Source organism: Accipiter gentilis, chromosome 4, assembly GCF_929443795.1.
Source record: "Accipiter gentilis chromosome 4, bAccGen1.1, whole genome shotgun sequence".
In the NCBI taxonomy this organism is placed as follows: Eukaryota; Metazoa; Chordata; class Aves; order Accipitriformes; family Accipitridae; genus Astur; species Astur gentilis.
This window is the reverse complement of record NC_064883.1, coordinates 5,197,283-5,314,295: the sequence shown is the minus strand read 5'-3', so window position 1 is coordinate 5,314,295 and position 117,013 is coordinate 5,197,283. Positions and strand designations below refer to the sequence as shown.

The 117,013-nt window shown below is 43.8% G+C and overlaps 3 protein-coding genes across 17 annotated transcripts; 2 read left to right on the top strand and 1 right to left on the bottom strand.

Annotated features, from left to right (window-relative positions):
- The first annotated feature begins 46,837 nt into the window (after positions 1–46,837).
- On the top strand, positions 46,838–97,311 carry UBE2E1 (ubiquitin conjugating enzyme E2 E1). 5 transcript variants are annotated; one of them, XR_007505859.1, is made up of 8 exons: positions 46,912–47,043; positions 49,218–49,396; positions 51,556–51,606; positions 85,344–85,476; positions 91,605–91,752; positions 92,775–93,814; positions 95,877–95,934; positions 96,994–97,311. XR_007505859.1 is itself a non-coding variant. In XM_049799017.1 (6 exons), exons 1-6 carry the CDS (start codon positions 46,867–46,869, stop codon positions 92,870–92,872), a joined length of 786 nt encoding a protein of 261 aa, XP_049654974.1. In that variant the 5' UTR covers positions 46,845–46,866; the 3' UTR covers positions 92,873–94,163. The 5 variants fall into 5 exon arrangements, 2 of the variants coding, with proteins under 2 accessions (XP_049654974.1, XP_049654975.1); XR_007505858.1 differs by having other exon boundaries at positions 92,775–94,163; XR_007505857.1 differs by lacking the exons at positions 95,877–95,934; positions 96,994–97,311 and adding an exon at positions 91,854–92,052 and having other exon boundaries at positions 46,838–47,043; positions 92,775–92,863.
- A 121-nt stretch (positions 97,312–97,432) lies between these two features.
- NKIRAS1 (NFKB inhibitor interacting Ras like 1) lies at positions 97,433–110,296 on the bottom strand. Of its 11 annotated transcripts, none has more exons than XM_049799021.1 (5): positions 110,197–110,291; positions 109,574–110,002; positions 109,099–109,225; positions 100,620–100,861; positions 97,433–97,791 (listed from the first exon to the last, which is right to left on the bottom strand). In XM_049799021.1, exons 3-5 carry the CDS (start codon positions 109,190–109,192, stop codon positions 97,552–97,554), a joined length of 576 nt encoding a protein of 191 aa, XP_049654978.1. In that variant the 5' UTR covers positions 109,193–109,225; positions 109,574–110,002; positions 110,197–110,291; the 3' UTR covers positions 97,433–97,551. The 11 variants fall into 11 exon arrangements, with proteins under 11 accessions (XP_049654978.1, XP_049654979.1, XP_049654983.1 ...); XM_049799022.1 differs by having other exon boundaries at positions 109,574–110,016; positions 110,197–110,282; XM_049799026.1 differs by having other exon boundaries at positions 109,574–109,689; positions 110,197–110,240.
- A 74-nt stretch (positions 110,297–110,370) lies between these two features.
- Positions 110,371–115,346, top strand: RPL15 (ribosomal protein L15). Its single transcript, XM_049799031.1, has 4 exons — positions 110,371–110,449; positions 111,465–111,649; positions 112,705–112,841; positions 114,991–115,346. Exons 2-4 carry the CDS (start codon positions 111,478–111,480, stop codon positions 115,294–115,296), a joined length of 615 nt encoding a protein of 204 aa, XP_049654988.1. The 5' UTR covers positions 110,371–110,449; positions 111,465–111,477; the 3' UTR covers positions 115,297–115,346.
- The last annotated feature ends 1,667 nt before the right edge of the window (positions 115,347–117,013 follow it).

Below are 117,013 nucleotides of genomic sequence, written 5' to 3'. Positions count from 1 at the left end.
TGAAGAGCAGAGTTATACTCACTGCCCTAAGAACTGACCTAGGAGTGGAGGGGGGGGGGGGGGGGTGGTTAATGCTCTCTTCTGCTTAGTTGCAACCCTGTCAGTATGAGTTCATTGCCACACACCGCTAGACTATCGAGAGAAGGATTCCCTGACCTCACTCCCACCTATTCCTTAAATTTCTGGGAGGTGTGGATCTAATTCCTGTCTGACTTAGAAGGGAGTTGAGCTCAAGTCTCCACATGTCTTGAATCAATGTCTTGAACGGAGGGCTACCATGTTAAAGGCTGCAGGAGAGTTTCTATGTCCTTCAGGAGATGGCTTGGGGCTGTGAAACTCAAACAAGCAGAAGTGAACCTTCCTGCCGCCCTCATCCACTGCTGAAGTTTGGGAGCAGGGAAGTATTTTGGAGACCACCTCTGTTGTTCATATTTTCTGTGGGATCATTCTGGCAGCTCCATGGTGTACTGGCAGGAGGCCTGGATTTCTTGAGGGGTGTTTTGGATCACGTTTTAGATGTGTGGCCTCATGTTACACCTATGTAGGCTGCTGCTGGAAGAGGTGATCCAGCCCTTCCCTCTGCCTCAGCCACAGATTCCAGTTCATCACTTTTTGCCTCAAATCTCACCCTTGTTACAACCACAGGCAAACTGGCACAGCTTGCTAACCTGATGTCAAGAGGTTTCTGAGGCATGTGTGGAAAGGGCAGTTTGCTGAGAAATGAACCTGGGCAGACTTGAAATGGAGCAGCACTGGTTGCAGGATCACAAAATCCAAAATAAAGCAGTGGGGACACCTTGCTGCTGACAGACCGGGTTAGAGAGGAATTTGAGACTGATCCTTCTGGCAGTGGCCTACAGTGATGCTAGATGAGGAGAAACAGCAAACGCCAGCCCTCAGCAGTGCTCCTTACCCACTAGTTTCAGGCAGTTCCAAAGATGGAGCATGGAGCATGTACCTGCAAGCACAGGCTGATCATAGCCATGTAGTTCCTGACCCCCAAAAGTGCAAATTATCCCATGCGTGATGGAAAGTGCCTTCAATTAATCTTGCAGGCAGTGAAGTATTTTCAAGATCTAGTCCTGATATACTGGAGGGGTTTTGCTGCATCTTAAGTGCATGATTTCAATGAACTGGATGTTGGTGAGTGTATTTTATGTATGTCTAACAATTCCTTCCGTGTGCTTGTAGAGCATGATTATTCTTCTCCATCTACTTAAATTCCATTTCTCTTTCCATATGTTTCTGTTGCTAGTTTAGACAAAAAGATACAATTTTTTTGCCTTAACACTTTTCTCAAAAAGTAGAAAATAAAATACTCCAGTCCTTCATAAATGCTTTTTTTCTGCCCTCCTTCCCCCAGCTCATTCAGTTGCGAGTGGAATGGCATGTGTTGTCAGATACCCAGCAAAAGGAGAAGTACGTAACCCAGAACCTAATAAAACAACAAATCTAGTGTGCTCTCCTGGTCTGCAATCCTTCAACAGGCTCCCTTCGTTAAACATAAAGCCATGTGTTTCTTAAAACAGATCACATCCCTGGTGCCACGGTGTGGTATGTGTTGCTCTCACTATATTTCATGAGGGTTTTTTAATTTACAGCAACACAGGTTTTTTTCTTACAAGGATCCTTGAAAAAGTACAAAAGAAAAAACCAACAACAAAAAAAATAATAATATGGGCAATACTGATATCTGTGAGAGCTGTAAACTACCTAAAATTGATCTGAGCAGCAGCATTTGCAACTAACCTTGACAGCTCACCTTTATTCCTGGCAGTGTCTGCAGCAGCCCAGCTATGCCTTACTTCTTCAGGCATTTTGGTTGCCCAGGTGAAAATCCCAATTAAGTCCAGTGGCTCCGGTGGCATTGTTCTGGATTTACACCAGGGTACCCATGAGCAGAATTTAACTGTGGGCTTCCTGCGTGCTCCAGCCGCCTGGGCTGCGTTTCCATGGCACAAGCAGTGACGGAGCACCCAGGAGGACTGACAAGTCACAGAAATCTTCTATTTGTATTCTGCCAGCTCGCCCCGGCTCCGGTGTTTCTATTTCACTACTGTTTTAAAGCAAAGGCTAACGAGGTTATAGCCATAAGCCTCTAGCTGGTATTCAGGCTGCTTTGGGTAACGAACGGCACTGGTGAGTAGAGGACACCGATGGAGTTTCTTTATATTTGATTAAAGAATGAATTGTTGCAAGCAGGGGAAGAAAACCAAGCTCTCTTGTAGAACAGGTTTGTACCTTGCCATTTGGATATTTTTAACAATAAAAACAGTTCTTTAGAAATAAGTATGGTGGATTGTACCTATTAAAATTGCTTTTTTTATTTTAAGGTAAAAACACCATATAAAGCCACACATGTAATTCAGGGAGGGGTGGAAGGTAAAATATGTTGCACTTCATTAGAAATGTTGCTTTTCATTTACAAGCACATAAGAATGGTTTTTCACTAGCTGAACTGTGGTTTTCTACGCACAGCTCTCCTGATAGTATCTCAGTGGGCCAAAATTTCTGCTGAATTAAATGATCACAGTCAGAGTAACTCAAGTGGTGTCTTGGTCTTTTACACAAATGGAACATTTGCCCCACTGTCATAAAAATATCTGCAGTGTTTATTAATCTAATAAATTTTTGAATAAAAAAAGAACCATAAACTAAAAGGGTTGCTAATTAACCACAGAGCTGAAAAATTAAAGTAGTTACAGCAGACCAAGTCTCAGTTATGCTGACACGAGCGTGAAGTAATTTTCCTGAAGTCTGTGCTGTTACCTCAAACTTTTGCTGCTCCATCCGCAACCAGAATTTGGTAGAGTCTGCCTAAATATCTTTTATCTGGGCTTAGTTTCAGCTCAGTGACACATCTCCACCTTGCAACCAATCCTTTGGCTTTTGTGAAAGTCTTTTTTGTTGAGAACAGTGCCATTTTGGTTTCCATTTAAAAAGAATTAAAGATCCAATTATGCAAATTAATTTTAAAAGCTTTATCACCGATCTTCTGGGAGAAAGGTTATTGCACAAAGCTTGTGACAGACTTAAAACAAGGGTTCTTTGGCTTTGAAATGCATCCCGGCGTGACACCCGCCTCTGCCTCCTGTCACATGGCTGGCAGCTGAGCGGGAGATTTCGGGCTGTTCGGGGACCTGACCTGGAGGAGCTCCACAAGGCTGCCAGCCCCAGGCAGGGGACCCCTGTTTTCCAGGAAAAGAGCCGGGCTTGACTCATGACAGCGGGGTGCAGAGGGACAGAGGAAGGAAGAGGGATGGATTGGGGTGTGATACAGGAGTCCCCAGACACGTGGGGGTGACCGCCGGGCTTTGTGGTTTGGCTGTGAGACTCGGAAGTCGAACCTCTCTGTCCTGTTGTCCTGAGGATTTAACACGGGGCACTGAGAGGAAGCAATTACTTTGGAACAGGGTGGAGTTTAGCTCAGGAAAAGCATGTTCAATCACGAGTTTATGCTATTTAGGCTTTAGAAATTATCCACTGCAAATATTAGGCTGAGACGGGGAAGAGCAGGGACACGCTAAAATAATATTTGCAAGTAGCATGCGCTCTGCGTGATGAGCAGGGCCAGCTACCCTTCCACTCATTTCTGTCTGACAGGGAAAAATGTTCAAATGGTGATGTAAAACTCAGAAACTGTCTGGAAGAAGCCTCAGCAGCTGCGAAAGCAGCTCCCACCCTTCCTCATGCTCCCCTTCCCTGTATGCAGCCTCTTCCTAACGGTAAGTGAAAGCTGCTCAAGTAGCAGTAGAGTTGCTTCTGCCTCGTTCTAGCAGGGTGTGGAAAATCATAGGTCACAGAGGGCAAACGGATGTTGGCATTAAGCATCTATATCATGGAAACTACAAAAATATCTCCACATTGCTGCTGAAGCAAGGAAACCAGAGATGGGCAGGCCCGGCTGTGGGTTGCACACTGGGGACGTGCGGCCCCTTGCAGAGCCCCAGAGTAGTCGGCAGGGACCTCTCTGGGCAGAGCACGTGGATAAGATTGCTCGGTGAGAGCTGCGCTGCAAAACTCAGAGTGGGAATGAAACTTCTGGGAGTTCAAGGGTCTTCTATACTTAGCCCGGGAGAGAGGGGGCGAGGGGAGCAATGCCTCCATGGTGCCAGGAGCAGGAGTGGCTTCAAGCAAAATCTGCTCTCAGCATCTGCAGAAAACCTTCGCTGCACTTCAGCTCGCTGTGATCTCAGCAGTCATAAAAGGGCTTGCTTTCCCACATGGCGTTTGGTGTCCCCGTCACACCCTCATCAGGAAACTATTCGTCAGCTTTCGGACACGAGCCCGAGCTGCTCAAGGCAATGGCTATGTGCAGCAGCCGGGTAAAGGACTAAGATGTTGAGCTACACAAGGGCAGAGAGGGTGATCCTGGCTGGTGTGATGAGGACCACACTGACAGCGCCTTTGCCAAATCTCTACGCCCGCACGTTAACAAGCCAGTGGTCAGCAAGCGCTACAGGAAGACGAGCTTACAGAGAGGACTGGAAAAAATGGCTTGTGGGCTTGTTCTGCTCACAGAAACCTTTCCTTGTAGCTATACATATTAAAGGGTGAAAAATGCAGCAGGATTTGGCAAATGCGCTCCTGCTGAGAGCACCACACTGGAAATGCTTGTCAAAACCAGGCTGGCTCTTACCCTTCCCTGTCTGGATGTTGAGAGGGGTAAACAAGCCTATGGAGCTGCTCTGACTATTTTATACAGGTGCAAGTGAGAAGATGTTGAGGTTGCTACACCACCATGTGAGTTTGAAGTAAGCTGAGGATTTTAGAATGGAAAGTCCCTTGAGTTTTTTTACCTTTTTAATTCTGTCATTTGCTATAAAGGCACAGCAAAGAGAAGAAGAAAAAAAAATGTATTTACGTGGACAGATAACACTCAGGCAGAAAAGATTTAGCAGCATTTTCAGAAAGAATGACTCTGAACATCCTTTCAGGTATGTTGCTTTACATACACTAGCATGCTCGGTAGGCCACTGTTGTGATAGACAACTACAACTTCAACTGCTGTAGTAATAGCCTTCAAGACCCTACAGCATAAGGTAATGTCATAGCATTTGAACAAGAGGGGTCTCAGGAGCACTTTCTGCTGGGATCACCAAGTGCGCTACTCCAAGGGAAAATCCATCCAGCCATGGTGATGCGGGAAGATTTGGGGTAGAGGCAGTATAAATATTTTGGAATTGATTCCCTTCCTTTTGGAAAGGAAAAGAGGAGTTTGCAGCAAGCGAAGGATGTTGTGGGGAGAACGGGAAGCTTTACATGACAAATTTTTACTTCATCGGTTTAGTAGCAACGTCACAGAGGCTATTGCCTCAGTGAGCATCCCCACTGGATCCCTGACAAAGCTGTTTAATATACCCAGTACTCTGCTTAGCTGACTGAAGATGGGGAAGGTAGGGTCTCTGATGGGCTGTACAGTCTCCAACGGGCAGCAGCTCTGCCTGGGTCTGGAGGTGGCACAGTTGTGCCCCCAGGGTCCTGAGTACAAAGGTAGCATTGCTTGGGCTCCTCTATAACTTGCATCATTTACACTCCTGAAGATGTTGTTAAATGTCTTTCCTGTTGTTCATTCAGAGAACTCAAAAATTGCCCAGATTATAATTAAATATATTCCAGCATGAATTAAGAATCAAGACCTAAGAATTTACAGTGTTATAAGGTACACAAGAAAGTCTCTTATTTACAAATCCCTGCTCCTGTTGGTCAAGCTCATGCAGAATCCCCATTACAGCTGGTGGCAGGTAGTTCCCAGTGTAGTTACAGTGCCATCCAGAAGTTGTCTATCCGACACCAGTACACTAGCTACTCCCTTGGGACACCTTGCTAAATATTTCTTACCATGAAACAACCAAATTGCCTAAATCAGGAAGACAGACGTCAACACTTCGTAAATACTGGCCTGTGCAGAGCTGCAACTTGAGGCAGCAGAGAAAAGAGAATATCCAAGATATCACATGGAGATCTGGGCTTTCTCAGAGTTGATGGAGGCCAGAAACTGAAGCTGAAGAATTAAGAAGCAGCCATTTGATTCACCTGAAAGATCTGATGCTCCTTGCTCTTGTCCTTGTTCTGACTTCGCTGAAGTTGATGCTACATTGTAATAGCCAGAGCACAAGGGTGAGTCAGGATCGGCTTTGTTCAACACAAGAAGAGTGAGCAGACAGGAGAGACTCTGGGCAAACCAAAGCAGGACACCAGAAGTCCAGAAAATGAAGAGCAGATCCAGCAGAGAGGGAGTCAATTTCTTTCTAACATTGGTGGCTCAAGACAGTAAGGGCTTCAAATAGATGGGAGGTTTCATTCTCTTGCTTTTCTTTCAGGATGAACTGTAGATGAGCACATCAGTCTTTCACCAGTGCTTCCACTCCTGTTGTTGATGGCTTTTGTTGATTTCTTGGGGTGTAGGGTTTTGTTTTTCTTTTCTTTTTTTTTTTTTTTTTTTTTTTTGCATTTGTGCACAGACAACCCAACCACTAGAACAAACTCTAGCACAGCATGTTTGGAAGTGGTTTGAATATGCTGAAGATCAAAGGGAGATGCTGCCCAGTGTTTGATGTACACTCGTTTTTAATTCAAGGTTAAAGAAAACAGCAAACGTAAGGATGTACAGAATGGCCTTTATTGAGAATGCATCTGGGAGGTGAAGGGAGAGACATTCCTCCCTAGAACCCCATAAAACTATGCACATATGCTTCTCCCTATTGTTAATCCCTTTTGCTGATGGGACATGGAGGAGATTTTATACAGTGGTGCAAAATGGAAATCTATTGCAGGAGGAAAGAGTGCTGCAATCCCAGAGGGACTCTTATGTTCAAAACAAAATACAACAATGGAGTTAATTAGCATTGCATGGTTCACAAAATCCCCTCGAGGGGATCTTTCTCTGTTCTAAATCATCACTTGTATGTGAGATGGAAAAGCTCCCACTGAGCAGGCCCCTTCCACAAACTTTTAATAGATATTACCACGGTTTTTCATCATTTGCCGTTGGCTTTGAGAAAGGTAACAGCTGAGCCAGGGCTATTCAGCTGCATTAACCAGCTGCATGTTAATACAGAAATACTCTCCTGCTCCTCCGATCTGCCTGCAAACCTCCCCCCCCCCCCCCCCCCCCAAATTAACCCTTTCCTGCCACACTTTTCTCTGCCACTGTGACACAGATACACAGGCAGAGGGTTCAGCAAAGGTAGCCAATTAAGCAAGGGAGGACCTCACTATGATTATTTGAACTTTGCTTGTGTGCGGATAAAGGTACCCAAACCAGACCTTCAACCCACTCTGCCTGCACCCATTTGAAGGGACAGCCCTGGCTCCAAAGGACTCACCACTTCCCAGTGGCAGGCAGGAGGGCAAAAAGCCAAGAGGAAGGACCTTGCCCCAGGAACCCCACAGAAATTAAACCCATGCCTCCCAACTCCCACGCCTGCTATTACTCTCAGAACCTGTTGGCACAAGACTCCCAGCAAGCCCAGCTATATTCTCACTGAAACGCCCTGCACCCACACAGTGCAATTTCCAGTGGGTATTAACGCTGGAGACAATCTGTGCTCTGCTCACTAATAGCACACGGTGAGCGAAGATTAACGCTTCTCTGCTGGTTTGACTGGCCTCCAGTCGCCCTCCCACTCCGTTTCATGTCATGCTGGAACTGATCAGTACCTGCACGTCCCTCCACCCATTTGCAATCACGTTGGCCAGATGGCCAAGTCTGTGTTTCAGTGCAGGCTTGCACACAACTGCAGCTCGCTCGTGACTGCAAACTGCTGGAATCAGCAGCAAAGCTCCGCTGTGGACATGACTGCACTGCCTGATGTACCACCCCACCGCTGATCCTGCATCTCCTTGTCTCCTGGGGAGAGCCAGGAAGCCCTGAAGAAATACTGCAAGACAGCAATCATTGCAAAAAGCCACAGCTAACAAATTGTTGGAGCGGGAACATATCAGGGCACCTTGTAGCTCTCAATCAAGAGCTTGGAGCTGAAGTGCTTTGTAAGGAAAGGAGTTGGACTCTGGCAGGGCTTGTGCTACCTGCCAAATTCTGATGGGTGAGAGGGGGTTTTGTCATGGGTCATTCCTACTAAACTAGGTTTCATTGTGATTGCCTCAGGTTAGTCAAGACTGCTGAATACTTTGGGACCGGTGGGGTATCTGGTAAGGAAGACCTAACCATAGGATTCTAGTATGCCGGGGAGAGCTAGGAGGTAAGACCCTTTCTTTTTCCATTTCAGCATTGAATGTGTTTACTGCTTTCTGTCTTAGCTAGGTATATTGCTCTTCTCCTCTACCTGTCCAGGGTCCCAGGGAGCTGCCACAGTGGCTGGGCCCCAAGGGCATCTCTGCTTGTAAGCAAGGATCCCCCTGTAATGCAGGAGGGAAAGACGCATGGAGAGGGCAGGCTGTGCATGAGCATGGACATGCAGACTGCCAGTCTAGGGCAAGGGACCTCCGTAGAAAGTATCTGTCCTTCTTTACATTTTATTAGCATTTGAATTTAAATGGTGGTGAAACTGATGTGAAAGGGACGGTGAAGGGTGGTGATCAAGTCAAACCAGCCATAGGCTAGCAAAACCCATCTTCCTCCAGCTGTGGCTAAACTATCAGCCACACCCAGCCCCCTCTCCTCCCCCCTTCCTGGCTCTCACCTGGCACACCACAGTGGCACACCACCACCTTCCCCTTTCACACGCCAAAAGCGAGCGCTCAACCCAGGGCAAGAGGAAATGGTTAAGCACATCACCGCCTTGGGAGTCTTCTGTTGGCCTCCCACCGCCCTGCCACCACTGCTCTCACCTGCTTTTCACCCTTTCCTTCCTTTGTGCCCATTATGTAATTTCCCCACATCTCCCACTGCACTAACCTGCACATTTTGGCCAACCACCTCCTTACCGCCCTTGGCACGCCGGGTTGAAAAGTACCACCATCTAATGGTGACACAGTCCTTGAATGCTGTGTGCCATTTAGATTTGTTACTCTCCTACTTTGGCTGATAGCCTGCTCCGAGATTACAACTTTGCAGCGCTTGTAGCACTGATGACGTAACGTTTCATGACTTTGCAGACGTACTTATAGCTCTATATAGTATGTCCCCGAGCATTTTATCACGGCATGTGAGGAGATGTTTCACAGTATTCTATCTAGGCGCTGCTCCTGGCCCAGAGCCTAGGCATTTGAACAGTAAACTCCTTTTAGGACTCATGTGAATGTGCACAGAGATAGAGAGGGAAGAAACAGAGGATATAATTAACCACTGAAGTTCCTCACAATCATTGCAAAATGCCAACAGACTCTGTTCATCTCTACAGAGAACATAAAGTGGAATTTAAGCACAAGCAGGTCTCTGTTCTTGCTCTAGCAGCCTTACTCTCAGATGTTAGGGGCAGAGGCGGTTTCCTCGATCTTTCTGTGTGCCCTTTCTTTCTTACATCTTCTTTGGGAATCTGTTGTGGAGTAGCTGCTGATGCACAGCCTGCCCTAGTGCAAACCAGCAAAGCCATCTGAAGATGTGATCTGTGTTGTTAAAACTCAGCCTAGTTTCTAGGAGCAATCTGTGGAAGTGACTCAAATCTTAGGGACCTGACTGCACAGAGGACATTCTGCTGTATGGTAGAGTGTAAATGCAAGGTACTGCAGCTATCCCACCACAATGCTGCACGCAGGCTTCCTTGTTCCATGATTTTAATACATTTTTCCTAGTTCACTGTAACGCAAATCCAGATTGTCCACCCAGGGAGCTTTTCACCACTACCCTTTCTGTTGACTCGGCTTCCCTGGGAGGAAGTCTGGGGAAACCCACAGTGTAGGCAAGCCTGAAGTGACTACCTCCACTTCTGGATGTGCTTCGTTATAGAATAAGCTGAAATAAACAGCAAAAAGAAATCTGAACGTAATGACGTGCAGCAAGAGCTGCTAGGAACCTACATAGGGCCAGACCCATGAAATGCACCGAGATGCTGAAAGGTTCAGATAGATAGGTGCCTAACCACCTTGAATTGCTTCCAGAGGAAAGTTAAAGCCCTATTGTTTGAAATTCTTAAAACTGTCAACTGGGAAATTCCCTGTAGAAAACAGGCCTGCATTGACTAGTCCTCCAGTGGCCTTTCCCATCTTCAGCTCCTATGATTTATGTGCTCATAAATTCCTTTGTGTTCTGTGCTTACCTGGAAGACTCGCCTGTGGCTGGCATCCAAGAACACCATAGTGGAGTTGTGTTAGGCTGTTCTTTCTGGTTTCCCATTGTTTCTTCCCTGCCTGAATTTGGATCCAAGAGCAAATACAGACCAGATGCAACATGTCCTCTTCAGACTGGAAGGCCATCTTTTCCCATAGAGATATTCATCCCGTTTGATTCTGCCAGGTGATGGTCGAGACGTGAAGTGCCCTGTCCTTGTCAGCTGCTACCAGAACGTCTTCCCTTGCTGCACCTTGCTCAGACTCCTTGGCTTTAACCCTGCTTTATTCTATTTAAAGGTGACTGTATTGGGAGAAACAGAACTAGCCTGGGGCAGAACTGGTCTGAATTCAGAACCAGTCGCCTACCAGCACAGGCTTTTTGGAATACTTACTTCACATCATTTTTCAGGACAAAGTTTTATTACAAAATAGCATATAAGGGAATTGTTTGTTAGCGCAACTCTGTTTCATGTAAGCGTGCCCAAAGCTCTTCTTTGCCATGTATAAAGCAGTATATTTGCATATCAGAAGATTTCACATAGCTTCTCAAGTAACTGTACATGCCTAACTGCTTCCAATTGCCTCAGTAACATTGGGGGAAAAAAGCTTTTACAAATGTTTCGCCAGACAAATCACATTTTTAGCACAAGCACAACAATTCCTTTCTCTTAGAAAGATGTTTTCAATGAGGGCAAAATCAGTACAGTACTTAGTTACAATACTGGAGTGTCAGATGTTTATTGAGTCAGCAAAGGAGATATAAAAAGAACTGGCAGGGCTCTGCAAATCACTTTGATTTTTAGTAGTGACTCTACTACGGTAAACAGTAAATAATGTAAATAGCAAAGGTGTTCTCATTCACAGAGAAATGAAATGGGAAGTCAAAATCCTTTTTTTTTTCCTTGTGATAAGAAATCTTTTGAAACCCTCTGATGCCATTTCTTGTTCCATCAGTATTACATTAACTTGATATGTTGCTGTTAAACAGCCGCACTTAAATACATCAAATGGATTAATGCTGGCACTTTATCAGGTATAGTTTCTGTTTCTGTAAGAGATCTCTAGACATATAGAAACTACTTAAAATGAGAAAGGAAGTTTCTCCTCTTCACTGGTTCAGAGGACTGTGTGCAACTGGCTGATATTTCTTGAACATCCCGATTAGTGCCAGGCTGGTCACAGCTATGACAGGGCCGATAAGTTAAGTGGGCTTTGAAAATCGCTCTAAGTGACATGAGTTAACACAGCTTCGAAGTGCTCACAGCTGTGCGGGAAAGCAAGCAGAGGCACAGTGAAGAAGAGCCTACAGACACATTCAAGCTAGATGCAGTTTTGCCAGGCATAACTCAACCAAAGCTGAAGTGTGAACTCAGTGAGCTGTCTTGCACTGTCTTCACTTATCTGGTATCACCGTATGTAAATCCTCAGGCTGAAGGAAAAGGAAGGAAAGAAGCTGCTCACAAGAGAGAGTAATTTCATCACTGATAAAGGAAAGCACTAAAAGGAGTGAGTCACTGGGCACCATTTACAGAGCAGTAAATAAACAGTGTAGTCACTTGTTATTCTTTTTTTTAGTATCAGAAGTAAGAATGGAAGCTCTTCTCTGTCCCAGTCTCATTGCTGGTTTCTCCCTGGAGCGTCCAGCAGTTCACCTCTGCAAGACCAGGTACCTCGCAGGCAGGCAGGCAGGCAGGCAGGCTCCCCTTCCCTTTCTAGCTCTCTGGGACTGGCATGATTGCTGCCTTAAATATATGACTCTCTGCACAAATAACCTTCAGCTCGTGGGCCAGGGCCTGCCTCCCCCTGCTCTCTAGGAACGCCACTAAATCACTGCCAGCCCTGGCGCAAAGCCTGGCTCCGATTGTGTCATCTTGGTCTTCTGTCACGAGCTGCTGGGGCCGCGGCAAGGTCGGCGACTTTCTGATGAAACAGGAAAGGTTTTCCCAGAAGGAAAGCTGAACCCAAGGAAAGGAGATCCTTCCTTCTCCAGCTGGATTTTCAGAGCCCTGCCTCCTTGCGCGGGACAGTTAGCAATTTCCTCCCCTTTCAGCTGCTGCTGACACACGGCTGGGTGGTTTCCAGCCTCCTCTGTGCACATTGTTCTGCAAGTGTTTGTCTTAGCAAAGTGCAGAGCCAGCCGCACCTTGCAATTAATAAATATGTGTCAACACTCGGTGCAAGCCTGATTATTATCATTACCCCAGAATTAGAGGGCTGGCACAGCCACTGAGCCGCCTGAGGGCCTGATCCTGCCAGGGGCTCAGTGCTCTTCATTTCCATTGGCAGCAAAGACAGTGGAGGCCAGGGGGGAATTACAGGATTCAGCTATCCAAGGGGTGATTTTTTTATTTAGTCTCAAATTCTAAAAGAGATTATTCCTGTCAAGAGAGAGGAGCGAAGCACAATTAATAGCTAGGGGCCTTCCCCTCAACCGCTGTAAAATAATGCCGCTCAACAGCAATGGATCACTGCTGATTTACATCAGTTGAGAATCTGGTGCTGTGTTGGTAAACATGAAATGGAGATTATAAAAGAAAAATTAATAACAATGAAAGCTAACCTAAAAGCTGAACACGTATGCAGGGATTCCTCTGTCGGTTACAGTGCAGCTGTGCAGGGCTTGAGTTGAATTTCTAATCCATCTTGACCCTGACAGGTCAGAGAACTCCCCACTTTACGCTTGGAGAGGTGCCCCCTTGGAGCCAGGGTCACACTGACGTACCTGGAGGGAGGATTTGAATCCTCAGGACTGATTATGATTTGCACTAATGCCTCTTTTCACTGGAAACACTGTGACATTTACCTAAGACCCTGAGCACTGTGATAGAACGATAAAGAAACCGTGAAGGCAGATATTGAAAGGTGGTTAGTTTCCTGAAAAGGCAAACAGGACCTATTTTTAAGATATCTCCACTCTAAAAAATCTCTCTTCAGGTTAAGTCCTCAGCTCTCCTTGATTTCATCAAGAGTTCAGCATTGCTCCTGCACCGATACTCTGCAGAATTTGTAGAAGCACCTAACTGGTCTTCAGGTACCTTCATAAACTGAGAAATCCTGCTGCCCTGGCAAGCAGGGGATCGGGCCATCCAGCAGGATTTGGCTGCTTCCTAAGGAATAGGTGGTTCTTGTCAAAGCTGCTGCATCAGGAAGGTTGAGTATCGAGCTAGAATGATGGAAATGAGCAGGTCCTTGACAGAGAGTGGTAGCCTGGAGTACCGTTAGGTGTAGTGGTGCTTTCACAAGAGTGCAGGAAAAGGTGCTCACTGCCATTTCCTCTTTTCCGCCTCTGTTGGTCTGACCATCTTTGCATCATTTAGAGCAAGAGAAGAGCTGGAGTGAGGACCGGTGCGCTGACTTGAATGGAGAGCAATCTAAGAAATCTGCAAGGATTTCTGAAACAGCTGCCTCGAAGGAGACCTGCTGCTGAAACCCAGTACAGACCTAGGCCTGGGGACCGCTACTTGAATAAGACAGAAATGGCAGCTCCTCCAAGAACTACCATTAGGAGAGCAGTCATTACCCCAACTCCCTCTGCCCCTTTCTAATCTATACTGCAAACACCGCTATAATATCAAGGCCCGTTGCTACAAAATAAACACCAAAACAGGCGAACTGTGCCCCATAGTGAGTTAAAGTGAAGCGTGTTCAGGTGCAGCAGGCAATGCTGAAGGGCCATATTGTGGTTAGAAGAAGGACTCTCTCTTGCATCATGTAATGCTGCAGTCCTTATCCAAAGGTTTTCTACAGTCCAGGCCTGTTTGAGGAGCATGGAGAAGCACCAGACCTCTCTGCCAGCTGTGGACCTAACTCTTTGCCTCCATTCGTATCTCCAGCTTGTTGGACATTGCTTTGGAAAGTTAACCCATGAGTTTGACCCACCATGGCTATTACTATCATCTAGGTCCTCTGTGTCTACTGTCTTGATTATTGTGGAAATCAGGCCCTATGTTAGACATTGTTAATCCATCTTTTCATTGTCCAGGCTCACACACATAGCTTACTTAGTATCAGTGGTACCTTCTATGTAATAATACCGAACAATGGGTTTTCCTAGCTAACCTCACAGTGAAAATTGTCGTCATGGTCCCGGACTATTTTAAGGTATGGATCCACAGTTTTCCAGCCCTACACCTGTTAAAAAAGGCTCCTGAGATCCATCAGCCAATCTGGAGGCAGTGAACTATTCTGAATAATATAAAATTTCCATTTCTTATATGATCAAAGCCCACATCCTCTGTGAAAGGCATAAAGGACTATCTCATATTTTTATAACACCTATTTGCATTTCAGCACAGCGACCCGAGCACAAATCATGTGTGTACAGTTGTGTGAGACCTCCCGAGCAAGGTAGCAGATAAGTGACTTCCTGGAGAGGCTGGGTGCTGCCATGCGTGGCTGCGTCCTTGTGTTCAGCTGCCATCTGCTCAGGACAGGAGAGCCCTCACTGAGCCCTAAGGCTAGCACTGCCACAATTCATAGCATAGCACTGTTTAGCCCTCATCATCTACATCTTCTTACCTGCAGGCTGCCCATAAACTACTGGAGAAGCAATCTTAATATTTTTCTCCTAAAATTGCTCCCTGAAAGGGCTCTTCTTATGACATTTTCCAAAAAAACACAGTCCAAACTCATTTGTGGTTGAGCTGCTGCAGCACCGATACTGCTCCTTGCTGCTTATGACACCATCTATTCTTCTTTTAAACTTCTTCAGCCAAAAGGCACCCTTTTCTTCCTCTTTTTTCCTTTTGTTTTCTGTTCACATGTTACCTAGCAGAGTTATATTCTGTAGTAGAGTGGGATTGGCATGCAAGCTTTGTGGTAATGAGAATAGCATTATTATTTTTTAGATGGAGCTTCTTTTTCATTCTGTGGTAAGGCAGCAAGAGCAACCACAGCTATGAGTTACTTCATGTCTCTATGCTAAGTTTCTTGTGACTGAAGTTAGTTGATTTGTTACTTATGCCCTTTAACGGGAAGAAGTATTCTCCCCAAAACTGTGTTGGCATAACTGAAATTCTCTGTGGTGCCCTCTTGCTTTTGGATCACCTGGCTTTCAGCAAGAAATCAGGTTCCTTCAGAAAAAGGGAGCAAGAGGGACCGTCTTACAGGGAATGCAGAAAGCAAGTCTGCTGCAGATACTACATGGCTCTTTTGGATCACTACTACACCACCTGATGCAGCCACAGCGTTGCTGCTGGGGATGTGTGATACCTGTCTCCATCTCATTACTGCTTTCTGGGACTTTCCCTGACCCTTTGCCTCAGCACCTGCCTTTGGAGGGCCTGTTCTCCACTGCATCTCAAAGCCACTGGCTTTAAGACCTTGTTTGTGCATTTTGACTATAGGAGCTCATTAAATGAGCTGATTAAAGCCTGGATCCTCCAAGGTATTTAGGCACCTAAATCTGGTTAAGCCTATTTGATTCCAAGTGGGGTTAGGTATCCCCATGTTTTTAGGGAGCTGGGTGTAGTGTCCTGGTTTTGGGGGAGGAGGAAGAGGGGGCAAGGAGCAAGAAGCATTTTTCTGTAAAATGTGCATGAAAGGACTGAATACGGGAAACAAAGGATGTTAGACCCGAATTACAGACCTGAAGGTTATAGAACTAATAAAGAATAAATAGTGGCAAGAAAATTAATGTTTCCCGCATTTCGTCCAGCTTCTCAGAATATACTGGGGCAAACCACACACTTTCCAACTCTCACACGGCTTTTTCTTCTGTCTTATTTGTTCCTTTTCCTCACTGCTAGTCTGCCACTGACCATCAGCCCCTTCAGGCAAGGACTGTGCTGTCCTTCATGTCCGGAAAGTGTTTGGCAGACCATGGGCAGTAAGAACATGCCTTTCAAAACCGGCCAGGCGGTGCAAGGATTTACGCTGCCCTGAAGCCCCACACAATAGGAAGAGCACAGTATGTTGACTCTTTGGTATTTGTTATTGTTGGTCTTATGTGCTGGTAAGCTGGTCTCAGCTCGTTTTCCTGACGACTGCTGTGGAATAATCCAGCTTCAGTTGTGATAGGCCCTGATGAATATCTGAATTTCAGGGGGAATGCTGTGGCTGTGCCTGGGCATGACTCCTACCCCAGAGTTCATTTCTTCATGTATGAGCCAGGCTACTTCCCAGGCACAATCACACGTTAGAAAACCACTTCTCTTGTCGGGAAGGAGCTGAGCCGCTAATGGTGGTGGCTTGTCCCCAGGACCCCTTCGCTGCAGTTCAGAGGGCTGCTGGTGCCGGCTGCTGAAGGATGCAGCGCGGTGTGGGTTTGTGCTGGGAGCTGTCTCTCACCTGCATGGGTGGACGCCTACACAGCCTCCCGGTGCAATCGCTCTGACAAAGCTCAGCGGTTAAGAGGGTGCATAGAATACCTCTGGCAGACATAAATATGTGCTGGTGCTTATCTTTTATGAAAACAAATGAACAGAGGTATCTGTTGCTGCAGCCTCTGAGTGTGCATGGAAGTGAAGTCTGCAGGCAGAAACAACAGCTTCCAGCTCCCTGCAGACACGTTTCCTCCCTTTGCCAGGCCAGGTCTGACCAAAACCAGCCTCTCGCCCTCTGCTATGAGAAGGCAAGGCAGTGTCCAACGGAGCCCGTTGAAGAGGAGCCGGAGGAAGGACTGATTAAGATGTAAGCGAGGAAGCTCCGCTCACGAGGCATTCCCGGCAGGGGTGCCGGTGGGACGTCTGCCTGCGAACCCCGCGGCAGCAGCCGCCTTCCCCGGACCTCCGGAGACACTGGGAGAATTTCCTCTTCAGCTATTTTCAGGCGGCATCTGCGTCTCTCACCAGCCATGGATGCCACAAGGCATGGTGCCAAAAAATCAGCAGCTTGGCAGCTTCTCTACATGGACTCAAGAAATATATTCTGGATTATCTGTACCATCTGCCTCTCACAGGTGTTCATCTGGGAGGAGGGGGGAGGAGAAGGGCACCTGAGGGCACCAGAATTGAACAGAAAGTGTTTTATAGGGCAATATGCATTGTAGCAGCTGGTGCTGATGGAGGTGGAAGGAGGAGGAAGAACAGATACTAATTCTTACCTTGGAAGGGTTGATAAAGTTTACTGCACAGTTTCAATGAAACTGGGCAAACCTCTGAGTCCTTACCCCTTGGTCTGCCAGGGGGACAGGGGAGGTTCAGGGTAAGAATCCCCAGGTTTATGTACTTGAGGGGGGAGGCAATTTTCTGGGTAAGTTTGGAGAGGAACTACGTGGTGCATGCCTTGTTTGTGGGTAAGCGGCAGTTTGGAGTAAGCATCCACAGGCCATGGGCTTGGGGTTTTTGTCAGCTATGGCAAAACACTGCTATGTCTCAGCAGACACCAGAAAGGTCTCATCCTCCTTTACTTATTCATGGTTAATCATTAATATTTTCCTGAAAGTGAAACTTTACCGGTTCTCACAGAACTACAAAGCCACATTTAGAAACAAAGCTCTTATTTGTGAGGAGATGAAACCCTGACTGGCAGTGAATGATTTGCTTTCCACTGCGCTACAGTAATGCCGTTTCCTGCCCCTCCCATGAAAAGAATTTGCTGTGGCAGTCCCAGCACAGACTGCACACCTACAGAAACCACGGGCTGCCCACGCTGGCAGCACCGGCACCTGCCACTCGCCTCACCTCCAGCGACAGCCGCGGGTCAGCAGAAGCTGGAGCTGCTACACCTACGAGGCTCCATGTACCGCCTGCGGAAGGAGGGCGCCTGGCCTGCGTTACATCTTTTTTTTAATCATCTGTTGCAATGAATTATTTGTCTCCACGCTAAAGCAGGAAAACCGAGGCAGGAGGGTATTCCTGCTATTTGGAGACAACCTTGGAACAACGCTAGGTAGACCTGGCCCACATCTTGCCTGGTAGGTGCTCCTGCTGTCACCGTTGCTGTGGGTCTTGGAGAAGTCGTGAAATAACTGGGGAAGGCTGTCACCACTCCTTTCTCTGCCCCTTATGTAACCGTTGGTCCAACATCTCCTTTAAAGCCTACAGAAGGTGCAGAGCACCTCCACTCCTGTTGCCTTCAGAAGTGTTCATGGGAATGGACCAACTTTGCAGCTACTTTTCAAGGTATAAGGCTGTGCAAGTCGTGAAAGAGTTGCACGGAGGGGAAGAAAAATAAAACCACTCTCAGTCTCTCATCCGCAAGCTGTTGCAACACAAGAAGGCAGGGCAGCGCTGGTGTGAGGAAAGAGATTGTTGTTTCATGTGGTTTCCAGATAACCTCCGATAACATTTATGATTGCAGCTGACCTTGTGATACCATATTGCTACTTGTATTTTGTTTAAAAGTACAAAGAGCTGTGTTCCCTATATGCAAATGAGACTGATGGTGGAGAAACAAGCTCACAGCACCTCTGGTACCAAGGCTGATGACTATAGTATCACCTTTCAGCCACAGCTCTCCTCTTGTCTTCCTGTTGTGTCCATCATCATCTGGAGCACATACTGTCTATGTAATTTGGCTGTGAAATACGCCCCTTCGTCATTAGCCACACAGTTTTCTAATCCCCTGGCCTGAACCACTGGGCTTTCTTTTGCTTCATCTGTGGAGCTACGTACAGTACTTTGCAACACTCCTGCTATCACGGCAGGTTCTCAGGAGGTGTACAATGCCCACCTTTTTGGTGATGCCCTACCACCATGCTTCAGGCCTAATGGCAAGTTAGAGCTTCTCCATCAGTGGCACCGCAAACAAACCAGACTCCTGATCCAAGCAATTTTAATTGAATACTCATGGGAATGAAGATAAGTAATAAGAGAAAAGGAAGTTTTGCTCTTTCCAACTAGACCGGGAAAACCCTGACTGAGCTCAGGGAGGCTCCCAATGTACTCTTGGTACATCAGCTATCCATATTGTATAGGGCTCCAATGAGTTCTGGTTTTATTCAATATACTAAACAACATCAGCGTTTATTTCCTAGTGTGGATTTTCTATGTTTATCACTACGTTTTTGCTCTCAAGCACAGAATAAAAATACCCCAGATGCTAATGGCTGTTTATCAGGAGTGTAGAAAGTGGGGAAACTGAGACTCAGAAATAAAATTGCAATCACTTATAGATAGGACAGGGCAACAGATATTGTCAGTTGCCTGTGAGTACTGCTCATATGTCTTATGGTGTGTATAAAGTTTCATAAAGGCATTGATGTCTTTGGGCACCTTGTCACTTTTAACGTTAAATTTTTGTGTCATTTGTTTTGGGGATGAAGGAGAGAGAGACCAAACATGATATTAGTCCTTGTGAAAAGTGCCAGAATGACAGCCCTGAAAACAAGTACTTAGTACCTCTCTGTGTCAAGCAGTGCAGAGGCAGAAAAAGCCACCCAAGGTGTACTGAGAGGAGCTGCACAAGACTTCTTGCCTATGGGAAGAGAGAGCTACCTGAATGCTCCCCTGGTCTTGCCTGCTTCGGATGCTGGAGAGGGTCCTAGTGTAACATAGGAGAGTCTGACTCAGTTGCAGCACAAGTCGGTGCTAGCTACTGCAAGCATCCCAAGACCATATAAGCCGCAGTCCTGGCTGGCTCCCCAAATGTTTGCATCAATACCTTGTGTCCTCAGGTATTTTAAGGTAAGCTGTGCCTGATCTTCAGGAGCACCTCTAAGTTCAGTTGCTACAGAGCTGAACATTACAGAAGTTTTATGAATATCTGTTATAAATGAGATTTGCCCTTTATTACGTTTGCATGTATCGGACAATAAATTGCATAGCTGCTGTGCTGGTCATTAGCAAATGTCTCCCCAAGGTTCCTGGGTCACCATGTGATGTACAGACTGGCTGGGCTGATTTCAATCCCAGGGGAAAAAAGAAAAGAGAAAAAGAAAGTGATGTCACAAGGTTCAATTAATAATAAATTGGAGGACCAAAATATAATTATTGCTAGTCAGCAGATGTTGTGGAAAACAGGTCAAACAAACTGAATGTATTACATCTACATAGTTATTTTTACCAGCTGGTATGTTTGACATAGTACTTCATGTTGTTTTGTTTGCATTTAGCACTATAAAATTTACACAGAGTATGCCTACAGTGGACTGGAAAACACACTACCAAGCTTTCAAAAAGTAGTAGTAACTGTATGAGATGGTACTGGGGGGCTTCTATCGGGTTTCTGTAAGCATCAACAGAAGGATCAAGGGCATTCAATATCTCAAATGAATGCCCTGGAAATGAATATAAAATCACTGCTAATAAAATTTGCAGATGACATAAAGACAATGATGAGGACACAGCACTCATACAAACTGACCAGGAGCTTAGCAGTCGTGGATCATTCTAACAAAATGTGGTTTTATGCAGTGAAATGTAAAGTAATTCATTTAGCAGCAAGGAATCAAGCCAAAGTTATAGACTTCATCCTGTTGAAGAATGGATCTGAAAAAAACTTATAGCAGAAAAGCAATTCAACATGGACTCCAAAGGCGATTCTGTGATAAAACATGAGCAGTCTTACCCTGGGACTTCTAAACTGATGATTAGTAAGTAGGAGTAAGGAATTGATTTTACTGGGTAGAACACTGGGACAAGTTATATTGGAATACAACATCTGGTCTCCGTGTCCACATGTTTAAAGGATGTTTGAAACAGGAAAGAGCCTCCAAAAGGAGAGAAATCTTTGCAGCAAGACATGCAAGAGCTTAGTACTTGCGCCTATCAAAAAGCATATTGAAGGGACTGAATTATAGCACAGAAGTACCTTTGTTGTAGGCAGAAAATAGAAGAGTTCCCCAGCCTAGTGGAGAAAACTGTAATAAGGACTAATGGCTGGAAACTAAGGCCAGGCAAATTCAAATTAAAAAATTGAGGTTGTTTTTTTTTGTTGGGTTTTTTTGTTTTTTTTATTGAAGGTGATCAGCTACTGGAACACAAGACCAAAGGAACAAGTCATTCTCCATCTCATGGCATCTTCAATTCAGACTGTGCCTTAGCCAAATGCAAATTATTGGCTTCATTACAGACATAACTGCAAGGAATTATTGGCCTGTGATGCACAGGAGGCTATACCAGATGATCTAACCATCCCTTTTCACCTTAATCTCTGTGCATCAATGCATAAAAGGAATGAATTCTGGCACTATAGAGAGATATTGTCAACTGGAAAAGGATGAACTGGTGCTTTTGGCATCCAGAGAGGAGTGGAGGGTGCTTCTAACAACCAGAAGCTTGTTACTTTAGTTACTTTAGTTTACTCTTTAGTAACATTGTTAGAGGGCAAGAAATTAATTTATTTCTGTGGGGATTCCCATTGCTAAATTCTTTCTTACCAGCAGGCTTGGAAAACAAAATTTCTTTATTTCCTTCCCTCTAAATTTATGCTTTCAGTACATTCATTTAAGCAAATGCATGTCTTCATTTGCTAAGCAAATCATGTGGAGGTTCCTATTATCATCTGTAACAAATAGTTAATACTAAACCCAATCCAAAGACCATTGAAATTAAAGGAAGTGTCCACAGAGTTTTCTGGTGGAAGTTTTATCAGGTTCACTGACTTTCAGACAGTCATTATGCAGTTTCCTGGTATCCACATCCAGTCAGTAGAATAGACTTCAGCTACATTGGAGTAGATCTGGATGCGGACCTGCGGAGCCCATCTTCATTGGTTCAAACTTCACATTCTGTAGGCTTCTCCCCCCCCCCTCCCCCAAACCACCCAGAATCTTCTTAAAATTACATAAAATATTCTGTTACTCATTTCTGGACCAAATTATATTTTGCCAAGATTCAGGTTATTCTGTAGATGTAGTTAGTACCTTTTCCACAAGTAGGAGACTGTTGACTGCCATCATAAGGTTCAATTTCACAATATCAGTAATAATAATTTGGTTTCTGAACTTCCCTGTTTCCCCCAAGAGCAAGGGACAATATTCTAGAAGACCTGAAGGGAATTCACCCCAATAGTTTTCATTTAGCTCCTACAATAAAAGCACCCATTTCTGAAACATTTGGCTTTGTCTGTCATACTTGCCTCTCTGCTTCATGAAATCTCTTTGAAAACTTGGTCTTTATGTGTATTTTTACGAAATGTGTTTAAGCAAAGATCTTGGATGTGGAATGTTAGAGCCAGCTCTTCTACTCCTGATTTCACTAGGAATTGTCAGTCAAATTTTCTATTACTATCAGTAAGAATTTTTTCAATGTAAGTAGCAGCTATACTGAATACTGTACATTAAATGAGATGATAGAAAACATATAATAAGGCCCTATTCCTCAGCAGTTGTTTTCTATTACCTGGCTGTTTTTATTATGATGTTCTTGCCTATAGCTTATGTGTAAAAAGATGTATCTACTGTTCTACATACATTACTCCAGTAGAGTGCAGGTTCATGCTTATGTCTCCTAGCCAGCACATCATTATTATTATTGTTGTTGTTGTTGTTGAATATAATCACATTAATAATAACACTTGATATATGCCACAGGCAGAAGAATATGTACCAGTGTTAAGATGAAGAAGGGATTTACCTAACAGGAGGTTAACTGGCTGACAAGAAAAGAGAATAAGATGAGAACAGGTGGATCCAGGGCATTTGGAGACTGTATATTATACTAAAGTCTCTAGATAAAAATGTTTTATATATTCAACTGGTTTATGAAATCATACATACCTATATATATTTTTAATACACATGGAAACTTTGTCCATTCAGAAAGCCTGACACTACTTATTTTATTCTGGGATTAAGAAAATCCTGTAATATTGCTATGTTCAGGTCCATTCTAAGTAGACCAGCTATGCTTTTGTTCTCTGTCTCCAAAAAAAAAGAAAGACCTATAGAAATGCAGCACTGATGCACTAACTCCTACTGGAAATATTTTCTCAGCTGGGAATGATAAAACGTCAGTAGAGAGTAGATACGTTGGCGGGGCGGGGGGGGGGGGGGGGATGCAGCAGAAAGGAAGGAGAGTCCACGGAGTGGGAAGCTCCTCATGAATTAGAAAACCTGTGATGAGCTCCCTGTCCTGCCACTGATACCTCCGTGCATTGAGGCCACGCAGAGAATGTCTCTTTAGTGTCTCTGGTCCCTCTCCGGTAGTTGTTCACCACACGGCCATGTTGTGACTCTCTCAGATCTGATTGTAATGAGGAACCATATCGAGAGCGAGCTGAGTTAGCTATGAGAGGCAGCGGGATAATATCTGCCTTTATTAGGGGACAGATACTGCGTTGAAAAGCCAGAACATGGATCCCTGCCGTTAGGATATGAACACAAAGATTATTAAATGAATGGGTGTCATAACAGAAATAATAACACTGACCTCTAGTTTTCATCAGTCTTAATGTTGTTCCCTCATTATAACAAACTATTTACCCTTTGGCCTCATTTTATGCACACGGGAATCAGATTATTGCCTCATAAAACAAAGGAGCAGTGAGATATCACTTAAGTAATGGCCCCAAACATACTGTTAGCACGGTGTCACGGGCTGTGGCTGCACAGCAGAGTAGCGCAACTCCTTTCTTCAGGGCTCAGTCCCGGTGACACGGGCAGGGGAGCAGGTAGAAACGTCACGGGCCAAGTGAGCACAGCGTCCCGTTCACCCCCAGAGCAGTCAATCCCCAGAATTTTTATCCCTGCGACGTGTTAAAATCTCAGAAAGCTCATCCCCATTTCAAAGTGATAGCTGCTGCCTCCCTGCCAAATTGCTTTATCAGTTTCAGATAGCCAATCTTCCCCCCTCCCCCCCCCCCCAGTTTTTGCTGATAAAATGTTTGCACACTGTTAGATAGGGAAATGCAGAGCACTGCGGGGGGGGGGGGTGGGGTGGGGGGAGGCCTTGATAATTTAAGAGCTGGCATTTCAGAACGAGAATGTCAAGCAGTTTAGATCTTGTTGACGTTGAACCCTGGGGTTCTTCCTCCTTCCTCCTTTTTCGTCGCATTTAAATCAGGCAGAGTGATCCTGCGTTAAGGACTGGTAGTGGGATACCTCTGCTGGGGATTCTTCCGACCGGCCTCAAGCACGCAGCGGTGACTGAAGCCTGGGGAGACAAGGATCTGTGGATGTAATGCCGGCATTGTCTACACTTTCATTTCTGCTGCACGCTGGCCCCTCTCCTCCTCTGCATTCATTGTCACTGTTGCATTTATCTTGGGAGAGAGGCCATTGTAGGCTGCATATTTATTAATCATTCTTACCTGCTTCTCTTTTTGTTCTTTGCTCTTGTTCTTTCCTGTACAGGGAGACAGAGAGGCAGTAGCATATCATAGCAGAAGTACTTACACAGCACTTTTTCTATTCACAGATCTGAAATTACTCTACAAAGGTAAGTGCTAATAAAACAATTATCATCCCTGTTTGTCAAGTCAGAGAAACGAGGCTAAGAGAGAAACCCAAGGGCACGCAGCAGGCCAGTGATACAGGGTGGAAGACACCTTGCAGCTTCCATACAGCATGTTGGGGTTTACGCTGTGTGCTTCTTAAGCCAAGTAGCCTGGTGGAAAGGCCTCTCTTGTCCATAACCAGAGACATTTTAACCAGCAGAAGACATCCTTGTAAACAGCAGTTCTGAGAGCTGCAGCGCTGCGTGTTTTAGTGGCAAAGCCAGTGCAGTGTAATATTATCTGCGCTGTAGCAATAGAGTAACTTTCGGCTCAGGACTCCGGAAAACTCCTTCCCAACCCCTGCTTCCCATAGAGATTACTACGCTGGCTGGGTAAGCAGGCTGCAAAGGGTGCGTAGGGATCAGGAAATGAATATATGCATCAGGAGATTTAGCAGAGGTGGCTAAACCCCTGATTGTTAGCAGCTACCTCTAAACACCCCTCCCTCCCAGAGCTAGAGTCCGACCAGCCTGGGTAGGCAGAGCTTTCCCCGATTACGCAGACACAGCAGCAAAATTTTGATTTCCATGAAAGCAATGGTGCCTGCATAATATCACACTGCTGATTTTTATATCTTGATTTCAGCTTTGTTTATCTTCTGAGAACAGTTATAAAAATAAAATCCAGATTTATTTTTTTTAAGTGCTGATGAAGATGGGAGTCTGGATGTCTCAGGGATTAGGTAATGGGAGAGACAGTCTTTGGCTTGAAGTCACCCATTCAGCTGTGGTCAGGTCAGCCGTGTGTTAGCATTTATATTGTCCGCTATCCCAAGTACTGAGAAGTTGGTGGTCTTATTCTGATGTGTAGCTCAAAAGGAACATTTTACTTGCCATGTGAAGAGGATTTATTAGCAGCAAGGCTGAGGAGTACATGAGCATGGAAAATTAAGCTGACCTGAAACTTCTGGCCTGTGTCAGGATTTCAGTACACTAGGAGATGCTGTGGATAATGCTGACCATGCTGCACATCTCTTGCAGGTAATGGATCTAGGGAAAAGCCTTCAGGGCAATCAATCCAGCACCTTCTCTAAGGTTGGTATCATCACTTTAAAAGAGGCTGAACATTAGTATTGTTTTCCTTAGATAATTGAAAGTTTCAGCAGATTCAAGATTTAACTGACCCCTTTTTGGCTCATACCAGCATATGAACTCCATGTAATTTTGTATATTATTATCTCCACTGAAAATATTCTGTGGTTTCTTTTTTCCCTCCTGGTATAAGTACAATATCTATAACGCAGTACTTGCAGCCATTGCCAGGGCCTTGGACAGTTGTGGGGGGAAACATGAATCAAATGTGGATTTGAAAAAAAATATCCCTTCCTTAATGGTACCTTTGTAACTGATTAGATTTGGTAATGGACTTGCAAATGAAGTTTAAACATTAATCTAAGAGCTCAATTAGGTAAGGTATTATGGTGCAGCAGAGATTTCCTCCATTCCCCAAGCAAGTGAAAAAAACCTTGGAAATTAAGACAAAATCAGCTTCTTTTCTTTCTTGTCTTTTGAGAGGTTTAGCAGAGGTTGTTACTGAATTAATGAAATACTATTGATTCATATAGCCTTTCTAATAAGTGAAACAGAAAGGGATATCACTTAAGTTTCCTGCAGCAGTTTCATACGGCAACTGGCAACACCATTGAACTCTCACAGGCCTGAAAGTCCAGAAGGAAATCAGACCTCTCTGGGGGTCACCTGCTGACTGGAGATACATTAGCAAGCCATCTGGCTTTTTTGAATAAACTCTTAAGATTTCATTTTGCACTGGGAGTCATAAAGTACACTTTTCAGTATGACCAAGTTACTGGACCCACAGTGTTTGCTCACAAAGGTTCAAACTCAAAGTCACACTTAACTGCATGTTTACATGGGAATTAAGCATATTATTACAGTTAAGTGTGTGCTTAAGTACTGCTCTAAATAGAAATGCTTTCCTGAATCCGGAATAGCAGCAAAGAGTAATTCCCTCCACTGCAGGCCTTGCAGAGTGGAATGCCATAACCTACATTATGCAGGAGGTCAGACGGGATGGTTGGCTGTAGTTGTCCTGTTTGGACCTCCAGTCTGTGAATAGGACACATCGTTGATCAAATACCAACTTTCCAACTGGACTATGTCCAGCACAAGCAAACCATGTTTAGAATTATAAGAAGGAAATAAAGACAGGCTGGGGTAATTAAACACAGGGGAGATATTTTCCATTCACAAGCCCCAGCCATCGGTGTTTTGGATAACTTGTTCTATTAAAAAGCTATCTTGCTACAATGTATTTGAACAATCCTTTATTCTGCTCATTCTATTAAGGTTGCTCTAAAATTATTCCACTGAGTATTGCCAGCAGCTTTGAGACCTTTAGCACACAGCATTAAGTAGAAATGAATAAAGACTTGGCTAAAATAACACATGGCGACTCAGTTAAAAGGTACTGTCAAGACATTTTATACACTTTTCCTTTTACTCGGCTTTGTTTATAATATTCCTCTGAGAAGCCTGAAAATATTTGATTCTTCCCACTGGCATTTGGTCCCTTACATTGTGCAAATAGAGGTTGTCTTCAATGGCAGTGTGAGTGAGCCTGGCTCTTTCCTCTTAAGAGTCTCAGTTTGCATAGTCCACGGCTCTGCTGGACCATCTTCCTTGTGGATCAACAGTAGAGGTGTCCCAATAATTGCTCCTATGCAGCCACGTGATGAAGGGAGCATCTGAAATGCAGAACTGGTAGTCCATATAAACTAATGACCGCGAGACTTTTAAGTAGAAACTCTTGGCAAGTAACACCTAATATTTACATTCAGGCATAAAAACGTCCCCACAGTACACGAACCCAGGAGGTGCTGAGTTTGATAAGGAACTCAGCAGTCCACTGCAGTTTCCCACCACAAGAGCCGTGTTCCGTGAGGGACACTCACCCCACATGTACCTAGTGATGCCTTACAACAACAGACGGCCCTTCAGCAACTGCAGGGAGAACAACCTGAGCAGGAGAACGATTCTGCTGGCTGGGACCGTTCGTCAGTGGGATGACAGCATTGACGATGCCTCAGGTATTATAAGCCTCATGGTGCCAGCTGGGCTCATGTAGTGGGGTGAGCACTGAGCAACTCAGTGTAGCCATCCAAACCATCTCCTTCAGAGGTGGACTGACAGCCTCAGCTGCACCACTTTGTGTGAGCTACAAGTATTCTCTTGGTAGTGCTTTGAAGCAGGGAATTGCTTGCCTCTTCCCCCATCTTCTTGGACTCTGGTGCTTTTGCAACGCATTCATCACAGTTCCTCCATTCCCCTCTCGCTGTCATTTGGCTGCTTCAGGAGCAGCAGCAATGTGGAGCCAAGTGACTGCGTACCGATTCAGTTCTCTCTGAGGTAGAACCAGCGCTCCAGCTTTAATTACACACAAAAGATTGTTCAGAATTGTGGGGGCTTTTTATCAGCCCTAAGGTCAGATTCTCTTCTCATCTATGCTGGCGTCAGTCAGGAGGATGTCAACAAGAGCCAGTGAGATCTGATTTAAAGTACAGTCTTAATTCCCTTCCACGTATCCTAACAGAGAGTAGATGCCACTACAGAACTGTTGCCTGTCGGCAGCCAAACAAAACCATGCCCGAAGTAGTTGCTAGGACCAGCTATTAAAAAGCTGCTTCCAATAGTCCAAGGGCTACCTCCTCTCCTGCCATCCTCTTTCCTGTTTCTCCACTGCCTCCTCACCCAGACCTGGAACCATCCAAAGTGACAGTCGGTGGTGACGGCACCCATCTCTGTGAGAAAAATACTAAAATCCAGCCCAGGAACATCCCAGGGAACAAAACTGGAATTTCTTGAATTCAGGAAGAAAAACCATCCAGAGCAACTAAGATTTCACAGTATTGTGAGGTGGGGGTGAGGGGGATTTCCATCACACTTCACAGATCTACCGAGAGCAAGGCTCTCTACCAGCGTTACTTCATCCGTCTTTAAGGAGGAAGGCACCAGCTGTTTAATAGCACTGTGTAGCACTTCCTGACAGCTTATGACAAAATGGGAAGTGGAAATTGGACCTTTTTTTAAAAATCATTGCCACTACTTTACCCACCAATTCTCTCTAATGAATCGTGTGATACAGCCCCAAGAGACCTTGCCTGAAGAACAGTTCTCCCAAAGAAAGCTACTGTGAAAGCCCTTTTTGACAGATTTTTCCTGATTTGACAATTTCCTTGGCATGAGACCCCCTCCCTCACCCTCTCACAAACCCGTGCGTGAGTGTTGCTCGCTCTCTACTTTTCTTTCACCCTCTTTCCATGAGAAGAATTAAAATCACCTGTGCAAAGATTTCTCCGGAAGTTTTTTACCTCAAACACAGTCCTACTAAGATGAATATTCAGGGGAAGCCTGGCTTTTGCAATCTTTGTCCCTTAGTTGCATTTTGAAGTGCTCATTGAATCTGACCTGTCACAGGTAACAGACATTTAAAGAGAAGAGAGCCCATGTTTCACTAAGGCTCTGGGTTCTCAAAGTACATCAGCCCTTGTCCTGAGCTGGTGCAAATTTCCATTTTTATATACTTACAGTGACTTGGCCCCACGAGGGTCTTGTCCTTTATGTTTCCTTTGAATTAGACTCGTGTCAGCTCTTTCCCTCAGAAATAGAGCTCAGACGCCTGCCTGCATTATGGAGCCCAACAAATAGCCACCCATGAGATGGGAGATTGTGCCCATCCCTTGGCCCATGGTAAAAGGGAGGTAGCCTGTCTGACAAGCCAGATACTTCAAGTGAGGTATTACAGAGCAGCTGATGCATGGCACGTTGCTAGCGGGGTCAAACATGTCTGAGCACTTTTCTATTTATGGGGTGCTTTTGAGACAACGTAGCTGAGATTTATTTTAGCATATTTGATTCAGGGCACACTTACGGAGTTGAATTTTGTCTCCATACCTGTATTGTTTTATGTACGTGTGCGCCTGTGTATTTTTATATGTGTATATATATTGTAGGCACACTGCTTTGGTTGGCTGCTCCGCAGATTCAGGACACAAAAAATCAACAGTTTCATAATTGACTAATAACATTCACAGACCTTTCCAGCCTCCTAAACCATAACTGCTCTCTATGTTTTGTAAGATCAGATGACAAGGACCACTGCCTCGTAATGGTGCCTCATAACAGTGAGTATTGAAGTCGGACATCGCATTACACTGCAAAATTGCAGCCAATAATCACGGCTCAAAGCATATCTCCGACATAAGCATAAATATTGCTCATTAAATATTATGGGAGAGGAATATAAAAATCTTACTCGGTCTCTCATTGAAGCAGTAAACAGCACAGCCAGAGCACCTGCTACAAACAGCTCTGTAAATCTTTCTATAAGGTATGGCATCCAGCATTGAAGAATTAGTTTGTCATCATGTTCATCTACATTTTGAGGAAAGAAATAGGTTGCTGGGGAACCGTGTCTAAACCTTCCTGGAGGTGCTCAGCCATGGGAACCTCAGCACCCTGTTTGAGACCTCAGTAATTCTCCATATGACTGGAAAGCACAGCTGCTTCCAGTAGCCAGCTCAGTGATATAAAACACGACACCTCCATCCTTTCTGAGGCAAATCCACTGCTAAAGACAATGAGAATTTGGCATTTGTACCAGCAGCCAGTTTGGCCCTTCAAAATAAGGTATCGGTATGCAGTTTTCAAGTCAGTTGCCAGCAGGGATTTGCTTCTGTGGGAGATGTCCTTGAATTAAAAAAAAAAAATAAAATCATGCTAGCACTTTTGTTAGTTACATCAGTACAAAACCTGTGTATAGACCAAGCCAAAGGTTTAGGATTCAAAATATTCCTGTTGGATGGTGTTAGTTTGCTGGAAGCAAATTAATATATTAAAAACTCCAGTCCAGGCAAGATAAACTGTACTTTAGCACTCACTAAGCTGATGAAACTGGAGCCTTGCAGGCACAGCTAGGCTTCAGTTCAGCATTCGTCTCCATGAAAGAGGGCAGACAGTCATGTGCGGCTCTGCCTGCGCTCCAAGCCAGCCAGATGTGAGGCAGCCAAGAAGTCCTAGTGAAGCATGTGTATTGGATCCAGTGTGTCATATGTACTCTTGATTAGTTTTCCATTTCCAGCCTTGGAAGACGTCCTTATCCATATGTGGATTAATTGTGTGTCACATACTCCTTTTGCAATCAAGAATACCAGCATTTTCCTGCAGCTACAGGAACACCTTAACATTGAAGGTCTTGTAGGTTGGCATCTTTTCCGACAGCTAAGTTGGAAAGGTGGGGGAAAGGGTGAGGAGAAATAAACTTACTAGAAATGTTTCTTAGATTTAAGTTTCTTACTGTGAGCTATGGACTTACATTTAAAATAATTAAACCAAAAATACACCATAGGTAGCTCACGCAGGGCACCTAAATTTATACTGACCACATAAAAATGGTAGTATGAGGTAGTAAGAGATGCTAAGTATCTACTACAGCTCAGTACTCAGCACTTTTGAAAATCAGGCCACTTGATTTAGGCAGCTAAGCAGGCACACTGGAAATGGTTTGCCTTAATTAGTTCCCCAAAGTTACATAGATTATTAGAAAAATAACTAAAGAAGCATTTTTATTCAGGAGGCAAAATATAGTGCAGTGTTAAACTATTAAGCATAATTTGCATGAAACGTGGTGTGCACACACAAGTCCTTCTATTTGAACTTTACAGCCTTTCTATAGAATATACCAGTAATAATTTTCCCCTTGTAATACTCGGTAGGTTTCTCTTGCTTTGGGGGATATTAGGTGAACTCTTTTGTAGGTAAAATGACAACTGCAAATGAATGGTAAGATTGTGTAGCTGAGTGGATAAAATACTTTAAATTATGGCACTATGATAAAGACACCTCTGCAAAGGTTGCAAATCATTTTTCATTTTAAGGTCAGTGTTCATGCTTCCACTAACATTTTTAGATGGGTTTAAGAACGAGGTTCATTCTGTTTAAATGTATCACAGGGCTGTATCTGTAGAAAGCTTTCTGTGCCTTCAGAGAACCCTGCTCCTATTCCATAGCAAGGGAAGATATAACCCTCTATCATGGAGAGCTCCTCAAGAAATTCTTCAATTTGGCACTAAATATTTTGAATCCAGTCTAGATTCTTTCTCCTCCAGCTCAAGTGGTAGGCTCTTTTTTTCTAATCATAGGCCCAGTTCTCACTAATAATGAGGGTCATGAGCTTACAGATAGGGAGGAAGATACTTTACTTCAGAAAGATATCTTGTGAGAGATTGCTGGATTTCAAATTTGGTAATTTTCATGGAATTTATAGAGAAGAGTTATGCAAGCATTTAAGGGACTGTAAAATAAATCTCTCTCAAATGTATCACTACAATATTAGGGGATTAGCTTTCTACAGGGCTGTCTGCCCTAAGAAAAATAATGCCCATTTTGAAGACTAGCTCAGCTGTAGTACTGCACCAGTAGGCTGTGCACAAGGGTAGGCAGGACTTGGTCTTATCATTCTGTCATGAAAACCTGCTCTCACTACCGCTGTGAAACCAAGACAAGTTTTCCTTACGGCTTAGCTCCATAGAAGCTGATGCTAGTTTTGTCTTGATGGACGCAATCTGAAGGCTGCGATTTCCTCTGCATCCTTAGGGAGAAATTACTTCAGGAAGGTGCTTTGTCGGGTTGGGAATTTTCCCCAGATTCTGCACTCAGTTGACGTCTCGGAGAAAAGAGTAAAAAAAGCAAAAGCAAAAAAAAAAAGCATGGTGCCTCCAAGTTCCAGAGGAATTTTTCAGGCAAGCATGAAGCTTGACGTTAAATTGGGCTGTCTTGTGTCAGACCTAAAGGTGTGGCAGAAAGTTTGTGCACGAGGCCGAATTCTGCCCCTACCGCTCCTCGTAACAGCACAGACTTGAATATCCTTCTCCTGAACTTGCACTGAAGAAGAGAGCTCGGTCCCTTGGTCTTGTGGTTCTATGATGAGACCGGTAGTTGATGCTTTTCTGTCTCAATTTTGGAAACAAAGCCTTTTCCTCTGGCACAGCATGGGTCTGCTAGCAGATCTACAGCGTAAGCAGGCACAACCCTTTATACCTCAGCTGAATTGAGGAGCCTACACCAGGAGTGAACCTGCCCCCGTCTATCAGAGCGAAGGTGTCATTTATTACTGGAAGCATCTTATTCGTCGCTGCTAGTGCTGTAAACAGGCATTAAGATCCACCCGCTCCATCGCTTCCCGGCAGCCGCATCACCCCTCAGCTCCCCTTTAATTTAGTTTAATTCTCCATCCTAACCTCAACCCCCAAATAAACCCCCCCCCCCTTTTCCCTTTGAGGCAGGGGGGGTGGGACGACTTGAGGAAGGCCCTATGGGCACTTTCAGCCGCAGAGGTGATTTTGCAGCGTTGCTAAATTAAATCCCCGATTAAAGCCTGCGCGCTGCGAGCTCCCCCTCCTGTCGCCGAGCCGGAGCCGAGCCGCGCCGAGCCGAGCCGTACGGCTCGGCTCGGCGCGGCTCGGCTCCGGCTCGGCATCGGTGGTACCCTGCAGGAAGGCAGAAGGATGCCGAAAGGGTGTGTGTGGGGAGCTAATTTTGAAGGAAGAAAACTCCGGAGAGGTACAGGGTACTGCCAAGAGAGGTCTGGCATTGAAAAATTGGCGTGTCGGAAAGCAAAGCAGCTTTATGTTGTACGCTAGAGCCTTTGTGGGCTGGGATGATAAAATTGTCTGGCACGGTATAAGGCTAGCCTTTGCCAGGACATCACTTATTTTAAACAACTGCATCTTTAAGAAGGAAATAAATGCTAAAAATTACAAGAAAATCCCTTGTTCCTTCGCTATCTCTGTATCTTCCCTTGTAATGGTTTAACTCAAAGGGCTTGGGATCTAAGAAAGAGAAAACAGAATTTTTCAGAGACTGTAAGCCTGCCCCCGAGGCACAGAAGAAAAGTGAATACAGAGTAGTGTTGAGAGAGGGCACCACAGGCATTGTAGTCAGAACAATTTTGTTCAGGCTCTCCCCGCCTATGTTTTATAGATGTGGCGTGTATTTATACAGCAGGAGGATGGGCAGAACCTTGCACAGCATGTGCCAGGCACGAGGGATGGAAGAGCCACATCCAGAAGCGCATTTGCTGTGGGTGCTACTGAAGCTCATCTTCACGCACGGCGTCTTGAGAGCATTTTAAGAAGGAACGAGGTTTTCTCAGCTCTGCTGAGAAATCATCACCAGCTAGCGTTGCCAGACATCAGGCAATCACTGTAGGTCTCCCCTTGGGTCCAATGTGGTTTAGAGCCCAATCACATGGTGAAGCTGAGCAGAACAAGTCCAGGAGTTTCCTCTCACTCTTTCTCAGAGGCAAGGTGTATATACACCGGAGCAAATGTGAACCAGCTGCTCGAGGTGTGTAGCTGTTCTTTTGTTTACAAACGCTTACTTGGAGGGAGGGGGAAAAGGGAGAAGTTGGATTCAGGCCCTTCTTGAATGTGGGCTAAGAGCTGTAGCTATAATGGAACAAGAGGAGCATCATTTGGGGCGAAAGTGAACCCAGGCACAGGACAATTTCACCTGCATCCTTCTGCCACTTCCCACTCCTGGCAGGCCCTGGAAGTGCCTGGAGGATGGTCTAAGCTGTTGGGCTGGGGAGGGGAGGAGGCAGGGGTGTTGACACACAGGGAAGGAGGCTGGGGAGAGTGGCTCACCCCTGGAGCTGGTCATTCATTAAAGCTGCACATAGGGTACAATGAGTCAAGAAGCTATTCATTTAAGACTGGAGGTGGGAGTAAAGAATTTAGTACCTTACTTGTGGGTGGGCTTTCACCAAAGCCTAAGCAAAAATCTGAGAGAAAGCAATGTGTGTTTGCACAGTTTGCAGCCCAGCCAGGGAAACCTGGCACAGCTCAGGTACCACAGGTTAGAAGTTTTCCAAAAAATCCTACTTCCATCCTCTCCCCTCCCATCTCTAAAATCCATCAAGGTGATTCATAGGGCCCTATAGACTGTGGAGCACAGTTAGACCATCAGACAAAACACATTTGTTCTTCTGAGCAGAGACTGCGTATGTGTGCCTGGATGCAAAGTATTGTGGGCTGGAGCTGCGAGCTGAGAAACGCCTATATGAAACAGGGCAGAAGGAGACCACCATACAGGCAGCGAAGAATGGAGCTTTACACCTGGTGTAAAGGCTTTAACCCTTCCCAGACCAGGGGACCAGGTGGTGCAGTTTAGAACAGCTATAACCTCCATCGGGCAGCTGTGGGTGGAGGTGCTTGTGACTACCCCGTTCACCTTCCTCCCTCTTCCTCCCCAATCTTTCCACCCATGATGCAAGTGCATCCCATATGCCAGGAGCCAGGAGGGACTGACAGATTAAAATCTCACCCGTGAGCTGCTTCAAAACACCTTGGTGCCACAAGGCCATTGAGAAGTATTAATAGTGAGAGCCAGACCCTTCCTCTTAGAACTCTACATGAGGTAAGTTTGTCGGCTTCAGTCGGACGCTTGCTTTACTTATTATACTTTCCAAAAGTAAATTGGAGTTTTAATCTTAGAAATAAGTGATGGGAAAACCTTCCAGCCATCAAAGCGAGGTTTGACTCAAAAGGGAAGAAAGAACCTGGTTGTTCATAGGCAGCCTCAGAAATCAAAGAAGCCAGAATCTCCACTTCCCCAGTCACCACCTTCGCCAGCGCTGCCTTGGCACCAGCCTCCTCTCCTGAAAATGTGGGTGGGTGGAGTTGTATTTGCAGGCTGGAGGGAGTTCCCAAGCTTGACAGGCTGCCAGATTCAGGCTTTGTTAACTGTTGCTTTCACTGTCAGCTGCTGAGATTATAAGAGGAGCATTTTTAATAATGGGGGGACGGGACGGGGGGACGGGACGGGGACGACACACACTAAAAAGAGGCCATTAGATTAAGCAGCAACCCTGGGACAATTTGTAAGTCACAGTTAAGAGAGAGATATCTGGAAGATTTGCCAGGTTCAAAGGTCTTCCTTATTAATGATCCAGTAGCTGACTTGATGGATTGTCTCTAGTCTGTGTCCCCTTATTCCTTCCACCTTCTCTCCTAAAGACAAATGCTGAAGACAAATCTCTAGATGGAGGGATAGACTTTGTAATAGATTATTTCTTATTACTTAGAAATTGGTTAATAATTTACTAATTCAATTTCAGTGTTTCATCCCCCACTTCAATTAATCTTTAGAATATAAAGTAAATGCTGTTCTTTGTTCTTCCAATGCTAATGAAGAAAGAAACTAATGAGGAGACCTGGCCTTGATACCTTTCTAAAGATGATTTAGCTGCATAGGAGCTAATTTTCTTTTTTTTTCTCCTTTTATTTACTTCTACTTCTCAAACACAAAATCCACCCATAAAACTGAAAGCCGTACAAGCTGGTTATGAGCCCAATTTTAAACATGTTATACAACTCTTACTCTAGTAAAATTCCATTTCTTGGCAGAGTGTTACAAAAATCATGCATACCTATACTCTTTCATTCTGTAGATAAATATTTTATACAGATACTTTACACACACTCAAATAAAACAAGATATAGGATCTTTTGTACAGTGATTCAAACTGCTGTCTACCACTCTAGAATGGTGCTTTAAGATTTAGCAGATGTAGAGAGTGATTTGTTTCTAACAAATTTTATCTGTGGCTCTGTGGCCGTAATGCATTTCAAAGAGATTTTTTTTAATCACATCTGTCAGGAATTACACAAGTATGGTCAATCCAGCCTCCTGACATCTCTTCCAGCCCTGTTTCCTGTAATTCTATTACCTTTTGTTTCTTACTTTTCTTCGATTGTTTTTTCTTGCCGTATCCATCCCTCCCATCAGCTCTCTGAGAAATATTTTCAGCCCTGCCTGTAGCACTGTACCCAGGATGCATGGGAGTCCGGGACTGATGGCTGCTTGTCTGCCAATGCACAGGTGCAAATTAGGAAACCAGTTCAGATTCTAGCCAACAGACTTTTGTTCTTGCAGCATGTTGTGTCATCAGCGGCAGAGGTTTGGACATAAACACTTAGGGCACTAAATGACACGCTCTAGTGTTCAGATGCTTTTTGCCAAGTGTGATTTCACACCTTGGGGAGCACACAAAAAAATCTGTCAACAAAGCTCCAAACAGCAACATTTCTGTATTTTTACTTACCAGAGAGTCCTTTTTCTTAAAAGTAAAATTACGGTAGTGGCATGTGGTCAAAGATGATAAGCTTACTTCATGTAATTGCCACTGATACAGGAAGAAAACAGCCTTTTTCCCCACACCTACAAGCTTGCTTAAGCCTGTCTCATTACAGAACAAGGGTAGTACATTAAGCTGTTTAATAGCAGGACCAGAATCCTGTCCGTGCAATGAAGGGGAGCGAAGAAGGTGCTGTTCAGCGTCGGCTCTGCTATGAGAAATCCTACCAGTCAGGACAGGACGCCTCACAGCAGGCTGTTGGCATCCTTTTCCCTGTGAACAAGAGCACTGAGATCTGCGTCTAGCTGGAGTTTGCTTCGGAGGGCTGCGTAAGCGATCGCTGGCTGGAAGGCTATATCCAGGTCTGCTACAGGCCAGCACTCATGAGCTTTTTGTCTTTGTACAGGGGCAGGAAATTCCCTGTGCATCTGATTCTCTACTTTGCCCTCCAGCACAAGAGAGGGCAGGGTTTGCTTTAAGAAGTTTACTTTACAGATTCCTAATTCTATTAAGCAAACACAACTACACACCACAGAGCAGACCCCCAAATATATTAGAACTGTGAATTTTCCCAGATCTTTGGCAGTAGGGGAGTGAGATTTTCCAAGTGACTGAGTAAATTGATGCCTCCAAAAGCATTGTAAACTGATCCATTGGGCTTGACTCTGAACTCCCTTTATTCCAGCGCAAATCTGGAGTAAGCCTGCTGAACTCAATAGAGTTATGCCAAGGCAAAATCAGAATCCTCCTCTTTGCTTTTTTCCTTTTACTGTGCTAACTAATCCCATAGCTGCAACAAAACTGAAAAATCTATATATACAAACTCCATTGGCCAGGCTATCTTATTGTGAAACCTACAGTATATCCCAACCTTATAAAAAATCATTCAAGTGTGACACTGTCCTCTCTCTTGCTTTTCTGATAAGCAGAAAGGAAGGGCTGCCAGTAGCACAGAAACTAGAAGACAGGAAAATAGTATTTCATAGCAGGGGAAAAAACATAACTGAATGGAGATCAAGGCAGCTAAATTAAAGAAACGCACAATACCTGGGTAACATGGCCATGACACAGCACACGGCTGCAGCGGAGACATTAAGGCAACTAAAGGATTCTCCCGATGGCAGTCTTGGAGTAGCAGAAAGCAGCAGCATCCCCACTAATGAGTTCTTTCCAAAAACCTGCTCCTATCCATTGCCTTGGTTTGAAACAAATTAAACTAGTGAAAAGAATCTTATTGACTTTATCAGTTGGTGTCTGAGGCCTGACGAGTTTAAATAAAAGGTAAACTGGTGAAATAGTGTCATGATAAATGAACTGACAGTTTCCCAGACTGCAGATGATGGTACTGCATTGTTTGTCCTGTGTGGCACTGTATGTTTAGAAGGGTGAATGTCATCTTTCTATGACATCAACAAGAAATGGATGGGCATCTTTTGAGGTTAGCAGATGTTTAAAACAAAAATAATGGCAGAATTTAGAAGTGGCATTGGAAAGGTGTTAGTCCTGTCTCTGCTATTTGAAAAAATCTCCAAATTCCTTGCCAAAAAAATTGCTAGGAAAAAAGGCAATATTCCATTTCATTGTTAGCTGTTTTTTTAAAAAAAATTATTAATATGACTTTCAGATCAGCCCACCCTGTAAAAACTGCCTGTAGTTTGTAGTTTCAGTACATAAATTCTGAGATTTGAAATGCAAATCTCATTTTTGAGGATACAGCAATTTGTGTGCAAATCTTCAAAGAGCAACTGAAAAGATTTTTCTCTGTCCTCCTGATTGTACCTGGTGGAGGAAGTACTCTTAACATCCATTGTTCAGTGTCTTTTTTTTTTGAAACCTCAGTTTTGCAAACAAATCCTTCCAGGGTGTGGTACGATCGCCACCCAAAATGCCACAGAGCTGTGCAGTTTTACTGACACCTTGAACATCATATTCTGTATAGGAGGCATGTCCTTCTGATTTGCTTTAAGCATATGCACTTGACTGGATTCTTATCAGCCATGTGTCTCTGTCATACTAAATCAGGTTCTATAATTTTTTTTTTTTTTTTTACTTGGGGTATTGTTCAAAAAAAGAAGTTAAAACTCTCAAAACAGGAATTAGATTTCTGCTTTTATGTTATTGTGTCCTGTTCATGTTGTGGTAACGCCTAAAGCCCAGTTACGCTGTAAGTTCATGTCCAGAGAGCTCCTATTTTTATCATGCCAATTGATGCAATAGGTAGTGGCTCTCAAACTACAGGCCACTGTGGACCAGTGAGGCTATAGAGCATTTGCTGTGTTACTGGTCTATTGAGAGAAATCTGCTTCCATAGCCATTTGCAAGGCACTTCAAGGAGCAGGCTGTAAGCCTGGAAGAAGTAGGAGATAAGGAGAAGGAATGAATGCAGTGGCATTTGCCTGCAAAGTAGTCACCATACCACCAGGAAGGAAGGGGGAGAAGTCCATGTTGTATACTCGGAGGAGATGGGAGACAAAAACTTGGCTGACTGGACCCACAGGCCAAAATTCAGGGGATCACTTGCAGGGTGTTAAGAAAAGCCAGAAACAAGGAAGGGTGCAAAGAAAAAAAAAGTGGAAAAGGTTAAAAAGAATCAGAGAATCATGGCCAGACAAATATGGAAGAAGACAGTGCTTCAGGCTGTGGGGAGAGGGAAAGAAAAGAAAAAGCCAAAGGGGGAGAAAAGGTGCAGTGAATTCTTCGAGAAAGGATCGCAAACACAGCATCAAAGTAAGGTCCTCCTGTTTCAGTTCTAACTCAAGGGAAATGTTGAATGAAAAGGTTGGCGGAGCAACTTTGTTACACCACAGATAAAGTTTCCCAAAGCATGTCTGTGCAACAGAAGAGGTGATTATATTATATAATGTTATATAATTATACTGGTATTGTTCCTCATGTGAACACTCTAGAAGTGAGTCTTTTTCCAATTTTGACATATATTGCTCTGGAAAGGGTTTTAGTTGAACTGCAGATAGTATTTTTATGTTGGGACAGGAGTTCACGGGTAGGGTTATGCTTATTTAACTACAACTATACAGCTGTATTGATGTGAAGGGTGAAATGTGCCTGTGTGGACAAAGCCTGAAATATCGAGCTGTCCTTCAGGCCATAGACATGACATTCTTTAGCTTAGCAAGAAGCCACATTTCAAAGACATCTTTTATGATTGTATGGGAACAGAGCAGAGCAACACAAGGTTATTTAACATAAAAAAGCCTTTTACAGGTATTCAGAAATGTTTAGGTTTCCTAAGCTTAGACATCTTTTATGATTGTATGGGAACAGAGCAGAGCAACACAAGGTTATTTAACATAAAAAAGCCTTTTACAGGTATTCAGAAATGTTTAGGTTTCCTAAGCTTATACTTTCTTGTAACCAATTGCTGAAGATGCTACGTGGAAGTTTTGTGATTGTGAATGTGAGAATGGATAACGAGAAAATATTATGTGTGAAATTTTAGTCCATGCTGTGAACACTTCTAGAACCTTTGGCATAATCTGAGAGTTACCATGGCCTATATCAGGAAGAAAAAAATAGACAATGGCATTTAAGAAGTCTTGAAATGAAGGGCTCTCTAATGCTGGAGATTTAAGAGCATACACCTTTTTGTTTTAACTATGGACTTTAAGTGGGAAATGAAGAATGCTTTATCCTTCAATAAATATGAAAAGTATATGATTCATGTGTTAAATGTAAGTAATGGTTAACAATCAGATGCATGTTCTATTCTTTGCTTCCATGTGCTGGTCAGACAAAAAAGAAGAAAAGAAGTGCTATATACTGGTTTCTCAAGAATGCAGCATCAGGGATCTGTAAAAGTCTGAGTGATTCTATTGCTTCCTTTTGAAGGGCTCTAATAATAAGGAGGCCTACGGAGAAAAATTGCAGTTGAAGACCATTGAAGTCTTGAACTGTAGTCAAGCCACAGAGTGAAATTACTGAGCCCTGAACACCTCTCCTGATCCTTCTCTGTTGAGAAGAACCTTTGTTAGATGAGGAGGCAGAGGTTGAAAGACTCAATTGAAATCCTCACTAAATACATTTTCTGAGAAGTTAGGACATGTGGATTTTTTCCCCACATGGATTTACAAATCCACAGAATTGGAACAGAGGGGGAATCACTCATTTTTTTCAGTAGAAAGAATAAACTAGAATAAGAATATTAGCAATTCAGCGTATGAGCAAGCAAAGCAGATTTTCTTGTACTAACCCATCTGAGCCAGAGTGACACATACTGTGACACTCAGAAATATTTGAAAGGGCAGAAAGAAAGGACTGTAGGTGTAAGTATTATTTATATGGTGAGAAACCCTTTTGTCTCAGATACTAGGAAAATTACTTTGTCCACTTATTACTGAATTCTTAAATAGCCCATTCAGTAAAATTGGCTGATATTTTATATGTCTTATTGCAGATCTGCATCTCCACAATGAGTGATTTTCCAGGGTACATCTTCGGAGTCTGTGGTCAACCTGTAACATTCTGGTGACTGTATGAAAAATACTGTCCTTTTCATCTGAATTTATCAAAGCACCCTACAAAGGCAGAGGCATAAACTGTGAGTGTACACTATTAATAAGCCATCCCCAGTGGTTCTCCTCTCTGACTATTCTGTTGCAAGTCAGAGACACTGTGAGGTTAAGCTTACACCAGAAAAAGACCTCTTGGGATAGCTGTGCAGGCAAGACAGTTGTACGGGCAAAATGCAACATCAGGAGATACAGTTTGTGCTGGCAAAACGGTCTTTTAGACTGACTTTTCCTGGGCTACACCTGGCATTATGCCAGCATAGGAATGTCACAACTTCATCATTTATTACTGTAGCTGAAATCTTCAACTACAGATTTGGTCCAGCAGTGGCCATTACTATTGGCCATTCAGTGGTGACAAATAAAAAGCAAACACAAGTTTTAACGTCAAGTTGGAATTTCCTGCGAGTTAGCAGGAGAAGAGTGGCAAAAATAGCACATTTGCTGCTGTTTGACCCATTGCCTCCAGGAGTCCTTTTGTCTGGGTCATGTTGGCCAACACCTTTCACCTCTCCCAGGGCTCTTGCCAACAGGAATGCCATTGCCCTGGGAGCTTTCCTAGGGCAGGACTGATTGATGGTAGTCCATCTACTGCTTAATCTAGTATAATCACTCCATTTTCTGAGTTTCTTCAGGACCTGAGCACTGCTGCCAAGGAAAAGTGGTATGTAGAAATGGAGAGCTGATGATGATCAATAAAGCAGCACTTTCTGTAAACTGAAAAAGAGGCAGAAACAGGAAAACCATCTGAACTAGGGGAGCATGCAGTGCCAGAAGAGAAAAAGTCAAGGAGTCTGGAATACAGCAATCCAGGGAGCCTGTGTGCTGCAGAGACGGAGAAGAAAAGCAGAGCCAGCTACTGCAAAGCCCGAAGGAAGCACAGAGACCACTGGGGAGGCAGCATTCTGCAGAAAAGCAGATCCATCAGGCACAAGAAGGAAGTGACAGGGAAGTCTAATGAGCGGCTAGGGGTGAAGTCTGTATGTGCACCTCTATTTACATTTTCAGTCTAACTCCTGATTAACATAATTCTCTTCTTTTACAGGGGGGAAATGAGGATCAGAAATATGGAGTGACTGCTAGAGACACAAATAGGGAAAGCATCGTGTATCTCTCAGTCCTGATTGCTGCGTACTAGCTACAGATAGGGCAAACTGAGAAAGCAGTGAATCATTGTATCTTCAAGGTAAAGCCATTTTAAGGCTCAATCTCATCACCTGGAAGCAAGGCAGAAAACTCTGGAAATATATCTCATGAAACTTCTTACGATGCTGTGAAACTCGATTGATCTAAGCATCTTCAGTTTTTCAGTTACCAAAATGAACCAGACCATACGCCAGCAGAGGCATAAAAGAAGCATGGTAGAGGCAGAAGATATGTATACGTACATGCAGCTATACTTCTCTGCTTAAGCTTTTGGAATTAATTGCCAGCCACTCTTCAGGTCTGTGGGGATTCGGCCAGGACTTTAAGAAGGCCAAAACATATAACAGGTCTCAAGTCTTTCTGCCCACACGTCAGTCTCTCAGCAAGGCCTTCAGAGAGCTCCCAGGACTAGACTCAAACAAAACCAAAACCAAGTAGCAAATAGCTGGGGTCTGACAATGAGACCTAAACTTTTCCTTCCAGAACTAAGTCCTCTTTGGCACTGGAATAAAAGGAGAGGAAACAAGCCTTTCTCTGCTTGTGGACCCCTTCATTCTTCTGTAAGGAATTGGAAAAGATATAACTCTAAGGACTAAGAGCTGTATTGTGCGAGAAAATTACAGCAAGGGAAGTTGGACTGCATCATTAAGTTATGGCAAGACAGTTGTGAGCAGGAAACCGAAGGGTAAGCCTGTAAATTCACTACACTTATGTCACAAGAATGAGTCATGTGTGTTTTCTCTGTTACATTTTCTCTCATTTGAATGCAGTTCCTTCCTCTTTTGGCCCAATTCAGAGCTTCTGCCTAGCTTTATTCAAATAGCTGTGTCGTAAAACCTGAGCTTATTGTAGCTTTTCCTTGCTACCTCACCTTGTATTACAGGGTCACACAAAAAGGACAAAGTGTGTCATCACAGGACTGTGTGAGATATCAGCATGTTTCTGGCTTTGCCACTGTCACTTGCAAGCGTGACATTATCAGCGAGGTGACATTAGGAGAGCCAAACAGATGATCATTTCTTTTCTGCTCCCCACAAAAGGCCTGAGGCAAAACTCACTGGAATTGGTGGAAATATAAGGGGCTTTGGCTCAGACCCAAACAGACCAGCCAGGAATAATGCTGAAAATTTATCTGGAGCTGAGATGGTACAAAGGGACTAATCCCAGTCACCTTCCTTTAGCAGGAGGCTCAGAGTGATTTGAATTGGCTAGCTTCTGTTGTGAATTAAGCTCAAAGCCCCAAAGGCAACTTGATTCTAGTCATCTAGCTCTGCAGCCTCCTCCAAACTTGATCCAGAGGGAAAAGTGACTAATCCTATTCAGTTGCTACACTGAGCTAGTGCCATCGATTAAAAAAGCTTGGGGCACAGGGAAAATGAATAATCTGGGTCAGTTTTCCTCTGCAAGTCCTTTGCACAACTCAGCCAAAAAAAACCACCACCCCACAAAACAACCCACACAAGTAAGGAGACAGTGAGAGGAAGCACTGATAAGAAGGAAACCTCGCCCAATAAAGTGCACAGAGAAAAGAAATAGAAGCAGATCAGTGAGGTTTTGTCAAAATTCACAAGATGGGAAGAGACTAGATTAGAGGAGCTAGTTCTCCTATTTGCTGGGAAAAGGACCATGTCGTACACTCTTTTCCAGTTCTTTGGTGTCCATGCAGGGCTGAAAGGACAATCACAGGTGGGAGCAAGGCAAGCTGCAAAAACACGTCTGGGCACAGAAGTCAGCTTCTTGGCTCCCTCTCTCTCCAGGGCCATGGGTATGGCATAGCTAGCACAGGAGAACAGCCCTTGCCTGGTCCTAGCCATGACCTAGGAAGTGAGTCATAAAATGGGAGCTGCCACTGTAACAGCCACTCAAGCGATGACATTAGTAGGTGCTTTCAGCAAGTGCATTTTTGGGTAGGCTTGTAAGTAAATAACTGCTGCTGCTGGTTATCATATTATTACTTTGAACAGGGTTACCAAGGATTGTGTGCTGCAGAAAAGGTTAGTCTACAGATAACCCCCTACCAAGGTTATTAACATAATAAAGGAAAAGGGCATGTGTGATTTTGTAACAATCTTTACCTTTTCCCTGCCCCTTATTACAGAATTGGAGGGCTTTCTTTCTTAATATCTATCAGTTGTCTCATTTGACTTTGGTGCAGGTTTCCCGTGATGACAGGAAAGGGCTGGAGGTTGGTTTGTGGTGAAAGCGAAGATTTTCTGTTTTAAAGAAGTTGTTCCATAAACAGTGAAATTTGTGAAGCTTGGTCACCTTGCTTTGTATCCTCTCATCTCCTTCATTTTTCACCTGGCCTGTGCCACTACTGCCAGCCCCATCCTCCACAGCCCCCCAGGTTAGTCTGGAGAACGCTGGCAGAGCGACTGGTTGCTGTTAAGTACATATGAGCTGAATTCTGCCCCCCTTTCGTCAATGAGGGTCATGAGATGATCAGATCACCTGCCTTTACCTAAACGCTAGTTTTCATGAAATTTATTATGTGTCTTCAAGGCTGTTGTCAATGGTGGAGATGCCAGAGCTCCACAGTTACTGGAGGGAAGGATGACCATGGCTTCCCAAGTGTCATTCCCACAGGTCAAACTAGACAGGTGGGCTGTGCTAGCAAGCTGCTTTTGGAGGACAATTCACCAAGGAAGGCCCAATACATGGCACCATAGGTAATAAAGACAAAAGAGGAGGGTTAGCAAAAAAAACCCCTCCCAAACCCCAAACCCCCACCCAAAGACCAGGAAGCGCGACACTGCGGTGGAATTTCTCCTTTTGTCAGGCTGACTCTGACGGTGTCACTGGTGTAGCTATCTAACCCACCGCACGGCTCAACCACGCAGGAGGCTGGGCAGCAAGTTTGTGGGGAGCGTAGGTAGTTTTGGGGTTGACCTAGGTGAAATGAGGTGCTGCCGAGACGTGTGCAGGAAACGGGGAAGGAGAAAGGGAGAGGATGAGGAGAGATAAGCAGCAGATGCCGAGGTCCAGGGAAACAGAGGAGGGGGTGACAAAGGGAAGGGCTGCCCCTGCCCGGGTGTGCCCTCGGGGGATGCCTCTGCCTGCGGGGTTACTGGATACAAATGGTGAAGGATCAGCGCCACCACCAGATCCTCGTGGTGAGTCACCAAAGTGTGAAGCTGCTGTCCCATGGAGGGGAGGCTCAGCATCCCCCAGGCAGTCCTGCTTACAGCTGGCCCAAACACCCCCTTCCTTCAGGTCCCGGGTGTCCCCAAAAGAAGCCACAGGCACCCATTACCCGGCCCAACCTTTCGGGCTTTGTCCCCGCTCAAGCCTGCGCCCTTGCTAAGGGACGGGGTCCCACCGGAGAGGTTCGCCGCAGGGGCCAGCTTCGCACCACCCGTCCCACCGCTGGGCGGCCAGCCGGGTCCCGCGGGAGCCCGAGGGCGGCACCCGGGCAAGGCCGCTGGCCGCGGCGGGCTCGGCAAGGCTTCCCCCGCCTGCACCCGGGCCCGCCGCCCGCCCAGCCCCTCGGGGCGCCCGGCGGCGGCGGGGCAGGCCCGCCGCGCCCCCAGCCGCCAACCACCGCCGCCGCCCGCTGGGGCCATCTTGGCGTGCGGGGCCGGGCTGCGCCCGGCCGGAGGGAGCGCGGCCCCGGGCCCCGGGCCCCGGGCCCCCGGCGCGGCGCCCGGGAGCGGGTAGCGCCTGGCAGCGTGAGCCGGCCTCGGCTGCACGCCCCCCCCCCCCCCCCCGCCCCGCAGTCGCTGTGCAGCGGAGGCGTCCAGCCCCGGGATGTCCCGTTCCGCCCCCCCCCCCCCCCCCCCAGCCCCCGGCGCGGGGCCGTGTCCCCCCTCCCGCCCCGGCGGCCTCGCTTTTGTAACTGAAGCCCCGGGAGTCCCGGGGCGTCACGTCGCAGGAGCGCTCTGTCGAGGCAGCAGCAGCCGCCTGTGCCCGCGGATCACCTCGGGGCCCTCCCGCGGGAGGAGGGGTGAAAATGCAAACTCCTGTTCGTTATCGTGATGCGCGGCGGTGACAGGCATTGTATTTTCGGCCACCGAAGGTACCGAGTAATTGGAGAGGCGATCCCTCGATAGGCTGTGGAAACTGGCGGCACCGAGCCAAATTTGCCCCGGGTGCGGGCGGTGGGAGTGCGGGTCCCTATTGTCCCTTCACGAGTGGGTCCGGCACCCCCGGGAAGAGCCGCGGCAGCCCACCGGGGCGGCCCGCGGGGGCGGCGGGCTGATCCCTGCGCCCACGCGTGGGCTGGGGGTGGCGGGTCCCTCCAGCCGAAGCACTTTTCTCCGTTGGGTGGACAGGGGGAGCGGGAGATCGACGGCAAAGATTTTGGGGAGAGGAGTAAAACGCCTCGCAAATACAATACGCTAGCAGCCCAGGCGGCTGAACGCCGCTGCGCCTTTCCCGCAGACGGGCTCCCCATCAGGGCACTCGGGAGAAAGGGAGAAAAAAAAAAAAAAAAAAAAAAAAAGGAGGAAAAAAAATCCCTAATACTTTTACCTTTGGAAAATGGAAGGGGGGGGGTTTCGTGCTGTCGCTGCCAAGCCTAGGATTTTGTTTTCTCTCCCAGCATGCGTTGATGACATCACGAAGTGCCCCTTCTTTGTGTGTCAGTGATGTCACCAAGTGCAGTGTGGGGGACAATGGAATCCTGAACTCCGGGCGAGGGCGAGTGGGAAGCGGCTGCTGCTGCTGGTTCAGGGCTGAGCCGGGGGAGGGAAGGGAGGACACAGCTGCTGCTTTGGGGCTGAAACAGGTGAGAGACGGGAAAGCTGCCGGGGGATCCCTTTTGGCTTGCGGGGGGGGGGGGCTTTGGGCTGGGCTTTTTTTTTTCCTTCTTCTTTTTCTCTTCCCCCCCCCCCCCCCCCCCCCCCATTGCTTCCCAACTGAGACAGGTGAGAAGTTGCTGCTGCTGCCGGAGGGACAAAGCAGGTGAGGCAGGGGAGAAGCTTTGGGGTTGAAACAGTTGTAGGAATAGGAGGAAAGCGAGCAGCCCCCCCCGCCGCCAAGCCTAACAGCCCCCTCTCGGCCTTAAAAAAGCAGCCCCGGGAGCTCGCCCCCTCTCCCAGCCACCTGCCTCGACCGCTTTCCCTGCGGGGCTCTCGCACGGAAGCAGACGCGGAGCCGGGGAGGGCGTTATCCCTCCCCCCTTGACACCCCCGCAGGTTACTTTCCAGAGGGTCTCCATTAAAAACTCAACGTCCCCCTTCAAGCGCCCCTTTCTTCCTTCCCCAGCACCCGCCGGAGCGGGGGGGACGGGGGGACCCTGGCTGCCGGGATCCCCCCCCCCCCCCCCCCGGCCCCGGAGCGGGGGCTCCGCCACCTGCCCACCCCCGGCCCCCGCTCCGCGCGAGGCGGCGGCGGGTGGCGCCCCGGCCCCGCCGCCCCCCAGCCCCGCTCGGCGGTGGGGGAGGCAGCCAGGGAAGCCATTGCCTGTTTAATAGTTGCTGTTGCAGCACTTCCGCTTCTCTCCCAGCGAGAGAGACACGAGTGGCCAGGCCCAGCCGCACCGAGGAGGAGCAGCCAGACACAAAGGGAGAGGTAGGGGGACGGGGCACCCCCCGCCGACCTCCCCGCCGGCCCCGGGGGCAGGGGCGAGGGGCAGGGCCGGCCGCGGCCCGGCGATGGGGCGGGAGGCAGCGGAGCCGGCGGGGCAGGGGGGGGGGGGGGGGAGTGGATCGCGCCCGGGGCTGTCAGGTACCGCTGTCCCCCCGGCCCCTCGCCGCCCGGCCCTGCGGGCCCGCGGCCGGGGGAGCTCCCCCGGGCCCCCCCCCCAGTCCCCGGCTCTCGCCCGGCGGAGGGGCGGCAGCGGGGGGGGGGGGGGGGGCGGCCCGGCTGGGGCAGGGGAGCTCCCCGGGGGCCGCTGGCCCTGGGAGGGAGGCGGCCGTGGGCCGGCCCCCCGGGCCGCTGCTGCCCCGCCGCCGCTCTTCCCGGGCCCGCGGCTGCCCCCCTGGCTTCCACCCGAACTCTGCCGGGGTGCCCTGCCCGCATCCCTCCCCCCTCCCCGCATCCCTCCCGACGGCTTCTCGCCCCTCTCGGCTGCGGACCTGCCCTCGGTAGCCCGCCGTGCTCGCCCTCCTCCCCTTTGCCCCCGAGGTGCCCGCGTGAAACCGGGCTGCCCCCCCCCCCCCGGCACCCCGCTGCCCCCCTCCCTGCCCTCGGCCTCCCCGGGCCCTCCGGTCTCACCCCTTGTAGGCCGTGGCCCTTCTTTTCCTACCGCCCCCCCCGTGTTCCCTTCCACCTTTGCTGGCATGCCCCTCAGTGCAGCGGGCCTCAGTGGGTCCCCTCCATGCACCCCACTCCCTGCTTAGCTTTTCCCCCTTGTCCCCCCTGCTCCCAAGACCCCATCCAGCAGGCAGGGGGTTATCCAGCAGGCAGGGCTTTCCCCACTGCAGGTCACAGATCCTCCTTCGGGGTCTCCCCCCTATTGCCAGTGATGCCCCACTTCCATTTTAGTGCTGGCGACTGTCAGCCCCCCAGCCCCATCCCTTCCCGCCTCCCCCACGTGCCTCCAGGGAACCCAAGGGACCGGAGCTGTTCCATTTTTATCTCCTGCACCCCTAGGCTAGATAGTGGTGGGTGGTGATGGCTCCTCTTGTGTGTGCAGTTTGGGGGAGATTAGAAGGATTTGCTTTGAGCTTCCCCGATCCTCGCAGTCGTCCTCGTTCCAGTCTCTTCTCCTGTCATTTCGCACTTGCTTTCTGAGAGGAAGCTTTGGAAGTCCCTTTCCCCCTGCTACTCTGTGTTAGTAGTGCAGGGGAGGCTGCTGCTTCTCGTGCTTCGACTGTAGGGCCTGAAGAGGAGAGGGAGACACAAGGACTCTTTAAAAGGAGCGTGACCCAAACACAGAGTGAGATCGTCAACAGCCTTTCTCTGTGTGTGTTTGTGTTCACTGTTTGTTCCCCACGCCCCATGGTGTCTCCTCTCCAGGTTGGGGTGTGTGGTGGGGGGGTCGCTATGTCGGATGACGATTCGAGGGCCAGCACCAGCTCCTCCTCATCTTCATCCTCCAACCAACAGACAGAGAAAGAGACAAGCACGCCTAAGAAGAAGGAAAGCAAAGTCAGCATGAGTAAAAACTCTAAGCTGCTATCTACCAGTGCCAAGAGGTGAGGTTGCAGTCAAGTTTTCTCACTGATTTGCTGCATCTTCTCTCCTTCCTTGTTTTATTTTGCTCCGTTCCCCCACTGCTCCCTTGCTGCTTCCATTCTTCATCTCTAGCCCTTATGCTCAACCTTTTCACAGGAAGCTGCCATTGTCTCACTTTTCTCAGCGTCTCAGTGCAGTGAGTGTCTGCCCAACTTCACTGCTCTCTGGTCTCTCTCCTGCTTCTTCCTCTCTTCCGTCCCAAATATTTTCCTGTCTTTTCTTCCTCCGGGCTGTTATTCTGTCTCAATTATTTCCACTGTCTTTGCCTTTTCCCTTATTAGCATCAGTTAGTTGTAGGGATGGTGTAGGATTGGCATGTAGGACCTTAATTCTTTCTCTGCTACTGGAAGCTGTATGGTCCTGATTAAGGCATTGCATTTCAACGTCAGTTTCCCTATCTGTAGGTTGGGATTGATCTAGAGTGGCTTTTTTCTTTCCAGGACTGCTTTGTGGATCAGTTAATGTTTGTGAAGAGTTTTGACTTTGCTTGCACTGGGGGAGTGCACCCCAGTGCAAGTGGTGTAATACAGCCCTAAACCTTTTCCACCAAATACATTTACTGTTTTTCTGTCTGCTCATCGCTTACATTGAATTTTCTGTGTATGGTTGGATGTTGACTAGAATAAGTAATACACAGCAGGTCCACTTGTGGACATCCTACTCTAAAATAGTCTTTGCTCACAGCACAGGCAGCACAGGGTTGGGTGGATTTTTGAGAATGAAATAATTTTTATTCCAGAATAATGTCTACGTGGGGGAGAGAAGCCTGCGTAGAATAGTAATTCCAGAACAGCTCTGTCGGTCAGTTTTCTTTACCTGGACAGATGCTTGGAGCCACTCAGTTAAAAAAAACTCCAAACTTATTTATTCTTATTTATTCTGTGTTTCACCTGAATTCAGCGCCATTCTGCTCCAGGAAGCTAAGCTGACAAATGGAAGTTTTCAAGCAAACTTGCAGTACTTCAGTAAGAATAATAAACCATCTCACTGAACAGCTTTGCCAGGCAGCACAGAGAGTTTGTATCTGTAGGTGTCAAAAGTGACTGGGGCTTTATGCAAAAGCCCTTTCGTTGCAACTAAGTTCTCTGTGGCTTTGTAGAATTTAGGCAGTTTGGTTATTCCAGATCTCCACTCAGCAGGTTTCCATGGCAAACTGACATAGATAGTGGCAAGCGCTGTTTACGTGTCGTGCCCTAACTATTTTAAAAGGAAGATCGTAAACTGCCTCATATGAAAAGGCTGTGGTTCTTGTGTATGACAACTGGAAGAGAGGCAGAAGATGCTGGTTGAGTTTAAAGGAGAAGGGAGACAGACTGAGTGCTGGGTGGGGAAATCTGGAGGAGAAGCCTGAGTGACAGCAATGGGACTCCAGGGAAGGGGATGATAGCTGGTTGGGAGTTCTGTGGCAAAAGCAGCGTGAGCCCAGAATAGTCTGGGCAGGGAGGAGAGGGTGTTGTCCGAACGCGGTGAAGAGAGGGAGCGTCTGGAGCCCTGAGGGAGAGGACGTGGGGATGTTGTGTGGTTCTTGAGGGTGAAGAGAGGGGAGGATTGAAGGTGGCAGGAATGCGCAGGAGCCTCGGAAATAGATATTCACCTTCCTTTAAGTGTCCTTGGGAATGGCGCAGTTATTCACTCCCTTGGGACTGGTGTTTTTTCTCAGGATGGTGATGGGAAGCTGGGGGGGAGAGAGGGGGAGCCAATTTGGCAATGACCGTTTCTCTCAATCCAGCAAGACAAAGTTCCTTTTCAGACTGCAGTTTCCTCCTAGCACTTGGTGCATCACATTTGCAGAGGTTTTTCCTCATTTACAGGCTGGTTGGCAGAGTAAAGCGGACAATCTTTTCCACTGCCCCTTTGTGGTTGGCATCTTTATGGGAGCATAGAACAGTGCACCTGTCTGGGTTCAGTGCACGGTGCCTGTCTGCTTTTCTGGCCGTCTCTGTAACAGGGTGCCTGTCCTGCTTGGTGTGTTTGGACTGGTGGGAGGCTGCAGTTGAGAGTGCCTCTCTCTTATGTACTGTTGCAAACTCACGGTGACAGTATGTCTGTAAGGCATATGTGTTAACTGCTATCCCGCACAGTGACTTACCTTTGTTCCTTCTCTCTTTTATTGCCACAGGATTCAGAAGGAATTGGCTGACATCACCTTAGATCCACCTCCCAACTGCAGGTTGGTGTCGATTCTTTACCTGAGAAGGGTGGGGGAAGGTGAGGGGCTGAAGTGTGCCTGTGTGTGACTGTCCTCAGAGGCTCTGAATAGAGCGGAGTAATGGCTGTTTAGGTGACCAGCAGTACTTTTGTGAACGCTTGGATAATATTAAATAGTTTCCAGGTGGGGGGACCTCCAGAGATGATACGTGTTTTGATATGAGCTTTCTGTTTGTTTTGGGGGGTGCTTCGTTGTTTGTTTTTGTTTTTTTTTAACAATTGCATTTCAATCTGTTATACTGCTTTGTGTGTATGTTTCTAAAACTGGCCTATAAAGAAGAGTGAAAACTTTCTCCTTGTTTTTTCTGGTTTATAAATCTTAATGCCTGACTGCACTAATCTTTTATAAATAAGAGTCCTGCCAAGGAAGCAGAGAATAGTAAAACGCTATGAGCTTTTTAGCTCAGAGTGCTGTTATGAACAGTAACTTACAGTGGAAAAGAAGCGCGAATTTGTCACTCAGTGGGTGCCCTACAGGAGCACACATGTTAGCTGATGAAATAAAAAGCAGGGATAGTCTGTTGCCCTTTATAGAGCAGCTTGTTTTTAAGTATGTTTTGGAAACTTGTACCGTTTGCTTGAAACATCTAGCAGGTTGATTTGGTTGATTGCATGGTGGCCTGAGCTTCTTTGCATTTGGAGAGAAGAGAGTAGTAGTGTAACATCTTTGGTTGTGCTTGTTCATTCAAGAGGAAAGTGGCTTTTGGTCTGGTCTGTGTTTGCTGTAGTTGCCAAAGCACAACTCTGTTCCTATCTTCTTGCTGTGGCTGAGGTTTGAGGCCTTTTGATGTTGGTGATAGCAAAAATCACAGAAAATTCTGCTTATAAATAACTATTTAAGTTGGTCTTTGTAGTATTCAGTTGCCATCCACAAATGCACACGAACCTTTTTATTGAAGCTTTTTATTGCTGGTAGTCTGCAGGGAGGCATTAGCAAAAGAGTTAGCCTGACAGGTCCAGAACAACTTTTTTGGTACCTGTCCCAAGGATCATAATTAATTAAAGGAGGGATGGGATGAGGCATGTGAGTAGAGGTCTAGGCTGATACTACGATTTTTGAGCTATTTGGATGATAACTGATGAGCTCTGAAATCTTTAGCTGTGACGATATTTTTTTAGCGGCAATAACAACTACCTGAATATTACAAGAGCTTCCAGCTCTTGGGCTGGAGTTGTCTGGCCTGTCTGCGTCCTGGCTCTGTGTCAGGATGAAGTCCACATGTTTTCCCCTCCTCCTTCCACCATAACCTGATTTTCGTGGGAAAGAAACACAGAAACACAGCTCAGCATGACACTGTGACTTGCTCTCTACATAACTGAGTCTGGGTGATCAAGGTGCTGGTACTGCAGTCTGAAGTTTGCAAATCTATCCAAAAGTAGTGATAGTATACAAGTATGTCAGATTGCAGGTTTCATCGGAAGGTTTGTGTAAATAATAGCAGAGCCCTAATTTGTCCTTGTTTCAATTGGCATCATTCACAGGTACAGACGAGCTAGCAGAGTACCTGTCAAAATAGAATACGCTTTTGTTTTTTCTCTTTTGAATTACATAGACCACTGAGGATAATGCACTTCAAGACCCACATAGTAAATTTGTGCTGTTTCAGCTTTTATAAATATTTCTAATGGTAAAAATGAGTTCATAGTACAAATAGTGATGATTAATCTTTCCCCGTAATGCAATTACAGGTATTCTGCATTCCTTCTGACCTTCAAATGAATGACAGTGAAGGCTGGCAACGCTTGCAAATAATACATGAAACTGTTGTAATTGTTACTGTCTCTTAATATGTTGATAGGTAGGAAAATGTGAATGGAGGGGTTTATGTGTGTGTGTGACCAAAGTTTTGGTATTGCTCATCTTGGGGTGAAGTCATCCTACTTCAGTAAAGATAGTGCTGAGAGTGAAGGAGAGCAGCTCTCCTTATGGCTAACGAGGTTCCAATTGCACAGTCAAACACTGGGAGTTTGCTTCTGTAGCAGCTGGTTTGTAAAAGGATAGGCAGGTGCCAATTGCCACAACAGTGAGATGAGTTTCAGCTATTGCAGTTACGGAGAAAGTTCACCTCTTGTGGAAAAAGAAATAGCAATAGTCAATTTGTGAGTGTGAGGAGATTAAGCAAGTGAGAGACTCTGGTTGCTGCGTGATGTTTAAGGTTGCCAAAATTTGTTCTGGGGAAGCCTGCTGACACTGTCACTCCTTCCCCCCCCCCCCCTTTTTTTTTTTCCTTCATATGAACATTATTAGCATGCTGAGAGGGAGTTATTAAATACATAGTTCCAGAACTTTGTTTCAGTTTCCTGCCTTCATGACTTTGCCTGTCCTTACCTTTCCTCTGACCTCCAGCCCCTCATCTCTCTGCTGCCTTTGTGCCTCTACAGACTTTTTTTCAGGTGTCACTGAAGGGGAGAGCAGGGCAGTCCTCTCCTTTTAGGCATCTTTCTCTCTCCTGGAAGACTAATCTCAAAACTTACATATTCAGGGAGCTGTATATGATACCAGGTACTACCTATTCTGCTGTCAACTTTAGGGGTGGCAAAGTCTCAGAAGTCACATTTGAAAATGTGCATCCAAAAGTGTATCCTGTGTTATGTTGGAAATGTATTCCTTTTTTCTACTGAACATTTGTTCTTACACCCCTCACCACCATCTTTGTATTTTCCCCTGTTCTGTGCTGTGCCTGGTGTTTGATAGCAGTTCATTATTGGCCATGCTTTAATTTTTGGCCTCGTTGCAAAGTGCTATTCTTCTTCCAGTCTTATTGTAGTAATGGGAGTTCAAGATATTTAACACATCCCAGAGCAGCTTTGCATATTGAAAGAAAAAGCTTTAGGTTGTAAATGATTTTTAGTAAGAACCATTTTATTTTTCTTCTTATAAAACACCACATATAAGATGCAATTACAAATAATGAAAACCACTTGATATTTAAAAAAAAAAAGCTTAAAAACAAATGAGTTTCATTTTTATTTCTGTAGCTTGCAGTGACCGTATTTTCATGTGTGTAACCCACAGATCGTCTGTTTAAAAAAAAAACAAACAAAAAAACCCAAAACCCAACAACAAACAAAAAAACCCGAAACCCCAAGCACACTCAACACCCAGTGATTGAGCAGCTGTGTGGGTTTTACACATATGTGGGTAATATGAGGGGAACTTTATCCCAGAACTTCCTCTCCCCTCAGTAGTTTCCTTGTTTCTGGTTTTCCATAGCTTCCCTGTGTCCCCCAAATGCTTACCTGTGCTCGTCTCTTGTTGGCTGCTTCATCATCTCTTGTAGTTCCTTTGCCCCTCATGTCTCCCTCCCCAGGCTGTGATTTTGCTTTTATGCAGGCTAGTAAAAGTTACTTGTACAGAGGTGCAGAATATGTGCATGGAAATGCAATCTATGTTTGGCCTGCATTCAAAAAATAGATTTTTGGACTTGAAGATATTTTCTAAAAAGATATATTTAATTCATGTCACAAATTTGTGGGTCCCTGATGGAGGCAATGCTGTCCTCATAAGTGTCCTAGTGTAGCGTATGTGTAAAGTTCGGCTACTTCTGAATGGTTCTCACTCCTCTTCATCGCTTTTGGTAGGCTGTCCCTCTAGAGGTCTTCAATTTCTGTTGTCCGCAAGATGATGTGACTTCTGATATTAATACTGAGTTATGAAAGTTAAATGTGGCTTTCAAGTTCAAAAGGTGGTTAGTGGTTAGTATGAATTGGAGAATAACTGGTTGGACCTAAAGTGTTTTAAATCTTTTAAGAGAGTACCTGGTGATTTCTTCTACTTTGTATTATATCAGAAAGTTACAACTCTTGTTTTAGAACTCAAAGGAGGTACCTAGAGACTCTGGACTTGTGGTGTTATGTCTTTGCTTTGGGTGATGGAAGTCTGTGTCCATGACTGTCTGCACATGTCAAAACAGAGTTCCATCTTGCTACGTAGGCAGAACCTGATCTTTGTTTGTAGATAACACTTGTGAGTATTGTGCCAAAACTTACTTTCTCTCATTATGATGAAGTTGCCAAAGCTTTAACAGAAGTTAATTGAAGCTTTACATACTGTTTATTCTCTTTGTGTCATTTATTTGACCTCTGTATCTAAGCATCTCCTGATAGTAAATCTGCTTATTGCTGTGAGGTTATGAAATAAATGATTTTCCCCATTTTAGGGATGGGGAGTTGCAGCACACAAAAACCAAGTGACTTGTCCAAGGTCACACAGGAAGTCTGTGGCAAAGTGGAGAAATGAATGTAAATCTCCTTTGTTTCAGGTTAACTTGCAGCTGAGCTATTCTGCTGGAACTGTGTGCATCAGTTGCGTTATGACCAGGGCATTGAATTTGTGCTTTATTGGGTGTCTGGTATTGACTGTATGTGAGCATGGTAATTTAATGTTATTTTTCCCATCTGTGTAGAGGGACCAAAATGGATATTAACTATAATTAACATTTTTTAATCTTTCTTACCCAAACTGAAACAAGTTTGTCTCCACATGGCTCATTTAAGTCCATATAGGCATGACCAGCTGTTATTTAAACAAAAATAATCTTCAAACCTTTACTGAAGGAGGCATTTGCCTGCAAGGCTTACCATTGCTTCAGAGTAAAATGCTATCACAAATTCATTATTTAAGTAATAATAAAATACACTTGTGTTTCCTGGCTCCTTCAGCCCAGTTTTTGTAAATTCACAGAATAAGGACCAGATCTCTCTGAGAGTCTTGTGAAAGTTAACTGTCAGCACTTAATAAATATATGTCTCAGTATAGATGGTGTGGAGAAGTGCTCTCCATTATAATGTGTGGAATATTAATAGTTTTCAAAACTTTGCAATGTAGAATTAAAATTTCTTGGCTAGAGAGAAGTCTGCAGAAAACGTGTGGCTTAAAGGCAGTTTTGAACTCAATAGTTTCATATTATAATTAATATATTTCATCTACATACCATGAAAGTCTGGCATTTGTTTTGATTGCATCTGGTTTTATGGTGCTTGTAATTTTTTGCAAATGTATTTTCTCAATACCTCCAACTCCAATAATGCTTGAAGTGTTTTTGCTTTTAAATCTAGTGTATTATCTAAGGATGGATTGTCACTGTTAAACTAGTATCAGTGTTGTTTTTATTAATTTCATGCTTGAAGTAGATCTTCCTGAACATAGCTATATTCTGGCATAAACTTTCTGGTCTTATGTTTTGTATTTAAAAAACTTAATTTTGGTATGACTTTTTTTTTTTTAATGTGCACACTCAAATTATTAGATCAAGAATGACATGAATGCTGGATTTTAATTCCTTGTAGAAATAAAAAATGCAGATCATGTTTAATGAAAATTATCAGCTTACAAAAGTGCTTTTAGCACTTCTTTTTTTCTTCCCCTCCCCCAAGTTGTTTCTCTGAAATGGGATTGTTTTCTGTGAGAAGTTTTCAGCTGTAGGATAGGAAGGACCTTCGTAATTAGTGCTGTGTGTAGTTGAAAAATATCTTTTGTCATATAAACTACCAGTGGTTCAGCATTCTCTCCCTGCTTTGTTTGGCACATGATCCCTGGAGAAATAACTCTTCCTTTTGAAATGGTGTATTAACTAATTTAGAGATTCTCCGCAGCTGTGTATGGTCTCGCTTGCAAACCATAAAAATAATACCATTTCTACACTCTGTGAATTTGAAGTATACGTAGGTAGCAGCTCCTCCAGGCAAAGTCCTCTGTCTGACATACTCAGACAATAGCTGCACAGGAACATCTTCTTTACTGTGGGTTGATTAGTTAATATTACAGGAATTCACCTTTCTGAAGATATTCTTGTTTGTTTTTTATTGGCTCCCTTTAAAATCAAATGTTTTGGTGGCCGGGCTGCTTGGACACTGTGGCAGGAGCTGGCTGATGCTGTGGTAGATTTTGTTTGGCACATCCTGGCTTAGTAATTCCCAAATGAACTGCATTCTGTGCTCTTGCATGCCAAACATCAGAACGATGAATCTTGAGAGCGGCTGTGAAATTGTATCATGGCTAAGAACAAAGAGGATTGAAATCCCTTCTGTGCACACTCTCTTGTACACCACTTAATTTTATTATTTGACTTTCAGCTTTGCTGCCCTTGGAGGGCACTGTGCAACTGTGTTTATGATGCTGCGTATATGTTTTATCTGACAAATTCTAATACTTTCTCTTGGTTATGCCGTCTTTAATTTGGTTTCATTTCTGTTGTATTCAAGCTCTGCTTGTCCAGATTTTTATATTGGATATGTGTATAGCAGCAGGTTACATGTCTGGTTTTGTTTTAAGAAATATTCATATGTGTATGGTACTTTATAAACATAAATGGGAAACACTGTGTGTGGAGTATTTATACTTTAAGGGCCTGAATCTATTTTGTCTTTTTATATGAAGACAAAATTATCCACATAGAATGGGCGAGTCTAGGGGATTGAGAAAGTGGTAGGGGATGGTTTTGTGTTTGAGGATTTCAACAAGGGCAGGTTGCTAGTGACTGAGAGCTTTGTGGTTTCTGAAGAATGGGTTGGTCTTGAGAGCCGATAAGGTGCCATCTGACAAGACATTAACTTTGGCCCCACTGTTGAAGGGGGTTGTTCTGAGAACAGAGACAGAGCTCACCTGTACCAGTACAAGTTATGTGGGTGTATTAAGGTTATTGTTAGTGCATAGCGAAACTTCTGCAGCCTGTGCCTGCACTCTTCTGTAATTATACATGACAGACTGGCCTTCCATACAGCACCTCTCTAAAAGTATTTAACATACTAAACAAAAAGAAGATATCGTTTTATGTGAATGGGTTAAGAGATTATTGCACATCTGTGCAGACTTGCACACCACATACAAATTTAAGGGCTATGCTTTCTCCACCAAAGAAAGTGCTTTAAACTAAGTTAAATTAATGATGTAATTTAGTCATTATAGTAGAATCTTGCCAATCTGTACGTTTATTTGAATGAAATAAGTTTATACTTGGTTTTCCCTCTGAGGCTTAACAGTGGAGGTCGAAATACTGACTATTTTACAAGATGAACTAGAGAACGTGTATCGTCAAGTACTATAAATAAACTACAACTGTCAAAATAAACACTGTACACTCTGGAATTCAGAGAGGTTTTCTTGTTTCTCTTGCTAATTTGCAAATTTCAGCAATGTGCAATTGGTCTTCCAAGGCATTTGTGGAAAGTGTAATGGTTACTACAGTGCATTTAATACATGTTTTCTGTGCATGAGGGGCTCACTGATGTTACCAGGAGAATATATCACAGATCTGTATGCTTAACTGCAACATCCGAAGTGCAACGTTCTTTTCTTTATTAATCTGGACTCCCTGGGATGGGAGGTGGGGGAGAAAAGGAGAGTGGGGTGTGCAGACTGTAGCTCAGGGCAGATGTGGTGTTTGATTCCCCACACTCTCTCCAATCTCTTTTATGATTTTACAACTGAAAATACAGATCAGATAAGTTGAAGTTGAGCTGTTTTGAGAACTGGGTCCAGGCCAAGTCTTGGCAGTTCATTTGTTTAAGAGAAAATACAAAGTAATTGGATTAAAGAAGCTGTATGATTAATGATGTAGAGTCCTGTTAAATTTCATCTGTATTTCTATGAAACAGTGCAGAATTGAGGGCTTGATTCCTCCAGGGGTTTCAACTTTTAGACTCAAAAGGGAGTGTAAACCAAATCAGCACGTTAGATATATTTTGCACTTTCTTTGTATCAGTGTAAATGATTATTTAAGAGATTAGAGAATTGTGTTTCTCATCTTTCCCTCTGGAGCTGCTGGACTTGCTGGAAATCGAGAATCTTGAACTGGTACTGAGAATTGTAAAGGCAGTAGTAAATGCTGAGGGCTAGGGGGGAGGTGCTTCCAGGGGCATGTGGACTGCTAATATTTAATGCTATTTCTGCTATGGGTGTCTGAGGAATAGATTTTTGCCATTGAAGCTAATTCCAGTGTCTATTAAGGAGAAACCAGGAGAGGGGTCTTGGGGTCTTTTTTAAATTATTTATTTATTTTCATGCCTAGGATCCTACAGAGAGTTGCACACAGGAGTGAAAAGGCCCGTAAACATTAAAAATTAATTCTGAAGTCAAAGGTGTCTTTTCACAATAGAAGAATTGATGAAAAGAAGAAAGATACCTCTAGTTTGGACTGAAAACATTGTCAGAGTTTTTGGAGACAACAGCAAAGCTTCAGGGCAGTAGCTATTGTTACACAAGGAAGCCTGTCAGGGTAACTGTCTCAAAGGTTTTACCTGCAGCTTGAATATCTTCACTGAAATTTTAAGGTGCTAATTTAGGTGATGACTGTTACAGATCTGTCATGTTTGAAATCTTCAAGAGGACAACTTCTAGAAAGTTTCAGTGTATTATTTTGTATTCTGAACAAGTGTAGACTGCTCTGAGAAGTGGCCTATAAATGGTGGAGAAAGTGCAATATATTCAAAGCTGTTTAACTGTTGCAGATGGTTTTGAAAGATTGCTAAAACGCACACTGTTGTAACATAGTTTTAAAGCAATTATATCAATACTGTAGTACACCATAAAAGGTCATTTCATCAGAAGTTTCTGATCAATCAAACTGATTGTTGCAATACTATGTTTGCACATTATTTCCTGTATGTCTTGGTAACCTTTTTAAAGGAGATAAATTAGGTGATGCATGCAAGCATTTATAGTCGGTGTCCTCCTTGACTTGCTTGTAAGTAGTTTATCAATGAGAATTGTCTGGTTTTGTTTTTGATGGGGTAATTCTCAATTTGAGAATCTCATATTTTGAAGTGCTCTGGCTTCTCATAAAAGTATTTGTACTTACACTTGGGGCTTTGTGGGAGAGAGGAAAAAGACTGAAGGCTTTAAACAGCTGTGCCAAATAAAATCTCAAAATATCATTAATCTGACTAGAGTTCTCCATTGCGTTAAAGCTGTGGTGATGCTTTCCTCCTTCAAATCGAACTTGAACAGCACCCTCATGATCTAGGAAATCAGGCAAGAAGATGTATAGTAGTGACAAGAGTGACCTAGGAGATCTATGTTTTGAATGTAACTAGAGTCAGGCTTTCAGATGCCCTACTGCTTGTCTTTTAGTTGCATCCCAGGATTGAAGTCTCTAGTGAAATTTTAATACTTTCTTTGAAATAGCATTTTTCCAATTTTTTCCAGCCCCTCACTCCCCTTATGAGGTTAATCAGATTGCAGGCGTTGGTAAGACAGAATGAATTGCAGGTGAGGAGTGGAAAAGTACGTACAAACACTCGAGGCAGAAGGGTGTTACTCGAGGACAACAAGATTGTGCAAGGCATTAGTGGTGACTGTAAGAGGTAGCAGAGAGAGAGATGGCCCACCAGGATAGCAGAGGCAATTTTGCACTAGTTGCTGAAACAGTTGGCAGCAAAGGTGGAAGCAGAGACAGACTGATTATTTGCCTGCTCCAGCAATATAGGTCCACTTTCTTATTGCCTTCTTTTAAGGAGCAGAAGATGTGGGGCATCCTCCTCTTGAATGAATGGGGAGGGCCATCCATGGGCCAACCTCTTCTTGGGCATGAGTGAATTTTTAAAACAGGCAAGCATGCAAGCTGCAACAATAGTTTTTGCTGTGCTGCTTGTATTACACCCCACCTGGGAGGCAAAATATTTGTATAGCAATAAAGTCAATGCATTTATACAGTCTTACACTGTTTACAATGCTCTGTAAATCAAGAAGGCACAACCTACTATACCTTGAAGAATACATGTAACAAGTGCTCAAATGTATCTTTGTAGGCCTACTTGAACTGCTGAATGAGTTGCACATGGCTCTTGATCCATGGATTGTCCTCCTATATCTTTAGAAGTGGATGAGCAAGATGTGAGAAGTGGGAGAAGAAAATTGGAGGAGTGATAGCAAGAAAGGAGCAGAGGGAGAGAAAGGCAGAGGTAGAAATGGAGGGAGGAGGCAGAAGGGGGAGAGAGAAACAAGTAAGCAAACAAAAAAGGGTAGGAAAGTTCAAAAATCACTTGAAACTCCGTCAATCCCAATCAAGTAGACTATTATTAAAGATAGGAAGTTGCAAATTTAATTTGTTGAATGCCCTGTGAACCTGCATCTCCCAAAGGAGCACACCTTGCTTTTGTAGCAGCTGGAAGAGAAGTATGACAAGAACTGTTATTCAGTAAATTCCATAGTACTAAATACAGAGATATTCACTGAAACTGTTAAAAGAGATCATTTTAGAACAGATTAAGTCCTTCTACCCGGCAGGCAGTAGAGTTCTGGAAGCTGTTCCTGCAGGAGGTTGTGGAGGCAGATAGTATCAGTACACTCAAAAATGGCCTGAACAAATTCATGGGCAACAGGTCCGTAAACAGACTCAAAAAGTCAGGGATGTACCCTTTAGCTCCCCTAACCCAGTGGCATGGATGCTGCAGGAGTACAAGGGGAATGGACTGCAGATAGTGGCCACAGTCACCTATTCTGAGGAGTATCTGCTCTTACCACTGCCAGGAGTAGGGTATTGAATTAGGTGACCCCAGACGGTCTTTTTGCATTGTGTGGAGTACCCACAAAATGACCTCCTTCCCCGACCCTGTTTTCCCTCATTCCAGTCCACTAGCTACAGTCTCTTTTCTGTTTCTTGACATCACTTTTAGCTGCATAAAATGTTCAACTTCTGCCCTTTATGGAACTGTTCGTGCTTCTCTTCTTTTTATGCTTTGCATAAAATCCTGTCACTCAGCCACTTCTTGATTTTGTGAAGGGTTAACCTTCATGCGTTTGTCTTGCTGAATTTAGACTGTAAAATTTTCAGGGCAAAGGACTTCTTTCATTTTTGTATGTGTTTGCAAAGTGGTATGTAAATTTCCGGCTATGTTTAAATGTTCTTTAATAATAAAGTAGGTTTAGTCCTTGGGCTTGTAGATGTCTCCCTATTCCCCCTTCCCCAAAAAAATGGAAGTTCTGCTTACGTTGCAACATTGCATTTTTTTTTCCTTATCTGATTGAGGTAAATAAGCGAGTTGTTTTATTCAGCAGCTATTGCATCATCTTGAATATGTGATTTGGTTATTTTCCGGTTTTATGCACATCAAGGTTATCACAGCTGTTACTTTGTGATACTATTACGTTGTAATAGGATAATGTGTTTTGAGATATTAGTGTTGGTGGTTTGTTTTTTTTTTTTTTTTCTTCCTGGATAGTGGCAGAGAAATAATAAAGGTGTCCAATAGCTAATCTCTTTCTTTGCTGTCTTTGTGCTCCTATTTCACCTTCCACCTCAATAACTAGGAGGACTGTAACTATTTGTTAGCGAAATATTAGTTAAATTGCAGAGCTATTACATGTGCTGAGACATTCCAATTTAAAGTACTTACTATTCAGTGTGTGTACTCCTAATGACTATAAATATTATGTTACATTGGAGGTTTTGTAATGTATTGGGTATGTCTTGTACATTGTTTTTTCCACAGAAAATGCAAATTTTCTAACCCATAGACTTTCTACATTGCTTTATAAGAATTTTTGCTTTGCTTTTCATAGTAGAGTCTTATTTATGAGGAGGTGTAAAGTTCAGACAAATAATTCAGTGTTGAGATTGTTCAGGTGCGTGTTTCACTGCAGTGCTAAGTAGCACAGAACTAGCCATTTAGGACATGTTAAATAACTAGTACTGGACTTTGTCAGGAAAGACTGAAAAATAGGGATTGGATAGTGGAGCCTTTGTATAGTAATACTTTGCACTGGGGATGCGATGAACTGGCAGGGTCCAGCCGTAAGCTGTAGCAGCAGAGTAAAGGGCTGAGGGTAAGTGGGGATGTACTGTGACCTCTCTCATGGCTGGCTGAACAGCTGGATGGGATTTGTTAGTGATTCATGGCTTGGCTTAAAGAGAGATAAGGAAGGAGTGCTGATTGGGGTCTGGATCTGGGAAGGAGACTTGTCTGTTACCTAGTGAAGTCTGTTCTATTTGCAGTGGTCTTTATTGATTCAGAACGAATGGGGGAAAAAAAAGACGGAGCTAAAGTTGATGGCTGAGCTATGACACACTAGGAAAGAGTGAAAATGTAGGGTGGGGTTAGATATGACCCTTAAAAGCAGAGAACGGGGAAAAAAATGCATTTTGCCAGATCCCTTTCCAGTAGTAAACCTGCCAGTCCCCTGCACAGATTGTCAGCTCTTTCTGTACTTCTTTCCTGGCCTCTCTTCATTACAATCCAATGTGTCCCAAATCACCGGTGTGGTCTAAGTTCTGCAAAAGAGAGCTAGTGTGCCTCTTCTGGCCCACAGAGCTGGGCCTTTTTCTGCAAACCATCACAGGCTTGTAAGGAATGATGCTAGTGTCTTTGGCCTCCTTATCCTGCCAATCTGAGCAGGTTCTGGCCCCTTCTCTTTCCTGATGGCTGCACTGATGCTTCAGCAGTAAGCCATTACATCTGTCAAAGTCTGCAGCCCATGCCTACAGGGAGCAGAAGAGTCAAGGTTGTGCTGTTGAAAGAAGGAAATTTTTTGTGAGGAATTAAAAAAATAGACAAAACCACTCTTGTTTTATTAATTTACTATTAAATTTTATTATTTTACTATTAATTTATAAATTTTATTTATTTTACTATTAAAATTTTATTAATTTACTATTAGCCAATTTATTAATTGGCTAAACCACTGAATGTGTATGTAGATTGTTTTATTTTATTGGTTTTAAATGGTTTAAGTATTTGGGTCACAAATCAGAGGAGCTTGATGAAAGAGGAAAGTGTTCTTAAAGTACTTAAATGGGCAATTGGGATAATCCTGAGTGCAAGGTAACATAAGAATTGACATTTGTCATCTTTCTTTATGTAGTACTCTTTGGCCATTGGAAAAGTGTATTTTATTATCTTGAAAGGTTTCTAGTCAAGAGGATGCATCTAAGCTTCACTTTGGGGTTATAAGGACATTTGACATGCAGTAGGTGACCCTGTATGAGCATTTGCACAGCTGTATGCCAGGCAAATGAAAGATTCTTTGGTCAGTATTTTTACTAATCTTTCTCTCGTATACACATTGAATGACACATCTGGAAAGTCATGTAGTTGCTGTTTTAGCAAATAGTTTCTTTTCAGAGGGAGAATCTCGTTTTCTGGATATTAAAATAGTAATGGAACTGTGATGTTTGCTTAGGCTGGCTTTCCGGGAAGATAATGTGTCACATCCTAATGACACACTAGGTCAAGTGCTAAATTTCAGTCCTTGCTGGAGACAGTGAATGAACTGTGTCCAGAAATAAGTGGGTTTGTATGTCCCTGTTCATATTACTAGAGTTCAAGGTCATTAGAAGAGCTGTGGGTTTTAATGTACAATATGTATGATTTACACATTCATTCTTAAAAAGTGCCAGACTCTTTACTGAACTACATGAGCACCTTACTGTTTCATGTATAGCCAGTGATTTTCTTTTTCTCAGCTGGTTATACATAAAGAGGTTGAGCATTTTTTTTTCTTCCTTTTTTAATTTATTATGCCAAGACAGCTGGATGGAAGACTGCATCTTGCTTTTGGCTTCTGAAGGAAAGATCTCTCTTTTTGTTTGGTGTGCTGGGTTTTATATGGGGTTATTCTCTATTAGGGATTATATAATATGAATATGAAGCTACCCTGTCTTCCAAAGGCGCATATATATATATATATATATGATCTCTGGTCAGTAGGGAGAAACTCATGCTTTTGACCTTTCTGTCTCTTTGGACCCATTAGTTGTTGGACATAGTGGTGCTTCTAAAATTGCTTAATTGTTCCAAAGAGATCATTTCTGCTTACTTCGTTATGGCCATTTGATGCAGTCTCTCTACACACTGCCAAAAACCCATGGTATATTACATTTTTATTGTTATGTAAAGCAGCTGTAAAACAAACAGTGTGGTTGTGTAAGTGTATTTGAAATCTTTGCTATTGGCTACTTCATTTTTTCCCTTTATGTCTCTAACTTTTACATTTATAGTTTTGCCACCACAGGGAGCTAATGAAAAGCAAACATATAGACTGTTTGTTTTAAAAATAATAATAATAATGCAGTGCACAGATTCATGTTGCTTCCTCATTCGTATTTATTATCCTGTTTCACAGTATAAGAACAGCTAGGGCATGCTGTGCTGGGGTGGTTTTCTGGTGGGAGGACTGGGTTTTTTTGTCTTCTCCGTGCATTGGTTTGACTGTTAAGTCCTCTGATTTTAGGCAACTTCAACAATTGTAGAGCAAGTGAGCATATAGCAAACAAAGAAAGGAAGAGGATAAATGCATGTGCAGTAAGACATTGATCTAGATGAGGGGAGGTCTGTTGAACTGTTTTGTTTTTTTAATACTTGCATGCCTGTAGGGAATCAGTCCCGTGTGCATCCTTAGCATGCTGACAGGATTATGAAAGGTGATTTATTTTGTGTTCAAGTTTCTCTTTACAAGTAGTACTGAAGAAAACAAGGGCTTGAATTATCCTATATTTTTGATTCTTTGTATGTAGTAGAACTGAATGTCTCAAGAGTAAAATTATGAAATGCATATATTTATTAAGGGGCTGACTTTCAATGCTAGCTGTTTACAGTAAGAGAACTTGTTGAGATGATGAGTCTCTTGATCATTCTTTGCCCTAGTGGGAAAAGTGTGTAAAACCAGCACAACAGCCACTGGGCAGTCTCTCTCACAACTTTTCATCCTTGTTGATCACAGCTGCTAAGACATTTTTAATAGATAGACTTTTTCTTAGTTTAAGCTATTTTTCTACTTTAATTGGAGCTTGCATAGCTTAGATCCTTCTTTCCCCTCTATTCAGAAAGATACCTGCACTCAGTTGCCACTGAGTCAGAGCTGCCTTCCTCCTGCAGTCTGTGCTGGGCAGGCATACCTATTTGTTGGGGGTCTGCTCTACTTGGATTTAAGGAACAGAAACAAACTATAAAGATTAAAGGATGCTCAGAAGGGGAATGTGTACTTGGATTTTGCTGGCAGTTAAAGGTAAATCCCTTACAGTAAGGAAGGCTCTAAAGAGTGCCTCTTGATATGTGTTTTGCAGTAGGTGTATTGCTCAAGAAGAATGAGAATATAATATAGCTGTCAGACTTTAACTTTGAAATAAATGACATAGATTTCAACTTTGTTTTTATTTGGCCGACCATTTCATTTTGCGAATTATGAGGTAATTAATAATAATTTACAAATTTTAAAACCTCTAGATAGTATCTGTACAACAGCTCTAAGGGAACATCAGATCTGCTTTTTGTTGATGGTGTGTTTAGAGTGTGCATGTGTGTGTGCAAACACCCCTTTTGTACTCACTCACCAGAGTGCAGTTGTATTTCTATAAAGGAAAGGGGTTATTTTTTCTTTACTCTTCCCATCCCAAATGCGCAAAAATAACTGTATGGAAAAGAATTCTTGTAAGATCAACTTTCCTTTTCTTCAGCATTTAACTTGACTTGCAGAAGTTGACAGAATACCAATTTTCCTAAACTCTGAACATCGCATCACCCAGGAGAAGCACATGTGGGGAAGTCTCTTTAAGTGCAGGCAAAACAGACTCCAGTGATAATGCTGACTTGCCACGGTTAATTCCAGTGGTATAAAGGGTAAGGCCAAACTTCTTGTTGTGACTGAGAGCAAAAGGTGTTTGCTGGGATCAGTCTGCAATATTGTATATTCTTGTCATCATTTTGTAGCAAAAATGATAATAGAATTCTAGATATGCCATTATGGAATACTATATAAGAGTGTGTGTGTTCTGAAAAATATCTAAGCAAAGGGGCTGAAGTGGGCTAATTCTCTTTTATCAATCCTGGATGGTCTATCTGCACGTCTACAGTATTACTACAGCAGCAGTAGCTGTTCATTTTAACTGCCGCTGAACTGAGTTAGTACAACTGTGGAGGTGTATATTTTGTCTGTGTTTGTGTGTATGCACATGTGCATGTTTATACACACATGCCTATATACTCAGATTTTATATATGAAATAGTGTACGTATGATCAGAACTAGGTATGACTGTACCTTTATCACCCAAGTTTGTTAAAAGATGTATGACATTTTTAGAAAACTCAATCTGACTGTCATCACACTCAATTAGGACACCTCATTTTGTATTTCACCCACCTGGGTTTTCTTTTTCCATTCAATCCTTCTGTCAGCAAGTAAGAGCTAATTGTGCTTTTGTGCCCTTGACTAATCATAGCAGACTGGTGGCTTTCCCCCAGTCTTTGCAGAGTTTTGACGTGGAAAAATGAACTTTGTAACTGTGTAAGAACACTTCATTTGTTTCATAAACTGTTCATTGTTGAAAATATACCTTTAAAAATAAAAACATCTGATCCAAATGACTCTTTCTTGTCAGAAAGAGTTTCTCTGCTCCAGAAATTTGTTTTCAAGTCCCCAAAGCTGGTCACATATAGCTGATGCCTTTTCACGTGTAACTAATGTATATTAATGATGCTGATTTAGAGATCAAGGATCTCATGATACTGCAAAATTAAGCATTGTGATGTAAGTGTATTTTTCCTTAAGTACAGTGTCGTTTCCATTAAACATAAGAACAACCAGATTATTCAAAATAAAGAGGCTGTAGTCCTCATTTAAGTAGCATAACATAAAAGGACTGTGATCTTGGACTTCTCAGATCTATTGGTTTTGTATTTGTCCTTCTGAATTACTATCTTGTGATTTTTCAGTGCCTAGCCTGGGAAGAGAGGTTGAGCCAAAGTCACACAAATATCTTTCAAGCATGCTCTATGCATACGTGACAGGTGGCTAAGATTTCATACAGAAACTGCCAGAATTCTGAAGTTGAATTTTTCCTGCATTCTATGGTTTTATTTGGATCACTTGATGCCAGTTTGGATGCAGCTAACTGCAGCAGTGTCTCAGTCATTGGAAGGTGAGGGAGGCTGAAACTGGGCTCAGTAAGCCACAGTGCAGCCTGATATTGGATCCGAGGGTAGGTAAACTTTGTATTCAGGGATCAGTCCTATAGCTGAGGTAATACAAAAGTTCTGTAGTTTCTTTGAATTGTCCTTTTCTAACCTGCAATAACTAAATCAAGGAAGGTTTCCACTGAAATTGTAATACCAATGTCATCAGTCTGTAACCTGGTGAAGTCCCTCTGAAATCTGTTTCCACTGCTTTTATAAATTGAATGCCTCTATATAGAGATCCCTATTTTATGAAATGTTTTTGTTCAAGTCGTGCTTGTCTTTGGTGCAGCTTTCACCCAGATAATGGTAGTTACATACAAATATAGAGGTACACCCTTCCTGCAAGTGCCCAGAAATGTCATTGCAAAACTGTGGCATTGGTCTCTTTTTAAGCCATTCATCCGTGACACTGGTGATGGCACCTGAGAACTTGCTTATGCTCACAAAGTAAGTTGGAACTGTTGGCTGTAACTGCTTCTGCAATGAGGTTTAAAATGGCATGCTGAGTATGTGTGATATCAGAGTTTAGGTGACATTACATGATAGGTTATCTTCTGCTTTTTTATTGTTCTTCTCCCTCACTGGCATCTTCAGGCATACGTGCTATATTTCACTTGGTTAGAGTTTGTGGTTTGTTGGGGTTTTTTTCTTCTTCAAATAGAGGTTTACCAGCATCAAATGGGGCCATTTTTTAGTACTTGTAGTATTTGTTTTATAATCATAGAATGGTTTGGGTTGGAAAGGACCTTAAAGATCATCTAGTTCCAACCCCCTGCCATGGGCAGGGACACCTTCCACTAGCCCAGGTTGCTCAAAGCCCCATCCAGCCTGGCCTTGAACACTTCCAGGGATGAGGCCTCCACAGTTTCTCTGGACAACCTGTTCCAGTGTCTCACCACCCTCACAGTAAAGAAATTTTTCTTAATATCTAATCTAAATCTACCCTTTTTCAGTTTAAAACCGTTACCCCTCCTTCTATCACTACACTCCCTGTTAAAAAGTCCCTCCCCATCTTTCCTGTAGGACCCCTTTAAGTACTGGAAGGCTGCTATAAGGTCTTCCTGGAGCCTTCTTTTCTCCAGTCTAAGCAACTTCAACTCTCAGCCCGTCCTCATATGGGAGGTACTCCAGCCCTCAGATCATCTTCATGGCCCTCCTCTAGACCTGCTCAAGCAGGTCTATGTCCTTCTGATGTTGGGCCCCAGAGCTGGATGCAGTACTCCAGGTGGGGTCTCACCAGAGTGGAGCAGAGGGGGAGAATCACATCCCTCGACCTGCTAGCCACACTTTTTTTTGATGCAGCCCAGAATGAGATTGGCTTTCTGCGCTGTGAGCACACGTGACTGGCTCACATTCAGTTTTTCATCTAGTACCCCCAAGTACTCCTCTGCAGGGCTGCTCTAAATCCAGTCATCACCCAGCCTGTATTTGTGCTTGGGATAGCCCCGACCCGTGTGCAGGACCTTGCACTTGGCCTTGTTGAACTTCGTGAGGTTCACACAGGCCCACCTCTGAAGACTGTCAAGGTCCCTCTGGATGGCATCCCTTCCCTCCAGCGTGCTGACCACATGTCACAGCTTGGTGTGTGTGGTTTTCTCATGTTCTCTCATAAGCCTCTTGCTCAGAGTTCATAAGTTTGAGTTTCTTTACTTCCTTTGCTTGTTCATCTTTCTCTGATTTTCCTAGTAGGCAGGCAAGTTTATTCTGTTTGGAAGAACACAGTCAGAATGAAATATTTCAGTCATTTATTTAACCGTTAGCTTCATGCTGCACTGAATACTAGTGTAAAGGAAAATAAATTGGAAACATCTGTTTTCTTTTTCTCATAGCAGAAGAACAAAGAGATATGTTCTATTGAAATCAAAGGTGGCAAATATAAGAGTAATAAAAGGAAGGTATTATATGTGTCTTTCACACATATAATTAGTCTATGGAACTTACTGTCACAGGAAATTATTGAGGCCAAGAACATAACAGAATTTGAAATAGAATTGGGCAGGCATGTGACTATCGTGAATGTTCAAAGCCTGTCTTATTAATTATGGTGATTTTGGAGCAATATTAAACCCATGATCCTAGACTTAAGCATGTTTATCTTGAGATGTTTTATCAGAAGAGTGTGGGGTTTTTGTGTTCCTTTGAATTAAACTTGCCTGTAGACTAAAATTTACATGAATTCTGGGCATTGCATGGAAATCTTTTTCTCCAATCCCAGCTTGTACATATGCAAGTGTTTTTCTCCCTCCCTTCTTCCACATACACATGTACACACTTGTCTTATATCTCTTTGGGAGTGGATATCCTCCTCACATGTTTTCTTTGTCTCTTTCTGTGCCCTTTTTCCACATCCCTTTCCATATCAGCTCGTCCCAGGAATTACCATTATGCATCATGTCTGATCAGGTTGCAAGGGAATGCCTGTGGAAATGACCTACAAAGAGAGCAATAGAATCCGAAGACTTATGAATGATTAATACCTATGCAGAGCAAGAACCACAATATTGATTAAACTTGAGTATGCTGTGATGAGTGAAATCACTATATTTCTGTAAAGGAAGTGATGATGGTAGCAGGCTCTTTACCATGTCTTGGCTTTTTAATAAGTGGCACTTCAAGTTATGGAATTAATTCCACAGAGTGGAAAAATATCAGGAGTGAAGTAATAAATATGTTAAAAGGTTTGACTATAGTAGTTGACATTTATGCCTGCAAATCTCGGCAGGGCTTTAAATGACACAGTTCCTACACATTGGAGCCAGGGAGGAGAAATACCATCTTGATATGCTAAAGCTTATTTAAAAAAACAACAACAAAAAAACCCAAAAGCCCAATCAAAAAAAACCAACAAACCCACATCTGTAGTATCAAAAAGAAAAGAAAAAAAAAAGTAGTTGAGCAAAAGCGTAATAGAAACAATAATAAGAAATCCCTGGGCATTAGCCAAAATATTCCTGGTCTTCAGATTCTCTTATTGGGAGTTTATGAAAGACAACTTGAATAAAACATGTGGCTTCAAAGAAAAGAACCTTAAAATGTCTCCAGTAGAGGAGTTCAGCTCTCCACAGAGCTGTATGCATTCCTTTGTAAGGTTCTGCTCTTCTGTAATTATCTAAAAACTAGTCAGATTAATGACAGAAGCAACGCTTGTTGCTTGTTTCTAAGATGCTCAGCAGCAGCACTGATTGATAACAAACACTTAGAGATTATTCTTCCATAAAGAATACCATATCGAGTCTTTTTACAGGATGCAGAAGTGACAAGGATGCTTTCAAAAGTGTTCTTTGCTGACAGTAAGAATGAGGAATGCCATAATTACTGACTGGGCTAAGTGTGATGAAGCAAACCCCCAGTCAAAGTGCTTTGCAGCAATCTGGCTTTTGCAGTCACTGCTGGTTTTTTCCAGGTTCCCAAAAGAGATTTCTCTGTCCTGCATTGCATATGAATTTGTTCTGCTGAATTTGATGGAAGTTTCTCATTGACTTCAACAAGCCCAGACTGATACAGAAGTACTAGCTTCTAGAAAGACACTTGACAAACGTATTTGCTAACACGACAGATCTTTAACAATGCGTGGTCTGCTGCAAAGTTCTTACTTTGAAAGTAGGGAAGAAACTTATGCTTTAGTGGCTTAGTGCTCATTAAGGGCATACCTATGGTAGCGAAGTCTTCCCATTTTGAAAAAGGAAGGGCAGTAGGTTTTTCTGGCATGCAAATGAGAAAAAGGCTTAATATACATACATACAAAGTAATGCCATGTCCATCAACTTCTGTGTAATGCTGTCCACTTTATCTCAAAAAGAATATTGGAGAAGTATTCTGTAATACTAAGTGGATTTTGCAGAGGAGAGATTGAAATTATTGAAAAAGAAACTGGAGGAGTTCTCATGTGAAGACATATGGATTGCTTCCTTCAGAGAATAGACTGACTGTTTATTTTCCTTGTTTTCATTCTCTAGAGAAAATAGACTGGAAGATTATTTTCCTCTGTGATGCACAAGAACAAAAGCATATGGAATGAGATTAAAAGATAGAGAAATTTTAATTTATTTAATTTTTACAAAATGAAATTAGACATAGGGATTCCATGCTGTATTACGTTGCTGAAACCAGGAATTTAGCAAGCTTCAAAAAGACTCAGACTTCTATGGAGGGCAAAATCGGACAGAATTACTGCAGCTTATTCATCGTACTGATTTCAGAAGGGAAACATAGATGCCTGGTTTTGATACTCAGTCAGTTAGTGTCAAGGATGTTGCTAAGGTAGGGGAAAGCAGAAGACCGGGCAGGAGCCTTCTAGTGCCTCTCTCTGCCCCATTTGACACTGGAAACCAGTGAAAAACAGGGCATTGGAATAGGTGGACTGCAGATCAGATCCAGTCTGGTGATTGCCTATATTTCTTTTGATAAGCTACTAGAGGAACAAAGTTCTGTGGCAAAATTTGTATTTGGCTGTGAACAAAGTACTTATAGTAATGGGTGGACTGAGCTTTATTTTAACATTTTTTTATGTAAAGGGGAAAACTGTTTAGAAAAAAATCTTTGCAAGTCGTGTTATAAAAAGGTTTGTGTCTTATGAAACACCCACACACATATGTATCTCTATATATGTGCGACAAAAGCACCTTTAAGAGTAATTTCCAAAACTATTTCCCGTAATGTTTTGTCAAATTAATATCTCTCTCAGAGAATTGAGTCGTAAAGCTGAAAACGAGTGCACACGTACTTTGGTGTCTTACTCCAGTACTTAATCTTAAGGTTGACTTTGCCTGATCAAATTTCAAGTTTGTAGTATCATTATCTCATGGCTTGAAAGTTACGTGTGTGACGTAGTTTTACTCATATTTATACAGAGTAAATAAAAAAATCGTTTTAAGCTTGGTTAGTTTGCTACTCTGTTACTGATATTACCATTGGGATGATTTTTTTTGTGTGTGTGATCTGTTTTATTCTTCTGTGACAGGCACTAGCTCAGCAGAAGAGAACTATTTTTGGTTAGTTTGCCTTAATTGGAAAAAAGGAGTTGTCTCATCATAACTTTTAATTACATTTGATTAAAAACCCAATATAAAATTAAAAATTATTAGAAGTCCTTTTTAATGATGGGAATGTCAGCTGTCTTTGGAATTTGTCTATTCTTACTGATTTTTTAAGAAGGCTATTTGTGTGTACTCTAAGGGGTTTATCTACTGGCCTTTCTGAACTGAGATCTTCACATAGAAACTTAAAGGAAGAAATATCTCTTTATTTTATCTCGAAAGTTCAGGTGGGATTGCCTAGACTGGCTGAGGAATTTTCTAACATAGTGTAAATAGTGTAAATATATTTACATTGTAAACGTATTGCTGTTAGAACATCTTTATTTCACTAAAACGGAATATTTGAAATGCCTTTTAGTGAGAAAATCAAAGTGAATGAAGCTGTAGTGACTGGAAACAAGTAATTTCTTTGTTCTTACAGTGCTTTTCCTACCTTCATACCCCAAATCCCTGTGATTTGTAGCTAATGATAGATTTATTTCTTCCTCTTATGTTGTTATGTATGTAAAATTACATCAAGCATGGGTGTTAAGGCTGTCAGTTCTTCTACGTGTTTTGCCATACTACTGTTATGCTATTATGCCAGTTTCATATTCGTAATATTTGTGCCTAATTAGAAGTAATGTGTTCAGTTTTTCTTCAAAAATTAATAGTCTAAAATTAGGTGCAAACTGTATATCTGTCTCTGTGTCAGTTTTACAGTTTTGTAGGCATGCCTCTTTATTTCTGTTGCCACATGTATGGAAGTGGTTACAGCATAACAAAAGTGATGCACAACTCTCAAAACATACCTCCTAATCTTGTCACTCTTCTTTTAAGGTGTTACTTGTTAACTAACAGTGCTCAGGTTAAAAGGTTAGAAAATGTAAACTGCTGTCTCTAAAACACTTGCATGTGCCTGTAAGGTGTGCTTTCCTTCTTCTGTCTCTATGAAATGTAATAGAAAAATATCACATTAGTACTACTACCAATTAAAATGTTTTCATCAGCCAATAAAGAAATGCAAATTTTTACTAAATGCCACTAAAGATCCTTCTCTGTGAACTTCATGGGTTGTGCAGGAAGTTTGAGGAGAACATTTATTTTTTTTAATGACTAGAAAAGCCTCCAGACCATGGGAACATATCTGAAGCATTATTTAACATCAGTGTTTTCAGCCAATTACAGTGTAAACTTAGCATGACGGGGTTTTTTTTTTCGTGACAGTGAAAGGTTGAAATGTAGTTTAAGCTAAGAATGCCAGTGGTCAGCTGAAGGAGCAAAGTTTCTAGTCGGTGTGGGACCAGGACTGATGTTGACAAGGATGCCTGGACTTCTTGTGCTCCCTGGCAGCTCCCTTTTACCTGCCTGCTGCGGACCTCTGTCAGCAGAACATAACTGCCACCCGTGGTGTTGTCTTTCCAGCTTATTAAATTGTGGCTAAGTCTTCTCTCTTTGGTGAAACTCAGGGAGGAGCAGACACCCGTGTGGCTTTTATGTGTGTAAATGTGCCATGCTTTTTGTAAAAGGTCTGAGTGATGTAATGCCCCGAGTTGAAACTCTTATTGCCTGGCACTTCATTGTCTTTAATGTTTCCTTACATTCAGGAGATACTTCCAGACAAAAATGTCATGGATTGAAGGCATTGGGAAGTTTGAAAGTCAATGATATGGGTTTTTTTTTGCTTTGGGGGAAGTTGCTTAACATCAATTGCCAAATAGGGTTCTGGAGAAAAAAGGTAATTTGTGATGGACTATATCTGTCCTTCAAGTTAAGGCATGCACATTGGCCCCAAAACTGTATATATTATTTAAGAGTACTGCTTAATCCTCTTGTGGCTCCTTATGTGGATTAAATTTAATGTTCCTAATACTTTGAAAACAAAAAAATAAACAAAACTTTAGGAAGCCACTACAAATGTCTATTCAGGCTATCCTTATGCATGTGACTATGCTGTCAAAAAATCAAAAGCCTATTTTTGTTTTTAAATCCCTTGACAGATTTTTTTTTTAAAGCTTTTGCTCTCATGTCAGCTTCACAATAATATTTGTGTATGTATCTGCTACAATAAATGCTGATTAGCTATTCTGACTGGCTTGTGTTTGCAACTGTTATTAATGAGAACAACTTGCAGTGGTATATAAACAATTTTTAGTGACTGCTATGTAGTCGGCTGGCAGCTGTGCTGTATTAAAGTGCAGGTAACCTTGTTTTACTTAAAAAAATAGTAAACTCTCAGATCTCAGATAAAATTTCTAGTCTGTGCATGTCACTGTTTCAAAACTCAAAGGCAGTGTTTTCAAATTACTTTTCTGCTAGGCAACTTCAATAGTAGTTCAGAATTGTGAAAATCAGGAAAGAGATGCACTGGGTAGTGCAGCATAATTGAGACTATTTTGTTGTTGTTTTGAGAAGAGTAACCAAATCTTGTTTTGGTTTTGGGTGGTTTGTGTAATTTAGCTGTTATTGCCTGCAGTAAAACAGGTTAATCCAAATGCAGTGATTTTGATTTATTTAGTGAATGGCAAGGAAAGGAAGTTAATATAAAGAGTTTAATGTCGATAAAGGAGAAGACATCCAGATTAGACTTCCTTTATTTTTTTTTTCTTTCTAGGTTTCATGTATCATTAAGATATGTCCTTCAAAACATAACATTATGTTGCTAATCAAAGTATATTATCAGTATCCGTACTGGTATGCTGATGGAAAGCAATATAATGATGTGAAGACAAGATAATGGAATGACCTCGTTCTCTAGTTAAGTGGTATTGACTCTACCTATCCTTGATCTAATGTGAAAGGGGAGTCTGTTGGTGTTGACTGGCTAATGAATTTGTTTTAATCTGTAGCATGTTTTTAGGGCAAGTTGGTAGGTAGGTAGGTGGTGGGACAGGAAGATCAGTTTCGGAGCATGTGGTACATGAGAATTTTTTTTTTTTTTTCCTTAGGTTATGTTCTCTTGAAAACTTAAAGTTGCATATAAACTAGCAATCTTAAAATACTGGATCATCTGTTCTAAGTACAGACTTTAAACAGAATTAGTGTAGTTCAGTGCAAGAGAGAAGATAGCTACCAGTCTGGTAATTTATTGTCTGCCCTTTTTAAAATAGCCCTTTTCCTCCCCATGCTTCGAAGTAAGAAAGCTAGCTTGAGGGGACAGTTGGTTGAAGCCACAAGAACCATGTCCTTATTAGTTTGAGGAAGTTTGAGAGTCTTGTCTGCTTTCAATTTTCAGCATAGCAGGGGCGACTTGCCAAGTGTTACACATCATCTTTAACTTTCTGGGGCCAGTTTTTCCAAGATGGTTTGTAGCTGCTGTTGCCCTTTCAGTCCAAGTTACTTAGCATATGCATTTCTTGATTTACAGAACTACTAGTTATAACAAAATCAAGAGGGCAAACTGATGATAAAGTCCGAGATAACCAGTCCACTGTGTTATCTCAATGCTGGATAGGTAGACTTATGAAATAGGTGGGATCTTTCTGGGTTGTTTTTTTTCTTTCCCCTAAACAGGGCAAGTGACTTGTGAAAACAGATGCCTCCAGATCATGTGGGTCCAAACTTAGCAGTTTTACAGTTGATGTACTACAGGATGCCTAAATATTTATGACGTGCTGGGTTTTTTTTTATCTGTTTATTGAGACCACCTTTCATGTTCCCACCCTGATAGGAAGAGGACAGGAGATGGGCATGGAGGACAGAAACACAGATGTAGGTCCCAGTTTGATTCTGGAAGGGAAGGTTATTTGTGGTGGATTTCTATTTTCCCTAATGGATAAAGCGTGGTATTTAGGGGAGAATGCTCTCATCTTTTAATGTAGCACAGTTAGGGCTGCTTATGCGGGGCAAGGGGGCATTATTGAACTGTTATGTTGGTCCAAGGGGGTAGTTTCTTTTCCATGGGTGAAGAACCGACTATGTTCCAGTAAGTGCCAGGAGGAACTAGAGCTTTTGTTCTCTTTTGAGGGGTGCACCACATTTGAGATTAGTGACACAAGAACATTCATATTTATTAATAGTACTGATTCTCTTTTATTGTCTTTAAATACAGGACTGTCAATTTGATGCTGGGCAACCACTTTAAGAGTATGTTTACTTTATGAAAACATTACAATTACAGAAACAAATAGGTTTACTGGATATGTTTCTATACCAACTTCCAAAAACCTGTTGGAATGTGAAAAGGCCCCAAGCAAATGGTGTAGTTGCAAAAATGGTGCATTTGTGAAACTGCCTAATTTTGCTTACCAAATGTAAATTACACATCTGTGTTATAAATACTAAATTTGGAAATGAGGTCTGATGATGTGAAGGAATTTCTGTCCCCATGTTGGCAGCTAATAGTCCGGTTGACAAATGGCAGGAAGGAAACTGATATAAAAATAACACAAGGTTAAGCCGGCAGAGCACAGTTTCTACCATCACATCTTCTTGTCATAAGCCATTGCTAATTGTTAGGCGAGTCAGATTCTCTTCTACTCTTTCCCAATTTGTTTTATTGTTTCTTGTGCAGGGTATTATTTAATGGGAGATGCAAGGTCAAATATAAGCCAGTACATTTTAATTTATTTAATTTTTGGTCACAGTGTCAAGCTATAACTATGAGGAGAAAAGGAAAACAGATGTGCATACAATGAAAATAATTTCATTGACTTCATTTAACATTTTCTGTATTTGTATCCTGTATATACTAAAGCCACAGACTTGCTGCAACAGCCTCTCTGCAGTCATGTTGGATGCTGAGAATGGTCCTACATGTAGTGGGACAAACTTCCAGTGCTTTGAGGTGGAGAAGGCTAGGAAGAAGCCACTGCAATGGAAAACGGGAGCCCTTGAGAGCTGAGCAGGCTGGATTTATTTTCAATTTTGGAACCAATGCTAAATGGATTAATTTCTCTTGAACCTTTTTATGAGGACTTGCTCCTAAATTGAAGTGGTTATTGTTAAACTAAATAGAGCTGCAGCACACTCCTGAGAATATCATAAGTCTCCTTCTGACCTCCCTGCCTGTTAACTGAGATTTTATTTTAAATCTTTGAAGCCTGGTTTAAAAATCAAACTCTGCAGTGAAATTATTCAAGAGGGTTGGCCTTTTCACCAAGTAGTTTAGTAGTAACTTCACAGTAATATTTTGCAGAGACTGACATATTTCAGGTGAAGGTCCTAGATTTGCAAGTACTCCTGGGCATTTCTCTTCCTGTTGTAATTGAAAAGAGTGAGATCTTGGCAACAGTAAGGCTCTTGGTTGTTGTGTGATCTTATTGCCAAGTAGTTTTTATATAAACTGGAAAACCTAGTCTTTTTTTTTTTTTTTTCCTTCCCACAGTGAAATCCCCCTGAAACAGTTTTCCTTGAAGTCCCATAAATCCCTGCATAACACCTTATCAGCCCCATTATCAGAGCTATTTAGTTATTTAGTTCCTTTTTTAACCTCCTAAGAATGTAATTCACTGCACCGTTTATCCTCCAGTTTAAGCTTTGTGCAATTCTTCAAACCTCCCCTCCCCAATTTTACGTTAGTCTGATACTTAAGGGAAAAGCTTTCCCAGATGCTAAACCAGAAATTTAGTGCATGCTCTTCTCTCTTAGAAATGTGGTGGGATTTGTAAGGTACTTACCATTGTGCAATAATATTGTGACTGCCATTTTAAATTTAAGACAGAAAATACAGTACCTTCAATGAGTTACAAGAAAAATAATAATATTTACTGCTTTGTACTTGAAAACCATGCCCCTGACTATGCATTAGAAGGAGAATTAAGTTCTGTTTTCACAATTCTATAGTTTGGATTGCTGTAGCAATATAATGTTCCATCTTTGCTCACTTACCTCTCCTTTCCCTCCTTTGCTCCCTTCTTATGCTTTAATTAAAGCCAGCTGCAACTTTTTCTCTTGCTGTCTTTTCCCTGTGTCTCTCCTTCAGCTCGTAGGCATTTCACCTATGGTCAATCCATCATTTTTAATTAGTGTTAACACAGAGGACCAGCTTGGCTGTGTATAATGACAGTGGGCAAAAAATATCACTCTGATTCATGTAGTCATGTGGTAATTCAGTATATTACCTTTAACTTTCCATGGTTGCCCAGGAAGGGTTTTGTTGTGTTGTGATTTTTTTTTTTTCCTTTTCCTTTCATTTCCATTTTTTGACTAAAAATGGGAAGGAAAAAAAAATTATATCCCACTTTTAAACTACTTGACCTGAAAATGGCAATTAAATGGACGGCCCAGGATATACTTTTAACTCCTTCTGTATTGTGTGGTTGCATTTCTTCCTAATAATTGTGTAGTGTTTTAATGCTTATTTGATAATTGAAAAACCTGTGTAGATTGTGTACATGAGTTTTTTGATTGCATTGTAGCATGCCTAGCATAGTGGGGTTCTGTCTGTGAATGGATTGTCTCAGTGCTATAGTAATAAAAATAATAATAATACATTTTGGTAGCTAAAGCATGTGCAGGAGGTGACAATTTATTTCTAAAATTAGAGCTATGCATTAATATGAGGTTTTGGAAGTGACATGGTGGCCAAAGAATTAGCTGCTTTTTTGTTTGGTTGGTTTTAACTCTGTTCTTTGACGTTCCCATTTTTAACACAGGTTGCTTAGAGATCTATAGAGCAAAATTTCTTTGAATGAAGGGTTTTGCAAGTGTGTGTGTAGCTAAGCTAGATGAGCTGTCCTGCTTCATTGTAGACCCTGCACCTGCCTCGCCCAGTGATCTAGGACTTCTGGGGTACTTTTGCAATCTTTGCACCAGATTCAGTCTGACAATGTAGGTGGGCAAGCTCAGCGTGGACCCACTTTGTGGACTACCAGGAAAGAAAGTATATTTACCCTGAGGTCAGGAGTGGGGTGGATTAGGAGGGAAAATCACGATGCACCAGAACTTTATGCTGCCTCCCTGCCAGTCAAAAATGTCTAATGCCTTTTGGGCTTGCATCTTTAAAAAAAAAAAGGCGGGGCGGGGGGGGAAGAAAAGAAAAAGGGGAGAGAGGGGGAGAAGGAAAAAAGAGACCTCCTAACAGTCAACTAAATATTTCCTAAAGCTGCATAGTAAGGTGATGTACACATGGCCAAGATGCAATTCCATGTTCAGTCATTCACTGTTTCTTACTACAAAATAAAACAACAGCAACAACAAATGTTGCTATCAGTTTGTAACAGCGCAGTTTTATGTTGGAGATCATCAGATTCTTTGCCACCTTGGAATTCCCATGCACTTTTAGTATGTTGTTTGCTTTCTGATTTGAGCTATGTCCCTTGGAAAAGGTCATGTCTGCAGTGTTTTTGGAAATTATTTTCCACAAGTGTGCAACTTCCAAACAGCTTAGGTACTTGCATCAGAGTCTTCCTGTTCAGGGCAAAATAGCCTCAAAAATAGAATCTAGGGGTATGGAGTAGTTGGAGTATGAGTTCGTGGTTTTGTCACTTGCGGTTTTAAATGAAACATATTGTAGTTTTTCATTAGCTGTTATTTACTTCAACATACCATGAAATTGCCCTCCTCATAACCACCCTGGCAGATAGCTGTCTGGCATATTTAAACTACTTTGCTAAATTAGTTAGCTTTTAAAAGGAATATATGCCTCTGTGGTATAGCAGGGTATTAACCTAGTGTCTGTAGCATCGACTAATTTTTGATTCATTTATCACTACTGTGACCTGCTATTGTGTGCTTTCCATAGCTCAAAGAAGAGGAACTGAAGTATTCACTGGGCTGTATTTTCACTAGAGGAAAAGCTTATGTTACCGGTTGGTCAGCTCCTAGAGAGGACTAGGTAGTTTCCAAATGTACTAGCAAGTTGACATAAACAGTGGACTCTTTCTGAGTCATTCTCCTGGAAAGTACCGGCAGTGGGTTCCCAGGGATTTTCATACATTAGCTGCATGTGGTGAACACCAGAAAATCCTGCCTCCCCTCCATGGCATAGGCATACTTTGAGTGATTTCCCCAGGGATGCACAGGCAGAGGAGGGAGGAGGGAGCTGGGAGCTGAGTTTGTGCACCAAAAATATGAGAGGGGTATCATGTAATGTATGCCTGGGATGGAGGTTGTACCTGGCTGGCTTAAACACGAAAAAGCCACAGGGTGGTTGTTCTTGCAGACTATCTGTCGTTTCAGCCTTTTCAGTACATGAAAAGGTGTATGTGTGTCTTCTCCGTGAACACTTAATCTCTGTGACAGTCTGATGTTTACAACTGCTCAGTACTGCAAGGCATCTGAGCATGCAGCCAATTTACCTAGGCATCATTCTGGTCCCCAGCCTCTGCTGTGGGCATTTCTAATTTACCTGTTTGGTTTTTAAGTTGAGAAAGAGCATGGCGCCTGCCAGCAATGGGAGGCAAGGCAAGGTGAGGTTTTGCTAAAGCGACACAACATTGGTTGGGACTTGGTCCAGGCAGAACTTTTGAGTCTCACCTGTGCTAAGACTTTCTCTCTGCATTGCATTTACCAGGAGGATTCAGACTGCTGCTTCTGGACTTGGAAAGTTAGATAGTCCTTCAACAAAAACTACCTTGGCACTGGGCACTTTCCGAAGGGTGTTACTGTCATAACATCTGTCCAGAGGATAAGCCAGCAGCAACCTGGGAATGATCAGAAACAGTTGTTACAGTGGGTGCAGGGCATCTTCGCTGAGTATATCACTGTTTTTCCAGGGAAGAAAGATCTCAGTTGCACTGCTGTGTAACATATGCTGCCTAATATGATAATGATGGGTTGGGATTTTCTCAATTTTCTTTCGGATGTCATCTTTCACTCTGCATTACTGGTCTTTGTCTCATTTCTTTTTTTTGGAAGTGAAGAGGTTGTAGGCTATTGAGTTAAATACAGAAAGTTTTTTTGCTCTCATACTCTTATCTTGCAATGAAAACAGTTTCTATTTTAATTGGTTAAAATTGTCTTCCCAGTGGTCATATGTTGGACAGCTTCAAAATGTTGTGTTAGTAGATCTAGACACTTAATCTGAGCAGTGGTGACACACATCAGGCAAGGTGGCAGCTGTGCCTGTGAGCCCTGTATCTATGCATCAGTGAATTTCTTTTTGAAGCAGGTAGTTGCAAGGATTTTAGACAAAGAATGTAATCTTTAACCTTTGACAGTTTTTTATATATCCACCAGAAGCTAATGCCACTGCACTTTATGCTGTGGTCCAGCGTCGTCACTTTTCTATTAAGCACTAGGTCTTCTTGATCTGCTTGATATTACCTAATCCTAATTTAAATCCGAGCAATATTGCACTCTGAGGCTGACTTGCATCTTCCTCTTTCAGTCTTTCCTTTATAAGAAATCAATGTTAATATGTAAAATTGGACATCTACAGCTATTTCACTCTGTTAATTGAATTATGAAAAGCTTAAAAGGTAAGCTTAGTACATCACTGTTAAAGCCTACTGATGTCATACAAAGATGTTGCACTCTTAATACAGAGGTCTAGCAGTATATTACTTGAATGCAGTGATAGCTCTAATTGGAAACCTGAGGGGATACAAGAGATTTCTAAGACTATTACAAATAATAATATATTATTTGTTAAGTCTGTGGGATTTTTTTATTGACAGTCCTTTGGGTTGAAGCTGGAAATAAAATGCAAAATGTTGAAATATTTCTCGTTGGTTCAGAGGGCTGTATTCAGTGCTAATCGCACATCACATTTCTTGAGTGCTGAAGTGCTCCCAGTTGGCAGTTCTCGTGATATAAATTCCAACAGTAAATCGGTGCTAACAAAGCTCAAGTACCTGTTCCATTCAGTAGCTCCATCTTTAGGGAAGGGAGGGGAGGATGATCACCGGTGCAACTTGCAGTAATGACAGTGTGTCAGTAGGTTGCTAATACGTACATAAAGAGGTGATTCCTTGGAGTGGTGGCTAAGGGTGCCCCAGAGTCCTTTTCACTAAGTTTGCACAGTTAAGCTGGTGTCTTTCAAGAGGTAGAGCTTCCTGTCAAAATACAACGCTCTTCCAGTCTAATGCACAAGTGGTAGCTGGAGAGTACTGAGTGCCCAAATATATAGACCTGCATAGGACAGGGACAAGTCATTAAGGTGGAGCAGGATGCCAGGAGTGTTCAGGATGGAATGGCTTTTACTTTAATTTAGTACCGATCTTAAGCTGCGTGGGATTTTGTGTTCTGTGGAGAGAAATCTTTCCCTAGTGGCTGGTGCATCACTTTGCAGAGAACCTGTCTTCCTTTACTGGTTTCTTACATGCTTTCCTTCCCCTGGAAGCATGCTTTTAGTCATAGCTTTGCTATTGTTGAACTATTTAGCACCAATGTATTGTGAACTTCTGTTTTTAGCTTAATCTGAAAATAAAATTTTAGGTTTGATAACAGAATTAACTTCATTTGTCTCCCTCAATTCCCCTGCTGTCAGGAACATGTTCACCGGTACTGCAAGAGCAGGGGAAAAAAGACTGTCTCTGATCACTGCCGTTACATTGAAAATTTATGTTTTCATAGTTGTATTTCTATTTCTAGCACTTACTAACACCTAACAATTACTCTGGTTCCCTTCACATTTCTCAAACGCATATTGTCATGTATATATTGAATTTATTGGATTGCCTTCCCTCAAGTAATACCGCTCCATGATTGTTATAATATGAAAAGAGCCCCTTTTTTTTTTTTATCATCCTTCTGTCTTGCATTAGCCTTGTTAAAAGAATAGGGAAAGAAGAGCAAGGCTGGTTTGCCTTGTATTAGGGTTGTTAAAATCCAGCCCCTTACAGAACAAGGGGAGAAGAGATTTCCAAAGTCATAGCACATCCATGATGGAAAAAGGTGTGTCAGCACCTCCCCTTATGCAGAGGGAGTTTTCAGCTCTGGCATCTTACAGATAAAATACTACCATAGCAGCACAGAAAGAAAGAGGTAGCAATGGAGTCCTAAACCATTAATGGCTTTATAGGTTGAGCTGTACTTAGAAATACTCGGTGACATATGGCACTCTACAGAATACAAGTGTCTGAGGATCTCGGTAGATCTAACTTTCAACAAACAGACATTTGTGTTCTGCAACACCTTTAGTTTGTACTGCTCTTGGTGAGCTGCTGGCAAGTTAGGGAGAATCTAGAATTAGACAAAGCTGATTTGAGAAAGTGCTGTTTTAATTTGACACAGTGATTTTAATTCCCCTTACAAAAGCAGTTCCACAATACAAACAATATCAATGGTCTGAGTTCTTAGGGCCTCATTCTAGAAATCACTGTAGCAAAATGGTAAAAGTGTAGAAAATTTTGACATTTAAGAGTATCATCATGTATTTGGCTTCCTTCAGTTATACCATGAGCCTTGGTTTAACAATAATATGGGAATATATTTTAATTTTAAAGATCACACAAGATTAATAAAATCAACATAAGTCCTTAATTAATTTCGTATGGTCTTTCATGTAGTACAGCGTTATTAAGGCTGAGCTGGAAGAGCCATTTCTGAAATCCAGTAGGAAATTTTCCTTTGAAACTTAACTTTTCTTTTGTTTTGAGATTGCGTAGCATATTTAGGAGTAGTTCTGGGCAGTCCTGCTCTTATAAATGTCAGGTGAGAGAAGCTGAAAACCATACCCCACCTCTAGTTTCTCAGCTTTGCTGAGCAGTCTGGAACACTGGTAAGTCCAGGTAAGATCTCTGAAATTTTTGGAAGGATTCAATCTACTTTTAATCCCTGTCTTTACTTCAGGTGGTGTATGAAGTATAACACTGAAAACTTTCTTCCATATCATACTTGAAGAATGTAAGAGGTCATATTTATTTGAACTGTGGTAATATTCCTAAACCATTTGGTTTTTTCATCTCGTAGCGCTGGCCCCAAAGGTGATAACATCTATGAATGGAGATCAACCATTCTAGGACCTCCAGGTTCAGTCTATGAGGGAGGTGTTTTCTTCCTTGACATCACATTCACACCAGAATATCCTTTCAAGCCTCCAAAGGTAAGAGACCTGTAGCTGATGTCTTAAGTCATGAATGGTCAACAGACCATCAAGTAGCAAGAAGCAGTGTTAATGGAATGCAGCCCATTTGAAAGCTACTCTCTTTAAGAGCAAGCTTCAGCTTGTTTCGGACAATACGTTGGTTTCTATTAGCTAAATGTTAACAGCTTTTCAAGTCCTCTTGATCGCTATTTTAGAGCTTATTTTCTTTTTCTCTGCTTCTGTTTATAAGAGGTCCTAAGCAATTAGTGCAAGCATCAGGACAGGCCTGAGAAACTGAAAAGTAAATAAACTTTGGGAGAGGAGAAAGGATAGAAGTATTTGTTTCTCAAACCACTCGGTTACCACAAGCATAACAGTTACATGTGTTTTGGCCACTAAAGTCGTGTTTAATTTTTCAGTTTTGTTGGGTACTTGTGTTGTTCACCTGCTTGTACAGTAACAAACTTTTTCTGTAGGTGTGTTGTATCTGTGAAGCTCTTATATTCCAGTCTTGTTATGTTCCAATGCCACAAGGCAAATACCAGTGCAAGTGGATGTTATCTTGTGGTTCACATACTTGGCTGGAGGAAGAGTGTTGGGTTACAAGAAAAGGTGGTTGTGTGTACAGTTCATGTTTGCCTTGTATCTGAAAGCATTTATGTGCGTGTTTAACTTTCTACTTTAAAAGTTGTTGCATTGATGAGATAAACACCAGTGACTGCCCCATCTTCAGACTTTGGTCTAGTCTGCAGTAGAAAGGACTTGCCATAGTTCAGGCCATCAGTCCATCTCAGTGGAGACAAGGCTAATTGGTCATACCAGACAAATTAAGACAAGCTTCCCAAATTAAAGAAACTGACCTTGCTAGCATAACTTCAGGGTTTCTGGTAGTATCAACAGGACCTTAAATTCTACCCCTAAGCTAGGGCTCCAGTTCACAAGCAGCATGGTCTACCTTGGGACATCTCTAGTGATTTCGTGCTGGCGCCTGTCCATTCCTGTTTGGAGGTTCTCTTGCAGCACAGGTGGTTCTCTTGTGTCTTCTGGTAGAGTTTAATTCAGTTCAGAATAGTTTTTCATTATTTTGGTTTAATTAATTTGATTGGAAAATTTATTGTCCAGCCGACTATATGCAGTATCTTCTGTTGTGAGCCCAGTAAGCATTTAAAGAGGGAGCTTTTACCTTCCCATCTGTGCTTTGCTACACCTTTGCTTTCTATGCTACAAGTCAGAAGCATTTATCGTCCCAGGCTTATCCAGCATGATGCCTTACAAGACAATATTAAAACTACCAATGGTATTAAGACAGCCCTATATGCCAAGTTCCCTGATGCAGAACCAAAGATACAGTTTTGTCATTCCAGCTCAGACCTGCTTTCTGCTCTGTGCTTCTGACAGGGATCTCTCTGCCTTTATCTTTGGATGTAAACCCTCACCCAGATGAAAAGAAAGGCAGGATTAAAAAAAAAAAAAAAAAAAAGCAGGCACCACTCAGTGAGGCCTTAAAAGAGTAGTTTAGTGGAGATTCACTGTATTGTAGCAGAGTTGCATTTAAATTGAGTCTTCCATCTAGCAGAGTCCAAGGTGGTTGACAAACCATATATATGTATGGGAAAAAAAACACATATAGCTTCAGTCACATTGAGATGGGATATAGGAGAAAGCATAGCAGTGCTCTAATAGAGCGTACTTGTGCTACTTGAGTACTTCAGGTTTAAACTTTCTTTTGCTGAGAACCCAAGACTCTTATAGCGGCTCCTGTGTTAACACCTACACTAGTGTTAGTCAGTGATAATGTGGAAAATATAATTATAATATTGCTCCTGCTTTATTCCCACTAATTTGTTGATTTCAGATTGCCCAACTGCTTGCAGTGACTGATAAATAATGTTTGTGGGTCATCTGGAAGTGGTGGGACTAATATAATTACCATAGCCTTCCTATATTTGTCTTTTAGGGCAAGAAATAAAGAAACAGCTATTTGAAACAAAACCTAGTGTATCCTTTTGATAATAAGCACTAGTAGAGCAGTAGAGTGGTTGAAGGTCATTTCAAAAGCCTTGACCTCTGAAAAGATTGAGATCTCTAGAGTGAAAGGACCAGTTTCCCTTGACTTTTCCTTGGTAAGCCTTGCAAGATCAGTGGAAGAAAACCCCTACTGCCTCTTTGAGTCCTCAGTAATTCTTACAAGGACAGTCTGTGCTGTGGGCTGCCCCGTAGTGAAGTGCCTATAGTAGAACACATTTCATAAGTTGAAAATGAAATGTTATTAAAGGATTTACCTTCTTAAATAAAGTGAGGTGAAACTGGTCACCCTGGCAGGCTTCCAAGCCCTTAGGAATATGTGAGAGAGAAGGTATTGAGGCCTAGCCACTATTGACAAATGCTGTGTGGTTGACAAGCATCCTAGAGATGTGTGATGAAGGATATACAGGTGCAGCCTTTGAGGACTGAGTCTAGCAGGTCTGATTCAGTATGTTGGAGCAAGCTTTTGGGTAGAGGATATTGCTATCGGAGAGCCAGAGGACTGTGCTGGAAGTGATATTAACAGATTCCTGGAAGGATGTAAAGAGGGACTGCACTACTGTACTTGAGGCTGGAGAAAATAAGGGTCTTAAAATTTGACTTGGAAATGCATTGCACAGTACAAGAAACTTCAGTGGGAGAAATCTGGTACAGGGAGAGATACTCTTTCTCCTGTCCTAAATATGTATAATGGAGTTCTTTTGCATTTATTGGGCATTCCATACAACACTTTGAAGATATTAGTGTTAATCTGTTCTCTGCTTTTATGTTTTCTAATTTTGTGTAGTATTCTGGTTTTGCCTTTGTTTCAGATAGCAATTGAGTCAGGCACATGCTGGGTGGGCCTGGATTCAGGAGAATCCAATAAACAAGTATAATTAGAATTTAAGAGTTCAGTAGTTAGTGCTCAAGATGATTGGTATTCTTTTGTACTATTACAATGGACGTTTTCCCAAGAGTTACATTATAGTTGGGTTAGATTTCATTTATTGAGGTGAAAACAGTATCTTGTGTTGACCTGGTGTGTGCTTTGATCATTTGTATTAATAACCTCTAACCACTTCCTTCCCTCCACTCCCATTTTGCTTCTAGTGTAAATTAACCTCTTCTATCACTTCAGGGTAAGGTTCAGATTAGCTTCTTTTATGTCTTTTCAAAAGCTGTGCTTAACTCTGTGTAGTTACTGCATTAATGTAATCTCAGGTGGGACATTTCCAAAGGATTGTTCAGTTACACTATGTTTTTCCGCTATTCCACATGCTGTTCTCTTGACCCTGAATACATTGTACTACCTTTGAAATAACTCAGTTTCTCTTGGTTTTGGTCTGAATCTGCTAGGTTTATGTGAATTTTTTTTTATTTTATTTATTTTTTCCTCTTTAAGGTGTAATGAACATTTACTTTAAATGCTTTGGCTTTAAGTGGGCCTCCAATTCCTCCCCCTCTCACAGCTTCATTTGGATTCCCTGCACAGCTGGCTTTTGTACCATCAGCAAAAATTGTAAATGGCAAACACCTGGACTACATATGTCTAACACCATCCCAGTTCTGACTTGCTGCTTAAGTAAAAACAAATTTAGATTTTTCCCACAGTGCTTTGGTTAGGTAGAGTTCCTCTAACTGGAGAAAACTGCTTTTGGTGTCATGGATGTGACCCTTAAGGATTGTATTTTAAGGTTTCTTAAGGAACCAGGCTGTTCTGCAAATATATGAGAGTCTTCTTCCTTTCTCTCTTTCCCTTCCTTGACAAATAATAATTAAAAAGTAAGTCTTATTCTTAAAGGCAAACAGAATTCATGCTTTGTTACCAGTTATTAGTCAACTGTACTGAGACACTGCCTACAGAGTACTTAGCTTTTGTGCTCAGAATCAGGTTTAACATCTTTCTATGTTTACAAATTAGAACTCTTGACCTCTCTTGTTAATTTGGTCCTTATTGTATCAACTTGGAAATACTCTACGCTTCCCCTTCTGGAAGTGTTTAATCTGTTAAAATTATTACCTCACCTACATTTAGAAGCCTTCTTGGAAGGAGACCGATGCTGCAGGTCAAGTACAGAAATACTGAGCAAGCAGTGGGGCTGGGCTGAGGGCTGCTTGGGAACCCAAGCCATTGCCAGCAACTGCAAATGCCACAACCTGCTGTTTTGCCCTGAACAGTATGGGTTGGGGCAAGTGCCACAGAGTCAGATCCACCTTCTGCTCAGGCTGATGTACATGGACTTCCATATGACTGTAGAGAGTTGTTGCGGCTTTTCCTCTGAGGATTAGATGACCTGGGAAACAAAGGTCACTTTGGTTTCTTACCTGCTATGCCTCTAAGGTTCCCTAGGTAGAAAGCAGTAGGGGTTCTTGGTTTTGGGAGTTGCAGCTTATTGCAGAAGGTGTGTGAGGGGGACACATCTCCACTGTCTTGCAGACGTTTTGCTATTCTCACCCATAATGTGCAAAATTGTGGGGATTTGGTGGGGGTTTTTTGTTTGGTTGCTTGCTTGCTTCCTGGTTTAATCTAAAATCCAAGCAGTTTACAAGGAACAAAGCAGAAAGTCTCCCCAAGCATACAGTGTGGGCGTCTCCTGTGTGACAAGTAGCTGCTTTTGCGAGTCCGAAAATAGCCCATGTGCTTCGTGTATCAGGAGTGTTCTTGGGAACACCGCACGGATGCAGGGCATGGACACACACCAGGCACTGGGCTTTTGTAGCTGTGTCACCCTCCCTCGTGCCTGCTCCCCAAGCCTGCGAGAGGGAGGGTCACAGGCAAAATTTTTGCATCAGAAAGACAGTAGAAAAAAATGAGGGCTGGCTGGCAAGTTTTATGTGTGGGCTGGTCTCATCTTGAGAGAAAGCACTAGTGTGTTCTTGTCATACTGCACGCTTACCGAGCATGTTTTGCAAATACCCCCGTGACCTATAAACAGACAATAAAATTTGTGGGTGTGGATAGCTGACAAATTCCGAGGATTTAGGGCATGAACCCGCCAACCTTTATTCATGCAGATAATCCTAATCCATGCAAGTTCCACCAAATTTTTTGTTGCTGTTCATCCAGTGAGTCAGAGTGAGGCCTTTCTGCAGGTCACATTGTATTCTCCTGAAAACGGCTCGTGGTGCTTTTGTTTCCCTTTTGGATAACTTCTGTGGCAAGCTGCCCAGCTCATTCACATCTCCCAAATTTGAAAATAATAAAATCCAACCAACTCCCCCAATTGCTGAGCTCTTAATAGTGATGGGAGCTGCATTTCCAAGTACCGTGGCCTGTCTGGGAGATTTCACAAGGCCGTGGGAGCCCAGTGGGAGAAAAATGCTGGTGTTAAAGCCCCAGGCCCCTTTGCTGCTGTGAGCAAAAAGACAAAAGGTAATTAAAAAAAATAAATTAAAACCCCCACAACCTGGGTTTCACGGTGACCATCAGCACCCAAGCTGGGCCGTTGTTTTGCAGGGAGACGGTGAATGTGTTGTCAGGCTTGAGCCGGTGCTGAGGCCGCAGTGGTCCTCTCCCATAAGTCACCCACGTTCTGTGTTTCGGTTCCCTGTCCCAATCCTTGGGACGGGAAGCCCGTGCCGTCAGCCCTCACGGTGTGTCTTAACGCTGCTCAGGTGTACGCGGAGGGGCCTGGAACCGTGCTGCCAGCCACGCGCCCGTGAGGCCTCGATTTATTTCTTAGTTTGCATCAGGCTCTTTCTGATTTGCCTCTGGCATCGGAAGATGTACGCGGGCTCTATCTTTTCTCTTCCCCTGGAACGACCGGCGGGAAGTGCCATTTTTAGTGCAAGGCGGCTGCCGTCGGCCGAGGTGGGGCTGTCGGGGACCCCCCGGGGAGCCCGGCCGTCCCCTGCCCGTCGCAGAGCGGCCCGGCCCGGCCCGGCCCGGCGTGGGGCGGGGGCCGTGGGGCCGTGGGGCGGGTGTGCTCCCGCCAACGGCCGCGAGAGGGCGGCGGCGGCCCGGGGAGCCCGGCCCCGGCCCCGGCCCCGGCCGGGTCGGTCTCTCTGCGCCCCCTTCGTGCCCCCTTCTCCGCCAGCGCACCCGGGCTCTTCTCCTTTCCCTTCGCTTTTTGCTGCCCGTCACTTCACCGCCTGGTGCGCGGGACCCCAGCACGCCAGCTGATACCCGTTTCTTGCAGGTAACGTTTCGGACAAGAATCTACCACTGCAATATTAACAGCCAAGGCGTCATCTGCCTGGACATTTTAAAAGACAACTGGAGTCCAGCGTTAACCATTTCGAAAGTTCTCCTCTCCATCTGCTCCCTCCTCACAGACTGCAACCCGGGTAAGTCCCCTGCGCGGCCAGGCAGGCCGCCTGCCCCCTTGCACCCCCCACCCGGCACCCAAATGACGTGGCCCCCATCTCATCCCGTTGGCTTCGGCCAGTGCAGCTCTGGGCTCCGGCCTCCAGCGCGGCACGTTTCCCTCTCCAGGGCAGCCGGAGAGGGGCTGGAGGTGGTGGAGGTGATACACCCTACCTGCCTGCTGTTCACCGCTCCTCAGGCTGACCCGCGAGGAAAGTGGCTGGTCCTCCTCCTCCTGCACATGAAAACTCCTTCCCCTTCCAAACCAACTCTGGTTTTGGGTAAGGGTTAAATGCTCTTTGCTGGTCTGTAGGGCTGTAGTCATTCAGTAATGGAGCTAGAAGAGCCACAAACGCAGTTCTGAAAACAAGGGGATTAGCCTTTTGCTTTCCATCCTCTGTTTAAAACTGGTGACCAACTATGCCACAGGTAGTCCTCGCTGCTTCTCTAACCCACCTGTTATCCACACTGGTTGTTAAGAGGAAATGTGTCTTGGCTTCCAGAGTCAGTTCTACGGGTTGTATTTCTATATGCATCTAAAGATGAGACAAACACCAGATTTCACACTATATTGTGTATAAGAAACTTGTTGAAAAAAAGAAAACCCTTCCTTGAGATCCGATCTTTCCTAGAAGGCAGGTTTATATTGATACAAGTACACTTAGCAATGAGTATGTCCCAGCCACTTTTAGAAGTGGTACAATGAACCTGAAACTCATAAATCAGTGAAGGTCCTCAGTAATGCAAAATAGGACTGTTGGATTGTTGTCTTTTAAACTCCTTAAAACTTTAATTGGTATTTTGCTCCTTATTAAGTAATAGATTAGTACGTCACCAAATACACACAAATCAGTGAAGATACAGACCATCAATTCAGTATATGTAGATTGCTGCAATGTACCTTTACCAGTGTGATTCCCTTGTATTAAATTCACACTTCCGCTTTATTTTTAAGTTTTTATTTGGTAACTTGTCTGAAGTAAGTGGTTTGTTTTCTTTTCAGCTGACCCCCTGGTCGGAAGTATTGCCACTCAGTATATGACTAACAGAGCAGAGCATGACAGAATGGCCAGACAATGGACCAAAAGATATGCTACATAAATTGGATTTTCGTCAAACTCTTACATTATTCGTCTGTGATGGAAAGAGCTGCTTATGATTTTGAAGGGGTGGGGGGAGGGAGGGTGCTGGTAAAGAGTAGGGTATTTCTATAACAGATTTTATTCAGTCTTTTATTTCCTAAGATTTTGTTGTTGTAACTTAAGGTATCTTGCTACAGTAGACAGCTAGGATTGGGAATAGCATATTTTAAGACTGTAATTAGTTCAGCAATATTAGCTCACATATAGTACCGAGAAGAATGTAAACTTCTTAGACTTCTTTGGTTTTCAGTTTGCTTGCAATATGTAAAAGATTAAAACAGCTTAATTTTGTACAGGTACATATGTTGACATTTATGTAAAAGTCCTTTCAAGACTCTACACACTGTTTTTGCTTTTTGTTTTGTTTTGGGTTTAGGGGTTTATTTTGTTCTCGGGTTTTTTGGGGTTTTTTTTGTTGGTTTTTTTTTTTTGGTTTGGTTTGGTTTTTTTGTAAAAAGATGTCGGGATTGTTTTCCCCTATGGAGGGCACATTGGTATTTAACAAATCCTTTTTAAAGACTGTCATCTCATGATCTGTGATACGGAGAGGTGGATATATGGCCTCATATATGAAATGAGAAGTAGTTAATGTATTATTTTATAAGCCAATCTATCTTTGTGAAAAGAATAAAGGGTTTAATCAAGACTGACGGTAACCTGTAGTGAAATACCTTAAGCTGTTTAACTGTAAGGCGTGGAATAGGAGTCACTCAGTGGATTGGTTGTATGTTGTGGGCTACTTAAGTCTGCATTTGTTACTGTGCTAATAAAAAGATGTTTAAAAAAAAAAAGAAGAAGGAAATATTTCTGCTTAGTGCCTTGCTTTGTCATTTTGCCAGAACAGTGTCTTCCAGTATGCTTTGAGGATTACGGTATGGATAAGGACAACGGAGATCTGCAGGTGAGTGCACTGCCTGCTTCTATTTTGGGAAGACACTTCTGGACAAGCATACAATGAATGACAGTGTAAGACTTTTTCAACTGTTTACTGTGTAAGGGTTGCACAGGCTGGCACAGCCCCTGAGGAGGTAACCTGCCACAGACAGAGTCCATGCTAGTTACTTTTTAGCTTAAGTTTTCACGGCATTGGCTTTTCAGGACTGGCACGTTATTTGAAAGTGCAACTGAAAAAGTGTAAGAGATCTGGAAGGGAAACAGGCACGAGGTAAAATGGAAGAAGAGAGTATCTTCATGGTTTTCTGATGGAATGGTCTGTTCCCACTTGGAAGAGGAGAAGGAATCGTGTCCTGGTAAGCTAGCAGAAGACACCTTAAAGGAGAGTAAAGGAGACTTAATCTGTAGATCCTTTAACTACCTACAAAGATTATCTCCTAGAGACATGGTGTTTACACTGAGGTGTGTAGCAACAGGGCAGATGGTTGGGGATATGGCATTTTTGACCACTCCCTTAAGGTAAAGGCCGGAAGCACAGATTCATTTTCACATGGCAAGTACTTCCCCTTGCAACATTCTTCTGAGTGCTATGTGGTCATCTGTGCTCTCAGATTTGTTCTGGTACTTTAAAATGAATTCTGTATATGTTTTATTTATATATTTCTCTTCCTATCTATATATAGATCAAATCTAACTTGGTCCAAAGTAATCTGTTAACTAGAGGTACCCTTCTTTTGCTGGGTGGTTGTGGGTAGTAGTACATTAGCCTCATCTGCTGAACTGCCTTCTTTTGACACAACATATGTTTTGGTGTATGAGGTCCCTCAGCTGTTCGGTTCAGCCTAGGAAAATTATTGGTGTATAGCTACATCACACCAGGAGCATCTCTGGTAATTGTTTCCTCCTCTCCTTTACTGAGTGAGGAGGTAAATGGGTGTACCTATTGGTACATGAGTACCAGTATGGGTAAATGAGTGACCTAGGACAGGTTTCAAGTCAGTGGAATGGTAGGAAGAAATATGTGTTCTGCCCTTTAGCTGCTACGTTATACTCTGTACTTTTCTTATTAACCCTATGTAAAACTGTACTGCAGTGAGTTTCACTTTTACTCAGTACCAGCCACTGTGTGTAGATTGTTTGCAGAGGAGACACTACATTTTCCATCACTTGTCAATAAAATACTGCGGTATTTAGAAAAGACAATTTGTTTGAGTGCTTAAAAAGCATCAGAATAACCTTATAAAAGAAAACAGTGGTGGTTGTTTATGTGAATGCCCAAAGTGATCTAAACTTGTTTCTAATTAATTTAACCAAATCAAAGATAACGTGTTTGCCTTTATGTAACCTGTTTGGAAAAATGGCCTTAGTTATTCAGAAGATTCCTTTTCCTCTTGCCTTTCTTAAAACATTGTCAAGTCCTGAGTGTCCAGGGGAGCAAGTGAGCAAGCTGATCTCGCATGACATGGCTCTGCCAGCCTACAGGTCACATCAGTCTTGGCGGTGGAATTGGCACTGAGACTGCAGGGTGCAGAACTGGACAGGAACCAGTCATCTCTGTTCCTTCCATCTCCACACATTTTACGTTAATTCTGACTTGCTAACCTGCACTCTTTGGGCTCAAGGGTCAGCTTCAGTGACAATGTGCGGTTAGCAGTCTTGGCTTATTTTGATTCATCCAAAGCTGAATCAAGTCCGTTCTAGAAGGGTTCTGCAGAGCCAAAGAGGAGGAATATAACCAATTCCTTGGTGAGAGGTTGCAACAAGGAGGTGAACTGCTGCTGCTCTGCAGTCACCCCCACTTTCTACGCATGCAGGCAGATGCCGAGACTTCTGGGTAGGGAGAAGCCTTGAGGACATGTGTGTTCGGTAGGAAATGAGTGAGGAGGGAGTGTTGTTCTGTAGCATCACTGGGGACAATGACTATTACTAGCCAGGTTGGGGGAGGTCATGCTATAGTGCTTACTCAGCTGCAGTGTTGCAATGGAAACAATTGTATGTTTCTAGCACTACATTACAAGAGCTTGCTCATTCGTAATTGTTGTCTTTATCAAGTAACTTCTTGGCCACAGCAATCCAAACTATATTGAGCAAAGCACACAAGCAGTTTCGTCTGCCTTCATTATAAAGGTAGGAATACCTGCTTAGTTTTTAGTGAATTGTACTGCTGCTCTAACATTAGTAATGCTGATGGACTTTATTTGTCAGTAGTCAGGAAGAGCAATGCTATAAGCACACAGCTTAATTGTGATCATTAACCACACTTACTATTTAGCAGTTATGACAGTGCAAATATTGCTTGTGGTTTTGCTGACTCACAGTAAAATTCTCAATATTTGTTCAAAACAAAATTAATTTAGTGGAAAATGAGGGAACTGGGTACTTCAGTTCACTCCCTCTTTCCACTCGTGTCTTCAAATAGAAAGAAAAGCTAGTATCAATTAATACAAGAGGTTATCAGAGGCCAAAAGCTGGCCACTCTCTCTGGGAATGGTTGCTCGTTCTGTCCCTCTATATCCATTCTTGTTTAGTTTACTGACAGGCTGACCTAGGACAGCAGATTCCTGCAGCACAGGTTTACCAGTGTGGAGAGTCAAATACAGCACGTACAGTTGTGCTCCTGCTGTTGGACAATGTGTGGCATATTAAGACCAAGGCCATTTGTACAGGTATTTCTGGGCGTTTGCCATGGGGATGTTCCCAAAAGGCAGCCTCCTACACTGCCTAGCCGCCTCTCACAACGTAGTGCAGCACTTTGTACCGGTTGTTATCTGGTCTGTAGCTTCATACCGATGGTGGATTACTGCAGCTTGGCTGAACAGCTGGGTAGGAATATTATGCAATGCACTGAGCAGAGCCCGGGCAGTACCTCCAGCATACAAAATTGCTGTGTATAATTTCTCAGTAAAATTATCACCTATGTGATGTGACTGATTTGTACTGGACGTGCTGGAAAAAAAAACATGTACAGCTATGTTGTCCTTCAGGTTGCAGTTAAACTAATAAGTGCTCTGAGAGCTTTTCTGGTTTGTACAAATAAATTCCTGAGCTGAAAGCACTACTTGCCAAACGCTGCTGACAAGCTTCATGTCGGGGTAGATCTGTTCTAGTATATCCCACAAAATTTTTTTTTTTTTCTTTTTTTTATTTTTTTCTTTTTTTCTTTTTTTTCTTCTTTTTTTCTTCCAGACACTAGCAGAACTTCAGTGGCTAAATCTGCTGGTAGTTGTTCCTCCTGCCCCAAACCCTTCTCCTGCAGCAACACACTGACCTCAGCCTCCTGCAGCATTAGAAAGCCCTGTGGCCCTGTTTAAGGTCAAGGTAAAAGGACTGCTGCCATTTCAAACATATCCTCTCTCCAAATTGAATGCTTTATTGCAGCTAGTATTATTTGTGGCTAGAGGCTATAGATCTGCAGGGGGATTGCTTAATGATAAGCTTTTGATTTGTCCCTCAACATGGCTGTATTCAGGCATAGTCAAAGCCCCCACTAGAGAGGTATCCACCTATCCCTCCCTCCTCCATAACCCTTGTTGCAAGGTAACTCCTCTCATGAAGTGCTTTTTAAGGCTTTTACCACCAGTGACATTCTCAAGCCAAGTCTGTGAGAAGGAAGGATACCTCTTAGCCACAAGCTTGCTGATTTTATTGCTGAATGAGATTATTGCTTTAAGTGAAACTGAGAAGCAAATGGCACAGAAAGGCCTTAGGCTGTGACCTGGCAGCAGCAGACAATGCTAAGGTAGCTTAGTTATCACAGTTATTCCCTTTGCTCTTCCTTCCAGGCAAGGGAAATGTTGATTTGTTCTGGGACTGGGAGAGTTTGCTAGCTAAGAAGGTGAAGGGCTCAAGCAATGTTTTCCGATCTGTCACAGTCACTTCCCACAGTCTCACTTTCTCAGCTCTTGCCCATTGCTGTGCTGCTTCTGTTTCCACTTGCCTTTGGTCCAGGAGGTCAGTTTTGTTTCCCAAGACAATAACTGTTACCTACAAACAAAAGGAAAGGGTGAGCTTTATACAAAAAGCATCCACCACTCACAATGCTTTTAAACAGCAGGCAAGTAGCAACACAATTCAGACCTGTTCTTGAACTTAGCACTGGCACAAGGTAAGCTGTGTGTAGTTTGGAAGATCAGGGTCTGGGATGTGAATTAGCCTCACCTACCTGTGGGCTGTGAGTTGGTTTTAATCATAGGATATGCAGGACTTCCTCTTCTCCCTCTGATTGCTTAAAAAGGGAGACAATACCCAAGAGACCCAAAGTTAAACAGCCCTATTCTCCATTTACTTGGCAATTGAGCTGCCCTAGACAAATGACAGGAGCATGACGTCTGAGTACATCAGAGCAGTGGATGCTTGAGTGATGAAAAAATGCAGGCAACAGAGAAAGCCTGGACCCCACAGCTGTGGATTTTGCCCAGCTCGTTTTTCCTGAGCCCCAACCCGCAATGCAAGTAAAGCCAAACCTGCCAGAAGGTAGCCTGTGTGAGCAGCCTGGGCATGCGGAGCTGCTGTGCCCCTCGCCCAGGCCAGCTGCCTGCCCGCTCCTGCAGACAGGGTAAGCCACGCGAGGGACCTCAGGGGACAGCCTGCTGTCGCTGACAGAGTCAGGTAAGCACCAGCACCAGCCTCTCTGAAGCAGTTTTGAGAGCAGCTGGTTAGCTAACAAGAGCAGCATGGCTGTATCCGTTCAGACCCTTGGCTGTAAGGATCCATCAAGTGACTTCTATATCACTGAGACAGTACCGTATGGCTGAGCTCAGTGGCCTGCCCGGTACTTCCGTTCTAGGAAGTGCTGAAGATAGTGCTGACCACTTAAAGTTACTGCTCCTGCTTATTTTAAGTTAACCATTTTCTAAAGATGTTTTACCACCATGAGCTCTTAAGGGAAACCATGCCTGTACTTATAGTTCAAGGTCCTTAGTCAAACTCTGGTCTCATCTCTACACTAGTGGTTTGACAAAGATCAAGTGATAAAGTCCTCTCTTGCTGATGATTTGGGGTTTTTGCTGTGGCCACACCTGCTTGCTCTTTCCTGTTCATTAGGCTAACTCCAGGATGTCTTCTGTTTCTTTCCAGCTAGAGATGTTTGTCCTGTTCCTGTGAGGTCTGAGCCTTTCTTTTCTATAGCAGCCCAGGGTGTCTGGAAAATGTTTTTTTTCCCTCTGCAAAGGCTTTGAAAGAAGCTATAATCTTCATATGTATTTACCACATACTCCAACTGAATTTTACCAATGCTTAAGCTCTGTCAGTACGAGAGAACACAACCTCTATTTAGTGTAACATTTGGCTGGGCTTTAAGGTACGTGCTGGATGGCCCCCACAGCCAGCAGAGGCAAGGAACCAGCCATCAGTGCTTTCTGTCATCTGCCATACAACAGGGGACTGTGCCACTCAACAAGGTGAAGTTCTGCCAGCTCATAAACACCATTTGTTGAGATACATCCCTAATTCGATTAAGGATGCCTTCTAGCAGAGCCCAGACTTGATGCTATCTTAAGGTAGGGGTCCTGATCTCACCTTCTATGCTTCAAAGCCTATTTTATATGGACTAGGAATCACAGGAATAACACTAATTTATCCAGCTTATTGTGGGCACCACTCTTTCAATTATGTTATCCTCAGTCAAGATCACAATTTTAACCTTTCCCAGAAGATAAGCAAATTGGCTGTTTTCTAAAATACCTGCATGCCACAAGAGAGAAGAGTTCTGGTAGGTAACACAGAAGAGAGGGGTGCAGACCCCGTGGGATTGCGACTCTCTCTCTGCATTACAACATGCTATAAACTAACAACTCGGGGCCCTCACAAAACACAGCGCCTGGGAAAAATTTCCTGCTTGTCCACCTTTCCTTGCCATGCAGGGGAGTTATGATTGACTCCCATATCCCTGATATACGTGACAGTCTGCAGCTCACACCAGCCCTACCAGCTAACATACCTCTCCTATGACTGCACGTTCAGCTGCTGTCAAACTTGGAGCCTGCCTTCCTCCACCACCCTATGTGTTGTCAGTACTAAACAAGTTACATTTTTGAAAACTCTCTCCCTACCATTATCCAATTAATTTTTCATGCATGGTGGTTGTGGTTTTTTTTTAACAGCATAAACCAGACATTTGGAAAGCTGTAAGCTAAAGACATTTAACAGGGAAAACTACTCGAGAATATAAAGATACTGTAGGAAAAGCCATAATGCTAATGCCACATGCAAGTTATATTTGTTTAGCTAAGCTGGAACACTGTCAGCTGAAAACACTAGCTGCTTTCTAAGGGAAAATAGAGCAGTCATTTCACACAATTGAATTGATTCAATATGGTTGTTAAAATACATTAAAGCTGCTTTGCCAATTGACTAATGTCTGGGAGACCCATTGTCAATTACACTAGTTTGTAAGCCATCAAGTACATGAATACAAAACAAACAAAGATAATGCCCTTCGTTATATTATTCTATGCACTTGACTTCCCGTGTACAATACCTAAAAAAACATACGAACTGCACTGCTGTAGACCATATGTTTTATTAGTCATAAGTGTCCTGGCTGGTGCACTCAGCTAACAATTTTAGCTGTAGTAGAGGAAGTAAGGAGAGAGAAAAAAAAAAAAAAGGCATTCTTTTGCATGACCTACATGGCATGTGAATTAGGCTTCCCAGCATGAGAAAGCTTCCTTTTGCTGGATTGCCCAAGGCTGTGGGTACATTCGTTTTCTTTTGTGTGTGAGTTTTACAGAAACAAAATCTATGCTCTGCAACCTTAACTTCCTATCACTGATACAGCAATAAGCCAAGCAGTTACGGCACTATGCATTTACCTCCTTTTTGTCTCTAAAGACGTCGATCTCCTTTTTGAGCAGTTCAACTCTTTGGAAAGCTTCGAGGCTGGTCACAGCATAGACAAGAACGAAGCCATCAGCGACAGAGAAATAGTGCTTTGGCAATTCTATGCCCTCCTGCAGACCCCTGGTGTCATAAAGCCTTAACTGTTCCTTCACGCCTCGGTCTGTCTCCACCGATGCCAAATACACATCTTCCATTGTGGCACCTTCATCTAAGCCTGTTTTAAAAGAAGCAGGAAAGCTCAGCTGGTGTAAGTACAGCACCACTATAAGAAGTATTTGCAGTACGCAGAATTTTACTCCACAACAGCTTTCGGTGCATGTTTTCCAGAGTCACTTGACCTGGACTCGACCTTGACTGACATCCCCATGAAGGGCTATATTCATAGGTCACCACACCAGCTATTTACAATAGCTACACTGCGTAAATACAGCCATCTAATATATGAGAACATGGTTATGCTTGTAAAATTTATCTATACAATGTGCATATTCAGGATAGGATAAGATATACAGCTCTTCCCCCAGGTTTCCCAAACTCCAACCACCCAGTGTACCAATTCTGTGCCAAACATGCTGCAAATGGGCCTGCCCAAACATACCCTTTTGGAAGAACAGCCAAGGAACACCAGATAGTCAAGTACTAACATCTTGAGCCTACTTCTTTGCTTTATACTGAGCTGGATCATATGGCAGAAGCAGGAGCCAAAGGAATAATTCTGGAAATGAATGTGTATTGGTGGTACAACTAACCAACAAGTGAAATCAAGCCAGAAAGGGAAGGGGATGTTTGCATGCAAGCAAAGTTGCATGCTATATTTACTCAAATACACAGTGAGCTTTTTCCATCCCTTAGGGATTTAAAATGACTCAGATTTGCTAATAGGAGCAAGCTCATTTACTGCAAGGTAAGAGCATGCATAAGGTAACAAGCTTTCATATATATATATATCACCTGCTCCATGGTAACTATCTGCACATTGTTTCTCCTTCCTTCCTCTCCCTGTGGTAAATGCGAGGTAATTCAAGGCAGCTTACTTTGAACTAATTAAAATTATTTTTTCCAAGCCAAACCTGAGAACACATATATCACCTTAGCTCTGTGTTCCCCCTGGATGCAGGTGCATAAGGTTACAGGTCCCAACAAACTATGTATAGTGTAGCTGGGCCACTTTCAGACTTGGTTTTAAGTATTCATATAAACCCTCTGCAATCCACGTTTTTGCCTCCACTGCACTCCTATATACATGAATTGTTTGCTGTTGCAGGGCTACAATAATGAGTCCTGCATTATTCTCTTTGTCTGCCAAAAAGGGACCATATTGCAGCATTGTCTAAGAAAACACGAGGGATTATCTGGCCTGTGAAAATAAGGATTTTGCTATATTCAATGACACTATTCAAAATACTTCACATTGACAAACAAGCTAAAGCATTCCACCCACGCGGATGGTTTTCCATGATGTATGCAGCATTCCTGTGCAAGAAAGTGGCACAAGCTGTTCTTTTTGCCCCTCTCTGTGCAGTCTTCATAGATCAAACTCTTATTAGATTTGCAGTGAATTAATTTATCTTGCCTCCAAATATAGCCATGCTAAAGTATGGGAGCAAAACCAAGAGCAGAAGGACAAAACAAAGGTTAATAAAAAGAGGAAGCACAAACGCATTCCGTATGGTTGGAGAATGTGTTACAAGGGCGTTTTTAAAGACCTAAGTAGGTAACAGCCCTTTCTGGATTTAGCACTGTATTTTTTCTTGCTCTGCCTTGTTGCATTGTGCAGACAAGTCAAAGAAATATCTAGCATCAGTAAATACTACTTTGGCAAGAAGGAATGAACCATAAGTACCTAAGTTTTCTTTTTAGAAAGCAATGAATAATGTTATATGGGTTTTTACCATCTAAATGCTGCACTGTAGTTCGACAGTCTTTGATATATCCACACTTTCCTGTGACGGTCTCTTCTTAGTGGCATTAAAAGTAGCAGTGAAAATTATGTCTTTTAACATCCTACTTGAAAACGAAGAGGAAAAATTAAGACCTGGGACTTAAGTCAGCACAACAGAGCAACAAATTTTGATGTGAAATGGGGTAGGGGGGGACGATGACACTTTGGAGGCAGCTGGAATTTATGCATCAGTATCAGATTCCAGAGATGAAATTTCACCTATGTACATTAGGGGAGGCAGTATATGCAAGTGGATTCCTAAGCAAACACAGATAATTTTTTAGATATACGTGTGTCACCTTATTCTAGGCCCTGCTTCTAAAGCCCAGACCACATGCTAGCCCCATTTTCCTGACAACGATATTTACACTTCTTGTTAGGACCGTCCCATTCAAACACGTGCCAGGCCAGTTGTTGTACGAGTGGCAAAACTAGTCACGAAAGCCCAGTGTCCTAGGAAGGTGTCTGGCACCATCCCATCCTCCCTGTCATAATGACCCCGGTTCTCCTTTCCTTCACTGGCATCCCCAGGCATCCTCCCACCTTCGCTACCTGTGTGGGCAAGGGCAGCTTGTGCTGGGGAGTTACTGCCCTGCAAACTGCTGCCAGCTCTAGTAGGTTTTCCTTGGAGGAGAGCATTATCATGGGCCTTTTCTTTCTTTCCTGCTACCAGTTTTTTCTAAATTTACAGAAACACGTTTTGAGATATCTACTGCTGTGACACAGATGAATGGGCAGATGGAACCAGCTTTCAGGTTCAGAAGCTATGGGGGGAAAGGGGAACTAACAAGACTGAACAATCTCATGGTTTCTTTGGAAACTAAAGATGAAAAAAAGTTAGGGAGGGAAAGGAGGAATAGAAAGGAGATTGATGCCGTTCTCTAGTGCCTACTTAGCTGGTGCAAGTCTTGGGAGAGGCAGAAAGGTCTTTGTCTATGTTACCGACTGCTGCCACAGAGGAACTGCAAGGGGAAGCCTCAGTCATAAATCGGATGGTGTTTCAACCCCTGGTGGTTTCCCAAAGAGGAAAAGAAAAGGCTCAATATACTAATGAATACTGCACACTCAGACTAGGCAAGGCAGAAATATTGCAAATACCAAAATAAAGCAAGAATTCAAGATGGATGGAATTTCAGAATTTCCCAAGTGACTCCTGAATACAAAGGCAGTGCAAATTTTGTGTCTTCTTGAGTCCTTCTGAAGATCTCCTGTGTAATCTCTCTTTCCCTCTTTCCAGCAGGAATTTAGCAAAGAGCTCCTAAAGCCTGCTATTCCTTGTGTTTGTAAACTGCAGGATAACAGGCTTTGCTTACTTAGATCTCAAATGACAGCGTATCGGAGGATCCCTGACTCAGAGAAGAGCTGGACAGGCCTCAATGGGAGCTGGTCTCTTTAGATTTAGCTGCTAGTTAAGTACTGGTCCCACCAACCAGTAGCCATGGTTGTGACACTCAGCTGCACAGATTCAGCTCCATTTTCATCTATTTCTAAAATGCAAAGCTTACTGCAGGTCTACCAGGAGGTAGTTTGATTTAAGAAACAAAGGTGCAAGAATGCATAATTTGGTTAATTAATTTCTACATCTTTGGAGCTGTGAAAGCCAAAACCCCAAATCCCTCCAGCTGAGACCAAGTGAGGCAAATTCTCTCGTTGTGAGTTCTAGCACAGTAATATATGGAGTTTTCATTTCTAGCTAGCAAGGTGATTTGAAGTAGCTGCTTATGAATAACCTGATCATACCAGCTATTTACACAGCCAGGAGGCAGAGATAAGGAAAATCGTGTTTTCTACAGGAAGAGTTCTCATCTCCTGTTGAGCTGATAAGCTGTACTGGGTTTGTGTGGCAAGGTTTGGGGGGGGGGGGGGGGGGGGGGGGCAGAATTACAGGGGTGGTTTCTGTGAGAAGCTGCTAGAAGCTTCCTCTATGTCCGACAGAGCCAACGCCAGCCGGCTCCAGGACGAACCCACCACTGGCCAAGGCCAAGCCCATCAGCGACAGTGGTAGTGCCTCTGGGATAATGTATTTAAGAAGGGGAAAAAAAGTTGCTGTGGGCATAGAAACTGCAGCCAGAGAGAGGAGTGAGAATCTCTAAGAGAAACAACCCTGCAGACACGGAGGTCAGTGAAGAAAGAGGGGGAGGAGATGCTCCAGGCGCCAGAGCAGAGATTCCCCTGCAGCCTGTGGGGAAGACCCTGGTGAGGCAGGCTGTCCCCCTGCAGCCCAGGGAGGTCCACGGTGGAGCAGATATCCACCAGATATCCACGGAGGACCCCACACCAGAGCAGGTGGGTTCCCGAAGGAAGCTGTGACCCCGTGGGAAGCCCACGCTGGAGCAGGCTCCTGGCAGGACCTGTGGACCCGTGGAGAGAGGAGCCCATGCTGGAGCAGGTTTTCTGGCAGGACTTGTGACCCCCCCACGAGGGACCCACGCTGGAGCAGTCTGCGCCTGAAGGACTGTAGCCCGTGGAAGGGACCCATGCTGGAGCAGTTCATGGAAGACTGTCTCCCATGGGAAGGACCCCATGCTGGAGCAGGGGAAGAGTGTGATGAGTCCTGCCCCGGAGGAGGAAGGAGCGGCAGAGACAATGTGTGATGAACTGACCGCAGCCCCCACTCCCCGTCCCCCTGTGCTGCTTGGGGGGCGTAGGCAGAGAATCCAGGAGTGAAGCTGTGCCCGGGAAGAAGGGAGGGGTGGGGGGAAGGTGTTTTAAGATTTGGTTTTATTTCTTATTACCCTACTCTGGTTGATTGGCAATAAATTAATTTTCCGTTAGTCAAAAGTTTTGTAGTCCGTAAGTTTTGCCTGTGATGGTAATTGGTAGAGTGATCTCTTCCTGTCCTTATCAACCCATGAGCCTTTTGTTGTATTTTCTCTCCCCTGTCCAGCTGAGGAAGGAAATGATAGAGTGGCTTTGGTGGGCACCTGGCGTCCAGCCAGGGTCAACCCACCACATAAGCTTTACCATAGGTTCAGGGGCCAGAGATATTTTAAAAGCAGATGGAAGACTCCTTTCTGCACCATCACTGAACAGGGACGCTGTTTAAGGAAAAATACCTATCCTCTTTACAGACATGTCCCGTGCCAAAGTTAAGCCAGCAGCTCTCCTGTTAGTCCTCTCGAGAGCTAAAGCCAAGCAGTGCCAGGTACCACAGGTATTTAGTGGGACAATCTTCTACTGCCAGTCAAGGACCCATTTCATGACTGAGGAGGAAAGACTGGCCCCTCTTTCTTCCTTTCTTCAGGAGTGCAAGAGAAGGTGAAGGATTTGGACAAAACCAACACTGAAGCCACAAAAAGAGAGATCATCCCAGGTACCAGGAAACTGTATACATATGTGCAAGCCTTAACAACTATTTGGCCTGACTTATAGCAATAAAATCCCTACGTGACTCAAAGCTAAATCTGCGCCCGTTTCAGACATCTCCTTTCAGGTTTTGTCTGATTCCTCATATCAGTTTAGCCAGAGAGGCTGCTATGCAATATGTACATTACTTTACGTGGCTCTGACAGTGTCTCTCATCTTTTTGCCCTCTCCTTTCTCATCCTAGTGCCCAAGGCAAACAGCCCCTCTTGCAGTTTTAAAGCCTAGCACAAAACCCAGTACCACACGTTGTTGCTCACAGGTTCTAGGGACACAGATATTTCTTTCTGGGGGGTATTCCTCCATCCAAAGTACTCTCTCCTCTTTGACTTCAAGCAATCTTAGTGCCTTTGCAAGAGTGCTAGCTGCTGACCATGTAAGCAACGGCTGCACTTAGGGACTTCATCCATGACAAGCCAAGGAGAGCTGAAGGTGCACATTTTTCTAGGAAAAGAAACACTGTGCAACTGGGCTTACAGCACCATCGCTAAGCCCACAGCCAGAAGCATGGGCTCAAAGCCAAGGGCTTTATATAACAGCGTGAAACCTCCAAGGACACTAATCACTTCCCTGATAGCAGCTGTTCCACTACTTTATACAGAAAAGTCAACAGGAGGCACGTGAGTACTGATATAGACTCATGGCTGATTTACAGCCAGGAGACCCCCATGTCAGTGGCTAGGACACCTCAGAGGATGGCATCAGACCTTGTGCTTTGAGCCTACAACCAAGTTTGAGCACGCTTCTTGTCACTGGGAGAAGGATGGGGATGCCGTCAGGAATGGAGAGACTCCGTGCGTTGGCTCGGCAGTCCTCCCCACAGCTCCCTAGCCCTTGGACCGGCCGCAGAGCTGCTCCGGACGTCAGTCAGGAAGCACAGGTTTTGAAACAGCTTGTGTCCATGTTGCCATACCCGGTGAGCTGCCTTGCTGGTTGGCTCTGAACAGGCAGGCTTTCAGCAAACACACTAGTCCTTTTTGCCTCCTGCCAAAGAGGCCAGCAGCCAAGATGTACATGTCAGCTTTCTGGAGCTTGCAAGCTTTAGGAAAGGGGGATCAAGATTCAGTAATCATGTTTTAAGTATGGATGGGCCACCCCTCCAATGGTAGCATCAGCAACGGCTCTGTGCAATTTAAAGCAGCTCAGCTAAGAGGCAATCAAAGACTTGCCATTCCTCAAACTCTGTCCTTGCCAAGTGAGACCCTCACAGTGGTGTCCTGCCTCTGCAGTTTAAGGGTTAAATCAATACAGATTGGAGCAGTAGCTAAAGATCTTCTGGGAACCATTTTCACCAGCCTATACTTCAGGCACTCTCTGCCAGAACTGCCTGTGGGCTGAGGAAGCAGCAGGGAGGACAGTGACCACTCAGCGGGACAGGGAGAAACACCAACCTATCAGTCCATCCCCCAAAACGTGCCTGATGGCACACACGGCTGATACCAAAAGTGCTGGGCCATAGCCGCTCATCCCTTGGGGCTGCTGTGGCTCCATATGAGCTCTCTCCATACGCTGATCTTGACTCTGCTATTTGTCCTCTTTCTCCAAACGTCTTGGGAATAAGATTTGACAAAAATCATAGACAACAGTAGACTACCTTCTTCCTTCTCCCCTTGCACTGCACCCCCTCCCCCCCCCCCCCCCCCCCCCCCCGCTGCTATGAGCTGCTCCCTCCCTTACTGTTAACTCCAAAAAATAAGAGCAGAGCTGCAGGAAAGAAAAACTGATCTTTTTAAGGGGGGGGGGGGGGGGGGGGGGGAGGGAAGGGGAGGTCTGCGTTGCGCAGCGGCCGAGCTAGAGCGGAGCATTCGGGAGCGACAGAGGGACACCCACAGCTAAACCCCGGGCACGAGGCCTCCCTCCGGTTATGTCAGCTAGTATCCATGACGTTGTATAATCGTGTACATGGCTGGCTCCATAAATAGCTCCTCCGATCACCAACACCCGAATATCCTTCCTGCCTGGCTCACTAATAGGAGCTTGGGGCAGGAAGTAATGCAGTGCAATACGATTTAAGTAACATGGCCTTGCTCGTGCTGCTCGGGTGTCTCTGACAATCACCCAGGCCAGTGCAGAGGAGAAGCAGGTCGGTAGCAAAGGGAAAAACCTTCAGCCTGCAGGTTTTGCAACCTTCTCGCAGAAAGCTACACGGGACTACATGCACAGGGCTTGGTAGGATGCTGGAAACAGATGTTGCTGCAACATTAGAGGAAATCCTCCTTTTAGACAAGGGTATTAGCATGCAGCTCTATATCACGCTTTGCCAGCAAATTCCTCCCATCCCCACATTTTAAAGGCGTAGTGCCTGCAAAACACCATTCTAGAAATCCTGGGGTTTATCCAGTAACTTATCCCAACATTTAATTTACCGGCCCAAGGAAAAGATACAAACTGACTAGACATCTTTGGTCAAAGCCCTGAGATTCACCCCTGGTGCCACCCCTTGTTTCTGGGTGAGGCAGGAATAATTTGTCAGCCTGCCGATTGTTGCCCTTCCTCTCAAAGCCAAGTCATATGGAAAAAGAGGGAAACAAGCTGGCTTTGCCTTCGTTCCCTTTCTTTTGTGCACAGCAAGTCTCAGAGAACCCATGCTCTTCTCTGAAGTCCATTTTCCAAAGGAGGATTTCTTTTGAGACCCGAGAAGCTTGGCCCTTGAAGTTCAGTACAGAACGTGGGCCTAAAGCCAAGCTGTTTTTCTTTCCAGTGCTTTGATTAAATATTAGCCAAACCCAAGCAAAATAAAGCTTTAAGAAGACGGAACAAAAGTCTAAACAGTCTCTCCACTCATCATGTGACATCTATTTATTTTTCAGGCATCTACAGCATCTTTCAGGGAATGAGATATTATGTAAATAGGCAGCAAGCACATCACCTGCTTCCTGTGTTTGTTTCTTTTTAAACATTCACCTATTTTGTAACTGGGAACATCACGGAAAGGGTTCTTCTCCGAGCCTCTTTTAAAAATCGGTAAGTAAGGGACTACAGATTTCAAGAACTGCCCAGAGATGCAACAAAACCACATCAATTTCTTCCTTCACCTCAGTGCAGTTTGTGGTCCTCGGTTACTGGGTTTTTTTGGGCCCACACATAACAAGATGCTGGAAAAGGAAACAATCCCCTTCCCCCCACCAAAAGTAAAAATATCTCACCAACGGTATGCTTTCCATAGAGAAGCTGCTCCAAAATCGCAGTCTTTCCCACCGAGGCCATTCCACAAACCACCACCTTGTATCCCTTTCCCATCTTTCCCGAGAGGGCCGAGTCAGCAGGCGAGCCCTGTGCAGACACAGGAGTCTGTGAGCCCGGCGCGGTGGCAGAGCTCGGCACCAGACAGAAGCGAAGCCCACGAAAAGGCGAGAGGCAAAACGCGAAGCAGCGGGTGACTCGCAGGCACAGCTCCCTCCCAGGCGCTCACCAGCGACCGATATTTTTAGGACTAGGGCTTCCTCCCACACCATGTTTTAAGGTTTTAGGCTGCTGCCATGGGTGCCGATGCTTGCCCGCAGCCTCGACGCTTGCCCCGTCGGGCTCGGGGGGACTGTTTGTGAGCCCTGAAGCGTGCAAACCCTCTGGGGCGGGGGCCGTGTTTGTCGGCGTGTGCGTACGCTGCAAGACTTGCGTTACCGGGCTTCGTGGTTTTGCTGCGGGCCCGGCGGTATCTGGTGGTATCAGGACGGCTTCTGGAAACGCGACAAGATGGCGGCTCCTTCCCTCTTATTTCACACACAGAAAGTTCCTAGCTTTGACGGACCAGGCGACAGAAAACAGGAGGGTTAAAAGCAGAAGCACAGGAAAGCAACTGCAAAAGCAGGTTTTCCCGTCTGCTTTAAACCCGTGTGGACGGGCGGGGGTTCGTTTTAGCGGGAGGCCTCCAGAAGCCAGGGGCAGCTCCCTCTGCCCGCGGGGCCAGGGCAGGGCGGCAGGCCCGAACTCTCCGTCGGCAGTTCGGAGCGGTCTGCGGGCCGCGGAGGACCTTCCCGGGACCAGGAGGGGCTGGCGTCGTCCTGCGCCGATTCCAGTTTAACCGGGCAACGCCTCACACGCCAGGGCGCTCTGCAAAGCATACGCTAAAATAACGGAGAGGTCACCCCGCCGCCGCAGAGAGGCCGACTCCCCCCCCTCCACCTCCACCCCCACCCTCCCCCCCCGGGAACACCCCCCCACACACCTGCAGCTCCGCGCGCCCCCGGCCCCGCGCGCGCGCGCCCCTGTCCCCCCCCCCTCCCCGCCCCAGCGCGAGCGCGCACCTGGGCAGAGCTTCCCACAAGACCCCATTGAGCCGCGCCGGCCTGGCGGGCAGAGCCCCGCCCCCTGCCGCCCATTGGCGGGCGCGGGGGCCGGGCGGGGCGGGGCGGGGCGAGGAGGGCGGCCCGGCTCTTCCGCACCGCCCCTCTGGACTACATTACCCATGAGGCGCCGCTGCTGCCGCCGGAAGCGCGATGCCGCCGCAAGGGGTTGTGGGAAGCAGGCCTCTTCCTTTCCGGTGCTGGGCGCCATCAGGTGAGGGATTGTCTGTGCTCGGCCTTTCCCTCAATCTCGTTCCATCCCGGGCCCGAGGCGGCCATCTGCTCGCCCCGCTGCCGCCGTCCGCCCGCCGTCACCCTAGGGGGGCGGGACGGGACGGGACGGGACGGGACGCGGCTGCTCCCGCGGCACGGGGCCTCTGCGGCCCGCCGGGAACGCGGCCTGGGCGGGCCGCGGGTGGTCGGTGGAGGGCCCGTGGGCTGCGCCTCGTCGGGGCGGTCTGGGCGCCTGGGGTGTGGGGCGGGGAGGGGAGGTGGACACTCGGTTGGACCCAGGGTTGCCCGGTGTGAGCGGAGGGCCGCGCACCGCAGCGTAGCGGGAGCAGAGTGATTACAGGCCGCACGTCCTGGTTGGGCTCCGGGTTTGCAGTTGGTTTGTGGTGTTTTATGCCACAGTAAAATCGTAGAGGAGGGGGAGCTGGGGGTGGCGAGAGCTAGGCCCTAGGTGGGCAGACTCGAAAAATCACGCGTGAACTGGTTTGGTTTTTTTTTTTTTTTTTTTCAAATAAAATGAGCTGCCTTTTTCTGGGGGTGATTTGGGTGGGGTTTGATGGAGTTCACTTAAATCTGCTAATTGCTGCAGGTGTGTGAAAGCTCAAAGGTTTTTAGGGATCATTAAACCACATTAAGAACGAATACCACTCACCGTCACATCCTTCTTTAGATTAATATTTACAACTGGTTTCGGATGTTAACTATCGATTTGGGTAGTATCTGACATACACGTCTGAAAATTCCTCAGCTGAGGAGTTCAGCACTTGAGAACATGTGAAAAGGAAGAAAATTGCCGAGAATGGTAACTGCCGTGTGTTCTGTTGGGGGGCCGCCAAGCGTGAGCCATGTTACCAGGTGAGGCAGTGGTATAAAGAAGCTTGAGAGCACCCTGTGTTTCAGTGGTGTTATGTGTATGGTTTTATGCAGTGTCTCTGTTGGAAGCTGTTCAAATTTGGAATCAGATTTGGTGCATGTTTTTCATTGACTTCTCAATTCAGCAGGTAGACCAACATGGGTGCCTACAAGTACATCCAGGAGCTATGGAGGAAAAAGCAGTCGGATGTGATGCGATTCCTCCTCCGTGTCCGCTGTTGGCAGTATCGCCAGCTGTCTGCCTTGCACCGAGCTCCCCGGCCAACCAGACCAGACAAAGCTCGCAGGCTGGGATATAAGGCCAAGCAAGGTAATGAGACGTAGAGGTGAAGTCCATGTGTTTCGTGATGGTGTGGCCGAGTTTTTATGTCAGCTTCCTTCCTTCCTTGCCTGATAGTAGAGCAGCAAAACCTGAAACTTAAATATTCCACAAGAAACTGAAGTGTCTTGCGTGAGACAAACTTTAATATTATGTTAAATTGGTAGTAGTGCCCGCTGCCCAAAACCTTACTTCATGGGGTTTTGAGTTCACGCCTTCTGTGGCTGTTTTGGCAGATGGAGATCAAGCGGGCTTTGGCCTTAATTCTTGTTCTTGTGCTGTGTCACTACTGCAGAGCTGACCAGTGTTTTTAGTATCCTAGGTTTTGGGGGGGTGTCCTTTCTCTGCCCAGATTTTGTCATGTGTTACTTTGACTGTATTACAGTTGCATGCACTTGAGTAAGCAAGATGATGTAGTTTGTACTGTCATTAGAAAACAGTTACTGCTCACTGAAAGAAACTTGGGGAAAGTGGCTATCCATCTGTAACTTGAGCAAGTCCTTGAAACAGTTTGTTCACTATGAAAATACAAAACTAAGAGTCTACGTTTCTGTTACTGTTTGTGAAGTTTGTCTAGCTTTCTCCTTTTTCAGGGATCAGATTTCAGCAAGGTTTGTGGATGGTTAGTGCTTCAGTGCTTTATGAATGTTATGATCAGAATATGGGATTTTAGGTTTGGGGTGGTTGTTTTGTTGGGTGTTTCGGGGTGGGGTTTTTTTGTGTTACAATGTAGCTGCAGCTGTTCTTAGTGTATTTGGAACTGGATAGTGGAAAGGTGCCATGAGCTCTGGTTTGCAACAAAAAAATAGTTGTGACAGGACATCACTTCCCTTACTCACTTGTAATGGAAATAACAAAACCATCTTGTGCTAGCCACCCCCAGTTGTAGATTTTGGTGAAGATTGGTATAGTGACCTAATTTTGCAGGATTTCCTGTAAAGTTTTGGGGTTTGGAAATGCAGTATGGGCATCAAAATTGTGTTGCTGTGATCTGCAGTTGCTATGTGACAGAATTCTTCTAGTTCCTAAGTCACCATTTCTTTTAGGTTACGTTATCTACCGTGTCCGTGTTCGCCGTGGTGGTCGTAAGCGCCCAGTTCCGAAAGGTGCAACCTATGGTAAACCTGTGCATCATGGTGTTAACCAGCTGAAGTTTGCCCGGAGTCTTCAGTCTGTAGCAGAGGTGACTATTCTGGTTATTGCTCAGAAACTTGGTGGTAGGAAGGTTTTAGTTTATAGACTAGAGACAAAAAAAAAAAAAGCCCCAGACAACTGTTTTGTTGATGTGTTGGGTAAGAGATCTTGAATACAGATAGCAGGAAAGCACCAGAATGTCTTGAAAAGCTGTATTGAGACAAATGAAAAAAACTGTTCAGGCTTTACAAACTGGGTCTGGGGGAAGTACAACTTAGGTGGTTTATTGAAGTTCATAGTGTATGCTTACTTCTAAAGTATGCCACAATATTTGTAATGAAAATTAGACCTACAACTAATATAAACACCAGTAAAAATAAAGGGTTAGGCATGAGAAGTAAAAATTCATATACGCTAAGGTGTCTGACTTCACTCATCACTAAATCCCACCGCTGTGTTCCCTGCCATGTTGTATGTATTACCAACTTTAGGTAATGGTCCTTTCACAAAGTATGGATGAGTTCCTGTCTTAAAGTCTGTAGCACCTGTTTGTGTAGTAGCAGTGCTGCGCAGTGTACTTAGCTATGTCATAAGCTCTGAAAGCAGCATGCCAGAGACAACCTGGTTCTTTGTAAAATACTTTGGTACCTTGCAAACACAAAGATTTGTGGTTGACTTGTTTTTAGGTGAGATATTGTTACCTGCTGAAGTACTCAAAATGGAAACTTTGATGAGATCTTTTAAGTTTCATAACGTCACAGTAGTAGTGTTGAAGAGATGTAGTTCTCGCCTTTCAAAAAAACTCTTTCAGTGGGTTAGAATTAATACCAGTCTGCAGTCTCAAAAAAGAGACATTGTGAAAAAATGGAGACTGCTCATTGCCTTTCCATCTTGAAGCAGAACACTTTTTTTTTCTGTTCCCAGGATTTCAAAATTATTCATAAGTGACTTCAGCAAGCTGAATATGGTGGGGGTTTTTAAAAGGAGGAACCCCTCCCCCCCCCCCCCCCCCCCCAGTGTATATGGGACATGCTAATTTAAAAGAAACACAGATGATGAGTTTAAATTAAAAATGCAGTTCTATGCTTTCAGTGCTCATGGCATGCTCTTCATATATGCTATTCCCAGATACCTGATGGCTAATCACATGCTCACTTGTAGTGACAGCTCATGGGCCCTCAGTTTTAGTTTGAAATTTTCTGATTCTAACACACTTTTTCCTGGAAGACTTAAATTTTTTGGACAGAAATATTATAGAAATACAAAACCTCGATTGTAGCTACTGTCCGCACATAGAAGCTGGTTGGGGGTGGTTGGTGTTTTAATGTTTAATATACATGTTGCTCTCACATGGTAGAATAAAACAAGGACTGAAAGAATTTTATTACATATGCAGAAAATAGTCAAGTAAACTAGCAACAGGTTGGGATTGCATTGGGATAGAAGATGGGTGGGCTCCATGGGTTCATACTTTCCCACGGTGATGATAAAGTCCTACGATTAAACACACTTTTAGTTTTTTTAAATAAGGAGCATTCTTGACGGGAGAGGCAGATGGAGTTGCATAATTGTTATTTTCTGCTTTGTTTTGTTTTCTAAACTAAGACTGCTTCTTTCCAACCGCAAGTGAGGGTAGGAATAGCAAGCACTAATATGCTAGCAGTGGAACAAAGACTTGTTACATCAGCTCTTTCTTTTCTTCTATCAGTATGGACTTATTCTCTGCAGAAATGTCTTTCTCCCCTGTAGCTTTGGATGTGTAAATTGATCAGTCTTTCATAACTTCCCACAAAAGATTGTTCCATGGCCCCAAGTGCAGTTTGTGCTCTTCATTTTCATGTTACAATTGTTTTTAACTCTGTATTTACTGATTGGGTGCTTGTGTGTATAAAGTAGTTCTTTCTTTTGTCAATGAAGCACCTTCCTCCTTATGTTATTTAAAACCCATTTCATGTAGTAATCCAAACAGCCTTTTTTTTTCTTTTTTTTTCTCTTTTAGTACAGCATTCCTTTCTGCTATTACTTTTTCTTGCATCTTTGCAACTGGAAGAGGAACAGTTCTTTTAGGAAGAGAGGGTCTCTCAGGGCAAATTGGAATTTCTAGCACCTACAAAATCTTGAGCTATTTGTACCTCTCTGCATGAATAGTGCCCTGCATCCATGGTTTTACAGCCTTTTGCATTTATTTTTTCCTCTAGGAACGTGCTGGCCGTCATTGTGGGGCTCTGAGAGTCTTGAACTCGTATTGGGTCGGTGAAGATTCCACTTACAAGTTTTTTGAAGTGATCCTGATCGATCCCTTCCATAAGACCATCAGGCGCAACCCTGATACCCAGTGGATCACCAAGCCCGTCCACAAGCACAGAGAGATGCGTGGGCTGACGTCTGCTGGGCGGAAGAGTCGTGGTCTTGGCAAGGGCCACAAATTCCACCACACTATTGGTGGCTCACGTCGTGCTGCCTGGAGAAGACGCAATACCCTGCAGCTGCACCGTTACCGTTAATTCTTGTGAATGTAACGATCTAATAAAGCTGATGCGGGTTGTTGAATTTACCAAGTGCTTCTGCTGCTTCTTGGTTTATGTGGAGAAGTGTAGAATTCTCCAGGATTTCAGTTGTTTCCATATTTTCAAAGATTTTTGAAAATGTAATCTGATATTTGTGAAGATTGTAGGCCCCAAGCATAGAGTTCTGTGGTGGATTTCACTTTTGATAAGACTGAAAAGACATGTGCCGTGTGAATTGAAAGCCTAATGGCTAGTCCATGTTCTTTTTTTCTGTTGGTCTGAGTACACTTCTTCAGTGTCTGTAGGTCAGGGTCTCTGTCTCCTGTGCTTAGACTGAAGGCCAGCTTTGATCTTGTGCAATGAGATGTAAACTGAAAGTGCTAGTTTATTTTTTATAGGTGATTAAATACTAATGGCAATTTTATTTTTCAAGTTCTGGGTTTTTCTATGTCTTCAGTGTGAAACCAGCTCTTGAGCCTGTGCTATCTGCAAACATTGGCTAAATCAACTAAGCACAGAATAGAAAGGTGAGGCTTGCTCTGATCATTAAAGTGCACAGTATTTTAAATACAGACACTTCACAAAGAACTATACAATGTTTTAGGTTGAATAATAAAATACTGCCTGTAGAGTAGGTATTAATTTGTGCAAGTTTGCAGGCTGTTTGTTTTTCAGCAAAGAGTGTTTCTTGGATCTGTCTTCTGATACCGAACAGAGAGCATTTCTGTCATGTTGAAGAGCTGCGCTCTTGATTTACTCTGCATGGTTAGGTGGTAGAAATAATCACATTTGGATGACAGACAGTTACAGATGCATGTATTTTAGGCTATATTTTGTGAAATTACAGTGACCTTTCAGCATGAAGTCAACTTGCATGTAAACGCTGAGGAGAATAACTGCAACTTCTGGTTCTAGCTTCCACAGATTTTGTACAATATCCATCGGATAGTGATAGGAAAAGGTATTGATAGAAGGCCCAAGAAGTGGCTGTGTCTTCCTGGAGTTTCAATGTGGGATGTGGAAAGAAAAAAAGTGCTGGGACTGACATGTCCAAGACTTGCCCTTCAACTGAGAAATGAACTTACTTATTTTGCTGTTTAAGTTCTTGGAAGAGGATGGTAGTCTGAAGAAGAAACTTCTTCGTGGTGTGTTCTTCAAGCCAGGACGAACAGCTCAAGGAGGCAGTCCTTTCATGACATGTTTTGTTTGGCTCAAACAAGAAAAAATTCAAAAGGAATCTTCTCTTAAAAAGTGCTATCTGCTCCTCTAACAAAGGGAGAGTTTTGTTTGGTTTTTTTTTTAACCTTCCCTGTGAAGTATCACTAGTATCCTTGAAAGCAGCTCCTGTGATACTGTAGGACAGGAAGTTCCCAGGAGCAAATTTGGTGAATGAGGCCTCCCTGGAGCATGGAGGGGGTTACTGTAGAGAGGAGGCTGATCTTTCCCTTTTGTAGATTTAAGGGCTTAAGGTGGTGCCAGTATAGCCAATGTGTCCATTTCTTTTAAGGTACCAACTTTGATGATGCTGTACCAGGTTTTGTTAAGCTGTCTAGGACCCTTGCCATTGATGGGGGAAGGCGATAGCAGGTGACTGGGCCCTCAGCACTAATGCTGTGTCCTTTGCCAGGGTTAAAAACTTCTAGCATGTGGGGGGTGTCTTCAGTGAGAGTTGCCTAAGGTTTCCCCTCATGGTCCTGTATGTAGCTTTTTGAAC

Excerpts from the sequence above, each read along its gene's own strand:
- UBE2E1 (XM_049799017.1), top strand. The coding sequence starts at position 46,867 with ATGACATCACGAAGTGCCCCTTCTTTGTGTGTCAGTGATGTCACCAAG. Across the intron at positions 51,607-85,343 it reads GATCCACCTCCCAACTGCAG|CGCTGGCCCCAAAGGTGATA; the intron begins GTTGGTGTCGAT and ends TTCATCTCGTAG. Across the intron at positions 85,477-91,604 it reads ATCCTTTCAAGCCTCCAAAG|GTAACGTTTCGGACAAGAAT; the intron begins GTAAGAGACCTG and ends CGTTTCTTGCAG.
- NKIRAS1 (XM_049799030.1), bottom strand. The coding sequence starts at position 110,271 with ATGGGCGGCAGGGGGCGGGGCTCTGCCCGCCAGGCCGGCGCGGCTCAA. Across the intron at positions 100,862-109,922 it reads CCCCTCCTGGTCCCGGGAAG|GCTTAGATGAAGGTGCCACA; the intron begins GTCCTCCGCGGC and ends CTTTTAAAACAG. Across the intron at positions 97,792-100,619 it reads TCTTTAGAGACAAAAAGGAG|GTAACAGTTATTGTCTTGGG; the intron begins GTAAATGCATAG and ends TTTTGTTTGTAG.
- RPL15 (XM_049799031.1), top strand. The coding sequence starts at position 111,478 with ATGGGTGCCTACAAGTACATCCAGGAGCTATGGAGGAAAAAGCAGTCG. Across the intron at positions 111,650-112,704 it reads GGGATATAAGGCCAAGCAAG|GTTACGTTATCTACCGTGTC; the intron begins GTAATGAGACGT and ends CATTTCTTTTAG. Across the intron at positions 112,842-114,990 it reads GTCTTCAGTCTGTAGCAGAG|GAACGTGCTGGCCGTCATTG; the intron begins GTGACTATTCTG and ends TTTTTCCTCTAG.